The following is a 121,896-nucleotide window of genomic DNA, read 5'->3' on the forward strand; positions in this document are numbered from 1 at the left end:
GATCCTATTTTTTGTCCCAACACTAATTGATGAAGTTAACTTCAGTGTTTTTACAAATTTAAAGGAATTGAACATAAAACAGTTAAATTGTTCTAAAAAAATACTTAAGAATTGTGTTGATTCAAGAACTTATTAGACAAAGTTATTCTTAAGACCTTTTACAATTCATTTATTGAAAGTATTTGTCCTTTTCCTTTATTTGTTGTTTTTCTTCACTGTCCATAAAAAACAAGAATCGTCTTTAAGGCATCCTTAATTTGTGTTCAAAGATTTAGGGAGTTCCCCTCCGAAATTTACTTTTGTGCCTGAAGCAATTAGGTTATGTAATAAATGTAGTTATTCAATGGACTATTATTTGTTTTTTGTACTTGCTGTTAGGTGTTGATGTTTATTGTGTTAAGTGGTTCATTTTTGTTTTACTATATGTAAAGCACCACCATGTCGAAATCAATTGCCCTAAGGGGATTAATAAAGTTTTAAACTAAAACTAAAAGTTAACCTTTCTAAAATAAACCCAAAAATGTATCCTATTTGTGAGATGCTGACCCTTTATCATACCATTTGGCTTTGTCCATAGTTAATTTCTCTTTGGTCATCAATTTTTAAATCAATCTCTGATATTTTTCCAAAAATTGAACCATGTTTCTTAGAAGCAATCTTTAGACTTAATCCTACAAATGTATCGTTGTTTTTGCAGTCAAGTGTATTAGCCGTTTGCTTAATAATTGCTGAAAAAAAATTCTACTACTGAACTGGAAAAACCCTTCTCCGCCCAACTACTTTCATTGGATGTATGACCTGTTGCAGATTATTCAAACAGAGAAAATTCAATATACATTGAATGGCAAAACAGAAGATTTCTATACAGTTTGGCAACATTTTCTTATTTTGTAAATGTATTATTATTATTGTTTTTTTTATGAAACCCTGTCTTTTTTTCTTGCTTTTGAATGATAAAAACTTGTCCAAGAGTGTTATAAGAAAACAAGTTGTCTGATATCTGACATTTAACAGTAATGGCTTACTTATGGGTCATTTGTTAAGTTATTTTTTTATTAATTAATTTCTTTTTGTTGTTGTTTTGTTTGTTTGTTTTTGTTTACTTTCTTTATTTACTTATGAATATGGTTTAGAGCAGAGGTGGGCAAACTACGGCCCGGGGGCCATATGCAGCCCGCTGAACACTTTCATCTGGTCCGCAAGGGAGTTTTTAAAATGCTGCTTCTGAGTAACGGTTTGGTTTCAGAATTAGTAAATTAATGATGCAATACAAGTGAATGCCATGTGATGGCAGTTTTGCACGTGGTACAGTTAGCGCAACCAGTAGATTTGGAACACACTCATTCATTCATTTTCTTGTCGGCTTAGTCCCTTTATTAATCCGGTTTCGCCACAGTGGAATGAACCGCCAACTTATCCAACACAAGAAACGCCAACAAAGCTAAGGATCAAACCAGGGACCTTCTTGGTTAGAGCTTTTTCTTGCAATTCTGAGTGTTTGTTGCAGTTTTGACAGGGAAAGTCACTTGAGTTGTAAGAAAAATGTTTGAATTATAATTTGTTTAATATTTCTTTTTACATTTTACTTGAACATTTTAAAGAGTTGCATCTAAATTGGAATTTTGGTGCGCATTTAATGCTTTTATTAAAACTACGACTTGTTTCTGAATTAAAAGTATGCTGTGTTCTGCCACAGTGGATAGTTGACAAGACTTAAAGTATATAATAATAATCCGGGATTTAGTTATATATTTACTATGCTTTTTCCATTTCACAATAGGACTACACAGATGCATTGATCTCCAATTACTATGTAAGTGTTGTTTCTTCTTCAGTATTTAATACTTTCTTTTCAGGTTCTGTTTAATCTGTTGTTTCATTTCTCCAGCTTTGGCCTCCAGTGCAGATCGCCAATTTTTATTTCATCCCTCTCCATCACAGGTAAATTTAAACCACCCTTTTTAGCCCCAAAAAGTCAAGTGATGATTGCTAATGCTAATGCCACTGCAGCAGGGCATTAATCCAGCAGTGCTGGAGATTTAAGAGCATCACCGGGCAGAGAACAGAACAAACACTGTACAGCATTATCAAAGCATTTCAAACGAAGGAAAGAAAAGATTTTGGAATAGTTTTAATTAGCATTTGATTTGGGAATTGTGTATTTTTGTGTGTTGTTTGATGTTTATCTGGCACCTCAATTCCCACAATGGAATTAGTCTCTGTTTATATTTTATCTGTTTGTATGTATCATCTGAAAACTCTCTCAATGTTTGAGTGTGTGTCTGAGTGTGTGTTGTTTTAAAGTGCCCCCTAGTATGCTTTTTCAGAATGTAAAGGTCTACAATTTTTCAGAGACCAAAGTGCAGATTTGCAGAAATAGTTTTTTTTTTCTTCTTCCTAAAGAAAGTAGCCATTTATAAACAAATAGTCAGCAGTGTTGGGTGTAATTAGTCACAAACTAACTCATTACTGTCATTAGATTACTTTTTCTGCAAAAAAAAGGGATTACATTTTATTTTTATGCAATTTATTAGTTACTTAAATGTACTTGCCTTCAACAGTTCTTGATTATTCAATTCAGAGAATCAGATTAACAAAATATAAATACACTACCTGACAGAAGTCCTGTTGTGGATCCCAGTTGTAAGAGCCACAAATAATAACTTTTATGCAGTTTTTGAACAGTTGATCATTTGGAAAATTGGCAGATTTTTCCGATGGATCATCTGCTGAACTGCATCCCAATCATCACAAATACTTCAGAAGACCTATTGGAACCCGCATGGACTTAAGATTCTCACAGAAATCAGTCAAGTTTGGTGAAGGAAAAAATCATGGCTTGGGGTTACATTCAGTATGGGGCCGTGTGAGAAATCTGCAGAGTGGATGGCAACATCAACTGCCTGAGGTATCAAGACATTTGTGCTGCCCATTACCTTACAAACCACAGGAAAAGGCAAAATCTTCAGCAGGATAGCGCTCCTTCTCATACTTCAGCCTCTACATAAAAGTTCCTGAAAGCAAAAAAGGTCAAGGTGCTCTAGGATTGGCCAGCCCAGTCACCTGAATTGAACATTATTGAGCATGTCTGGGGTAAGATGGAGGAGGCATTTAAGATAAATCAAAAGAATCTTATGAACTCGAGGAGTCCTGCAAGAATGCTTTCTTTGCCATTCCAGATGATTATTAGATGATTATTAATAGGTTATTTGAGTCATTGCAGAGATGTATGGATGTAGTCCTCCAAGCTTATGGAAGTCATACACAGGATTAATTATTTTCCCACTGCACCATGATCGACCAAATGATCGACTTAAAGTCACTTTTATTATTTGTTGTTTATAAAACTTAGATAGACGACAAGAGTTTTGTTAGGTAGTGAATATTTTACACAATAACTCGTATTTTTAGTTAAAGTAGATTACATTTATAAAGATGATTAAGAGACAATAAACTGAGTCAGAAATGATTGTGAGTAAATGTCAGCCAAATTGATTTCTATAACATCTTTTAAGAACAAGAGTCACAAAGTGCTTTACACATATTACAGCTATAAATATACAGTAAATATACAGTTTTCTTGAAAGAGAACTTGCTCAAGACTACAATCGAGGCATTAGACATGATATCTGCGTTCTTTCACAAATAAAAAGGTGATTTGCACTGTGGTAATATACAGAAGTCAACATTTGAAGTGGATCAAAAATCTTTTTCAAAATGGTCCTAGGACAAGAATGGGTGTTGTTCAATAGTTTTAGGACAACTTTGATAAAAGGATTGACTGCTGTATGTTGATGTTTGTGTGTTTCAGGTTGGCTGTAGTTCAGATCGTGGCTGTTGTCTGGAACTCTTACCTCTCCTGGAAAGCCAACAAGATGTGAAGAGATGTCAGAGAATTTACACTACCTCACTTTTCTCTTGTTTTAGTTTTTTTACGTTGATCTTAAACAAAATAGAATAAATTAAGTTTTACACAACTGCACAAAAGCTCACAAATGGAGTTTGCACTAATCAGTTTTGGGGGTAACGCATTACATGTAACACGAGTTAAATAATAATATTACTTTTCTACAGTAAGTAACAAGTAACATAACTTAAAAAAGAAGTAATAATATTTGATTTACTTTTTTTGTTTTTGTTTCAATGGAAAATGGATTTTGCCTAAAGGTGCAGTATGTAAGTTTGACACCCAGTGGTTGAACTAGTTATTAAATTCCTATATCAAAACAAACCCAAGCGTAAGTTGCCAGATTGAGGACCAAGAAGAGCGAGTCTGACTATCGAGCCTAAAGGCTGATTTAAATCATGTTCTATATAAAAGCAATGGCACGAGATAGAAGAAATATTCTCCATATTAAAAGGAGTTTTTGTCCTAACCAACACCTCGAATTCATTATTAAAAACGGCTTCTATTTCATCCAGCTGATCAACAGAAAACTTACAATGATCACCTCAGGTACACCTCATGAGCTTTATTCAGTGTTCAATGCTAACAATGTGAGTTTGAATGGCATTTTACATGCCATTGATGGTCAAATACTTAAAGCAGCAGCCGATAGTTCACCTCAAATCTTGAAAATAAAATTTTAGAACTGTGACAAACACACATCAGTGATTAAGCATGTACATTTAATAATGTTAAAGAGGGTTATTATGTATTAATTAGATTAAACCTTACCATTTCGTGAGTACAGTGAGTGCATATTCTGTGCTTCTAAATGGCTGTATTTTAATTTCTGTCGGGTTTCGTCTGGTGCAAACAGCCAAACTGCTTATTACTGCAAATCTCGTCACGTAGCGTGTTTTGACACGGGGTTACAATATAACCTGCTCACCTAATGTTTTTGCTCGCAATATTTATACTATTTGGTAATTAATAACCTCATATGGAACACTGCTACTGTCCACTGGAGGTTACATTTCATTATGAATGAAATACCCGGTTTCTCCAGTAAGGCAACCCGGGCTGCTGAAATGTAATTGGTTAAACTGGCATTCGACGGGTTAAAAATACCAAAACAAAGACACATTGTCAAAGCAGAATATCTGACTTCAGCATTGTTTTTCAGATAAACAAGAATGTTGACTTAGCATGTTTCTTAAATATCTGCAAACATATTATGGTATTTTTATGCTGTAGAAGAGTCAGAAACTTACACACGGCACCTTTAAGACCAATAGTACAAAAACACATTGCTTTAAACTTTCAATAATGTTCATACGGCATGTAGAGCTGAGTTCACAAATAACATTATCCTAAAAAAAAATTTTTTTCATGTCTTTTAAAAGGTAAATGTAGGTGTTGGTAATACAGTGTGTTGTTAATTGCTGAGCTCCACTATTAAAAAAGAAAAAATCAAGTTCCTAAAAAAGATTAAGGGTGCTTTCACACCTGTGAATCGATTCAGTTGTTCCGAAACAGAGATTACAATTGTTACATTGTTGCTCTTTGCTGTTGGAGCGGTTCGCTTTCACACTGCAAAGTTTCTAATCGGACCAAAAGAGCTAAAACAAGTCACGTGTGAGTAAACTCTCCTCACATTGGTCAGAGTGTCAGGGTTTATTTTGCAGCGTCCCGCTCAGCTGTCAGGAGAGGTGGTGGTTTGGTGGTGATTGACAGGGTGCGTGCGCGATGTGTCTGAGGAGAGATGCGGAGGGGAGGGGTGAGAAGGGTGCGCGACGATGCCTATTTGAGGACCTGTAGGGAGACGCGAGATTACCGGGAGATCATCACTCGTTTGCGGGCATCCGGAGACTCGCGAAACTTCCCACCCCAATCATAATTCTCTCTTCATATAGCCGTATATGCCTATTACATATCCATAAAACACAGTGATACAACCGCGCTCGGATCGGATCGCTTTCTCACTACAATCGAACCGCTCCAGGGTTCGTTTCAATCGAGCCGAGACCACCTCATTCAAGCGATCTCGGAGCGATTACTTTGGCGCGGAACAGAGCGCGATTACCCTGTTCACATATGCCAATCGAACCGCGCTAACTGGGCAAACGAGATACGTTCCGAAACAAAAGTGTAGGTGTGAAAGCACCCTAAGCCTCAGGAAGTTAATAAAAAGTAACACAAAAGTAACAACACATTACTTACCATAAAAGTAATCAAGTAACATAACTAGTTACATTTCTGTGCAGTTACTCAATATTGTAATCCATTACTTTCTAAAGTAACTTTCACCAACACTGGCCCTAATCATGTCAACACTGACAATAATGTGATTCAGGCTTTTATTAAGCTATTAATGCTATTGTATTTATAGTTTCAGTAAAGAATGTGTATTTGAATTATGCGTATCACTTTACTATAAGGTTTCGTTAGTTAATGAATTTAGTAACATGAACAACACTTGCACAGAATGTTTTAATCATACAGTAGTTTAACATTTACTAATACATTACTAAAATACAAAACTCTCACTTGGGGGTGGTGCAGTGGGTAGGGCTGTCACCTCACCGCAAGAAGGTTGCTGGTTTAAGCCTCAGCTGGGTCAGTTGGCATTTCTGTGTTAAGTTTGCATGTTTTCCCCGTGTTTGTGTGGGTTTCCTTCGGGTGCTCCGGTTTCCCCCACAAGTCTAAAGACATGCACTATTGGTGAATTGGGTAAGCTTAATTGGCCGTAGTGTATGTATGTAAATGAGAGTTTATGGGTGTTTCCCAGTAATGGGTTGAAGCTGAAAGGGCATCCGCTGTGTAAAACATGCTGGATAAGTTGGTGGTTTATTGCGCTGTAGCAACCCCTGATTAATAAAGGGACTAAGCCGTAAAAAAAAAAATGAATGAATGAACTCATGCTTGTTAACATTATTTAATGCACTGAGTAAGAATGAACTAACAATGAACGACTATATTTTCAATAACTAATGTTATCAAACATGAATAAATACTGTAATAAATGTCTTGTTTATTGTCTGTTAATGATAGGGATTACATTAACTAACATATTGTAAAGTGTTACCAGTTTATGTTTATTCTATCTGTGTTTTGATGGTAAATGTTAGTCTTTTTGTGGTCACCTGAAGTTACAGACATTAAGGGCATTCTAAAACGTTATATAATACATCTTTTGGCCAGAATGTCATTCATAAACACGTTTAAGACCCTGAATCTGAGACTTTTTATCTGAGTAAAAAGCATGACATATAAAGGGAATATTCATTCATTTTCCTTCAGCTTAGTCTCTATTTCAGGGGTCGCCACAGCGGAATGAACCACCAACTATTCCAGCATATGTTTAATGCAGCGGATGCCCATCCAGCTGCAACCCAGTGCTAGGAAACACCCATACACACACACTCATTCACTAAGGTCTATTTAGTTTATTTAATTCACCTATAGCACGTCTTTGGACTGTGGGGCAAACCGGAGGACACCCATGCAAACATGGGGAGAACATGCAAACTCCAAACAGAAATGCCAACTGACGCAGCTTAGACTCGAACCAGCGACCTTGCTGTGAGGCGACAGTGCCAACCACTGAGCCATTGTGCCACCCTATTAAAGGGATAGTTCACACAAACATTTTAATTCTGTCATCATTTACTCACCCTCAAGGGAGGACTTAACCAATAAGCGAGGTAAGCAGCCGCGTAGGGCCCTGGAGAATTAGGGGTTCTGACCAATGTCAAGAAGCCTATATTAATCATACATTTTCTATCGTATATTCATTTTCTTATCGGCTTAGTCCCTTTATTATTTAGGGGTTGCCACAGCGGAATAAACCACCAACTTGTCCAGCATATGTTTTACACAGCGGACCTATTTCTGGGAAACATCCATACACACTCATTCACACACACATACACTAATAACATTCTGGCTTACCCAATTCACCTATAAAGCATGTCTCTGGACTTGTGGGGGAAACCGGAACACCCAGAGAAAACCCATACAAACATGGGGAGAACATGCAAACTCCACACATAAACAAAAACTAACTCAGCTGGGACTTGAACCAGCGACCTTGCTGTGTGGTGACAGTGCTAACAACTGAGCCACCGTGCCACCCTATTAAAGGGATAGTTCACACAAACATTTTAATTCTGTCATCATTTACTCACCCTCAAGGGAGGACTTAACCAATAAGCGAGGTAAGCAGCCGCTTAGGGCCCAGGGGAATTAGGGGCCCTGACCAATGTCAAGAAGCCTATATTAATCATACATTTTCTATCATATATTGTAAAATCTTTCTATAACCATTAAGACTTTAACGCTATTATTTATTTTTAAAATTTTTGTTCCCATGAATACTGAAACGTTCCTTCCATACTGCACTCACAAATATTCAAATTTAATCACAAATATGGCTCCAATAGTTTTTGAATTTATTGTATTTAATTTTACATTAAGAAGATAAACGTTTCTCTTATAAAAAAAAAATTATATATATATATATATATATATATATATATATATATATATATATATATATTAACATGCAGTTTATTTAAAAAGAAAATCTAGAGAGAGAAAAAATATCTATAGAGAAAAAGAATTTATTGTATTTAATTTTACATTAAGAAGATAAACGTTTCTCTTAGAAAAAAAAAAAAAATATATATATATATATATATATATATATATATATATATATATATATATATATATATATATATATATTAACATGCAGTTTATTTAAAAAGAAACTAATCTACAGAGAGAGAAAAAATATCTATAGAGAAAAAGAGTGCTTTGAGTTTCAATGCTAGGGCCCCATACCTGGGATTGCTTAAGTCTGGCACTGCTCACCCTTCACTTATTACAAACCTATTTGAGTTCAGTTCTTTTGTTGAACACAATAGAAGATATTTTGAAGAGAGCTAAAAACAGGTAACCATTGTCTTCCACAGTATTTGTTTTTCCATTTCTGTAAGCCAATGGTAACCGACTTTCAGCTTCGAAATCTCTCTTTTGGGGTTCAACAGAAGAAAGACACAAAGATTTGAAACCACTTACAGGGTTTAACTCTAAGGATTTTTTCTACTGGTCCGATAGGGTCAATGGTTCAGATTTTTTACTTGCCCTGCCAACATTTTCACTGGCCCCATCAAAAAAAAAAAAAAAAAGACAAGTTAATAGTTATTTTTTTTTAGGGACATATTTTAAATAATGTGTCAAAAAGAAAGTCTGTGAATCTAGAATTTCAGTATTTAAAAACATTTAATAAATGTATAATGGGCAAAATTTAGTGTTACGCAAACAAAAAGTGCAGTATGGAAAATGCACAGGTATTTTATTGCAGCTCGAAATTATTTAACAAAAGGTGGCTGACTAGCAACTTGCAAAAGTTCAAATAAATAAAAATATATATAAGTTGCTTCATTTTTTTTCGTTGTGTTCTCATGTAAAAGTCTGCTTCCAAGACATTATAAACAGACATTTTATTTTAGCCTCATAATTTGATGTTGCCGCCATGTTGCTGTCTCTTCGCTGTACTTGTTGTTACCAGGTTATGGGAAAAAATAGCATGCTCAAAATATCAAATCTGAAAAAAAGGATCTGAAAAGCAATACGACATCACAGAGAAGATAGCATTTTAAGACTTAAAGCACATGCTGAAATCACACATAATAGACATATAGTCACAGACAAATTAAACTTTACTGACATGGCGGCACTGTCCCAATCGGGCCAGTAATAATCCTGTCCACTGTCCCAAGCATCTCTCACACTGGCCCCGAGCCATAGAGCAGTCCTTATTGTTTAGCCCTGACTTGAGTAAATAGAGTAAATTTTCATTTTTGGATGAACTATCCCTTAGTAGATTTATCAGATTTGTTCACCATCTACAGTTGAAGTCAGAATTATTAGCCCCCCTATACAGCTTAAAGTGACATTTAAAGGCTTAACTATGTTAATTAGGTTAACTATGCAGGTGAGGGTAATTAGGCAAGTTATTGTATAAAGATGGTTTGTTCTGTAGACTATTGAAAAATATATAGCTTAAAGGGGCTAACAATTTTGACCTTAAAATTATGTTTAAAAAAAATTTAAAAAATGCTTTTATACTAGTCGAAATAAAACAAATTGGACTTTTTCCAGAAGAAAAAATATTATCAGACATACTGTGAACATTTCCTTGCTCTTTTAAACATCACTCAGGAAATATTTAATAAGGGGGTAAAAATTAAGGGGTCTAATAATTCTGACTTGAATTAGAATCCATTAATAGGTCATCTTTGCACAGTTATGGACTCATATTTCAAAGGCTTCAGCTCACAATGAAAAACCTGGCCTGAATTGACTGTTTTTCTAGCACAATATTGAACTATCAGAGGTTGCTCTGTGCCAATAGGACGTTCCTCAGCTTGACTACAATTCACAGCTTCAACAGCTTTTGAGTGGACCAGTATGTGATAAACTAGTGGATCTGCTAACCATCATCCCTTTAAAAACATCAAATCACACCTACTACTGTAAAGACTTCTAGTGGGTTTTTAAACGGTTGCTGTTGATCAGGAAAGGTAAAGAAGTGTTTAGGAGTTTTCTTTGGACAGTGTGTCCAGCTTATATAAATATATCTCAGTGTTCAGCTAATGCTTCGTCACTCTGAGGAACTGACGGCGAGCCAGAAACAATACTCAACAATGACTAAACCTCTGCATCTGCCCGCCGAACACATTTCTCTCAGACACAGCATGGAGTTTACAGTCAGAAAGTATTGTAATTCATGACACAGTATTGTTAATCTTGGTTATTGTTTGCAAAGTTGCTTGTTTTACAAAGTTCTCAAATATCCTTGTACAACTGTGATGACTTTGACTGCAGACAGATCGTTGATAGCAGATGAGCTGCTAAAACTCTAACGTTATACATTAAATAATAGATTTTTATTGTGTATCTTGGATGGGGGGTGGGGGATATAAATCTCTTAGAAATTGTTCAACTAATTAGAAAGAAACAGCAGGAAACATTTAATGAGATGTGAAGTTTTGAAGAAATTTGTACTAAATTAAATAATTAAAAACACACCAGTGAAGTTTTACTTTTCAGTTGTAAAATTTAGGAAATTGGTACTCCATGGAAATGGTATAAAACACTGGGATGCAGTTTTATGCAGAAATGCCCAGCATATACATTTGAAGTCAGAATTATTAGCCCATTTATTTTTTTTCCCCAATTTCTGTTTAACGGATAGATTTTTTTCAACACATTTCTAAACATAATAGTTTTAATAACTCATCTCTAATAACTGATCTATTTTATATTTGCCATGATGACAGTAATAAATATTTGAGAAGATATTTTTCAAGACACTTCTATACAGCTTATAGTGACATTTAAAGGCTTACCTAGGTTTATTAGGTTAACTATGCAGGTTAGGGTAATTTGGCAAGTTATTGTATAATGATGGATTGTTCTGTAGACTGGGGAAAAATATAGCTTAAAATTATTTTGTTTTGACTTTAAAAAATTAAAAACTGCTTTTATTCTAGCCAAAATAAAACAAATAAGACTTTCTCTAGAAGAAAAAAAATATTAACAGACATACTGTGAAAATTTCCTTGCTCTGTTAAACATTATTTGGGAAATATAAAAAAAAAAGAAAATACATACATACATACATACAGTTGAAGTCAGAATTATTAGCCCCCTTCAAATTTCTTTCTTCTTTTTTTAATATTTCCCAAATTATGTTTAACAGAGCAAGGAAATTTTCACAGTATGTCTGATAATATTTATTCTTCTGAAAGAAATCTGATTTGTTTTATTTTGGCTAGAATAAAAGCAGTTTTTAATTTTTTAAACACCATTTTAGGGACAAAATTATTAGCCTCTTTAAGCTATATTTTTTCTCGATAGTTTACAAAACAAACCATTGTTATACAATAACTTGCCTAATTACCCTAACCTGCCTCGTTAACCAAATTACCTTAGTTAAGCCATTAAGTGTCACTTTAAGCTGCATAGAAGTGTCTTGAAAAATATCTAGTAAAATATTATTTACAGTCATTATGGCAAAGATAAAATAAATCAGTTATTAGAGGTGAGTTATTAAAAATATTATGCTTAGAAATGTGCTAAAAAAAAAACCTTCTCTCCATTAAACAGAAATTAGGGAAAAATAAACAAGCGGTCTAATAATTCAGGGGGGCTAATAATTCTGACTTCAACTGTATATACACGCTGTGAAAATGCTGTGTTCCACACAATCGATTTGTGTTGAGAATAAATGAAGGAATAAAGTTACCTTGTTAGTTTTCACAAAGATAATTGGATTGAAGATAAAACAATTAAGTTGACCCCCCACATTAGTTTGAACAAGTCACAGACATAATTGTTTCGAGTTTTATAAGAATAGAGAGAGAGTGAGAGAGAGAGAGAGAGAGATAGAGAGTAGCACAACACTTTTTATAAAAGGAAAACCAGTTGGTCAGAAAAACTAGATTTTATCATTTGTTGTAAATGAAAATCATTTAAACTACCACATATTGATATCTTAACTCTTTGGTTGGTACACTATCTAAATAATTATTATAAACAAAGTCACTATTACAACATGTTTTTTTTAAATGTGAAAATGTCCTCAGAAGTTTACAGAAGAAAACAGAATGTTTTTTTTTTACTCTAACGCAATCATAAATCCAGCGAAAATGATCGCCAAGTGATCTCTGAATAGCATGTCTGCAGAGAGGTCTGGCTGCAGTTTCAGCACCTTGGACAGAGTCTGCGTCTCCCGCGTCCCCGTCGCGCGCTTCTGCTCCTCTTTAATGAGCAGCCAAGCAGAAACTTATCACGACACCAGATCAGCTCCTTAGCGCACTTTCGCCAGGTGCACTTCAAAAACAACAAGTGCACTAACAGGTGAAAGAATGTCAAATCAACGTCTATTTCCTACAACTTTGCATCCTTCAGAGTTGATGACTTTGCAAAAGCCTCGAGATGGTATTAAGGGTGTGAAAACTCTGGGAAACGTCAGAGCTCGTCTCTCGGACCTCCAGCAGTTTGCTCTCCTCCACTCTTCTTTTGACTTGAGAATTGCCTCATTTACGGGCGGTTTATGCAGCGGGCTGACGTCAGAGGAGCGCGGTGTGATGTATAAAACCATTGGGCTCCAGGAGCTCCATCAGTCTGTCCGCAAACACGCTTCCTCACCGCTACTTTTCAAGCAACAGAAGACGATCGAGTAAGTTTCCTTATGACTTGTTTTAATTTATTGTTTCAAATTCAGTCTTGTACCTTATGAATTACAAAACCGTAGCCTAATTCGTTGACTTTAGTCAGGAGAAAATGTGACGTCTGATTTCTTGGAGAATCAGTTTGTTGTTAAAAGAAACAATTTAACTCTAATTAAATCATTGTGTATCTAAATGTAAAAACATCTTGATATTTAAAGCGTGGACCAGTGATTCGTGTAATTTCATTTCAGCAATTAATTTTAGGTGACATATAGGCTAATATAGCCTATATTTGCTTTATAAACGAGCCAGATTGTTTTAAACCCTATTTTGCATTACTTAAAAGTCCCAGTTTTTAAATATTGTTTTAGGAATTTGTGTATTAACAATGTTTACTAAAGTATATACAATATCATATAGCTACTAATATCAATTTTGTTGTTACTTGTAATAACAGTTTTTTATTGACTAAGTAAACACAATCAAAACATTGGATATACAGGCCTAACTGGTCCCCTGATCCTAATATGTCAGCTATTTTTATATAATTTTTATTTCTTTACTCGATTTACCAAAAAAAGTAATTTTATTATCTTACTCTTGTCATTTTTTAGAACTTACAGAATTATAAAATAAGCTAACTTGTTTAAAAAAACATTAAATTATTTATTATTCGATAAGTAAAGCCTATACACGCATGATGTTATTTAATGTTCTCATGCAGTCTTCAAATTTGTAACTATAATAGTATGGATTTGTTTGTATGTATGTACTTGGATAATCTCAATTTTATGAGCATGCTTACACATAGTACATTAAATGTAAACTTTCTATTTAAACTCTTGAATTAAAATACAAAAAAAACCAGCTCAAAATAACTTTAGTCTAAAATGCTGTAACCAAGTTGCATGTTACAGATTTATTACATGACGCTTATACACCGTCTTCTTCAGTGGCAGCTAAGCACTAAACTTTCTCTTTGGAGCGCGCGCTTCAGGAGTAACACAGCTGTGCGTTTCCCCTCAGGAAGTGCGCGACTGTGTCCAGCATGAAGCCCGTCCCATTGGTCCTGCTCATCACTTCAGTCTTACTGAGCCACATCCCGCTGAGCTTCTGCCGACCCCGCGATCTCAATAGTCTCCACAACCAGCTCGACGACCTGCTGCTCGGCCGTCCAGGAGGAGGAGGAGGAGACGCTATGTCCGTCCTGATGGGAGAGAAGCTCCTGCAGTATTTACAGCGGAGCGCGCAGAGAGCGGGAGGAGCTCTTCACCTTCCCGCTCCTCAGCAGGACAACAGCTTGGAGGAGCTCTCGGAGTTTTCCAAACGGAACGACGACCCTCCGATCTCCATCGACCTCACCTTCCACCTGCTCAGAAACATGATCGAAATGGCGCGGATCGAGAACCAAAGGGAACAGGCGGAACTGAACCGCAAATACCTCGACGAGGTTGGGAAATAGCTGAAACTCCACGTTCAATCGGCGAGTTAAGAACAAGCTCAATGCACTCTTTTCCACATCCCTAAACTGTCGCTAACGCATCCGACATTCACACTCTTAAAAATAAAGGCTGTTCAGTGGTTCTTTGCAGCACCTTTGGTTCAGCAAAGACCATTCACTCTTAAAAATAAAGAGGTTTTCACAGCGAGGCCGTAGAAGTACATTTTTTTGTTCCACAAAGAACCTTTAAGTGAAAAGTTCTTCAAAGATTTTTTTTAAATTGGGAAGAACATTTTCAAAAAGAACCTGGAGGCTAAAGGTTCTTCATGGAACACTGACACCAGTAAAGAACCTTTATTTTTAAGAGTGCTGTCTCTGACTCTGAAGATCCTTCAGATTAAGCCGTTGGTCATTTAAAGCACCCAGACACTTCTTTAGAAAGGTTCACCTGTTGCATCGGGTTTTTCTGAACCTTTATTTTTAAGAGTGGCATCAGAAGAGCTTTCTGGTGACCTGCTGCTGTTTCCATCACCTCTAGACTGGAACCGGAAACCACAAGAAAACAGCTTCAGGGACGCGCAGGACCTGGGGTCAATGAGGGGGTTTATAATGTAACCTGTCAATCTACAATTGATCTAATTCATGTTATGAACGCAAGAAGTATTTTTAATCCTTTACCAATCCTATTACACTCTTAAAAATAAAGGTGCCAGAAAGAACCAAACAAGGTGTTTCACCATGATTCCTTAAAAGAAAATGCTTGGTTTCGAGAGGAACCTTTCAGCTATTCTCAGTGCAAAAAATATTTGATCAATCTAAAGAATCTTTTTTCCACTATAAAGAACCTTGCCAGGTGTTGACGATTCTCCATTGAACTGTTGATGCAAAAAGAAACTTTATTTTTAAGAGTGTATTCCTCATTATTACTGAATAATGATCCATATCTAAAAGCATTTTTCTGACTGAAGTTCAAGAAGGCCACTGTAATGTTTAGTTTGGCTGGCTCGGTTGCGCCTCTCGCTTTGCCAACAGGATTGTTCACATGAAATGAAACAGTCAACTTTTACCACACGCATTCTGCCAGACGCTCACTGTATACCAAGTGCTGAAGTATGTTCTCCTCATGGTGGGAAACGATGATCTGTAGCACTTACCTACGTTTTGTGACAATGTTGGACAATATTGCAAAGTGCTTGAGATATACTGTACATTGTATATTGCTTATCATTATGTAAATTACATATTATATTGCACCTAAATGCATAAACATGACTTTGTATTTTGAACATGATTCTGCAGAAATAAATGAGACTATATGCCTTTTACAAGTAACTGCAAACATGTAGAGCTCACTATCGTCATTGAAAAGGTTAATACAGGAACCTGACATCACTGACATTTGCACACGCAGTAACATTATGATAACCATAACACACAAGTGAGAATGAAGATATACATACACACACTTTGAATGGGTTAGGGTCAAAGCATTTTTTCATCATCATTTTTTCTATACGTTACAATCAAATTAAATAATTTAAACTACTACAACCGATATATTTTAGTTTAATGTAATGTGTGTGTGTGTGTGTGTGTGTGTGTATATTATATATATATATATATATATATATATATATATATATATATATATATATATATATATATATATATATATATATATATATATATATATAAAGAGTTCAGATGAAAAAACCTCTGTGACGTCTGAAACTTCTATCAAGAATGAGCATTATTCTTAGCCTCGTTTGATTATGTTGAGATATTTCACTCTAAAGACCAGGAAAAGAACTTATTCTTTGCCATAAAAGTGATTTATTACTGAACATACACACAGGATCCTGATTTTAAAAAATACAAATTTTAGAGGTTTTTAAGGTTTTTGAATCTAAACTCTTCTCACACACACACACACACATACATATATATATATATATACATATATATATATATATATATATATATATATATATATATATATATATATATATATATATATATATATATATATAAATGTAGTTGAAATCAGAATTATTAGCAACCCTAAATTATTCGTCCCCGTTTATTTTTCAGCTTGAGTGACATTTAAAGGCTTAACTAGGTTAATTAGGTTAACTAGGCAGGTTAGGGTAATTAGACAAGCTATTGTATAACAATGGTTTGTTCTGTAGACAGTCAAAAAAAAAAAAGCTTATAGGGGCTAATAATTTTGACCTTAAAATGGTGTTTAAAAAAATTAAAAACTGGCTTTATTCTATCCAAATACAACAAATATGACTTTAACCAGAAGAAAAAACATTATCAGACATACTCTGAACATTGAACATTTCATTGCTCAGTTAATTTGTGAAACATTTAAAAAAGAAGAAAAACTTCAAAGGGGGGTTAATAATTCTGACTTCCACTGTGTGTGTGTGTGTGTGTGTGTGTATATATATACACACACACATACATATACATACACACACACATACATACATACATACATACATATATACATACATACATACATACATACATACATACATATATATATATATATATATATTTATATATATATATATATATATATATATATATATATATATATATATATATATATATATATATATATATATATATATATGCGATGTGGCTGTATATCTGCACTAAAGGAAGGTGTGCTTAGTGCTTAGGCGTGCTTCTGATGTCAGAAGAGCAGAAACTGTTGCTCATTCACCAACGTCACTTTAGAGCTAGTGTTTGAATGATTCTCTAGCATAATGTCTAAAGTGATGACAAAACAGCTGATTTTGCTTACATTTTAAGATTATAAGGCTGAACGGCATGAAAAGCCATCAGTCTGCAGAGATTTCGCAGTTTTTCTGTTGAAAATCACAATATTACTAAAGCCTGTTTCACAACGCAAACGTGAGCAGAGCGTGAGCAGCGTGTGAGCAGCGCTTGAGCAGCGCGTGTTTTTTTGGCATCCAACAGATTAGAGCTTTTACACCAAACGCAGAAGCAGCGTGAGGTGTGAGCATCGCTGAAGCAGCAGTGCCGTGATAGTTTACGCTTACGTGATAGACCCAGGCACTGGGTCTATTTTTGCCACGCTCACGCTCAAAGTTACAGTGCATTGATAATGATCAAAAACACATTGAATAACAGTTTAAAAAGTAGTAATTTTACCCAATAAATGCAAAGATAAGACCCACTGATTTTCATGTATTCAATCAAATTAACTTAAACTATTAAAAACGGCAACAAGTATTTATTTGGCCCGAACTACAAAACCACATTTAAAACAATTTTAGTATCAGTTTTGCTTAAGGTGCACACTAGTTTGATCATGTATGAATATCATCCTGACAATCAAAAACAAAATGCCATGATATCACAGGCTTGTGATTGTCTTCTAACCGAGTGCACCTGAAAAGACATGAACGACACTCCTTAGAGCGTGAGAAGCAAACATTTCTTTAGGATCTATATAATTTGTAAAATAAAGACTTGCAGGTTAAGGAAACAGCATAGGAAGTTGCTGTGAGCCTTGGTGCAGAAAAAAAGTATATTTATAGATAGATGGGTAACTAGCCAGAATAGAGAGATAGATTGATCTGTGCAGTAGCTGCCGATGAGCTGTGCGCTGCAGTCATACACAGTCTGTGTAAAAGATAGACGCCTGCGCGCTGCTTCTTTTCTCCATACGCGATGCGCATGCACTGCTCACACTCTGCTTGTTCTTGCGGTGTGATGTGTATGGTATAAATACAGTATTAGAACATACAAAAGAGAGAGATCGACTTAGAAAGTCATTCACCTGTTTAATAATATTTATCAGCTGTAGTTTGAAATGACGCTGTTTTTCTCTAAGGGCTTATTATGTTGTCTCTGTCGCCATCTTGTGGATGAACATTGTCAACCCTCGTTGCTCAAAGACAGGCTAATGGTCGCTGTCTCTCAGAAATGATAATTATTTTAAAATAAGCACTATGCTTATAAATAAACTGCATATTTGCAATCAAAACAACTACATTCCCGGCTAAAAAGCCTCAAAAGTACATTATGTTGCCCAACAGCAGCCATAATTGTCAAACTATAGAGTGTCCTCTGGTTGTCGTTGCATGTGGGCACAGTAATACACAAGGGTGAAGAGGCTGGACAAGTGCAGTTACTGGCAGAATATTAGCCACAAAACTGAACTGTTATGTGTGTGTGTGTGTGTGTGTGTGTGTGTGTGTGTGTGTGTGTGTGTGTGTGTGTGTGTGTGTGTGTGTGTGTGTGTGTGTGTTTATATAAACAAACCATTACAGTAGACACTTGTGTTTATTGTGCTATACAATACAAAATCTTTTTGAGACCTCACATATTTATCCCACATAAACGTTTTCTGGGTTCATTTATGATTTTAAGTGCTACCAACTGCAATAATAGGATCAAAAGTCTAAAAATGGCATCATAAACACCCAAAATATGGAAGCTATGAAGTAAAAGTGTGATTCCTCTTACTGAACTCAGAGTCTTAGGACCACAAAACAGGCAGATGAAAGAAGCTCTCGCCGTGCTGAAAGGATTACCCAAAACCTCCTCCTTCCACTCTCTCTTATCCTGGAAATATCCTGGAAATGACAAATAAAACATACGAGTTAATCTTCCACTTACACCGAGTCTATTTTGGTCATAAATGGGACAAGTGGGAGAGGACAGAGTGTGCTTTGCATTGGCAAGAATATATGTTGACTGAACACTCATTGTTTTAAGGAAGTGTCATCCTGCAAAACTGCTTCTTACGTAAACTCCTTTTTAAAGCATTTTATGCATAAAAAATAACTCTCAATGATATATTCAGCTCAAATAACGGTTAAACAAGTCATATCCCATCCTGCAGATAGGTTCCTGCTTCTGGCACTCCAAAAAAATCTTCTTATTCTAGCTTTAAATTACGCGAAGGCCGATACGTCAGCTCATGACGCACTGCATCCTCAAAATAAGATCCATCCTCATTCCGCATGGACGTTCTCTCCATGTGTGGAGCCGTTCTGCACACATCCAGACTCTCTTTCCCCTATGAATTGATCAGTGTGTTGACTGCAGGAGTGACAAGGTCAGCGTCGGTGAGCACACACACACAGCCATATATCTCCACTGCCATTTCTCCTGGCGGGCTGCGCAGAGAGCAAGCGGTTATTAAGTAATGGGTGCAAGCAGCAGGTGGGGGCGGACGGACCGTCGGAAGGATTGGAAGCGGCTGCCACTGCGATTTAGCCTGCTTCTCAACTCACCGCTGTTACTCCATGGACAAACAGTCCTATTAGATCAGCTTAGAGACAGAGAGAAAACTCAGCGCTGGCCTATTTATCGGAGGTTTTTGACCTTTAAATTAAAGTGAGAGGTTATTTTTAGAAAGTGAGTGTAGGTGGGGATGCCCATGCAGGACAGGATACCCAACTCTCAAACAACAGAACATGCCTTTTGAGAAATTAATGCTTAGGAATAAGTTTTACAGCTTAGTTTGTAGGTCTTGGTAAAACTTCAAGAATGATATCTAATGTTTACAGACTTTTACATTGAAGCCATAGAATACACAAATTAAAACTAAAACAACTGGAACAAAATATTCCAAGTTACCTCAAATACATTAGACATTCTGTTTGAACCAGATCTTATATTATTATATCTGGAGTTTCCGAAGAATGTTTGAGACGGGTGTTTGCGGATACAACAACAGTTTGTTTCATATGGGTTGATCTCTGCCAAAAACATTTCCTTTTGTTTTGGAAGGAAAAAAAAAAAGTTTCAACTGTTTATTTTAAATGGTGTGACTGAGTTAATGTAAACATCTGGAAAAACTCAGGTAGACACGATTGTTTTATTTGAAAAAATGTGGTCCCCTATAGTTCCTTTCCACAAACTTGTGATTCATCTAATTAGTGTGCCTTTAGTACCTACTTTTACCATAGGATAGCACTGGTAGGTGGTTGTTGGGAAAAGTGTTTAATTTTTTTTATTATTATTATTTTTATGATTTTATGGTTATTTTTTCATTTTTTTAAAGTTTAATTAATAAAATGTACGTTTTATGTTTGTATTTTTTTTAAAGTTTATTTACAAGTGACTGTCTGCTAAAATTTCTAATGATAAAATATTTAAACCATAAAAACAGAAACAAGAAAATACTTGTAAAAATATAATAAAATATATATAGTGATAGAAAAGATGACCTTTTCTTTTTCCATTTTCATTATCATATAAATATATACAGATGCTAATATTTTTTCCAAAAATTCATATAATAAAAATAAAAACAATGAACATTGACACGTATTTTTATTTATTTTTTGTATAAAAAAATGTGCCATGTTTTCAGAAGTCTTTATATTATTTTTTTATACAACACAATACCAAATGTTTAGCTTTGAGAGTTAAGAAATTTAAGAAAGAGTTACAAAACTTTTGTTATTCTGACCCTGTGTCATTTAAAAAGCTCCAAATGATGGTTATGCAAAGTTATCAGCCCTTATAAGAAAAAAAAAAATATTTTAATATTTTACTCAAACCCATACCCATACACTAATTCCAAAGAAACTGAATTGTCAAGGGTTCACTTTTTTCATAGATGTTTATAAATAGTGACTGGGGCTTAACATTTGCACAATAAACATATACTGTAGTTCATAACTTTTAACATATATTTTAATAATATATAAAAAATAAACATTGTTTTAGCGAAAGCTCGAAAAAAAATTGAGTAAGATTAAAAACAAAATTTCAACAATCAGTATTGACAAGCAAATACATATTGTCAAAATTAAGAGCTGCAGCAGAGAGTAAGATTTTCAGTGATTGATAACTTAATTTTGGAACTTTTTTCATAATATTCCCTTAAATATTGCAGTAAGGTTGTATGAAGTACATTTACAGTTTGTCATTTTTGGAGCTCAAATATCCTTGGTGGCTATTCACTTTTATTGTAAGAATTTAAATTCGATAATTGCTTTATAGGCATCAATGGTTCTATGAAGAACCTTAAATATCCATGTAATATAACTTTTTTCCCAAAAGGCTCTTGATTTATATTTCACTGCAGACAATATGAACACAAAATATTTAATGTTTTGTCTGGTCAACCTTATTTCATTTGTAAATATACATTATTTTCTTGCCATTTAGACTGCAACACATTACAAATAAAGTAGGAACAGGAGCAGTTTAGGGTTAGTAATCAGGTAAATTGGTTAAATAACAATGTACATTTTGAAGCACAATATGCTACTTTCGTTTCCAGGGACTCCCATGCATATTTCAACAAGACAATGCAAAAACACATTCTGCACACATTATAAAGTCCTGGCTGCGGAGGAAGAGGATACAGGTACTTGACTGGCCTGCCTGCAGTCTTGACCTGTCTCCAATACAGAAGAATCTGTGAACGAAGACCCTGTACTGTTGCCCACCTTAAGACTTTAATGTAGGCAAAATGAGACAAAATTACACCTGCAACACTTCATCACTTGGTGTCTTCAGTCCCTAAACGTCTATTAAATGTTGTGAAAAGGAATAAAATGAAATAATGTTTGCAATGAAATACAAGTAAAAGTACAAACCACTTCTTTCTTTTTTTTATTTGCGTTTACCATACTGTCAATACAACATACTTTTTTTGATTTGGGGTTGTTGAACAAATGAACTTTAACTAGCAACTGATAAACCTGTAAAGACAGTTCTGTTGTGAACTGTGAGGCTGCTATTTGATTGTATGCTTTTGTGAATCACTTAAGCTTTTGTTAATTTAATTTATTTAAAAATAGAACATTGCGTACAAATAAATCACTAATTATAGGGGACCTATTATGCCCCATTTTCCAAGATGTAAAATAAGTCTCTGATGGCCCTAGAGTGTGTCTATAAAGTTTCAGCTCAAAACAGCCCTTCAAACTATTTATTGTAACTCTATGAAACTTTGAAGAGGATACAGGTACTTGACTGGCCTGCCTGCAGTCCTGACCCATCTCCTATAGAGAATCTGTGAACGAAGACCCCATACTGTTGCCCACCTTAAGCCCTTTTCAAGCTTTGATCCTAATTGTGGCATTTTGGTGATTGTTGCTTAAAATTCAAATGAGATTGTGCTTCCAGCCCTCTTTTTTAAAAGGGGTGGAGCTACAACACCTATACTTTAGCATAGCAGCAGATTCAAAAACAGGATTAAACTTATCTCAGTGAAAAACTGAAAATGTGAAAAGAAGTGGCTCAGAAGGTGGCAGTCTATGGAGACTACAGTTTTTATTTGTGCATCTAAAACTCCAGATTAATAATCCACTTTGTCACTGACCTTGTCTTCATCAAAACTCAAATGGCGGTCGGCTGCTTCTCACTCAGGGGTATTTATGCTAATGAGGGCAAGATCATTATTAACGTGGGGGACTTTCCCCCTCTGATGACATGTAGAATGGAAGAACGTCATTGTGTTTCTGCAGATTGTTTTTATCAAGTGTGATTTTATAAAAAATAACAATTAATTCAGTTTTACCATTGGAAGCTGGCTATATTCACATTCAAACTGTGTTTACACCATAGACTGTAAAAGATATGGACGTAGTATCCGTGACGTCACCCATAGGTTTCTGAGGAACGCAAAAGATGCTACAAGTAGGCGTGGCCACCCATCAACATTTTGTTTGCGCATCATCGCACTGACCGGGAGTGACCAAATAAGGGCAAAGAGGCAACGCATGAGCGGAGCTACAGACGCCTGCTAGCATTTTACCTAGACAGTATTTTCTGTGGGAGAAACGCTTAATAATTCATTGTCTGTGACTTGTTTGTGTTCTGACCACATGTGCTTGGTTGTACACTAAATCAATAAACTGTTTAGACATTTAAAAACACTGTTGTAATACACTGAGCCACTAAGCATTGTTCTTATGACATTTTCTACAGGAGGAAACCCCAAATTACTTCCAAACACTTCAAATATAGTCTATGTTAGTAAATGCAAAGCTATTGATGAAATCCAGGCATAACAGTATTACAGTGTTTCAATTGACTGTTCTAGAGCCTACAGCTAATCAATCTGTCTGATTCTGGAGTGCATTACAGGTCTAAAGAAAATATAAATGATAAATGATCTTAAATAAAACAAATACATTTATAGAGATGGTATATAAGTATATAATTTGACCCACTTGGGAAATGGAGGCCATGTGAAGTGAGCACAATTAAGTGCACACAGCCTGCCATATCATCTGATTATTGTAAGAAATAATTCCAAAAAGCAACTCACTGTGTAAAGCCACATAAAACAAAACAAAACTACTATGTATATGCCAAGTTCAGCGGCTAATCAGCCGGAATCAGCTGAGGTGAAGTGATGGCAACCAGCGAGACCTGAATTATGCAGACTTAATATAACTCAGTGTAAATTAAATGGGTGACTTATAAAAAATTCACCTCCTCACAGTTGTCATGAAGGGTAATATTAGCTATATGAATCAAAAATTGTTCTTTGTACCAGGCTGTAAACCCCTTTTTCTGCTGTAAAGTTGGCCATTTTAACATTGGGCTTAATAGAAATTTATTCTATTGTGGAGCCAGGCCTAGAAGAATTTCGATGAATTGCAGTTTCATCTACTTCTGTATTTGCTTCACGAGATGTTGCCGCTTGGTGTATAAAAGAGATTTTTGCACAATAGGTCTCCTTTAAAGGATTTCTCTTTCATGTATCAATATGGCGATATAAATCTTCCATGAACAGTTTCTGCTTGTCTTAAATCTTTTTTAGAACTGTAACAAGAGGCAATTAAGTCATAACTAATGTTAACTGTCATTGAAAAAAGTTATCAATTTGTGGAGCTTTCTGGATTTTAAGAAGCTTTGGAAATGAAAGATATAAAACAGGAAATACATAAAGACTTATTGTTTATATCCCTCAAAATGGTCTAAACAATGATGGCCAATGAGCTCTAAAAAAGAAAGTTATACAAATGTTAAGTAACAAACTATTGACCAACCAATATTAGGGTCAACTACCATTTTACAGATGCATCTTTGAAACTAACCTTGGGTTTAAACATAAGTTAGCGCGTCCCTGATTCACCACTTTAACCAGTTGAGGTAGTCAGGCCTTCAGGAGCTTCATCACCACTGTCTTCCTCATCTTCACCTGAAAGAAACATACATTGCAATGTAATCAGACATCACAGCTGTGCTCTGTAAAAAATGCTGGGTTCCACACAACCGATTTGTGTTGGGAGAATATGAAGGAATTGAGTTAACTTATTTGTTTTTGTGTAGAATGAACATAAAACAATAAAATTGTTCCCAAAAACCCCTAAAGAATTGTTGTTTCAGCACAATTGAAATAAGTAGTTTGAACAAACAGCAAATGTCATTGTTTGAGTGTGAAGCTGTTACCTGTCCGGAAGTTGATATGTCTCAGCATGTTGGCCACATCCTCCGAGTTGATGATGAAGTGGGCCATGCTCTCGTAACCCACCTCCGTCCGCTCAATGTTGGAGGCCTTGGCTGTGTCTGTGATCCTGTCAAGGACAGAGCGGTGAAGTCGCGTCGGACAAATATAAAAGTGACGGATAGCATAAGGTCCCAGTTCCTCCATCTCCCTGCGGCTGCTGGTGACGCAGGTGCTCCAGGCTCCACACCACCTCTCCGCAGGTGGAGAAGAGTATGAAACAGAAGACACAGCTAGACAGTGTTGAGAGCGTAAGCATTTTTCTAAACGCTCATAGAGGTTTTGGGAAAAACTGTGATGAATAACTCACTGCAAGTTATGATATACCAACAAGAGTGAATGGAAGATACTAAAAGTTAAAGGGATAGTTTACCCAAAAAGGAAAATTCTGTCATCATTTACTCTCGAGTTTTGTGTTCTGTTGAACACAAAAGAAAATATTTTGAAGAATGCTGAAAACTTTTAAACGTTTACTTCCATAGTATTTGTTTTTCAACTACAGAAGTTGATGGTTACAGGTTTTCAGCTTTCTGTAAAAAATCTTCTTTTGGGTTCAGCAGAAGAAAGAATAATAGAACTTATATTAATAATAGAAAATAATAATAAAACTTGAGGGTGAGTAGCTAATGAGTACATTTTTATTTTAGGGTTACCAATGCCTTTTATGTTTTACTATTTTATAGCTTTCGAAACATACTCCCATAGACCACTTCATAGATTGTGATCCTTACTGATATGAAAGTATCCCACAGTTACTGCAGATTTGATATCCATTATGCAAATCTCTCAATCCCCCACTTCCCAAATTGGTTTAAGAGGTTCAAGAACTCACTTTGAGGTTATTTGAGCGTTGTGGCATGGTGCATTATGTTGCTGGAAAAAGCCATCACAAGATAGGGCCATGATGGTCATAAAGGGATGGACCTGGTAAGCAACAGCACTCAGGCTGTGGCATTTAAATGATTCTCTTTTGCACTAAGGGGCACAGTCAGTGCCAGAAAAATGTCCTATACACCACTGTGCCACTACAGACTGAACTGTTGATCCAAGGCATAATGGATCTTTGCTTTCTCTTAGACCAAATTCTGGGTAGACCATCCGATAAGTTCAGAACAAACTCTCATCAAACCATTCTTTTCACAATCTTCTATCTTCCAATTTAGTTGTGTCATTTAAACTATAGGCTTTGCTGTTCTCAGCTGATATTAGTGTCACCTGAGTTTTCTGCTGTAGCTCATCTGCTTCAAGGTTTGATGTGTACTGTTTTTAGAGAGGCTCTTCTGCAGACCATTGTAACAAGTGGTTACTTCAAATTCTATTAGCTCAAACCCCTTCTATTCTCATCTATAATCAATACAGCGGGGAAAATAAATATTAACACGTTACAGTTTTTTCCCATAAAACACTCTAAAGGTGCTGTTGACTTGAAATTTTCACAGAGTGTTGGCAACAACCAAAGAAATCCATATATGCGAAGAAAAAAAATCTAATTAATTTATAAATTAAGTTATTCACAATAAAAATTAAATGACGCAGGGTAAAAGTATTGAACACATGAAGAAATGGAGGAGTAGAAAGGCAGTGAAGGTTCAGACAGCAGCTGAAATCTCTCAGTAGTTCTTCAGCAACCCTCTGCCCTTCATCATTGTAGCCTTCATCAAAAAAGCCTCTTACATAAAGTATTAAATGCGTTTTAGTAGTTCAGTACTTTCTCCTTGCGTTATTTCATTGTTATTACACATAACTAATGTTTTAGTTTTACATTTTTTTATGTTTGTATTGTTTTGGTTTTTACCAAAATCTAATAGCTCCTTTAGAAATATTAGTTCCCAGAAAAAACAACATGTTCAATATTTATTTCCCCTACTGTATCTACTGCTCACTGTATTCACTTCAATCACCTTTCTTCCCTATTCAGCTGCTCGTTTAAAACTCAGCAAATTACCTTGACTATGTCCACATGCCCAAATTCACTTACTGTAGTTGCTACCATGGGATTGGCTGATTAAATATTTATGTCAGTGTCTTTAGAGGGTTAGCTCACCCATAAATTAAAATTCTGTTTTTATTTACACCTTCGTCATTCCAACCTATGTTCATCTTCAGAACACAAATACAATATTTAAATAAAAGTCTAGAGCTCTCTGACCCTCCATAGAGAGCAACAGTCCAAAGTCATTCAAAAGAAAAGGAACCAAAAACTGTTAAAACATTCCATGTGGCCACAAAATACCAATTTCAAACTCCAAAGCTACGATTACACTTTTGGGCACCAAAAAAACTCTGTAAAATTACTTTAACAAATGTCTTCTCTTTCACTTTATATCAGTATCAGTTGTTTACTGTATGCAATAAAGGCAATGTAACGCGAACTACTAAAGTCACATGGATTGTTTTAAGAATGTTTTTGATTCCTTTTCTGTACTAAGAACGTCTCAGGTCTGATGCTGTATATGGAGGATGGTGAGCTCTCTGATTTCATCTAAAATATCTTCATTTGTGTTCCAAAGATGAACAAAGGTCTTGGGTGAGTTGAACCAATGTTTCTCAACCACGTTTCAGGACCACCAGCTCTGCACTTTTTTATGTCTCCCTAATCAAACACACCAGATTCAGATCATCAGCTCATTAGCAGAGACTGAAAGACCTGTAATGATCCAAAACATGCAGTGTTGGTGGTCCTCCAGGAACGTGGTTGAGAATCAATGAGCTGAACAACACGAGAGTGTGAATTACAGAATTACAGAAATAAAGAACAAATACAGAATTTTCTGTCTAAGTGAACTAACCCTTTTAATAGCCAACTCTTCTTAAATGACCACCAATTCTAAATATGTGGCTAAGCGTTCCCGTGGAAAGGCCCGTATCTATTTTTTTTATTATTACATATGCATGTTTAGTCCTGTAACAAACTATTAGTCTAATATTTAAAAAAAAAAAATTATCAAGCCCTTAATACAATCATCACTCCTGACCCTCTGAATGCACTTTTTGGTTATCTTCCAACCCCAACTACACAAACATCAACATGCTGCGTCGTTGCCTTTACCAACTTGCTCGTCAGGTGCGCAATTCTCCTCAAATGGAAACATGTGTCCCCTCCATTATCAGAACACAGGTTCTACATTGCATTTATCTTGAGAAACTAAGACTGTTTTAAATGATCACTGAACAACTTTAACAAAACATGGAGTCCCTTACTGTCTGTCATTGAGATCCTTAACATTTCAGGACCAGCTGATTAGAATTTCAGAAGGAAGAAAGAGAGACTTTTAGTATTCACTTTACATTTTCTATCTATTATATCTTCTTATTTATTTAATAATCATTAATTACTCATTTTTTCAATTAGGTTATTTATTTATCTGCATCTTGATTCATCTTTGCATACTTATTGAAGGCCTCAAAAAATAGGGAGGGGTGGGAGATGGGAGGGATGATGCTTAGAAGGGGTATAAATGTTTAGGTTTAGATGTCATCTCTTAGCTGATAAGACTTCTATTTTTGTACGTTTGTATATTATCTGCAAAAAACCCAATACAAATATTGAAATATATTTTTTAAATTAATCAAAATTTGAAAGTGTTTAGTGTTTAAAGTGTTAAAATGTTCAAAGTGTACAGTTTCTACCAAAATACACTCCATTCCCATCATGCTGAAGCTATTCAAAAAACAAAGTTTTACACATGACATATTCAGAGAATCAAATGCAGAAGTCAGCAGTAGATAAACAAAGAGCAGCATGAGGGATCTTTCCCACAATATTGAGCCAGACGAAAGTTATAAACCAAAGCAATGCATAATACAGTGGGTTGGTAGGGGTGGGAGGCTGGTTGAGTCACTGCCTGTGAGGTTGTTAATCATGATTGTTAGTCTTTAGACAGCTTCAGTTATTGATGAAGCACACATGCTGAATATGATTTAGTTTACAGTAACAGTTCACATAAAAACAAAAACTCTGTCATCAAAAAAAATCAATAAAACAGCCTTGGAATGATTTGAGGGTACACTAAAAAATGATACTTGCTGTTTGTTCAAACTACTAATTAAAATAAAATACAATTCTTGAGTTTTTTGGGGGTAAATTAATTGTTTTATATTCAATTAAATTTGTAAAAACAAATTAGTTAGCTAAATTCAGTTATGCTGTCCCAACACAAATCGATTGTGTAGAACACAGCATTTTTACAGCGTTAGAAAATGCCAAGTGTATACAATAGATCTCTAATAGATGTCTAATAGACGTCTAAACATAGTCGTCTTGGCTAAAACAAGGCTACATTTGGGCTGTCAGTGAAAATGGAAGTAAAAGAATAGGCCAAACCTAGACTTGTCAATAAATAAACACAAATGAATGACTACACATATAAAGTCTGTCTAATTTGTCTATTTGATGACTAGTTATAGGCTATTCTTAGACGTCTATTAGATTTTCGAAGACAGCCCAATTTTAGCTTTGTGTTAACTAAGCTGTCTATGTTTAGATGTCTATTAGACATTTATTATACACAAAATTGTTTGTAGGGTGATGTCAGAATTTTCATTATTTAGTAAACTATCCACTTCCAAACACGTCATTCATAGTCCACTTACTTTTTAAACACTTCCTTCGTGCTCTGCAAACAAACACAGTTAAGAAGAGCACTCGTTTTAGATCTAGAATATACAGCAGCAAATTAAAACAAAACTCCTTTCCTCTTTACCACAGTTTCACTGCGTACCCAAAAAAGGTACGTACTAAATCACAGACAGTTGTGAGGCAGCCTTGTGTTCTCACTGAGAAGAGCTAGTTAAAAAAACAGCAGTGCTGCACCTGAGGCTGGCACTTTATAGTGAAAGCGGTTTCAAAAAACAATTACACCTCTCCATCACCTTTGTTTAAAGTCTCTTTCTGAGGCATGTAGCTCTCAGCAATGGTGAAGTATTGACCGTTTGAGCCACTAGTCAAAGGACAAGGGCTCTGGGTTCCTCCGTCCCCAGCTGTGGAAGGTTCTGCTAATCAATATCAGGCCCCCTGGGTCTTGTCATTACAGGATACTTGAAATGTAGCAACAGGCACAGTGTCAATCAGCAAACAGCATACATAAGGGCTGGGCCATTTACATCAAGGGTCTCTGGGGGGCTTTAAAAGCAGCAAGCTCTGCCTCCAGCATCCCCAGTGAGGTGTTGCAGCATTCACTCCACACAGCTCAATAAGACCACGTCAGATGCTCACAAGCACCTGTACTTCCATTGATCAATGACGCAAGAGGTTTGCATGAGGTAAATGTTTAAAAAAGTGACTATTTTTGACTAGGTAATAGTGTCTGTAGCTCTGATGCTAGTATTTATAGGAAAATATGATTATTTTACAAGTCCCCTAAAGTTAAACAGTTGAGTTTTACCATTTTTTTACCCATTCATCTGATCTCTGAGTTTGGAGGAAGCACTTTTAACTTAGCATAGATAATTGAATCAAATCATTAGCATATTGCTCAAAAATGACCAGAGTTTTGATAATCCTATTTAAAGCTTGACTCTTCTGTAGTTACATCATGTACTAAGGAAAATGAAAAGTTGCAGCCATACAATGGTTACAGCCGGCACAATAATAGCATGCAGGACTTGAAAACCTTTCATTTTTCTCGGTACAAAATGTATATACACAAGAGTCAAACTTCAAATAGGAAAATTATCAAAACTCTTTGGTCATTTTCGATCAAGATGCCAATGGTCTAATTTTATCCAATTGTTTATGCTAAGCTAAGCTAAAAGTGCTCCCACCACACCCTGAGATTGGATGAATGGATTCATAAATGGTAAAAATCATCTGTTTAACTCAAGGGGATTTGTAAAATTGGCATTTTTTTAAAGTGGGGTGTTGCTTTACAGCATCCAAAAAAATGTATTAAAACTTTTAATACAATTTTGGGATTTGGGCCATTTTATTTATCATGTTGGTTCAGACTAGTGCTTGACTGTACTGCCATGAATCTCTATTAGCACCACATTCACTCATTGATTAATCAAGTTTATTAAAACATTAAACAGAAAGCCTAGAAATCCCCAATAACAATTATTTGTATATTTCCTCCAGTTAAATAACCTAGATCAGTTAACAGATGATATTTTAAATGAGAGCTGAACATAGCTTGCTTTTACAATGAATAACAACTATATTAAATTAAAGCAGGACATAAATTGTGTCACTTTGCCCTGAAAGAGTGTGCAAACGATGTGTGATGCTAATGGTCTAATTATATTCAATGATTTATGCTAAGCTAAGCTAAAAGTGCTTCTGTCAGACCCTGAGATAAGATGAATGGATTCAAAAATGATCAAAATAATCTGTTTTAGGGAGTTATTATTATTAATATATATATTAATAATAATAAGCATAGTTTTGCAATACACTGGCCAATTTTAAGATTTAAACAATTTGGCTATGGTGTGGCATGTTGGTTTAGACTAGCACATGACTGTACTGTCGTGAATCTCTATTAGCACTGCATTCACTTTGACTCAGACAGAAAAAGCTCACACAGTTTTGATAAATCAAGATTATTAAAACATCAAACACAAAGCCTAGAAATCCCCAATAAAAATAATTTGTGTAATTTCTACAGGTAAATAATCAGGATTATTAATTCATTCATTCTCTTTTTAGCTTAGTCCCTTTATTAATCTGGGGTCGCCACAGCGGAATGAACTGCCAACTTATCCAGCATATGTTTTACGCAGCGGATGCCCTATCAGCTCCAACCCATCTCTGGGAAACATCTATACACACTCATTCACACTCATACACTATGGACAATTTAGCCTACCCAATTCACCAATAACACGTCTTTGGACTGTGGGGGAAACCGGAGCACCCGGAGAAAAGCCACGCAAACATGGGGAGAACATGCAAACTCCACAGAGAAATGCCAACTGACCCAGCTGAGGCTCGAACCAGCGACCTTCTTGCTGTGAGGGGACCGTGCTACCCACTGCACCACCGCGACGCCCAAAGCATATTTCATGACTAGAATTTTTATAGTGACATCATAATAACACTCAAGAAACTATCATGGCACCACCACAACATGTTCTTCAGAAAATCTAAATACTGAGGTGAAAAATAAATTGTGGTGAAGGTGCTTGTTAACCTGCAGGAATACAGCCATCTGAGGCTCCTCCATGGACTGAATGGCTGTCTCCACCAGTTTGACAGACATCTCTAAGTGATCTCCGTGGCGACGAATAAGTGATCGAACATGACCCAGTTTTCGGTCTTGCTCACAACCAACAGTCTCGATTAGTTCTCTTTTACGCTCTTCTAGAATGGCGTAAAGTTCATCAAACTTGTCAGATATGTGCTGCATCTGCCGCCGACCATTGTCCTGCAAAAGATGACCAGATACTGTATCTAAGTTGATATTAAAAGCACTGATAGCATTAACTTTAAAAGTTTTTAATCATCACTGGCTCAAACTGGACAATATACTGTAGCATATATAGAAGAGCCAGAGGAATCAAACGTCAAAAAGGAAATTTATCTCTTTGACATTAACTCTTTGGTCATTTTCAAAAGAGATGCTAATGGTCTAATCTTATTCAATAATTTATGCTAATCAAAGCTAAAATTGCTCCTGCCAGGCGCTTAGATCGGATGAATGAATTAAAAAATGGTAACAATCATCTGTCTAATTTAAGAAAGGGTTGTAAAACGAATTATTGTCAAAAAGAGTTTTCCATTATGACACTACATGCAAAAAAATTTTATTAAAAAAAACATCGTTTTTTAATACACTGCCCAATTTTGATGTTTGAGCCATTTGGCTATCGTGTATCATGCTGGCTCAGACTAGTGCAAATATACACTACCTGAAAAAGTCTTGTCGCCTATCCAAGTTTTATAAACAAAAAATAATAACTTGAATTCTAGTTGATTATTTGGTATCAGAAAGGCCTCTAGATTACGCTTATTTTACCAAAATAAAATTTGTTCATGCCTTGATTTTTAATTATTTAATTAGGATAGTAAGGTAGAATTTGCTTAGACAAAAGTCTTGTCACTTAACAGAAATAATGTACAGTATAAAATATAAAGTCCTGGTGCAATGGAAAAAAATTAATATTGTGTATGACTCCCATGAGCTTGGACGACTGCATCCATACATTTACATTTACATTTAGTCATTTAGCAGACACTTTTATCCAAAGCGACTTACAAATGAGGACAAGGAAGCAATTTACACAACTATAAGAGCAACAATGAATAAGTGCTATAGGCAAGTTTCAGGTCTGTAAAGTCTAAGAAGTGGTATATCCAGAGAGGCAATTGCAGATTAGGAAGTGAAGTGGAGACTAAATAGTTGAGTTTTTAGTCGCTTCTTGAAAACAGCAAGTGACTCTGCCGTTCTGATGTAGTTAGGGAGTTCATTCCACCAACTGGGCAGATTGAGCGTGAGCGTGAGCGTTCGCGAAAGTGATTTCTTCCCTCTTTGGGATGGAACCACAAGGCGACGTTCATTCGCAGAACGCAAGTTTCTGGAGGGCACATAGATCTGCAGAAGTGAGAGCAGATAAGAAGGAGCAAAACCAGAAGTCGCTTTGTAGGCAAACATCAGAGCTTTGAATTTGATGCGAGCAGCAACTGGCAGCCAGTGCAAACGGATGAGCAGTGGAGTGACATGTGCTCTTTTAGGTTTATTGAAGACCACTTGTGCTGCTGCGTTCTGGAGCAGCTGAAGAGGCTTGATAGAGTTAGCTGGAAGCCCGGCTAGTAGAGAGTTGCAGTAATCCAGTTTGGAGAGAACAAGAGCTTGAACAAGGAGATACATCTCTTCAATGACTCAAATAACTTATTAATAAAGTCATCTTCATCTTCAATGCCTCCTCCATCTTACCCCAGACATGCTCAATAATGTTCATGTCTGGTGACTTAGCTGGCCAATCCTGGAGCACCTTGACCTTCTTTGCTTTCAGGATCTTTGATGTGGAGGCTGAAGTATGAGGAGCGCTCTCCTGCTGAAGATTTTGCCCTTTCCTGTGGTTTGTAATGTAATGGGCAGCACAAATATCTTGATACCTCAGGCTGTTGATGTTGCCATTCGCTCTGCAGATCTCCCGCAAGCACCCAATACTGATTGTAACTCCAAACCATGATTTTTCTTACACCAAACTTGACTGATTTCTAAGAGAATCAGTCCATGCAGATTCCATGAGGTCTTCTGCAATATTTGTGATGATTGGGATGCAGATCAACAGATGATTCATCAGAAAAATCTGCCACTTTTCCAAATGATCAACTAGAAGTCAAGTTAATATTTGTGGCTCTTACAACTCAGATCGATGACAAGACGTTTGTCAGGCAGTGTATTTATATTTATGTAATATATATATTATTTTAATAGTCACAAGATTCTTCAGAAATCCTTCTAGTAAGCTGATTTGGTGTGCAAAAACAAATCTTATTATTGTCATCAATGTTTAAAACAGTTGCAATGGATTTTTGTTGAAACAGTGTTAAATGAAATATTTCTTAGAAACAACAACTTTTTAAAACAGAAATATTTAGTCTTTTTGTCTCCATCAATTTCTTTAAATAAATAAACAAATAATGAAATATTCCACCTTATTTTTTAGTTGCCCTCAAACTTAATGTAATTTTAAAAATTGTAACACTTTAAGTAACTTAAAAATACAATTAACATAAATATAATATCATATATAACTGGATTTTTATAGCTTCAAATGATGAATCAGCACATCCATCATTTCAATTAAAATGCCACATTAGCAAAGAAGATTCACAATGTTTTAGGCAAAAGTTCAATCACTGTGATTATGTTATGAATATTCAACACATCGCCCCGCCCGATCACCCAATATTATAATTGTTGTGCTTTACTGTAAAAACTTTGTTCTCACCTTGATGCTCCTACAAATATCCTCCATCTGTGAGATCAGAGCCTGTATGCTGTCATTTCCGGCCACCAAGATGGCAATAGCATCACTTAGCTCTGTCTGAGAGAAGAAACAAAACAAAACACAGAGCAGAATATAACCGATTGTGACAGGTTCTCATCAAAATATAAAAAAAAACTGAGAAAAAACAAACATGACCAATGTGCTCAGCGTGTCATCTTTCACAAGAAAGCCATGTCAGACTTGGCTATGCGACTTGTGCTAACCACACTTACAGACAAGAGAACAGCATGTCAACTAAAAGCCAAGATTGTAAGAATGTTACCCGTCATGACTGATCAAACTTTTGCTGATTTGCATTTGAAATGAGTGATTCACTGTTTATAGTGGGCCATGACTAAAAGAGAAAATGTCATCATAGCCACCTGGCACATATTATGGGCTTTTTTGTGAGCATAGACGATCCGGCAGTGTTACGTCATTCTAGTACAGTATCTTAAAACCAATACACCAGCAAAAAACCACCAACAAACAGCCACCGCAACTATTTCCCACAATAGCCACTGACCTTCAGCATAGAAACACTGCAGATAACAGACGGACATATGGTGTCCACCGTGCACATGGTTTTCTATTGGGAAAGGCTGGTAGGTTTAGTCATTGTTCATCTGGTAGCTGCTGAAGGGAGCAAGAGAGCTGAGAAACAGCCACTTATGGAGGACAAAAAAACGAGAGACCAAAAAAAGTAAAGAGCAGAAGAAGCTGCTATGACTCAAACACAACAGGGAGGAGTGAGTCATTTCTCAGGCCCAGTTGCACCCTGGTATGAAGACCTTCATTATTAGCCGTACCACAAGAGGTGCAGTAGGTCAAGACCTCAATATCATGTAGGTCAAGAATGCTTTGGAAAGTGAGAAAATTGCTGTGATGCTGCATGTTTGTTTGTTTTTTTTCCACGTGTTATAATGCTTGATTTATGACGGAATCAAACTTTTATGTTGCGATTTTAATTGCTAAAGGTTTCAAGGAAAAATAATTATTGATAATATTTTTAATTGCCCACAATATCACAATTTTGCATATTCATTATGACTATATACTGAATTATTGAATATAAGTGTATATCTACATGAAACACATTTGTTCTGCTCTTTTTAATCTTTAAAATACAAGCTGCTAAACATTACTGTGTAATTTACCCATCATTCATGCTACAAGCATAAATGACAGATCAAATTGTGCGCTTTCATGACAAGAGATCGGTTTTCAAAATGATATTTTTGATTTTCATTGAGTGGACAACAAAACAGGAAAAAAAAAACATCCTTTCAGAAGGAGGAATCAGTTTAATGATAAAATTTCAGTATAATGGCTCCTAACATGTCATATAGCCCTACACTATTTTGAGCACATTATTTTAACTTAACTTTATATCTAAAACTTGTTTTAATATGGGTTTTTGGTTCAGTTGCAGTCATTTCATGAACTGCTTATGAACTTAATTTATTCTTTTTAAAAAATCAAATTTTGAATAATCTATTTAGATTCTTAAACTCCAAGATCAATCTTGTTCCTCCATGTTGTTTCAGGCTCCCTATTTAGTTAATGGCTTAAGCTGAAATAGATTGTTCATTTTAAAAAAGAAATATTTATAGACAGTAAAGATCTTGTGAGTATATATATATATATATATATATATATATATATATATATATATATATATATATATATATATATATATATATATATATAGTTGAAGTCAGAATTATTAGCCACCCTGAATTATTAGACTCGTTTATTTTCCCCCCAATTTCTGTTTAACAGAGTGAAGATTTTCTCAACACATTTCTAAACATAAGTTTTAATAACTCATTTCTAATAACTGATTTATTTTATCTTTGCCATGATGACAGTAAATAATATTTGACAAGATATTGTTCACGACACTTCTATACAGCTTAAAGTGACATTTAAAGGCTTAACTAGGTTAATTAGGTTAACTAGGGAGGTTAGGGTAATTAGGCAAGCTATTGTATATGTATGGTTTGTTCTATAGACATTCAAAAAAAAAATTGCTTGAAGGGACTAATAATTTTGTCCTTAAAATGGTGTTTAAAAATCTTAATAACTGCTTTTATTCTAGCCGAAATAAATCAAATAAGACTTTTTCCAGAAGAAAAAATATTATCAGACATACTGTGAAAATTTCATTTTGGAAAAAAATCATGTGGAAAAATTCAAAGGGGGCTAATAATTCTGACTTCAACTGTATGTGTGTGTGTGTGTGTGTGTGTGTGTGTGTGTGTATATATATATATATATATATATATATATATATATATATATATATATATACACACATACATACATACAGTTGCTACAGTATGTCTGATAATATTTTTTCTTCTGGAGAAAGTCTTATTTGTTTTATTTTGGCTTGAATAGAAGCAGTTATTAATTTTTTTAAAAAGCTTTTTTATTTTTTTATTGATAATCTACAGGGCAAACCATCATTATACAATAACTTGACTAATTACCCTAACCTGCCTTGTTAACCTTATTAACCTAGTTAAGCCTTTAAATGTGACTTTAAGCTGTAAAGAAGTGTCTTGAAAAATGTCTAGTCAAATATTATTTACTGTCATCATGGCAAAGATAAAATAAATCAGTTTTTAGAAAGAAGTTTTTAAAACTATTAAACAGAAATTGGAGAAAAAAACAGGGGTGCTAATAATTCAGGGGGGGCTAATAATTCTGACTTGAACTGTATATTTATGTATACATATAATGTATTATATTTTTATTATGTATGCATCAGTGATCTATAGAAAAATTTTAAAGCAAGGTAAATGTACCATATATTTAGCATTTTCTAAGTTATCTTAATGAAAAAAATGCATAACAAGATAGGTGAAATATTAGGAATTTTAGACAAACACATAAACCTATAGTTATATTCTCCTGAGTAACTTAAATCAATTGTTGCAGTACATAAATTTCCATTTTTTAAATAAATAAATCCCACTATAACTACTCTACCTTCTGCTTCTTGTAAATGACCGGCAGCGGGGCCACATCACAGTCTTTGTGAGCCCCAAACACTTTGCACATGGAGCATGTCGGCGTTTCACAGGTCAGACAGTAGATGTTGATCTTCTCCTCCTCATGCTGGTCACACATCAGCTGCTGCTGCTCTGTCTTGGGCAGGAGGGGCCTGTAGAGTCCAAAGTGAAAGAGATTTATGGTACAGTGTAAAGGTTACAAATTTGCATTGGCAACAGGTTGCGATTTGACCATTTAATTATAAATAACATTTATAAATACACTGTAAAAATACCTGTTAATTAATAGTTTCTGTATTTTGCAATTTCCGTTTATTTACGGTAGTGAATTACATTATGGGATGTTAATCTCTTCTCTGGTGACTTTTGATGTTGAAAATTCAACTCTACAATTTAACAAAGTGACTTTTACTGACAGTTTAGTAGTTTGAAATCATGTTATGTATAAGAAATATTATGTAGAGAAATAAGTCTGTAAAATAACAGAAAATGTTGCCAGTTTGTCACAAGGTTTTTGTACTGTAATAAATAACACCAACCATGACAATATATCCCTTTAAACTATTAAAATATTCATAGTAGTAACTTTTTCAAAGTTTTTAAGGTTAAACCGTGCTGGAAGTACACCCAATTTTTTTTCCCCCAATCAAACTACTTATTTAAAATGAGCTGAAACAACTATTCTTGGGATTTCATTAGGACAACTTAATTTTTTTTGTTCAATTTACATAAATCTGTTAAAAGTGTTAAGTTAACCTAATCAGTTGGTGTTGAGACAACATGAATAAATTGTGTGGAACCCTACATTTTTTACAGTGAATAAAGATCAAGGTCCCATTATGCAATTTAAAAAGCATAAATAAACAATGTCAATCACAAAATATGGAAAACTGCTAATTTACAGATATTTTTAAGTGTATAAATAATATTATTATATTTTTAAAAATACATTTAAAGTAAAATAAATGTACAAATGTTTGTTTTTTTTAATAAATAAAAAGTGTTTTGATCATTTCTGACATACAGCGACATGGCATGTTATCACACAATTTTACAATTTTGCTATTTCGATGAAATGAAATTAAGCCTCTTTCACATACCAAGCATACATTTGATCTAAAATACAGCATAAAATACTTTTATAATGGGAAATATCTTTTTAAAATCTTAAAATATCTTAAAATACTATTCATTCCTGCCACACTTGATCCTTCAAAAGTCGTTATACTGTTTTGATGCTGAAAAAAATATGAAATAGTAACAACATTGTTAAAAGCAGTAGAAAGTAAAACCTGACGGACACAGTATACATTCCTTTTGATTGTTTTAATTACATAATATATTTCAAAAAATACCAAATCAATAGGCTATATAGAACAATTGGCAAAGTAATGAAAAAAATATTACCTATACGGTTGAAGTCAGAATTATTAGCACCCTGAATTATTAGCCCCCGTCTATTTTTCCCCAATTTCTATTTAAATTAGAGATTTTTTTTTCACCACATTTCTAAACATAATAGGTTTAATAACTAATTTCTAATATTGATGACAGTAAATAATATTTGACTAGATATTTTTCAGGAAACTTCTTTACAGCTTAAAGTAACATTTAAAGGCCCAACAAGGTTAATTAGCTTAACTAGTAGGCAGATTAGGGTAATAAGGCAAGTTATTGTTTAATGGTGATTTGTTCTGTAGAATATCGAAAAAATATATAGCTTAAATGGGCTAATTATTTTGACCTTAAAATGGTTCATTAAAATTTTTAAACTGCTTTTATTCTAGCCGAAATAATTTAGCGCCACAAAATGTCCAATATATTGTGAGATGGACATTCTAGAAATATAAACTATGTATTTCATAAACTTGGATGTCTAATATAACTTTTTACTTGATCCAAAACGTATTTGTTTCAAGTAACGTTAGCAAAGATTCCGTGTTCAATTTCATGTTCTCTGCCTCATTTCTAGCCAAATAAAATCTCAAATTAATTTGAGGAATCCAACTTTTTCTAAAATACATTCTTAGTACACTTCCGTATAGCACTCGATGCTGCTTCTCAAACTGGTGCGTAATGATAAACCATACAAAACAAGCAACATTTCTTTGTGACATCTGAAGTACAATTTGACTTCCCCTGAGGCGAAACACCAAGTTGAGAGCAAAACTTTGATAGACATTTAAGACAGGTGCTGCGTTTAAAAGTGATTGATGCAACTACTATGATATTCTGTCCTAAAATGAGCACATCACTCACACAGACCTTTTCAAAAAGCCTCTGTCTTAATCTGTCTTGTCTAGCGAAAAGAGCTGGTTTGTATGTGTGGTGTATTGGCAGTCAGTGTGATCAAAACGGAGACTCTGTTTATGAAAGACTGCCATCCAGTGGGTGTCTAGCGATAGAGCGGTCATGTTTACAGTCTGTAAAATGAATATATGGTTTACATATCTATATAAATATAATAATTTCGTTTTTTTAATTTATTTTGTAAAAATACCATGATAAAGTCATGTTAACTAGGTCAACATTTATTTTAGTTATACAAAGCTTACATAATGTTATAGGGGAGAGGGGGATGAAAGTAACATTTTTAATAAAAACTTATTTTTGAAAGATAATGTTCTTAACAGAAATATAGTTTTGCTGTGGTTACTAACAAGAGTGGTCTATCAAAATCACGTGTTATCAATAAAGAACAACACCAATATCACTTCCCTTGAAACAAAAATTGCACATTGTTACTTTTGACCCCATCAGCAGGGACGAATTTAACACACAGGTGGGTCAAAGTAACACAAGTGCTAGATTCACTGGCCTAATCTTGTTTAATTTAAATATATCTGACGTAGAACTTGTTAATGTTTATTGCAAACGTATTTTGTCCTTTAATTTTGCTAAATAAATAACATTAAACGCAATTTTTATTTTAAATGTCACTTCCATCAAATGTTTCAAAAGCAATCCAACAATGGTAAAAAAAAAAATGTTTTATCATTATTTGGTCAAGCTAATCATCTAAAAAATTAGTGTTTTTGGTAATCTTTAATGAAAGTCTGATCATGTGTTTCAGTTTTTGGAGTGACGGTCCTTTTGTTGACGTGAATCTGAGGGCTTTTATAGCAACTGTGTTTATCATTTTGTTAATAGCATCTCTTACTTAGTCAAGTACCTTTTTTGTGTTCTATACTTTGCCTTAGTTTGCTATGAGGGAACGATGCAACAAATAAAACCCCCGCTCCCTACGTAGCGAAATAAATCTTAAATCCTTAATACTATATTTTTAGTCAGTTTGACTTATGCAAATTGAGATGACTAAAATAGTTTGTTTAAATTAAAATAAAATAAAGCAGCAAGAATGTTTTATAGTGTAACTATTGCTATCAAATCATAAATGATCAAGCTAAAGGATAAATTTTATGATTATGTAATAGACAAGTTCTTGACAGCTCTAGAATAAGTTCTTGAAATAATGGAAATAGTAAAAAAAAATGCATTTACTTCCACAGTGACAGGAATTCTGAGTGACAATACAGCATTACACAAGGCAAACTACAACTGGAAGTAAATGTTCCATAAAAAATGTCTATATTATCTATATTGTGTTATTTCTTTATTTCTATTTTTAAACAGGAAAATATTGAAAGGTTACTGGGCCTAACTTAACAAGAATGTTGGCTTTTAGCAGAACATAGAAACACACAGACATTAGGATTTCATCCAACAACACATGATACTAGTACAACTAATAACCAAACATACTAAATTTAGGGAACCAGGCTACTGTCTCATTGACAACAGTAATAGTTGACCATCAGATGATGAGCATGGGATTAATAATAATAATAATAATGAAATGTTATGTCACCAACAAAGGCTAAAGTCATGAGAAAACATTTCATTAAAAGTAAATACAAGACCAGAAACAAATAAACACAAGATAAATTAGATACGATTTTAAAACTGAATACATGATAACAATTGTAACACTTTTCCTGATAAAACTTTGCTGAATTTCCTTTTATAGTAAGTTAAAAGTAAAAGTGGGTCAGTCTAATAAAAGGTTTTACAGTAAGAGCAATTTTGTCGTTTTACATTTAAAATTCTTTAAACTAAACACTTTAATTCTAAAATTGCTTAATATTTGATATAAAATAAGTTAGTTATAATCATTTAAATAAAATTATTGGGTCTCCACATCAAATTAAAATTTCAGAAGTGCTTTTATATACATACGAAGCATATTAAATGGCGGAAAATGGTTTAAAAGCATGGAGAAAATGTCCCATCATCAATCAGAATGTGCCTTTGAAACAACCTCTTTTAGGTACCGGCTTTTTACCAAAGACACTAAGACCATGTACATTATGTATTCATAATAAACAAAGCGTTTGTTACAAAAGGCTTCAAAGTCTATCAGTCTTATTATACCCAATTACGCATATTTTTCACAGGAGGTCTCATGACACATTGTTTATTGCCACAGGGATAAAGCGTCCTAGTTATATTTAGTCTGGTTTGGCAAACGATTGCTACAGTCACCAGAGCCTCAGGTCCCATGTCTTTGTTTGTGTTTACTTGACGTGGCAGAAAATCTCCCACATAAGAGTAAATCACATATATGTGTCACTACACCGGGTTTCAGCTTCATTGATGAAACAGAAGAAGTGTCAGGTACTGTAGTGTTGTGTCACAAGAGTGTTGTGTCACAACAGCTTGGGGCGTTGCTGGATCTCTATACAGAACACGGCTTTGAAGTATGAACAGCAAATAGACTTAATTAATGTAAGTGCTTCGAGAAGAGAAATGTTTATCCTTGGTGGAACTTGGAACTGGTTCACAGGCTAGCCCAACACAAGACTGACCTGGTGGATTCTGATTTGTAGATATCTATGATATTCTCCACTAGCAGATTTCTCTGAAGGCCGTAGACACCATGCCGATCCAAAACCACCTCATGGCGACATGATGGGCAGCGGAAACGCCCCCCTGTGGACACAGTGGTTGAGGCCCGGTTTTGCCAAAGAGGGTTGGAGGCCTGGAGCAATGAAAGACAAAAAAAGGGGTGCCATTAAAAGCAAACAACTTGATGGAATAGCATTTCACAGACATTAAACATTTAATGCACTGAAAAAAGTGCTGAATCTACCTTGTCTTTCATTTGAAGTACGTTTTTATATTTGATTAAGTGAAAAATTATGGATTCTGATTTTAAAGCAAAAAAGTTACCTTATTTATTATAGTAACTCTAAATACACTCTATATAACAATCTAATTCATGTTTACTTAACTCGCCAGGTCATGTTTTGCCATCTGCCATTACTTGATTCAAATGTGAAGAAAGTCTGTGGCCAAAGTAAATTTTATTTAGACAAGAGAAGCATTCCCATATTATATAAGAAAGCATCAGGGCGTTATGGTGGCACAGTGGGTTGCACGATCACCTCACAGCAAGAAGGTCGCTGGTTCAAGCCCCGGCTGGATCAGTTGGCATTTCTGTGTGGAGTTTGTATGTCCCCCTCAAGTCCAAAGACATGCTCTATAGGTGAATTGGGTAGGCTAAATTGTTTGTAGTGTACTATGTGTGTGAATGGGAGTGTATGGGTGTTTCCCAGTGATGGGTTGCTGCTGGAAGGGCATCCGCTGTGTAAAACATATGCTGGGTAAGTTGGTGGTTCATTCCGCTGTGGTGACCCCAAATTAATAATAAAGGGACTAAGCCGAGATGTAAATGAATGAATGAATGAATGAGAAAGCATTCGCGATGGCAACATATCTTTTTTAAAACATGTTTGTAATACTGCCAGGTCGAGGCTTTAACAACAGTAACGTTAGTCTATTAGTTACTCTGACAAAGATATCTTCAGGTACTGCTTATGTGCCCTCAATAAATACATTTAGCTGAAACAAATTACAGTAATTTTTTAAAGTTACTTTGACCATACAGAAATCTTTTAAATTCATGTTTTTAATAGGAAGCTATATAATATTATATTTGTGCATATACATTAGATTAGTCAGTACTGAAGCCAAATCTGGAGCTTGTCTGACAAAATAACATATATGATAACGATCCAAAAACTAGTACACCCAAATTTTTATTATAGAAAAATATTAAATACAAAATTTTTAAAAAGGAAAAAAACAAGAGAAGCAAAATGATTAAATAAATAAGTAAAAAAAATTGTTGAAACTTTGTAGGTTGTATTTTTATTTATTTATTTATTTTTGTATATTTTGCTTGATTTTTTATTGTATTATCTTTCGATTTCTAAATATGTGTGGTGACTAAAATATTATTTTAATAATTATATCTGTTTTTCATGCACCGAAATACATTGCCTATATCCACTGAGAAATTAATAAAATATTCATTTCAATCTCATTCATACATTTCAGTTTGATTTGCTCATCCACCAATGAGGGGTAGGGACAGGAGTGGAGTTTGAAGGCACATCTCCTTTAAAAAAAAAAAAAAATCTACATTTACATATCAGTGAATGAGTATGAATAGTTACTTTTCTGACAATATACATAGTTATGTTTACTCGTGATATCGGGCTGAATATTTGAGGAGGATTTACTGAAAATGTCTGTGTGAAATGTGCTAATGATTAAGAGTCTAAACATATAGAGGCAAACTAATTTACATGACTCCTGATAATACCAAGGTCTTATGAATATTTTTACCTTTAATCCACATCTGTAAATGGCCTACAGCGTATTTACAACAGTCTGGAGTATATATAATGATGAATTGTCTAGGACTGCTTTTAATTAACATGTTTTCAATAATCTGTTTTGATCTTTTACTGTTGTTCCCTTTAATAAATGAGGTTTGTAGGCAAAGCACTTAAAAAAAGTAACTTTTAAAGGAGCTTTGTAAATTAAATGTGTTATTATTATTGTATTATTCATTAATTTTCCTTCAGCTGAGTTCCTTATTTATCCGGGGTAACCACAACAGAATGAACCGCCAACTATTCTAGCATATGTTTTACGCTGTGAATGCACTTCCAGCCAGAATCAATCTATTTGCCCAAAAAAATGTGTAATGTTCCCATCAGATATCTTTTATAACTGTTAAAAGTATAATTAGAAGCACTCAGTCATGTTGAAGTCTGACCTAATGGCACTCACTTCGCAGAGAGAGAAGAAACAACACTAATAATGACTGCTAAAGGATGAACTTGTCTTGATGATGAGATGAATAAACTAATGCCAAAAGGAGCAAAGTAAAAGAGATTGGCACAAAAAAGAAAGCCTAAATGGATCATTAATCTCTGTATGACAGATGCTATGGTACTTTGAGTTCTGGTTTCATATTAGGCCTCAGCTAAGGGAATACTGTACAACATCATTAACAATATAACTTAAAACATTTTAATATCTGATCAATTAGTTAAGGGATGGACAAACTCGATCTTGGAGGGCTGGTGTCCCTGCAGAGTTTTGCTCCAACACTAACTGAACACACTTGAACATGCCAAAGTGTAAAAAAAAATGCTAGGTTTCACACAATTCGGTACCGTATAGAGCACCAACCCAGACAACATATCACTTTAAAGTATAAAAAAGGTTCATAAACGGCACATTTTTAAACTTTTCAAGGTTATATGTTATTGGAAGAAAGATCAAGGTCCGATAATGTAATTCAAAAGCATAAATAAACTTTTGTAATTAATTTTGTCAGGAATACAACACATCTCTTCACTGATTTATATGATTTTTTTTTTCAAGAAAGATCTCTGCCCTTTTTATTAATGTTTGTGTGTGTTATTTATATTTTATGTATATTTATTTAGTTGCAATTCTTGTAGGTGCTTATGTTGTTGTGTGCGTTTTTTAATCTCCTCCTTTGGGGTGGGATGGGGGACTGAGGGCTTTTGAATGTTCTTGTTTACCCTGAGCTATTGTTTAAAAAAAAAAATTGTAACATTGATATTGAGGTTTTTTTTTTTTTTTTTTGAAAACTCCACAAAAACAAACAACAAAATTAAACGAACAAATAAATAAAAGCATCAATAAACAACGTGAATCACAAAAACTGCTAGTTTACAAAATAATTTTACAGTGTATAATAATGTTATTACATTTTAAAAATACATTTAAAATATAATAATTACCATGATTTTTAAAATAAATCAAATGTATTTTAATCATTTGGGTATGTTATCACAAAATGTTGAAATTGCGTTCTTATTGTGTTCGGTGAAATAATTGTATTGTTTTTTGAAAGAAGATTATTCACTTACCAAGTCTGCATATATTTGATCTAAAATACAGCAAATACATTTGAAATTGAAAGTAACTTTTTTTTTTTAAATTCTGAAAATATATTAAAGTACTATTTTTCTGTTGGGGGAAGGGGTGAGGGGTTTAGGGGGTGAATCATACAAAAAACTGCTAATTTACGATTTTTTGGGGGGTGGGGGGCGTACATTGCAGCCGCTATATTAATAACAGGAACTAAGAAAAGAGATCATATCTTCCCTGTCCTTGCCTCATTGCACTGGCTACCTATAAAATACAGAGTTGATTTTAAAATTCTTCATTTCACTTATAAAGCAGTGCACTATTCTGCCCCGGTCTATGTCAGTGAACTTATTAGGCCTTATTCAGCTTGTAGACCGTTAAGATTCCATGACCAAATTTTTTTTTTTGTCCCTCGGTCTTGCTTCAAACCAAAAGGTGATCGAGCTTTCTGTGTCCCCAAGGCTCTGTAACAGTCCCCCCCTGAACATCAGGATTTCTCCTTCATTGGATGCTTTTAAATCTAACTTAAAGACTTATTTTTACTCTCTTGCCTTTGAGTGATGCATGCATGTTATTTATTATTATTATTATTTTTTTAACTTGTATTTTAGTATTACTTTTAAACATATACATTTCCTTGTATTTAATACCAGTTTTTTAGTTTTATTGTCTAGTTTATTTTATTGCAAAGCACTTTGGATCAAATACAGTTGCTTAAAATTGTGCTCTATAAATAAAGTTTGCCTTGCTTCATCTTGCCTTACATTAAAGAACAAAAAGTCTCTTTGCATCATTTGAACCAGTTTCAACTTATAAATCCAAACTCAGTATTTTAAAAACTCATTAGGCATTCTAAAGGGAAAATAGATGGCTTGAAAACACAGATCCTCTTCCAGCTTTTACAATTACAAAAAAGCTCTCAAAAGTTAAATGAGCATTCTAGATACTACAGTTCAAAACAGGCCGTACACTATATAATAACAGCAATAAAGCATTACCTGGAAAACATCATTGGCACACTTCCTGCAGAGATTGTGCTGGCAGGGTAAAATGACGACAGGCTTGCTGAATATCTCCAGACAGATGGGGCAAATCAGTTGCCTCTCCAAGTTCTCCATTGAGCTGGAATCTCCGATCGACGGTTTGAAGCCCAAAGTGAAGTTCATTTGGACACCAAATTCAGTCAATAGCTTAAGATCCTAAACTTCCTTTCCTTCTGTTATTCTCCAGCAGTGCCAGTCTTCATCCAGATGCCCAATCAATCGCCAACCGTAGAGTGGCAGAGGATATATTTGGGCTGTGTTTGTACTGGCTTGGGTTACTGTCCAAACTGCACACCCCCTTAATATCACTTTGAATACCCCAGTTAGCGCTGCATTGAGGGGTCCGGGGTAGAGAGAGAGCAAGAGAGAGGGGTGGGAGAACGGATTGCTCAGAGTTGTGTTATCTGTGGTAACTTGAGCAGAAAGTGGGCATGGCAGACCAAGCAGCTGGTGTGTGCGACTCAAAGGCTAGTGAGACAAGCAGGCCCATGAGCCCGAGCTGGCGCCGATGATATAACCCACCTAAAACAAAGCCTAAGTGCTCTGAACACATAGATTATGTGGATATACAGTGGGGGAAATAAGTAACACGTCAACATTTTTCTCAGAAAACATATTTCTAAAGGTGCTGTTGACTTGGCAGCTTAAAGACGCCTCTCATTTGGAGAATGAAGTCATATGCATTGCTCAGGTGTGACTTTTTTCACTGGCTTCAACAGTGTAAAAGTCTTGATGGCTCTCAGGTCTCGTCTATCAAATCTGATCATTATTTCATATTCTATATTGGATTCAAATCAGGTGATTGGCTGGGCCATTCTACAGCTTGATTTCCTATCTCTGAAAGCATTTGAGAGTTTCCTTGACTGTGTTTTAGATCATTGTCTTGCTGAAATGTCCACTGTGGTTTTATTTTCATCATCCTGATAATGTAGATGTTGGACTGAAGCAGCTAATATTCATTTACAATGATGAAGGGCAGAGTGTTGCTGAAGAACTACTAAGAGATTTCAGCTGCTGTCTGGGCTTTCACTGTCTTTCTACACCTCTCTTTCTTCATGTGTTTAATACTTTTTCCTGTCTCATTTCATTTTATTACACAACACTTAATTTGTAAACTAATTTAGTTGGTTTTCTTTTTATATATGCATTTCATGTTATGTGTTTTATAAATGGTGACATGTTCAATACTTATTCCCCCCACTGTACCTGCAAATCCAGTGTTTACAAATATAGTATATAAACTGTTAAAATGCTGGGTTCCACACAATTCCCTCAAGTTGTCTCAACACAAATAATTTATGTTAACTTAATTGTTTTAATATTATTTTTTTGTTCAATTCACTTAAGTTAACTTAGTTTTTCCAATATTAAGTGTGCCCTAAAAAACCCTTAAGAATTGTGTTGTTTCAGCTTATTTTAAGAGAGTAGTTTAAGCAGCAAAAGACATTTTTTGAAGTGTAGTAATACATTGAATGCTATGCAATGCATTAATATCAGTGTAGTTTAGATTATATTGGAATTTTATTAAGTTTAATTAGTCACATGTAAAAGAGGTTAAGCAACAAAGCAAAATGAAGGTTTAGTAAGACTTTTGTTTAAGTATTTATTTACTACTGGATTATTACCTGCCTGTTATTAAGATATTGGCTGTTTAATAATACTTATTCTACACGCACTATCCTATTCAACACATAAACCCAACTACTACCTCACAAACTGTTAATAAGCAGCTTATTAGTAGTCTAACAAGCTAAAAGTTTTAGTTAATGGTTTATGAATAGCATGAATTATACCTTAAAATAAAGTGACTGAAGCGTTGTAATGTAATGTTGAAAAAAAAAACTATGATTTAACTATTATAAAATGTCTTTCAGAGTGGCGGTAAATCTAAAAACAATAAAAATCTGAGGCATATTCAGAATAATAATTCGATTTCATATTAAAAGTCTTTATTTAAGGATCACATTGCAGCCCTGAAATACTTAATTATCATTTTAAATCTTTATGTGCTACAAACCACCAGATTTTACCATTTTCAGTGAGATTCATGTCACAAAAAAATAATTATTAAACATTTTATATTTAATATTTTAATAAGCAGTTAGTAATAAGTTTGTCTAAATTTTTAAACAAGTTAAGCTGGAGGTAAAACATTATCTTGCACATTCTGACATTTTATTTTGACAGAAGTTATCTGAAACATTGAAACCACATTTACTTTCATTTTAAATGCTACAGTATGTACACTGTAAATAGCTATTAGTTACTTAAAGTAAGTTCAAGAGTTCACACTCAGCAGATGATTGATAATAAAGCCCGTTTGGCATACTGTCCCGGGAGAAAGCACTGAGCTTATGAGATCCTTGAGCCCTGGGCTCCCTCCCGTTTGCAGGGCGAGAGGGGAGTTTGAGTTCAGATAGATCTCAATGAACTCCCCCTGGCTTATTTCTGGCTAATGACCGATATACTGTATGATGGCTGAAAAGAGGTGTACTCGCTAAGAGCTTGGCTATGGTATCAATTTGGTATGCTCAATTTACTTAGGTTGCGTGTTTTTTGGGTTGTGGGAGGAAACCAGAGACCCAAGGGAAAACCCACTCGAGCATGGGGAGAATGAGCAAACTCCACACAGAAATGTCAACTGGTTTAGAATGGACTTTAACCGGAGACATTTTTGCTTTGAGGCAACAGTGCTAATAACTGGGCTGCCGTGTCTCCCATGTAAAAAGGAGGGGGTGTAAGGGTGGTTGGGGAGGGGGGGGGGGGTTCTTCAAGACAAGAAATATTGAGATAAGAAAACTCTGGTTATTTATAGTGAGTTAGTAATCATCTGAATGATGAATCAATCATAAGCTGATGGGAGACCAGCTGAGAACAATCATAAGCACGTGATCCTCTCGAAATTAGTTTATAAATAAATCTCACTTTATTTGTTTCCCTAAAATTAAGCAAATGAACTTGGTGCATAATTATAAAAATTAAGTTGTCAAAATATTAGTTTTATGTTACAAAAGGTTAACTCAATTTTTTTTAAAGTCAACTAATCACCTTTTACAGTGTATTTAATGTCATTGTTTTGATTGGGACTTCTGTTCTTTAATCCATATCCCAAAAGTTTTGGAGGGAATTCCTAAAGTTTCATTATTGCTATTAAATTTCAGTATTAATTATGTTTCACCACTAATGATTTCTACTTCAGAACAGAGTTGGGTGTAACGTGTTCCACAGTAACGCATTACTGTGTTCTAATTACATTTTTGAGGAACACAGTAATGTAACGAATTGCATTTTAAATTTGTGTAATTTGATTACAGGTTACTAAAGTCAGTGTAATTACGTTACTTATGTTACAAGTATAGTTTCTAGAAGAAGAAAAAAAAGCTTAATTTAAATCACATTTTCTGCTGCAACGTCAGTTAATAAGTATGTGCTTTTCAATTGCTGAAGAAAGCGAGCTGTAATGGCTGCTGATGAGATTGGCTGCTTCAAGTGGAAATACAGACATTACTTATATTTAAAAACAAACATATTGCCGTGAAATTCAGTGTCCAGTCTCTAAAGACCTTTCGACTGCTTTTAACTCAATCAGCAACTTGTTCAGTACTTGAACAGAAAGCATTCTACAACTATTCTCGTCACAGAGAATGACACCGGCACCCAAAAACCCGTTGGCCCAAATCAACCTGAACAGACTATATTGAATTTTGTGCAAGATCAAGAGTGAAGGTGTCTTCTGAATGTGAAGAGAAGCGTAACTGCTTATGGAGCCGTTATCACATATCGCATCTTTTGTGCGTGGGCACATATTGGGAGCGCATATTGCACGCTTGTATTTCACAGCCACACCCAGTTGAAAACTTCAAGTCATGTGACAAGAACTGACTTATTAGCTTCCTACTTTGGAATATACATATTTCAGTGGATTAATTATCTCAGAAAAACACAGAACACCCAAACACTGTAGTGCTTTTCATACTATGGATGTCAATAGATACAGGTATCCAGTTTTCTGTATTTTCATGTCTTCTTTTGTGTAAAAAAAAAAAAAAAAAAAAAAAGACAAACAGGATTGAAAAAAGTGAATGATGAGAGAATGTTAAGCCTTGTGCGAACTCTTAAAGTCCTTTAAATATGTCAAGCTGCTGTGATCAACCCACTGTAATGTTTTTCAGTGAATACATTACAAAGACCTGCAGGTTATTTTGTATTTTATAGATATATTTGATATTTTTGAAAAGTAATCTCATTAGTAATTAGTAATCTGATTACTTTTTACACAAAGTAATTAGTAATGCAATGAGATTACACCTTTCCAGTTGTAATTAGAAATTTGTAATCTAATACTTTTTTTTTTTTAAGTATCTTACCCAACACTGCTTCAGAATAACTAAAATATTTAATTGTAAAATGTGCTCCAATAAACTAGATTTCATTGACAATGATGTTAAAATTTATGTCTCCGAAGAAATGCATACAGAATGACAGAATTCTTATACTGGGTGAAAACCCCAATTAATTTTGATTCTTAAAAAGCAAAAGACTCCAGCTCACACTGTTAAAACATCTGTTAACGAACAGTTTCCGTATTTTGAGATTCACAAGTGTTTATTTACGATTGTGATTTGCATTATGGGAGCTTGATCTCTGTTCTGTAGAATTCTGATGTTGAAACTCTACAGTTCAACAAAGTGACTTTTATTGACATTTTAGTAGTTTGAATAACGGACATGAAAAAATATAGAGAGAAATAAATCTGTAGAATAACAGGTTTTTGTACAATACAAGGTTTTTGTACCGTAATATACAACACCAACCCAGACAATAAATCACTTTAAAGTAATAAAAATGCTAATAAAAGTTGGAAAGTTCAAGGTCCCATAATGCCATTCAAAAGCATAAATAAATGGGGAAAAATGTTAAATAAAAACATGAATCACAAAATACTAATAATTTACAGCTATTTTCTTTTACAGTGCATGCTATACAGTGAATATTGACCTTGCTAATGGGGTTGTATGTAGACTCCATTCACCAATTAGCACAGGCTGTCATATCTTATTGCTTAGTGAAAGAAAAGAAAAACCAGACCTTCATTTAACAGGAAACGTTCAAAGTAGTTCTGACCTCTGGCAAAGGCACTGAAAGGGGACTAGCGGTTGTGTCGTCACACAGGAATCAAACCTTTCCACAAGACCATCAACGTAGCTAAATCGGACTCTGCACTTCCTGTTAAGTATGTTGAAGGAGCTGTTAATGAGCGTATGGAGTTGAACTCTAAGCTGATTACAAGCTTATGTGTACAACTATAGCGCAGCGTGAAGTGAACCAGATGGCTGACACCGGCTCTCATTCATTTACAAGTGCACAATCACTCCAATGCAAAGATTTGTACAAATCCCCATTTATTTAATGAATTTCGGATTTCATAATATAAACAACGAAATGTGATGCATTACGAACCATGTTGAATAAAAACAAGAGGAAGGTAGCGATGTAGTGTCATGGTTCATAGCTCATTTCTGGCCAAATTCTGCTTTTCGGCCCTTTCAAACAGGTTTCTACTGTACACACAGCATCGTAAAACTAATATGTGCACTGGCGAAGAGGCAAAAACCTCCAAAATGCATTAAAATCATTAATTTGCACCCCAAACAGATGCCAAAAATGTTAAAAACAAAATGTTGATTGCAGAAATGGATCTTGTCCAATGAAATTAAGTGCGAATCTACTGATAAATAGAAACGAAAATAAGAGTTGGTTTGGAAGCAGATCATATCCCAATGCTTTCTAATGAATATCTGCCTCCATCTGCTTATCATTTGGCAAGCCTATCCTCTGACATAATAATCTTCCTTTCCAAAATAAAAGAGAAACGTCTTTGCTATAAGAAAATGCCCCCAGAATTTACATGAACATACACTACATGGATTTATGACATACATTACTATTTGCAGACAGAAACAAAAAGATCTCTAAGTATACACTATTGCATTCAGAACAACAGCTTATAGAGGAAACATTTGGCATCTAAAAAACGTACTCGCTCAAACGTAGGATTTCTAACGGTAACCTGACTGAGTCCTTCACATTTAACATGACGGGCATTTCCTTATTGCTAAAATGAGGCTCTTGCAGATTCCGAAATCAAGTTTACACAGTGCATCCTTTTCAATCAGAACAAGTTAGAATCTCGATTCTGATATAATAAAAATAAATAAGAGCATTAAAAATAGTTGCCTATTTGTCCTAAGAGCACAGAGAAAGCATTGATTCGCTCGATGATTTGGCATAGCGTTCATCAAAAAGTCGGGACGATCCCATTTCAGCCCATTTAAGCAAATTAAAAATTCACATTTAGAGACGTTTTGCGCTTTTGCAGTTGACTAGTAAAGACTGAAGACATTAGGATTTGCATCAGAAGCCTTCTTTGAAGAAAAAAAAAAACATAGGAAAAAAAAGTGCATAGGAAAAAAAAATGTCCTATTACCAGCGTATATTCAAGTGTTTCAATCTTTTTCGGGAAATGTACGACCGAGCACGGCATGTCAGCTGACATTAGAAGCGTCTGCCTTGGCTTATCGGTCATTAGGAAGAGTTGTTATGCAGCATAAAATTGATTGGATCTCCAATGAAATGTAACAAAGCAAAATGTAACAGATGACAGCAAACTTAAACTTATAATAAAAAAAGCCACATAATGGCATGTGGAGGAAGAGAAGTGGGAAGTTTTTTTTTTTGCGCACATGTTCCTATGCTGTATAGTAGAGGCATGCTGTTATTGCTTTGCATGCACTCATATGATCATTCCACTCACAACCATGCTTCGAACACAGTAGAAAAAAAAAATCGAATGAAATAAATAAATAGCCAGGACCAGAAAAACAAAAAAAAGAAGAAAAAAAAAAAAACACCCCCAAATTTAAAACCCACTTCCCTTCTGGAGCACTGCCCAATGGCACCAGTCTTATATGACTTTGAAATGAGCGTGTGGTTATAGACGAGCGAACAGACAGACGTACACACAAATGGAGACACAGATAAAGTGAGATTGGCAGAGGCTTCCTTGTCTTTTGGCAAAGTGCCACTCGTTTCCAGTGGGTCAGAGTCAGGGTGTGGCGCAAGTGGCACAGTTTAGTCCTGGTGCCGTGATGTCCAGCGATAAGCACACTACATTAGGGGCCTTTACAGTCCGTCAGCAGGACCCCTCGGTGATGACCGGGACCAGGGCCAGGCAGGTGGCTCATTTCTGGGTGTTGTACACGGGCTGGCTGGCTGCGAAATGCTTAGACTCTGAGGTGTTGGCCGTGGAACTGGGCTGGATCAAAATAGGGACATCTGCGCCTACAAAAACATAAAAACATTAAGGACAAAATTAGAGACTGATCATGTCTTGTTACTCTGAAGTAAAAGGGGATAATTGATACACACTCAAAAACTGCATTTGCTGCTTGTTCAAACTACCCATTCAAGATTAGCTGAAAAACATTTGAGTTTTTGGAGGGGAACATTTTCGTTTTATGTTCAATTCACTTAACTAAGTTAACTAACAATTTAACTTCATTCCTTCATGTTTTTCCAACAAAAATTCATTGTGTGGAACCCTGCATTTTATACCGTGTATGTTATAGTGGCCAATAGTAATTCATATATTGTAATATTTGAACATATAATTGGAAAAATATGATTTTAACATTAAATTGCCGATTTGCTGCTTAAACCTTTCTAAATATGATAAATTCTGAAAATGATTATGAGGCTTCATATTTCTGTGGTAATATAGTGAAAATTCATTTTCATTCATTAAGTATTTTTAAAATATTACTTGAGTGCTGTTTAAAAAAAAATTTCAGCATTTTTTAACAATTTTTAAAATAATTTCTAAAACAAATGTGTCATTGCCATGATGGCTGCACACAATATTGTTTGAAAAAAACAATTAAAAAGTGCTATTTAAGGGCTTAAGGTAAACGTCAACTATAGGCAAGTTAGGTTAATCAGAATGGTTTCTTCTCTTACACTATAAATAATTCTAATAATATTGACATAAAATATATTTTAAATAAATAAGACTATTTTAGCCAAACTAATAAATTAGACAATCTCCAAAAAAAAAAAAATAATAAAAAAAAATTATATATATATATATATATATATATATATATATATATATATATATATATATATATATATATATATAAATACTAAAAAGAATAATAATATTTTTGCCTTTAACAGTACAAGCATTCAAACGTAGGGCGGCAAAAAAGATCGCAATCTCAATTCAACCCTACACACAATCTTAATTCAGCTTTTCTACAATTCAGCCAATTATATTTTCAAGGTCAGGAGAGAAGCGTAAAGGCGGATGTACAAGTCTTCACAACGTGGACACCTCCAAATGGTTTTAAAAAGTCACATTCTGTATTTATAAGCTATAATTCATCCCAAAATGTAATTTCTGTCAATGTAATGATTTTACAGTATTTGCGGCCCCGAATGACATGTGAGCTGACGAAGTTTGTTTACTACTAAGAGGACGTTTACGACTAACATGAGCGCACTCGGCAGTGAAAGTGAACAGCACGCACATCTTTTAAATGATCATATTGCAATTTACAGTTATGATTACAGCAAGCATTTGATGTGTTTTCTTTCATAGCGAACACAAAGTGTTGTGCCTGAAAATAAATGTTTACAGGGTCAGTATAACTACTCTAGCCTATATAACGTTAAATATAATGCATGAGGGAATCTGATAATCACAAATGTCTCATTTTACCAGTAAAAGAAATGGTCTTATAATGTGGTCAATGACAGATTGCAAACATATGTCTCAAACACAATAATTCATCTTCAGAATTATGAACTGGTGTATTCCGATAGATCACTTTACTATGAATTAACAACTAAGACAAATTTAAAGTCTGTTCAAGTCTACCATTCAAAGTTTTTCAAAATTTAGCATTTTAACCAACGGCAGACCTACATATAGGCCAAATATTATAACTGTTGTTTTACCATGTTTGAGAAATAATACTAGCCTTCTAATAATAATCTTTATTTTACAAAAACAGAGAAAATCGTGATCAAGCAAAAATAAAAAAAACATTTCTTTTATTCTCATTTTAGGCAGAATTGTGCAGCCCTATTCAAAAGTGGCATTTTAATCGTCATGGTGAAATATGGCGATTGGATACATCTTAGCATATATTCTGCATATAAAGATTACTGTAATGCAGAGCTTATTGAAGAAAGGAAATATGCATTTCCTAATTCCGTTCAACATTTGCCAATCTCAAAATGCTCAAATATAAGCCGACATATTGGTCTATCAGTACTATTAAGTAAATTAGGTGCACCATATGTTCATGCAGATAAAAGCAGACTCTATTTATCTCGGTTTTGCATGAAGCCATCAGTTTTGAGGATTAGACAGCACAGAGGCATAGAACATGTAGTTTTAATGCAGTTTGTTGGTATGAGGGATGTATACAATATGCTGGATTTTTTTGCAAGCAGGAAAAACTCACTCTAGGCCTACATTGGATCCTTTAAATTGAAGCACATCAGATGCGGTTTACTGGGATCACGGCCAGTAGCGGTCACAGCTCTGTGATATGAAACATACCTCCCTTCCCTGATGCAGCTCTTCCAAATCACCGCCCCGCTAATGGACCACAATCCGTATGCAGCAATAAATGCAAATGTGGATTTATTAATGAATGTATTCACTACAAATGCACCACTACTAGTGATAACAAAACATTCTTTATAAAGTTGAAGTCAGAATTATTGGACCCCTTGTATATAATTTCTAATAACTGATTTCTTTTATCTTTGCCATGATGACAGAGCATAATAATTTACTAACTATTTTGCAAGACACTAGTATTTAGCTTTAAGTGCAATTTAAAGGCTTAACTAGGCTAGTCAGGGTAATTGGGCAAATTATTGTATAACGATGGTATAAAAAAAAATATATTGCTTGAGGAGGCTAATAATAATACGACTTTAAAATGGCTTTTAAAACATTAAAACCTGCTTTTATTTTAGCTGGAAAAAAACAAAGACTCTCTGGAAGAAAAAAAATTATATAAAAATATTAGAATACTATAGCAAATACTGTGGACATTTTCTTGCTCTATTAAACATCATTTAGGAAACATTAGAAACAGAAAAAGTAAATTCACGAGGGCGAATAACTTTGACTTCAACTACACTCCATATTAAAATAATAGAACTAAAGAAGAACGAAGACCACAAATGCAACACAAAACAGGTGAAATGGGCTATTTATGGAGGTTGACATTGCTGAACAGATGGCTGAGGTGACGGACCAGCGGTGCCTCTGTACGGGACGCCTCATGTTGATTGTGTTTCAATCAATGACATACACCTGCTTGGACAGCTTTGCTTCATGCTGACGCAAGAATCCCAACAGAAATCCTATTTTCAGCTGACTCACTCTCACAGTCGCTGGCCTTCTAACATCCTCTAAAATAGTGCTTTTACCACACAATAATTTAGGATTAATATTATGCATTAAATATATTATTATTACCATTCTTCTTCTTCTTCTTCTTCTTTAATAATTAATAATAATAATAATAATATTAATAGTAATGTATGCATGGCTTCCTGGTTACAAGTTACAATTACCAGTACGTTTTAGGCATAAAAAAGTTATTAATATTTAATATTTAAAAATAAATATTAATAATAATAATATGAGGGTTATTTTAATGAATTGCCATGCGTTAAAGGATTTTAAATGCATAATGTGGACAGCGGAGGTAAAGAAAGAACCACCCAAAAGCACAGGACTTTGCCTCCACAAAGTGCATTTAAGATGCTTTAACACACTACAAGCCATTGATTATACGGCAAAGTTATAGATATTATATTTGCAAAGTTATAGATGATTCTTTTAAATTTCACCAAATTTCCATCAGATAACATGTTAGATCCCTTGGTCCCCACTTTGAATCAGTCGCATGTGTGGGCATGTAATTGACCCAGGGCCCAGGCATATCTAATAGCTCATAGTAACGTGCGTTAGCTATCTCTTAGTAGAAAAAGACATGGTCGGAGGACAACATGCAAAACACAGACATCCACGCCTAACATGCAAACTTTAGACTCATGCACGGGCCATGCAAAGCAAACACATCTTGATATCTCAAAATCTGTAGTGCAGGTCTCTGGGTTTTAGTACAACGCATAGTCTTTCAGTGCATTCATTTGGAATTCCCTAATACGCAACATATTTGATCAACTTAATGAGCTCTGAATGCACTGTTTAATGAGCGTCAGTCAGGTTGACAAGATGTTGGGAGTTACAATGTTTAATAAAGTCTGAAAACCTGATCCAATGAATAATCTGAAGCCTTTGTAAGAGCAAACACAAATAGCGGCACAGTAATTCAGATGTCAGTGAAAGACAATGCTGTGAATCATGGACAAGCACAGGGTTGTGTAGGTTGACATTCACAATGCGGTGACTCATGCTGTCGAAGAGTCTTACAAGTCATTTTGAATCCGGTAAAGTTTCACTGCAGATTTCTGGACCGGGACTAGGTATAGGCTGAACGATAATTATTGTTTCACCTGTCAAGTAAAAAGGAAACCATTACCTCATACTACAGGTCACAGGAAAGATTTCAATGTACTGGATTCTTACATAAGTGCAAGGATAGCCAAAAGTAAAACATTTAAATGAATGGTTGATCCAAAAATGAAATCCTGCTGTTAGTGTACATGTAGGTAGGGCTGTGCGATAAAATAGGTATCGATATTTATTGAAATATTAATAAAATGTTTCGGTATGAAGGCTATAGTTTTATTAAAATGTGGCTGCTGAGTGCGCGCCTTGGAAGAAATACCAATTAGCTTGACAAAAGAAAAATGCCAATGAGTTAATTAAATACCTCATTACTTTAACTTAAATGGAGTAAGATCACAGTACTCATATAGATTAGTTTAACTCAAATGGTTTGTAGCAATCAGCACTCAGTTGGATTGAGTTCTCTTCATTTATTGGGTTTTACTGTGCTCAAAATTGCTTTGTTTACTCAAATGGAGTAAGTTCACAGTACTCATTAAAATTAGTTTTTGAAATTAAACCATGAGAAAAGGATCGCAACAAACCATTTGAGTTAACTTTTTGGGTTTTACAGTGTAGTAACGAGAGATGCCATACAAAACTGTGAAGGAAACCACATGCTCACGCTTGTCACTTCAGGTCAGAATAACAACACACGCGAAAACTAGTGCCAGATAGCAGCAGTGAGGAGATTATAAATACATTTTTAAAAATGCAAGGATTTTGCCAGAGTGGCTTTTCGGTTTATTTTCTTGTGCATCCCAGCTACTAGCTCCACATTTGAAAGATTTTTTAGCAAAGTGGTAATGTAGTCATTCAACTTCACAATTTGTAATGTTCAATATGTATTTGAATAATGATGGCTGGTTCTTTTACTTAAAAGCTCAGATTTGATTCTCAATATTTGTTTTGTTTACAGAGGTTTACTGTATAATCATTATTCACACCTTACAAATGTTGATCTACCTTTACCATTGCACACACTTTGTAACATTTTAGCAAGTTTAAGAGTCTCTTTAACACTTTTATTACAAAAAGGTCAGATATTTAGATTAAATATTTTTGTTTGTCTATTAAAACTATTTGCCTTAGTAATGCTGGTCAATTAAAATAAAAGTAATAAACAAAACATACTAATATTCCTAAATGGACTGTTAGAACATCTTCAATAGTTATCAATATTGAATGATATGAAACATGATCATTTTTTTTTGCAATATCGCCCAGCCCTAGATGTAGGTGATATTTCTTCTTTATTAAACCATTAAAATTGATTTTAGGGTTCCAGAACTTTGAAAAGAGCTGAAAGAGAGAAACACAAAACATACAGGACAACAAAATTATCACCCCTGGCTCTGCTGAGGTCTTTTAGAGTGAAACAACCAGTGTGTGCAAAAAAACAAAAAACCTTATTTAATGATCTCCCAAAGAAAACAAATCCAATTATATCTTGGATGTCCTTAGGAAGAGTAAATTGGTAGCAATTTTTCATTTTCAGGCAAACGCTGGCTTTAAATCCATATAGAGTGCATCATTTACGAAAGGTCAATATCTTTATGATTACACTTTGAATGTGTAAACCCTATATTCAAACAATTTCAAAACAATTAAAACTTTTTGCTAATAATAACCCTCAATAATATTTTTCACAAAAATAAAAAAAAAAGAGAACACTTTTTTCATTACAGAAAATCGGCACTGGCTTGATTGGTTTGTGACTTGTGGAGCTGCACATCGATGGATTTGCTCTTCAATGTTTGGACTTTCAGCAGTGAAATTTAAACCACGCTAAACTAAACAACTTCAACTCTGAAAGCTTGACTGACACAGTTTCAATTTACTAGAATTTCTAGGTTAAGCTGCTTTGACACAATCTATATTGTAAATATAGAAATAAAGATGAATTGAAAATGCATATATAAAAAATTATCTGCATTACAAACCTGCAACATGCCAAAACTGCTTGTCTACTCAACTTGATAATTATATATTTAAGTGCTAAATTTAGAAACTACTGATATAATACTTTGCGCTTTGCATCCAATAAATAATACAAAACCTACATTAGCATCAGGAAGATGAGGCACTCAATAGCCAGTGTCCTAGTTGACAGATACACACACACACACACACACACACACACACACACACACACACACACACACACACACACACACACACACACACACACACACACACACACACACACACACACACACACACACACACACACACACACACACACACACACACACACACACACACACACACACACACACACTTGAACGCTCAAAATGTCCATCAAGGAAATGACCGAGGCTAGACAAGTGAAATGAGTCCCATCTCACTCGACGCTTAATTTATTTGACTATTAAATGAAGATAAACTGCATTCACCTTCAAGTCATTTCAAACACTAGACCAGAATAGAGACCTAGACTATTAATATAAAATGCAGTGCAATATTTGATGATGGGTGATTTTGAAGGCAATCCATCTCCTCACTTATTCATTGATCTAACCTGACTTAAAAGACGGAATTTGTTTTCTTCTTATCACAGTATAAGCCAAATATTCAATTAGTGTACTATGTACTTAAACGTTTTTGCGTTTTTTAGGGCTAAAAAGGGTCGACTTAATTGGACAGAATAACAATCATTAATCAATCTTTACTTTTTAATACTTGGTTGCTAATCCTTTGCAGTCAAAAATAGCCTGAAGTGTCGATGTCCAAATATTTATGGACGATGGATAATACAAGTAATGCATACACATACATTTAAATGTCTTTGAAAATATATTTTTTTTGTTTTTAACGTATGAGTGTGTATTACAAATACAAAATTAATAATATAAAAATTATGTGAAAACAAACTTTTATTTTGGATGTCATTAATTGCAACAAATTTTTGGCCAGCACTAATCTTTAATGATTAAAAACATGCTGAACAGTAAAACATTGTGGTTTGAAAGAGTAGGAAAAATGATAAACAATTAACATTTTATATATTAATAGTTGAATATAATCGAACAATGGACATTCTCATATAAAAAGCAAATAAAAATAAATAATCATGATAATCATAAATATTAAAATATGATATATATTCTGCACGCATATATATATATATATATATATATATATATATATATATATATATATATATATATATATATATATATATATACATACAAATATACTGTAATACACCCTGATTACTTTGTCACTGACCCACATATTATTATGTAAAAATAAATTCAGCAAAAAACTATATTTCAAAAAAGCGCAATGTTGACTTGACTTAACTTTTCTGATGGATGTATTAATTTTTGCATCATGATTCATACAGGTAATTGCTTAATTCATCAGTCTTTTGTGCCATTTGCAACATCATCAACTGCCAGATAAGCACCACCGCAGATCAAAACAAGCACGCCTTCCCAACAAACTCACCTCCTCCATCCTGCTCTGCTTTGATCTGGGCCTCCAGGTCTTCTGGGTCCACGTACTGGTAGTTCTCATCCTCCTCTGGTGGTTTGCACTTTCCACAGCAGAAACAGCAGCAGCAACAGCAGCAGCAACAGGAGAAAACCGCACAGCACATGACTGTAGCCTGGTGAGCAGACACAGACCTCAGATTAGAAACAACTCTTTCAGAAAGCCACATGTTGGAGATTTAATTCCACAGTGACAGGTTAAATTTACAAGGCGCTTCCACAAACTATTAATCAATCTTGGTCATGAGAGATTATCAGGCTAGGAAGTTCCCAAAATTAAACAAAATGAAACAAGGAAAATGACTGGTAAAATACAAAAATACATTGCGAATATCATTACATTAATATTATTATTAATAGTAGTCATAGTAGTATTATAACCTTTATTTTACCAGGAAAGACACATTGAGATTAAAAATCTCTTTTACAAAGCGTCTAACAGACAACAAACAAAAAAATTTTTTTTTAAAGTTTTGTTAACAGTACTTTCAAATTTCACAAAATATAGTCATTTAGAGAAGATAAACATGCCTGACAGCTATTAAACATATTTTAAAATGGGAAAAAAGTTTAAAGAATAAAACCAAAATAATAATTTACTCCAAAACCTATCTACCGAAATGTAATGGAAGATTTTCAGATAATTCGGGGAGAATTTTAGATTTATTTATTGCCACATCAGCAGCTTATGGCTATTTCATGGCAAAATGGACATACATAAAATATAACAAGATTAAAATTAATTCATATTACAATAAAGAAGTTACTTAGACAAATATATAAAAAAATAAATAGATAAAATTCACACAAAAAAATATTCAAAAAAAGTTAAATATGATATTTCAGTTTAATTTTTTGATAAATAATTTAAAACTCTTCCTGGTGGTAGCTTTTTAATAATATCCATCAAAGTACTCTCCTTATAAAATGATGTCTAATGGAATTTAAACTTCTACATTCCAACAAAATATGTTTTATAGTAAGAGCAGAATTTTAGATTTAAGTGGTCTTAACTAATCACTGGAAGTCAATCTTATAAAATGTATTTTTCCTGAATGAATGAATGAATGATTGAATGAATGAATAAAATGTGTGCCAAGCAAAAATCTTCATTTTATTCATCTTCAACTTTTCATTTCATGAGTAAATTCATTACTAATTTTCATTACTAAAAATACAAAGTAATTGATGTTGCGTTCAGACTGCAGTTGCTGGATTAGCTGGCTAGCCAGTTAAGTTTCAGTTTAGTTTTAATTTAGGTACCATTATGGCAGCTTGACTTTAATCACTGTTTGTTGCCATGGAATAATGGAGCAGCTGAGATCAGCTAAGCTACCTATGGTACATTAAACCAAGAATTTGTGCAAACTAATCTGGTTTCAGTTATGTTTCAGTTAATTGGTTCAGTTAATTATTTTTTATCTGACTCCATATCAACCTGCAGCCCAAGACCGGTTACTTACTGAAGCTAAGCAGATCTGAGCCTGGTCAGTACCTGAATGGGAGACCACATGGGAAAACTAGGTTGCTGTTGAAGTTCTAATGCTCCAGTAAAGTGAAGAGGACACTATACTATCAGTGAGGTCTGTCTTTCAGATGAGACACTGAACCGAGGTCCCACCTCACTGTGGTCATTAAAAATCCCATGACACTTCTCATAAAGAATAGGAGTCCTGGCTAAATTCCCTCCATTGGCCCTTACTGATCATGGCCTCCCAATCATCCAAATCCACTAAATTGGCCACCAATAGTTGGTGTCAGGTGAGCGCATATGGCGCCATTGTCCTGTGGCTGCTGTCACATCACCCAAGCGGATGCTGTAAACCGGTGGTGGTGTGGAGAGATCTCCCTCATGATTGTGAAGTGTTTTGGGTGCCAGGCCATACACAATAAATGTGCTATATAAACAAACATTAAATTACATTACAGGGTTAGCCAGCTAATCTAGCTTCAGGATACAGGCCCCAGGTGAGATTATGGGACATGTTGACTCCTAAATACATGGTAAAATTATGGACTAAAAAAGGTCAAGCTTTGTGTTTGCAACAACTGCAACCTGAACAAGAAGGTGTGTAAACTTTGTAAATCCAGTAACAGCACCAATATCTCGCCTCACTTCATTTCTTGCTCACAGTGTTCAAAAGTGGTCACCTAAAGCACTCGTCCTGTGCTCCTATTAGTTAAAAAGAGCACGTTAAGAAACCAACCATCAGGAAAAAAAAAAACGAAATTGCTATTCTTTCTGTCAGGATACCATACGCTGTGGTGTCATTTGTTAAAGGGATAAATTAACTGAACTGAAAATTCTCTCATCATTTACTCAGCCTTTACTTGTTCCAAGCCTGTTTCTCTGTCTGTCTTCTGTTAAACACAAAACAAGATATTTTGAAAAATGTTGGAAACTTTTAACCATTAACTTCCGTAGTTTTTTTCACTACTATGGAAGTCAATAATTACAAGATTTCAGCTTTCTTCAAAATATCTTTTTATGCGTTTAACAGACGAAAATAAGTCAAACAGGTTTGGAACAAGTAAAGGCAAAATAAAAAAAAGCTAATAAAAGTTTACAGTAACAGTAAATGTGAATTTTTGGATGAGCTCTCCCTTTAACCACTATAAAACACTATATAAAACCAAGTGATGAATTCTTGCAATTCTGATCCCAATTATAACTCATAAACCACCACTACAACACACTACATCCAACTGATTGTACCAAATCAGGCTGAAATTGTGTAGTCTAGATCTGGCAAATATTCCACTACAGAATGTCTGTGTAGGTCAACACAAGGAGTAAACAGTAAATAATAGCTCTGCTTATATGAAAACTAGCTCTCACCTTGAACCACCACTTTGACATGAGGAAGTAGTATTTGACACTTTCTTCTCCAAACTGCTCCGACACGTAGAGTCCCATGGAACCGTACTCATCGTAGATCTTGCGCTTAGTCTCATCGGTGAGGATAGAGTTGGCATTATTAATTTCTTTGAACTTTTCTGCAGCTTCAGGATTGTCTGGATTCTTGTCTGGATGGTATTTCAGAGCTAGTTTTCTGTAAATGCAAAGAATCATGCATGTGTTAAAACAATGATTGAAGTAAATACAGCATGCACCGTTTTGATATTGCTTCAATCATGGACAATGCAACACACATAAATGGCTGTTCATTGAAATCATTTAAGTTCATACAGCAAAGTAGTGTTGTCAAACGAATCAACTTTGGTACCAATCGGTACAAAAAAAAAAATGTAAAAATGACCAAATCACAGTAATTTCTGTTAAGGGCATGACCACAATGGCCAATCAGTGGTGTTTAAGAATGTGTTTAAACGTTTGCATGGAATGGATGTTTTTAAAATTTCAGTAGCGATTGGTCCTGAAGTTGATACTTTTGACAACCCTACAGTACAGCCATAAACCTAGGGCTGGGCAACAAAATCGATATCGGTACTTATTGACCGAACACCATTGTCAATATCAATAATAAAGAAGCGCTATAGTTTTATTAAAATGGGGAGTTAGAAACAAGAAACCAAAAAGCCACTCTGTTGACATCCTTTTTGATTTACAATCTCCTCATTGCTGCTATACGGCACTCATTTTCACGTGGTGTTATTATTCTGATTTGAGGTGACGAGCGCGAGCGATATGAACATGCGTTTTCCATGTACACCTAGTTGAAAACATCTGAACTTTTCTGAATGCCCCGAGCACTAGAACCAACCAATCTGCTTCAAACTTTGTATGGAATATACACATTTCAGTAATAACGGCAGACTAAATACCTCAGACAAACACAAAGCACGTGCTCACGCTTGTAACTTCAGGTCAGAATAACAACACAGGCAAAAAATGAGTGCCGTATAGCAGGAGTGAGAAGATTATAAATGAACAAGGATGTGAACAGAGTGGCTGTTTGGTTTATTTTCTTGTGCATCCCAGCCACTAACTCCCGATCTGAAATAGTTTTAGCATAGGGGTAATGTAGTCATTCAGCTTCACAATTTGTAATGTTGCAGTATGTATCTGAATAACCAAAAGGGCCTTTGTTCAGATAAAAAAAAATAAGAAAGAAAAAAAAAACAATAATAGACAGATTTTGTTCAACTAAAATTTTGTATTTAATAAATATTTATACCAACATTTGATAGTATTAATATTGAATAATTACATATACATTTTACATTTCAATTATAGAGATGGAAAATGTTTTCTTCATTAATTATTACTTTTTTTAATGAGTTTCGCATAAAATTAGGCCTATAGAGCATTTTATAGTTCTTATATATTTTAAATAATCTGTCAAAACAAGCAGACTCTAACTGTGTACAAAAACTCTTTATAAACCAAATGTATGCACAAAAGACTTGTAATATTAGTTATGAATATAGTTCGGCAAAAGGTTTTATTGAGATGTATTGTTAGTGATTTGATGCGTGTCGTATCGATTGGGTAGCTTTACATTCATTCATTCATTTTCCTTTAACTTAGTCCCTGGCTTATCAGTGGTTGCCACAGCAGAATGAACTGCCAACTACTCTGGCATGTTTTACGCAGGGGATGCCCTTCCAGCTGCTACCCAGGGAAAGCTACTGGGAAAAGTATAGACCAAGGAAAATTAGGACTCGTTTAAAATGATTTAATACCTACAAGACAATATTTCAGTGAATTTAATACTTTAAGGCCTAAAATTGAGTTTTTTGAAATTTAAGACATTTAAAGATTCTGTGGATACCCTGCTTATATTACCATTAAAATGGGGAGAAAAAAAAAATTCACAACATTTACAGTACCTGTAAGCTCTTTTAATATCCTCTGCTGTGGCTCCTTTCTCCAGTCCCAGCACCTTATACAAACTATCCCCTGTAGTGGACATCTTCCTCTGAGGCCTGTCAGAGGGCGGCTTGGCGTCTGCCATGATTCAAGCTGAAGAACCACAAAAAACATTAAATTATGCATTCAAAACTTTCACTGCATTAAACAGGAGTTGCTTCACATGCAGCATTATTGACACGCATAATGTACACAGACACAAACTGGCGGACACAAGGTGTGGCAGTGTTGAATGGTGCTCATGTTGAAACATACAGGTTTGGTTTTCAGATGTGAGAAAGACATCCACAAAAGACTTAAACACTACTGAGAAAACATGAATGATACATTTCCGCTTATATTTTTGGAAGCGTACCACTAACATGATGCAATAGGCAGAGCAATGGCTTCCCCAGTCTCAGAATGCCTTTGCATAAGATGATTATGTTTTGCTGATCTCACAGATTACAACTCCATGTTGACAAAGCCATTAGACATGTATGCACACACAACACCTTCCCAGATCATTACAGCCTTTAAGTGACTTAAACACTAAACTCAACATGGGTCTTTTTGAGAAACGCCCTGTTGAACCACATCTCTACAGTGTCTTGAGTTTAAACTGGCAACAAAACACATTCCTAAATCTTTGACATAAAAAACGCTGTTGTTTTTAAATGTCTGCTCACTACTGAATTACGTTTACATTTATTTAAAGCAGCATTTATTTTTAAGCAGCATAACCAGTTAGAACATTGAAAGACAAGAACAATAATTTGCATTGGAATGTACATTTTAAAATACAGCGTTCCCTCAAGATAATGTGGTTCACCTTTTGCGCAGTTTTACGGATTTGTTTTTTACAGCGCATTGCATTTTGTGTCCAAGGGTGCGTTTCCCTGACAACAACATAACTCACAGCTAAACCATTAAAGTACGATGCATCGTTTGGAAAAAGAGAGATGTAGTGACGAGTGTTTCCCAAAACAGCAGTTTTTTTGTCGCAGAATTGTCGTTTGAACCACATTAGTTATAACGTAAAATGTCCATAATGATGCTCTAAACGGGGTGGAGTATCTACTTCTTTAAAGAAAAACCCCAAATTTGTTGTGCAAATTATATTGTTTTACACGCACACACATTTAAAACAAAAATATAATATTAGTTTTGAAAAAAACATGCACTCCCTTTCCATATTAATTGAAATGTATAAATGATGTATATATGTATATATAAATGTAAACGGCATATACTGTATATAAATTATAATAGGTTATATAAATAACCTACAATACATTAAAAGAATTAACATATGCGCTTAGGGTTGTAACAATATACCGGTATGACGGTTTACCACGATTTGAACGTGCACGATTATCATACCATGAACAATTGCATATCAACGGTTTTAACCCTTAAAGACCGAGACAGCCGCCCGCGGCTAAAAATAAGTATTGCTCTTAAATGTTTAATAACTTTTGATCCGCTGATCCGATTCATACAATTCAAAGATTGGCATAAAGAAGAGAATCTCAGCTTTCCAGTGCTGTATCACATAACATTCGCGGACTTTCAGAGGCTCCGGAATCAGTGCGGTTACGTCATCAACATTTGACAACGCTGATTTGACAAAGAAACGCTCGTCACTGTGTCTCCGGACAAATCAGACATGATACATTGATTGTCCCTCCTCCATGCCCAGATTGGTTCAAACTCGCTATATCACAACCAATAAGCATACGTTTCGCTTTTGTTTGTGGACCAAGCTTTTTGAACAACACGGAATGAGAGATAGGCATACATTTATGCGCGGCTAAATAAAACGCAAAAAAAAAAAGTTTTGCATGAAATAATTCTCATACTAAGTACTTTTGCATGCACAGCAGCACAGAAACATGACAAAACAGTGACACAGCAAAGACGAAATGCTGCTCTCGCTGTTTTCAAAAGACGCAAATGAAGATGCAGCTGTTTGTCGCGAAACCGTCAAACCGTGGTATTGTTTTAGACGATTATCATACCGTGAAAAATTCATACCGTTACAACCCTATATGCGCTATATTTATGTTTTCACCAGCTTTGGAAACATAATGTAACTTCCGCTTTTAAATAATAGGTCACCTATAACTTTTGTCATAAGCCACAGCTGCCAAAATGGCATAAATATCTTCAAAGTGCACTGCGAAGGGAGTTCAATTGTCAATAAGAATTGCTAAACTGAACTGTAAAAAAAAATACTTGGAAAGCTAATTACACCCAAGAAAGATGACTTTTATCATTGCAAGTTTAAATGTTAGAATGTTCTAAATTAATAAGGCATGGGGGGATAACTGGAAACAGAACACAACCATGAACTATCAACTATGCTTCTAACCACAGCTCTAGAGGTGCAATTGCTATTGTACAAGTTTGCCATGCAGTTTGCGAATGTTCGTTGGAACGATGGATTTGGGAAACACCAAAAACACCGAAGCAACTTTCGACCTTAGCTGGCTAATGATGGTTTTTGGAGTTTGACTTCTGGATAAAGGAGAGTAGAAGTTATGCGAGTGTTTAAATGAGAGAAAAGTGTGAAAATATTGATGATTGTCAGAGAAAAGTGTATAACGTGTGTAGTGAGGGGTTTTAGCCTTAAAAACATCTATAATCTTTGTAAAAAATAAAGTGGACTATACTTCGGGATTTCACCTAATGCGGGCTGTTTTTAGAACGTAACTCCAACGATTAACGAGGGACCACTGTATATTCAAATAAAAATTGGTTATTTAAAATCAACAATTAAATAATGGATTCAAATTTTATGCTGTATTTGATCAAATACAGGTCACCTAGATGGAAAAAAAAGAGATCTTTCTTAAACATTTTAATATTATTTGACCCCCAAAAAACTTGAATGACACTACAACTTGTGTCTGAAACCTCTAAAATGCTGCATTTGTAGGCACCTTTCCAAGGCAGGATGGCATAAAGGCACATCTGAATACAAATTCTGCTTTACTCCTGTTTCGGTGTGGAACTTTCTTCAGATGAGTCCTTTGCTGCCTTCGATATTCCACAATCTACCATTTCTGACACTTAAAATGCATGTAAATGATTGTTTTTTTAGCAACATTTTCCACTTTTAATGGCATTTCTAGTGATAAGTTAGTATTGTAGTAAGAAAATATTTCTTTAGTCATCACCAAAGCTCTCTCTCATTTTTTGGACATAATTAAGTTATGCTGTCTCAGAAATTTGTCTGAAATCTGTTGTATGTGGTGTCTTCGTGCACTAAAGCTACAGCCTACATTTATTATTGCAAAATAAACAACAGTCTTGATTACATCATCCACAACACTCCTGAGGGAAGACATGTCTTTGGCCACATTTTGTTTCCATGGTAATTTATCTGATTGAGATTATGGGTAACACTGTACTTTAGAAAATCTGGCAATTAAACAGGTCATCAGGTTTTAGATGATATGGGCAAAGTTTATACGAAATGCTGCAACAGGAGAACGGAGCCACGACAGAGGACAGTATAAAAAAAAGAAGCTTGCAGGTACAATAAATGCAGTGTTTATTGTTTTCAAATTTCCAAATTATTTAAAAATGGTTAAAAAGATCAAAATTAAGATTTTTTAACAGCAAGCAAAAAAAAAACATCAATGAGGAATCTGAAGGGAACACGTGTTCTCTGAATGCAAGTTAAGAGGGTTTTTATTATTAGAAACACTTCTTCATAAAAATAAAAAAAAAACAATGAAAATTGTAGCAAACACCGAAAATATTGTTTACTATACCTTTTGATAATGCTGTGAAAAAAAAGTTAATCCTCTGTGTTTTTGTCACTTTTTCCAGTGCTACTGTCAGGAGACTTTTGAATCAATATACACAAGCAAAATTACTTTCCGTCTTGCTTACTGTAAAACTGATCAAGTTTGATTAAAACGACAACTATCTGCTAGAAATGTCTAAAACTATCTAAGAAAATCAACTTTAATCAATCGGAAAACTCATTTTCATACCTCAATGACAGATATTTATTCTCGTTTGGGGCATAAACTCAGTTAAAGGCACAGTATGTAATTTTCACCACTAGAAGTCTCATATTCACAACAAAGATAAAGTTTGATCTTGGAAATTGTGGTCTGCATTGCATCCTGAGCTAAAGCAGTGTGGCTTTTATTATACTACATTACTGCTTCTGTTTCTTCTGATCGAAATTACGAGTAGAAGCAGCAGTGCTGTTTTATCATACTAAATACATTTATAGTTCTGTTATAACACTACTCTATGCAGTCTAACTAAACACAGCATATTAAAGCATATTTGGCATATATATCGGACAGCTAAGGTATGTGACAACATTATAGGGCATACTCAAGTAAAAATTGCTTATTTCTCTGGATTTGAACATTTAGAATAACTACACAAGTCAGCAAAATATATAACATTTCTAGGTGTTTTGGGATATCTTGAAACCAAAATCTTACATATTGTACCTTTAATTTAATTCAATTTCTCAAAACAAAAATACAAATTTAAACTCCATTTTGCATTAAGTAAATGCATCTCATTTTACTTGTCTGCATTGATATTTTTAACATTACGGACCAATAAAACAATCATAAGAAAAGCAATACACACACAATACAATACACTAGAGAGCCAAATGATCGGCCATATCAAACTGCACTTGTGCCAGCTCCATGAGCCTCTGTTCATCAAGCTGTAAGCTTATCTCAGGCTTAACTCTATTGCAGATGAATCTAGCGGCTGTGCCATGTCTAATGAAATGCCCACTAATCACACAGGTCACCTTCTTCCAGATGATGACAACTGGCTCAATGCTCCTAAAACAGCCTGTTTGATAACTTCGTATGGCAGGTCAATCCACACACTTAATGCAGCATATGGTATAACTCAAGACAGTTTGAAAATAAATTGACTTTCAGGACTCCAGACTGCAACTAAAGGCCCTTATTTTGCTATATTATTCCTTTGAGAATAAAATAGTCATGTTGGAGGTGGCATTAGTGCTGAGCAATAGGATAAGCATTGCCATTTCAGGTTTGTACAAGAAAAATTAAATGTCAAAGACGGAATGAAACAGCAGACCAAATTTAAGCCATTTATCAGCTTAATGATAACGCAACACAAGCTTGAAGCGAATGCATTTCTACTTGTATGATCTCAATCACATGGTCATTATTAAACAGCACTGTTTAGTGAAAAGATCTCTGCTAGAGACCATAAATGTCTCTGTGATAAAGTAGAGAGATGCAGAAAACAGAAGAAATATTGTACTAAAACAAACTGGTCAGAAGGCTTTTTAATGCATAATTACATTTGGAATGTGCACTAAATTAGGGACATCACAGTTTAATTTTAATACATTAATAACGTAAAGATGCATGAAAGAGATAAAGGAATAGAACAATGTGTGGCAAAATACAGTGTTCTAGCTATTAAGCTACTGTATAATAGTGTTTGGGCAGCATTGTGGCGCAGTGGGTAGCACATTTGCCTCATAGAAATATACACTAGATATCGCATAGGGACCCTGAGCATGCGTCAATAGCGCCGCCACATTGGTACAGTGCTCCCAGGACAAATGTCATTCAACCGCACTAGACAAGACAGTGTTATTACGTGAAGATGCTGGACTATAGCGCAGTCTACGGGTGTAGTAACAAGCAAACAAAGAAAACAAAGCACAAAGGCAGAACATTTCATAGGTAATATTACGTTTTTTTCTGTTTTTGTAGGTTCTGAACTTTTGTGCTAATCAGGTAACGTTATTGATGATAACAGTCACTTACTGCACTCACCATAAGGCAAAGCAGCTCCAACTCGCACTAAACACTTGGCTTATGCTAGTTTTGTTGAATAAAATCAGCAAACAATGCAAAAGAAATATGACAACGAGATGCTACGCTGCCAGAAACTTGTATTATTATCGGTTGAGTGAAAGAGTTGTTCGGGGGATTCATTCACAAACAAATCGCTCCCTCCGTCAGTATGAGAAGTAAAAGCAGGAGAGGAGGTGTGTTTCAGGACACGTTTAGATCAAATTTAACAGGGAGGGTGAATAGTACATTTCAGTACACACAAACACAAGCTTTTTGTCAGGAATGCCCGTGTGGTCACTGATCCATCAATGTAGAAAAGGGATGTAAAATTATAATTTTCGTAATTAGATACATACTAACATCCAGGAAAACTCCCGATCATAGATATTTGTGTATGTGTGTATATCTCTGGCTTTGGATGGCCACAGTCCTCCACTGTACCTTGGTCCCGCATTCATTTCAAAGGAGCGATACCCTGTACCAAGATGGCGTCGCTTTTGACGCATTCCGTCCAATAGACAACAATAGGCCAGGCGACATCTAATGTATATATCTATGCAATCGCCTCACAGTAAGAAGGACGCTGGTTCGAGCTTTGGCTGGGTCAGTTGACATTTCTGTCTGGAGCAGGGGTGGGCTACTCTTTCCTGGAGGGCCGATGTCCTGCACAGTTTAGCTCCAACTCTGATCAAACACACCTGCTTATAGATAATTAGTGATCTAGGAGACACAAATTAGCATGTTCAGGTGTGGTTTCATAAGAGTTGGAGCTAAACTATGCAGAACATCGGCCCTCCAGGACAGAGTTTGCACACCCCTGGTCTGGAGTTTGCATGTTCTCCCCGCAATCGCAAGGGTTTCCTCCAGGTGCTCTGATTTCCCCCACAGTCCAAAAACATGTGCTATAGCTGAATTGAATAAACTAAATTGGCTGTAGTATACGTGCGTGAATGAGAATGTATAGGTGCTTCTCAGTGTTGGGTTGCAGCTGGAAGGACATCCGCTGTGTAAAGTAATGTTGGATAAGTTAGCCGTTCATTCCGCTGTGGTGACCCCAGATTAATAAAGGGACTAAAGGCTCACACTGTCAATTTTTTTATAATCCTGAACGATTGTAGCTATGTCAGACTGCACAAACATGGCTTCCATGCCCCATTGTAAGATCTCAGCTGTCATAATGTCAGACTGAATGACAATGAAAACGCACCATACACGAAAGAAAACACCCCCGGAGTTTGACGACATCCATCCCCATCACTAAAATTATTCTGAAATGATTCCTCAGAGCAAATGTAAACAATTTGTAGCAGCAATTTTGAAGAAAAAAAAAACTGTTCTGACATTTCACCGTGGTCAACTGAATTGCCGCATGGATTGCATCATCAAATTTCAAGTGGTGCTCGCTGCAGAGCCATTTGAGGAGAGCTGAGCTCCAGCGAGGGGGAGCTTAAGCTTGAGCTCCACCTTTTTTGCACTTCTTCTACGAGTGATGTCACTGGGGGTAGGGTTAGGGGTGGGGTTGGTGTACGCATTAAAACAGCTTACAGGAGGAGGAGCGACAGCTCATGCTCCCCCTCGCTGGAGCTCAGCTTTCCTCAAATGGCTCTGCAGCGAGCACCCTCTCTCAAATTTGGAGCTCCTAATGGTTCTTGGATTGATGCTCATCACAGCTGTTGTCACACTGCAGGAAAGTGTCTGAAATCTTCTGACACTGCCAGAACTTCTTTTAGGGAAAAATTTGATCGCAAAGGGCAATAAGCGCCTGTCAGTGAACATGTCAAACCAACGATCAAAGATCACTGATTTTAGCCGCGGATTTTAGGAATCTTTAAGGATTTCCCAAGTTTGTCTCAGATGACAAAATCATGGCTGAAATGTCAGTGTAAGAGAGCTTAAGCTGAAAAGAAAATGAATATCAGTGTTTGTGCATATGAATTCATACCAGTGTTATTTTAGTATCACCATTTAAGTTTTGTAGTTTAAAATTATTGTTAGTTTGAATAAGGTGTTTTAATGATTTTTTTCTCTTTTCTTTATCTGACAAAACAGTTTTAATATCATCCTTTGTATGTCTACAGTGTGTGCATACATAACAACATCATTAAAAAACATTTAAATGAACTGTTTTCATATTTATAAATATTGATTGAAAACCAAATCAGCATATAAAAGGATATCTGATGGATTTTGATGCTGAAAAACTTTTGAATTCATTACACTGACATGCATTAAAATCTAAACCAGCTCTGCTAAACTGCAGCAATATTTGACAACATTGCTAATTTTATTGCACTTTTATCAAATAAATGCAATCTGCTGACAAAAATATATAAAAAGACATCTGCTTTATTCATAAAGATATGGTAATATTAATATTATACTAAACATGAATGTACATTGCATTAATAAATACTTTGAAAGCTTTAATTTAAGAAACATTTAAAAAATGTTTTTTTAACATTTTTTATTTTACTTTTTTTTTGCATATACAGAATGGGACCTTTGTACGATAAAGCAACAGTCACCAATATTTATGGTCTAATATTACATAAACAACAAAACATAACATTCATTTAATTTTCACATGCACACAACTTGACTAACATTACTGTTCAATTTAATGGTCTCTAAAGTGAATTCTGACAAATTATGAACTCAATCTGTAAATCATAATTGGGTTGACTAGCAATGACGTCATAAAATGCCAATACTTAAAACAAACTAGCAGAAATATTCTATTCAATAAAAATATTAGAAGAAACCCTTTGTTTTCACTACAATTTTACATCAGAATAATTGAAGTAACCACGTGTTGGCTCTAGTCGTAGCATCCCAACACATCTGGGAAGAGTCGCGTGACGTCATGTGGCCATTGATAAGGTTTATTTTTATCCTGTTGTGGAGATGCATTTGCTTTGCTTTATCATTGTCATCATATTTACACCACTTATTGGCTGTTGTAACGGGCCCGTGTCCTTGTAAAACTATAATCCATTCCTAATCCAGTACAGATTACTATTCCCTTCGGTCCGTATCTTTTCCTTCACTCTCACTGTTCAACCAATGACCTGTTTGGTTTGACCAGACAACAGCTGCTATAAACAACATCTAAAACCCAGTATGCACCAATAAACCAAGAATTTAGTTATCTTTATTCGGGATTACAAATAAATCTGAAGGGAAAGAGCCAGACACGACCGGCTAATTGACACCTAACCTTAGTGTCAGCAAAACCACTTTGAATATGAATCCTTTAACATATTTTAATTCACAGCAGAGTATTTATAAAATCCACACACAGTACTGACTGGTTTGTGGGTTCAGTAATAATCTGCACGTACTTTTATCAATGAACCAAACGGCTGACTAGGCAGTTAGCATTAGCACGCTTAGCCACGACAGAATATCTCTGTTGATTTTAAGACTTAAATTGAAGCACAATAGCTTGAAACTCACCTTAAATTGGGTGGTTATGTGATATAGTGAATTGTGGCTGAATCATAGAGGAGTCAGCCGAAAGGTTTATAAGATATCCAATGTACAGCACCTCATTGCTATCGCCGCATGTCCTCCCTTGAAAGCGTACAGCGATCCGAGGACGCTCTTGATTACTGGAATCGATTCTTTGAACGGAGTCTTTAACATGTTCGACTCCCCCTGAAGATTAGGGGGTTCTGATGAACAGTTGATTCATTAAAACCGAGTCTTCGGCGGAGTCGACTCTTGTTCTATAGGATATGGCAGTGGCGTTCTATAGGGCGTTATCGATGCTTTGATGGTGAGCTACCCAAACGACTCCAGGATTGATTCTGTCGTGTCTTGCTCGTTAATACAATTTTTCAGCAATAGAAAATAAGATATCAGATATTAAACATACCGTACACGCGAAACAGGTAAAGAATTTAAGATTTATGATTTACGGAGTAAAATAGGTGAGAAATAATCAGGGTTTAAATGCAATTCATTTCAGGTTTTCAAAATAAAAGTCCGAATCAGTACTAATAATTACATAGCAGTATATTTAAGCTGTACGCACACATTCTAATTACAAATATAAAATGAATAAATCTAACAAAAAAGAATTTTGTAGTAAACTCATGAAAAAATGTTTTAAATTAAAAGAAATATCAGCTTTTCTGCAAAATGTACATACTGCAGTGTAATACTTTAGCTTTTAAACATACCCATTTTCTTTATTAAACATTGTTTTGTGCATATATACATAACTCACTCTTTCCATATTAATTTTGATAAAAACATGACCACTTTTTATTAGTGTAGAACTTTACAAAACATCCCATTTAATATTTTATTCATTCAATCATTCATTTTCTTTTTGGCTTAGTCCCTTTATTAACCAGGGGTTGCCACAGCGGAATGAACCACAAACTTATCCAGCATATGTTTTAAACAGCGGATACCCTTCCGGCTGCAACCCATCACTGGGAAACACCCACACACTCCGGACAACTTAGCTTCCCCAATTCACCTATAACACATCTTTGGACTTGTGGGGGAAACCAAAGCACCTGGAGGAAAGCTTCATGAACACAGGTAGAACATGCAAACTCCACATAGAAATGCCAACTGACTCGGCCAAGACTTGAATCAGAAACTTTCTTGTTGTGAGGCAACAGCACTACCCACTGCACCATCCTTTAATAGTTTATATATTAACAATAAATAACTGTTACAATCTATAAAATGCTTATTATTACCAGCAGTTTGTGTGTGTGTGTGTGTTTTAGCCACCCTTCATTTGTGCTATTAAATTGTGTACTCAGGGCAGTTGGACCAAAATGTTACAGCTAGTTGAATGAAAGAGACTCAAAAGCATAGAAAGATCAAAGATTGCCATTTTTATTGTCTAAAAATTTCAACTACAAAACCTTTACTCAGTATAGAAGAATAATCCTCCTACCACACTATCTATTTCTCTGAGAGGATTGGGTTACTAAAGTCTGGTCCCAATTGGATAGGAAAAAATGAATATGGTGACATGAAAATACATCTGCATTGTTGTAAATGCACAAGAAAAGAATACAGCATTTGCATTTATAACAGTAAAATATGTAGCTGTAGAACTGTTTGCAAGTTTAAAGACACTGAAATGACACTGAGCAATTCTCTACACATGCTAGAGCACTACAATAAATGAAAAAAACAAACAAACAAAAAATGTTAAACCACACTCCACTGTGGTTGATTTAATGTGCGTGTTTTAGGTAAAATACTCAATATGGAATGTTATTGTGGTCAATACCGGACTGAAAGACAATTCTGGGTACTTCAACCCACAAATCTCACTTAATGCAGCAATATAGAGTGAACAATAAACACGGAATCACATCAGTAAGCAATAAAATTTTTCCCTTTATTGCCAAATGTCAAGACTGAACCATTATGGTCCCTTCATCGCCCCAATACAGTAGCCAGTAGTGCCATCCGAATATACATCCCGTTCTCTGCCTGCCGGAAGTAAGCAGCCCGAGGATCTGTGTCCACTTCCACACTGAAAATAAAATAAAATGAATTAATGTCCATCCACTTTTGGAAGTAGTGATTCTGCAATAATTCTCCATTAGGATTTATCAAATATTATATTTACATTTTTCATTCATTCATCTTATTTTCGGCTCTGGGGTCGCCACAGCGGAATGAACCGCCAACTATGCCAGCATATGTTTTACGCAGCAGATGCGCTTCCAGCTGCAACCCATCACTGGGAAACATCCATACACACTTATTCACACACATACGCTACAAGCAATTTAGCTTACCCAATTCACCATTCACCTATACCACGTCTTTGGCCTTGTGGGGGATACCGGAACACCCGGAGGAAACCCACGTGAACATGGTGGGAACATGCAAACTCCACACAGAAATGCCAACTGACCCAGCCGAGGCTCGAACCAGCGACCTTCTTGCTGAGGCAATCGTGCTACCTACTGCGCCACCGTGATGCCCCATATGTACATTATTCATTCATTCATTCATTCATTCATTCATTCATTTTCTTTTCGGCTTAGTCCCTTTATTAATCTGGGGTTGTCACAGCAGATAAATCGCCAACTTCATATTTTAAACAATTTGTGACTTTTGTGATTGGTAGAATTGTCCACAAAGCAGTATGGATAATGTAGTTTTTTTATGTACTCGGAAAATACACTACAGTTTTAAAAGAAATTGAATTAATGTGGACCGATGTGTTGAACAAAATCACATGAAGGTTAACTGTTAATAACCTCAGAAGGTTTATTGTGTAAATAAAATACCCATGGAGAAGTTTAAGCCAGTTTTTTTATTAGCATCAGATTATCAGAAAAGATGGGTTGAGAATAGCAAACCTGATCTCGTTGACTCTGGGAAGAGGATGCATGACCACCATCTTCCTTTTGGCTCCCGTCATGATATGTGGGGTTAGGATGAACTGGCCAAAACACTGTCAGAAAGAGAACACCTGTTATAAACCTACAGCATTTAAAAAAATAAATACACAGTGACACGACATCAGTAAAAATCTCCCACCGCATTGTACTCTTTTTCAGAAGAGAACCGCTCTTTCTGTATTCTCGTCATGTACAGAACGTCAGTGTCAGGAAGGGCTTCTTCAATGCTATTAAACTCCTCCTGCGAATAGAGTTTATAATGTTTACACATGCTTGAGGATAAAAAAATTATACAAAATAAATGGCAAGCACCCAAGTTAACGTCCACTCCCGAATTCATACATGAAATTATAAAAGTACCTGTTTAATTCCCTTGGAGGCCACAAAGTCGATGATTTCTGCAGGCATGCTCAGATTCTTGGGAGCCACGTAGCGTAAAGTGATTCTGTACTGAGTGAGAAGTCTAGCTAGAGAATGCACAGTTCGCCCATGTTTCAGGTCGCCTACCATGGTAATCTGTGATTTAGAGGAAAAAAAATTACATTATTAAATGTCATTATTACATGACTGCAATGTTGAGATTAAACAGCACCCTAGGGTTGTGTTTATTTTCTTCTCCTAAAGTTGAAAAATAAGCAGATCTTGCAGACTTTGAAACTTTTCTGAAGTTAAGTATACTTTCTTTCCAGGCCAGACAAAAAACCTCTTGTTTTGATTTCTTCCATCTATTTTCCATTTTCCGAGCTGCTTTCTTTAAGGCACATGACTGGCTGGAATACTTGATTTTGATTGGTCAGTTGTGACATTCCAAGTATGTTATTCCGAGATAACAACCGCTGAAACTAATAAAAGGCTCATCTGGGTATTTATAATGATCTTGACAATCAGTTAATATAGACTTTCATCCATACATATGCTTGTCTGTCACATATACATATTGTCTTGTCTGTATTGGCTGTTCGGTGTGGTTACAGCCCAGTGTCTGTGCGTGAATTCTGTGTGTTTTTCTCCCTCACTCTACCTCCAGCTGTCATTTCTTAGGTCAGTAAGTTTCAGCTGCTCATTGGTCGCTCATGATGTCCATTATCATTACCTCCCAAAGACGCCATTGCGTAAATGCCCGATCCGAAGTGGAGTTCCCAGTTTAAAAGGATCCCGGTGCAGAAGATCACTAGCTTGCTCAGTCGCTTGTCTCAATGCTCTTGCTTTGTTGTTTTTCGATCTAAGTTGTGTTACGTGTGATGCTTTAACATTCTGATAAACTCTATGCAAGTTGTTTTACAATTTGTACTAACTATGCTTTTGCTCTGATTGCCAGATTCAAGGGTTACTGGGATTTTCGAGGAAAGGCTAGATGTCACGTGACCTACATGCTGCTACACATAGGATCTGCAATACACTATTAGACACACTAGATAAGAAGTATGTGTCACACACTGTAAGTTTTGTTACACATTTTTTTGGTTGGTAGAATAGTTTAGTTAGGGTGTGAAAACACTGAAAACTTTTATCTTGTGAACTTAATTTGTAATTTAGTGTACGCTCCATTCAGCCGTTTTCGTTTCACTTTGCCTTTAATTAAAAAATGAATAAACTATTACAGCTCAGAACAATGTGTAAAGGGATAAAGTACATCCAGGCGTTATTATTGCAGAATATTGTTGATAAGCATTTTGAGCTTTATTGAGCTAAGTAGTAACATTGGTTGTGATTTTGTGTGGAACTATCTCTTTATCAAAAATTACAAACGTCAGCCCCAAGTAGAAATGTCAGGCTAATGAGCTAACAGGTTTTCTTTTCCAAGTGTTAACTCACAGTCATGCCATTGACCGTTCCCAGCTCTTCTCGGATTGTAAAGATGTCCAGAAGGGCCTGAGTTGGATGTTCTCCGACCCCATCACCAGCATTGATCACCGGACGCCGACAATGTCTTGCCGCACTCTACAAACCAGAAGCACGTTTATGTAGATAGACTGAGAAAAATATCTTTTTAAATCACACCCTAAAATACTGAAATAAATTCTAATGATAATTAATAAATCATTGATGAACAATGTATAACCACTATAATGCTGTTGTTTGTTTGTTTATTTCTTGTATATATATATATATATATATATATATATACACACACAAGTATAAATATATATATATATATATTTATATATATATATATATATATATATATATATATATATATATATATATATATATATAAACACACACACACACACACACACACACACACACACACACACACACACACACACACACACACACACACACACACACACACACACACACACACACACACACACACACACACACACACACACACACACACACACACACACAATAAATCAGATTTTACATTTTTACATTAAACATTAAATATGATTTTTCACTTTGATATATAAAAAATAATTTGGCTTCCAAAATACAGCAAATTAATTTTCTTCTCAGGCCATATTAAATGGATCAAATCTGATAAAGAAATTCCAGAAGTAACAAAATATTTCACTTTTAAATAAATGCTGTACTTTTTTCAATTTCTTCCAATCAAAAACAAAATTGTTTAGCACCAAAATCAGCATATGACTTTGATTTCTGAAAGCTCTTGAAAAAGACTAGAGAAATATAATCTAGCTCTGCCATGCGAGCAATACATTACATTAATATTACCATAAAATAGAAATATTTTGAAGAAATACAATTTTTTTTCTTTTTTTTTATTTAAAAGTGATAGCATAAAGCTAGGATAAAAGTACAAATATTTAAAGAGAAAGACAAACAGGAAATATATTTCTAAATATATGCATTAAAAAAAAAAAATAACATACAGTTAGCCAACAGCAGCATGTAATTACATAGAGTGATGCATAATTCCATTTAGAAATGAAATTTTAAAGCTTGGGCTGTTTTACTCCAGTGAGTCACAGTATGTATCTTAGCCCTGTTAATCCTTGCAGTGCTACATTCTAAACAAACAATATTACAAAAAGAGAACAGCCAGAATCTTTTAAGATCCATGTCAGGAGTAAACCTTTAAGCGGCAGTGAAACCAGACATTAACAGTCTTTTCTCAACTAATGTTATAAAAGTTATAAAAAGAATCATCATTCAACAACATAAGGCAGGGGTCAACATCAAGGTGCAATTTGGGATATTTTTAAGTACTTGAAATACATGTTTCCAGAAAAGTACCTTTAGAATTAGTTGCAGTTCTGATTTGGTAAAGTTTCTCAAGATATCGTTGTATAAGGTACAATACATTTTGTGTGCAGTTTTAAAATGGATAAGAATGTGCGAGGGGTTTTTGGAGGTTAGGCAGATATTTGACCATATTGTGTCCCGATCGGGATTGTAACCCAGCCAGGAGAGTTCTCTATTCCATACAGCTAATATCTTCAGGGGTTTGTATGAACATTCAAGGCGCTGTTTATATATCAAGAAGACTGTACCCTGAAGACTCCCAGTATATTTAATCCACTTTAACAATGGGTGATCATCTAAGTACGAGTCCTATGGCACTCTGTACGCTTTCATTGCTGACCTGAACTTCGTATTACTGGATTTTTGATCAAATTAATACCACACTGCCTAGGTGTGATTGGTTTTCACAAATGTAACTTTTCATTTGAATGAAAGTAAAAGTAAATGCTTGTGGCTCACCTCTACAGCTCCTGGTATGGGGTGCCGCAGAACAATGACATCAGCATAGCAGCTCATGGTGTTCACAGAGTCCACCAGAGACTCGCCCTTCTGCGTTGAAGATGTGGACTCGCAGAAATGCACCACAGACCCTCCCAGACGATGCATGGCTGCTGCGAATGAACTGCTGGTGCGAGTGCTCACCTCGTAAAACATAGAGGCCATGACTTTACCCTGGTAGAAGATGAGCAGAATAGAATTAAATAGCTTTTTACCATTTTACTACTCCATCTATGTTCATCTCTGTTTCCAAGGACCACAGATGCTCATTTCTACAGTAAAAGACCTACTTCAAACTGTGATGCATCACTGCTCAAGCCATTAACAGGAAGGCTTTAGTCAGGATGTTGTTCAATCTGGCAGTTCAACACTCCCGCTGGGGGAGGTTTATGTAATAAATGTTCAAAATGAGCTGTAAAAAATGGCCTAGTGACATCTACTCCTATTTAACATGATAAACATCAAACGGCAAGTAAGAAAGAAGAAAGTATTGTTCGTTTATTATTGCCACATCAGCAACTTGTGGCTATTTCAAACCAAGGCCTTGTTTACATGGTCTGGTCTTGATGCCCAATTCCAATTTGTTGCCTATATCTAGTTTTTTTGCTTGTTTGTTTACACATCCTTTTAACTGTGACCCTTTTAAAATGATGCAGAGGAGGAGGGAAAGGGTAGTTATCGCAGCTTGCGTCTATGGTTTATACATGGTGTCCTCTACCATATAGAAACCAGAGCAAAAATTTTTTTTTCTAAAAATTAGGTCACATTTAAATGGCAGTGTTAACAGGGTCTAATAAAGCAACCGATCTAATGCACTTGACTATTTTCAAAAGTGCTCAATAGTGAACAGTCTCAAAAGGTTTTAGCCTTGTTTACATCAATATTTAATGTTGTCCACTTGACCAAAGCAAAAAATAAATACATAAAATCTCAAGTAGGGCTGCACGATATAAAAAAATATATCACAATATCAGATTTTTACAATATTTATAAATTTTGCAATAGAAATGCAGTTTTACAAGGGGGTATAAATAGCTATTGGAATAGCTCTGGGGTGTCTAACAGTATTCAAGTACAGAAATTGAATAATCACAAGGCAAAAAATGCTTTTCTGACTTTGCATTGTCTTGTTTCTTGTTGAAATATCCCAAATTCATTAATCAAGAAAAGAAATAGTTGGGTTTTATAGAAATAAGTAAAAATTTAAAGTTTTTCCTGAAGACAAGTAGATATTTGGACTATAAAAAAAGACAAAAAAAATCATACATTTTGCATAAATCATATATATACTTAAATACAATGAATATTTGTTACACCTCCAAACATCATAGTTTTTGTGCCTACATGTTCTAAAATCTCTTTAAATGCTCAGTCACCTGCCTTAAAAACACATGCAAATGGTAAACTCTCACTTTACTATGGTTAAACTTAAAACTATGGTAAACAAGCAGTGACTCAAAATCACCTGTTCTGTGGCTCCTGGTCAACTATAATGCAGACTCAACACTGCAGATCTTGCAATGTGATTTTTGCAGATGCGCAGATTGCGATATCAATGCTGAAATCAGATACTTTGTTTCCAGTGAAGACTTAGAGAAACTTGTTCATGCTTTTATCAGCAGCAGGATGGATTACTGTAACGGCCTCTTCACTGGCCTTCCCAAAAAGACAGTCAGACAGTTGCAGCTCATACAAAACGCTGCGGCCAGGATTCTGACCAGAACCAGGAAATCAGAGCACATCACGCCTATCCTGAGGTCTTTACAATGGCTCCCAGTTAAATTCTGAATAGATTTTAAAGTATCTTTACTTGTTTACAAATCACTAAATTTTTAGGATCATATAAACTAGAGGTTTGAACCTATACTGGTCTCACGGTTTGGTTACGATTATCATGCCTTCGATTTGGTTCAATTCGACATCCCGGTGCATTGACGAAGCAATGTATATAATACATATACAGTATTATATTTTAGGTGGGAGGCTATAACATGCTGTCTGTATAAACACACAGACACACAGCACCACACTGTTTCTCATTCAAACACATACACAAACATAGACAGCAACACACACACACACACTTAAGCCCACGCAAAAGGGAGAGCTCGAGCGGAGCAGAAGAAAGAAGAAAAAAGAAAAAAAATAAGCACTTTTCCGACGGTCCCTTACTGAGAGCTCCTCTCAGCGCGAGCTCTCCCGGCTAAACACATATTGCGAGAGCTTAAATGGAGCAGTGCTCGTAATGTTGAGCGAAAAAAAAGAAAGACAGCTGTGAAACATAACCAGCTTTGTCTTTTTGTAGAAAACACACTTTATATCTTTTTAGGGTAAGAGTTTTTTGAGTTAATGCCGTCTATAACTGAATGTGTGTCAGGAATATCGAAAACAAAACCAACTGAACCGCGCTTATTTCTGGCGCCCCCCCTGGATATACAGCGCCCTTAGCATTTGCCTATGGTGCCTATGCCACGGGGCGGCCCTGAGTTGGCTGAGTGTTGTAAATACTTGCGCTCACCTCCCTCGCGACAAAGCGCATAGGAGATAAATGACGTCAGTACATAATAACCGGTTATGATTATTACTAAACCGATACCGAATTGTCCACGTCTGCATCGCGGTGCACCGAAGAAACAATTAATTTTGACACCCCTAATATAAACTAGAAGTTCCAAGAGTTCAGTCAAAGCAGGGTGAATCAGCTTTCAGCAACTACGCCGCTGGAATCAGCTTCAAATCAGGACTGAAAACACATCTGTTTAGCTGTGCCTTAACTAAATGAGCAATGTGCTGCGTCCGACAGATCGCACTATCATTTTCTCTTTTTCATTATTTTATGAACTATTTGAACACATTTTTACCTGTTTTTATCAGTTTTTTAATCCTTTTTATTATTTGTTTTTATTTTCTTATACTTGTCTCTTTTATTCCTGTTTATGTAAAGCACTTTGAATTGCCACTGTGTATGAAATGTGCTATATATATATATATATATATATATATATATATATATATATATATATATATATATATATATATATATATATATATATATATATATATATATATATATAAACTTGCCTTGCCTTGAAATGATATACTGTGCAGCACTAAACTCAAGTTAATAAAAGATGCAAACTGGGCCTTTGACATTTATTAGTGCAAAAACACGCACAACAACTCATTAAATTCGATTAAAAAAAAATCATTCACAAAATGAACTTCATTGCTTTCTACCAACATTCATCGTACCTTTAATATATCCAACGGTCTTTCCTTCTGCACCATGAGACGAAGTGTATGTGCCACATTGAACAGATGTGACATCTGAAAGCAAAAGACAAACAGGAGAGGCAGATGAGCCACTGTAAAAATGCAACACTTTCACATGCACAAAAGCCTGGAGTCCTGGACAGGACAACGGCATCACCTGTTCCTTGCTGAACTGGCGCACAGACAGGATGTGCTGGCCCACCAGCGGGTGCAGCAGCGGGGAGGTTTGAGGGTGAGGCAGGATCTGCGGCTGCCCAGCTTGAGGTGACAGGATCCTGGCCAGGGGAGGAGGGTGAGCGTATGCCTCTGCTGGTAGAGCCAATTCTGATAATGGAAGCAGAAGAACGTCACAATCAGCACACACCATATCATCTCTTGAGCTTTTGTAAATCTCACTTTACACCGATAAGAACAGGGCATTGCTTAGCTCACTGGGATTGACCTGAATCACAAGGAATAGCATGCAAGCAAAGCATGGGCAATGCTGAGAGAGAGAGAGAGAGTTTCCATCATGTCTTAATTATGCTTTAGCGAAGGCTAAAATTTGATGTCCATGAAATGAATCCAGGAACAAACACAGATTGGTAGAGAGAACAGAAGCTAAAAGGGTGGCAAAAGCTCTGGTAAACATCACTACAAACATCAAACCTGCATCAAATGGTGCTCTTAAAGACACTTCCTCTTCGGCTGCTCCACCATTAAGGAACAAAGTTTGAAGAGATGGATTAGTGGCTGTACAGTTAGAACTTTAGAATTGTAAATTGCACGATTTTACACACAGTGCCAATTAATTATAAAAATGATTAGCTTTAATTTCCTTTAGCTTAAAAAATGGTTTGCAAGCGTATTTCTGTTTTCAAAAATATGCATTTGTATTGCAGATTGTTAACTAACATTACTCTAGGAATACGAGATTCCATTTTGATGTTTGCATTAAATTAAATTCACAAAATTGATATACACTTTGCGTAAAAAAAGTCAGCATTTTAAAGTTTAATGATTTTGCAAAATAGATAGATTTACATAAATGTTTTATGTATACTTTAAATCAAAGTATAAAAAAATAAAAATTACAATTGGCAATTATTTTGTCTTCCCTGTAAATTTTCATATCAAAGTGCAGTCAAAATAATTAGTTGTCATTTTAAATCTTTATATTTTGTATTAAAGTATACTTAAACAATTCTGGTCTAAAGGTTCAACCATTCTAGTCTAAAAGGTAATAAGTTATAATTCCTTCCGAGGGTGATTTTTCAGCCAAATTTGTAATGTAATGTGTATTTATATAGCGCTTGTATCATGTATGGTCATACACCCAAAGCACTTCACAATCACCACATCACCATCTGTGTGCAGCATCCGCTTGGATGATGCCACAGCAGCCACAGGACAACACATTACCAGTGTACTTGCCACACACCAGCTATTGGTGGAGTGGAGACACTGATAAAGCCAATTAGTTGGATGGAGATGAGAGGAATTTGGCCAGGACATCGAGGTTCCACCCCTGTTCTTTACGAGAAGTAAGACCTCGTTTTAACGTCTCATCTGAAATACGGAGCTCACTGACAGTGTAGTGTCCCCTTCACTATACTGGGGCATTAGGACTCACACAGACAGGTTGAGCATTCCCAGCTGGCCTCACTAACACCACTTCCGACAGCAACCTAGTTTTCCCATGGGGTCTCCTGTCCAGATGCACAATGTGGACTATTTTTGCAATCAATTAGGTTAATCACAACATTGTGCAAAAACACTATTTACACTATTACATAACAATCTGCAATTAATCGACAGGCCTACCAAAGATTTGTTTAATGACTGGTTTCATTTCAGCAAAATAATCAGTAACACATGTAATGCAATAATCACCACATCCAACTGTTGTTTTGGGTGAATTACTTCTGATTTAAAGGTTTGAAGAACATTTTAGAGTTTAGTTTCAGAGGCTGTAAGATTATTTAATTATGATACATGCACAAAATTATCAAGATTGTTATATTCTCAATGAAAAATAAGATAGAAAAAACAGATCAGAATGTTCAATCGAAATCACGAGACACAGATCTTGATTTGATAAAACTATACACATCACATTACCAAACGCCTTTTGGGGATGCATGGTAGATCTTTTGAAACCTGCATATAAAAACATATCTTACAAGAAGCATGATCAAATTAGACCAGCAAACAGTTTAGCTGAACCATTTGCAAGTTAATGGGACATGCAAGCTTAAACCAAAAACTGATGCTAGCAAAAGAAGCTACCATTGCCTAAATAAACCACTGTCTGTCTAATTTAAAACTGTTTCCAATGACAAACTAATTATTGACACAACAGTGGTCCATTTGGCACACAAGCTCATGCACAAGCCATGAGCAAATACATAAATACTTTTATGCACTTTACCTGGAGGCAGGCCGGGATCAGATGACCGGTGGATACGAGGTGGCAGAATGAACCGTCCATCTCCAGCTGAGCGGCGTGGGCTCGGGGCACGACTGCGGACCACATCAACAGGTGCCGCCTGACGGGGGCGCTCAGGAGTCATTGCCTCGCTCACACGCTGGAATTAACAAGCATATTCATTTATTAGCCAGAACACATAAAAAAATTTGTAAACAAAGCTTTAAAGTTATGTAATGAGAGTTATTGCATTACCTTAGGAGCATCCATTATCACCTCAGTGGTTGCTGTTGGGGTTGCTGACCAAGACTTTACATCCTGACCATAACCAGGAGGTACCAACACCTGAAAAGAAAGGGGAGCTATTAAACATACTGAGGCATGTGCTACAGACACATTTTTGAGGGATCAGTATGAACAGATCTCATTCACTAATAAGCGCAAGGACTGTTTTGCATTTATGCACACGGGTGAACTACAAGAAAAATCTCTTCCTCGCACAAAAAAAACTTCAATGTAAGAACTAAAAAAAAGGCTTTCCCATCTTTGTAGTTAATAGAATTTCTGTAATAGAAGCCACATGAATGAGGAATCAGTTGCTTAACACACAATATATATATATACAGTTGAAGTCATAATTATTAGCCCTCCTGAATTATTAGACCGTTTGTTTCTTTTTTAGCAAATTTCTGTTTAACGGAGAGAAGATTTTTTCAACACATTTCAAACATAATGGTTTTAATAACTCATTTCTAATAACTGATTTATTTTATCTTTGCCATGATGACTGAAAATAATATTTTACTAGATATTTTTCAAGACACTTCTATACAGCTTAAAGTGATATTTAAAGGCTTAACTGGGTTAATTAGGTTAACTAGGCAGGTTAGGGTAATTAGGCAAGTTATTGTATAACAATGGTTTGTTCTGTAGACAATCGAGAAAAAATATAGCTCAAAGGTGCTAATAATTTTGTCCCTAAAACGGTGTTTAAAAAATTAAAAACTCCTTTTATTCTAGCCAAAATTAAACAAACAATACTTTTCTCTAAAGAAAAAATATTATCAGACATACTGTGAAAATTTCCTTGCTCTGTTAAACATCATTTGGAAATTATTTTAAAAAGAAGAAAAAAAATTGAAGAGGGCTAATAATTCTGACTTCAACTGTGTGTATATATATATATATATATATATATATATATATATGCTTCTTTGAATAGAAAAATCTGCATAACCTGAAGACAACTTCTGAATATTAGACATTAGAATATTAAACAAGTAACTTTTATGAATGGCTTATAAAAGGATAGTTAACTCACCCACAAGTATGTAGAAGTTTCTTATAAAATTCGTATTTAATCTAATAATGTTGGTAACCAGACAGCTGACTCTAGCCATAGACATTATCTACAGTATTTATTGTTTGTTTGGCTATCAACATTCTTCCTTTAGGTCAAACAGAAAAAAAACAAATACTCAAATGGGTTTGTACATTTTATTTTTTGGGTGAAATCGCTCATAAGAAATAACTTAAACTATAACATTTTATGAAGCTTTTACATTTAGAATATTATTTTTTCAATTGTACCATGGCTTCTACAAAACTATTAAGCAGGAAAAGTATTTTCAATATTGATAAATAATGCTTCTTTGAACACAAAATCAGCATAATCTGAAGACAGTAATAATAGCTGAATATTAAGGAAAATTATATCTTTTCTATAAATATGAAGTACAAATATGATATATTTTCTATAAATATAACGCAATATTAAATTAAAATTTTACATTATAAAACATCTATAAAAATAAAATAACAGACTTTGCAAACAGTATTGTAGAAAAGCATTGGCCCTTTACCTGTCCATCAATATAAGCCACTTCGCCTCTGAGCACAACCCTCATGACTTTTCCCTTCACTTTCATGCCCTCAAAAGGTGTCCACTTTGACTTGGTGAATTGCATGTGCTTTGGAATGGTCCACTCCTGCTCCAAATCCACCTGAAAAAAATACCACTTGGGGATTAAACAGACATCTAAATTTAAATGCACCCACTGACTACCTGCACTCTTTCATGAAATACCTCAACATAGGTGTCTTCTTGAGCAGGAAGGGAGAAGATTTTTCGGGGGTTTTCATACAGCCTCTTGATGATGTCATCGACTGTAAGGCGACCCTCGCTGACGGCCGTGAACAGCAGAGGCAGCATCGTCTCCAGACCAGGGTAACCTGGAGGAGGCTTCTCTGAGATCTTCTCTTCCGCTGAATGTGGAGCTGCAAGGTTTTTTGTTTTTAATCAAAAAGGACAGTAAAGACATTTAAAATGCTACAAAAGATATAGATAGTAGCAATATAGTCCCTGGGCAGGAAGTTGTTTGAGAGATTATGTGACCGTACGTTTACATGGACACTAATAATCTAATTTTAATACATACAAAGCAATACTCTGACAATCTACCATGTAAACAGCAACTTTTGATTGATTTAATCCAGTTCTAATAGACACAAACAGAAATCGAATTAAGAAATGTCGAGTATGCTGATTTTATTCGCATTACACTTTAATAAAGCTATTATCATTTTATTTTTCACCGGATTTTGTGACAGGACAGTTTGTACACATGACTGTTTCACACTATTCTCCGCACCTACCGAGTCTGTGAAGGACCACAAACACCCGCATCACATAATACCAAGGTTTTGTTCCCCCCAACGGTGCGCTGTATCAAATTTCCATAAAAAAACACACTTCCAGCAGTTCATACTCGCATGCAGTATCTCGTTTGTCATGGGGGGCATGCATGAAATGTTACTGAATTAAAGTGCCGAACTGCAGTTAAAGTGGACAAATCAAAAATTAAACATCCAAAATTAACTAACACTCTGGAGGAAATGTGGGTAGCGCTGTGATGCAATGACGTTAATCGAATTATGTGCTATAACATGTAAAACGTGATCATGAAAGGAACATTCAAAAAGCAACTCATGTAAACACCATATTATTGTCTTGTTCACATTAAGGCAAATAATTTGATTACTAGTGTCCATGTAAACATAGTCATTAAAAAGGTTTAATCACATAAATAAATGCTATGGGAAAAAAAGTTTTTCTTCGATTCTCAGTATTTGCTGGATTCATTAAGATTAGTTAAGTGGATAATTTGGATTTATTTTTTTATAAATGTTAATATTTGATTTATTCCATAAAGATCTTGTAACGTGTTCCAAACTTATTTTGATCTTTTTTATTATAAAAAAAGGGACAGAATCACAAATGTTGTGATAAAATTCAGTGTTAATCCTACAATCATTATCTCTAAAATCTTCAAATATTATCTCTAAAAAGTTAGAACCACTGGTAAAAAATAAATATCTTATCTTAAATTACATTTGGAAAACGGCGTCATCAGTGCTTTACAGAATAAAACTAATTGTTTTTCCCTCAAATAAAACTACAATTTCCTAATTTTTAAGGTATTTCTGTAAATAATTTTCCATAGCTTTTTTTTGGTCAAGTAGATGCATTATAGGTAATGCATAAGAGACTTCTTCAAATAAATCTTTTTACTCAAAAGCTAAAAATAAACAAGTGTAGACTGATTCAGCACCAAAAAAATTTAAAATAATTTTAATTTTTCTAAATTTCCAAAAGGCTGTTTTTATAGGACAGTGTTGATTTTTTTCCTTGTATGTAGAATTAGTTTTATATTAAGCACGTCCAAAAGATTTCATCCTATTTGTTTACCACGCTAAATACCTGCATTTTAAGCAAAGATGCCAACACAATAGCAAAATCTGATCCTATTATTACCGTGGTCTGTTGCAAAACAGTCAATGATGTCTAGATTTTCCCATAATGCCTCCATGTCCTCGCGTGTGCCCAGCATGGGGCGCACTTGTGCCTTGTCTTTTCCAATGACGGGCACGTTATCTTCACACAAGAAAAGATGGTGAGGTGCCACTTCACACGTCACCTGGATCCCTTTTTGTTTAGCAGCTCGAATGATCAGAATCTGCAAAACAAGGCATGTGTTTAATTAATTACTATTCAAAAGATATATGTAAATAATTTGGAAAACTAGAGCATGAAACATAATACTTTTGTTAAAACACCACATATAACAAGGATTTTTACCTCTTCTTTCTTGGCAACGTGGCAGATATGAACAGGTCTCTGATAGAGCTGTGCCACCAGCAGGATTGCAGCCACTGTCTGTTTCTCTGCATGTGCCACAATGGGCAAGTGCTTCGGCCACTTTTCAAAGTGCTGCAAAGAAACAAATCCAGTTGTAAAAATGTAAGCATGACAAATCAAATAAAAATATATAATGCTTAATGTTTTATGTAATTAAATAATTTCAAATTCTGCATTTGAAATGTGTAAATGGGTGCAATTGTTTTGCCTGTTTTTATCAGGCTGAAACTAAGAAAATAATGACAAAATAAATAAAGAAAAAGAAATTGACTTTAAAATGTTTTCAATTTATTTTGAATGCAGGTTTTTTATTTTTCTTTAATTAGTTTATCAAAATTTATATTTATTTATATTAATTTATTTGTATTTATTTATATATATTTTTAGTTTTTTTATATTTATTTAAAATTATGCATAGACTTAATTCAGTGTTTTTAAATGAATGAACACATTTTATATTAAATAAAAGCATTATAACATATTACTAAAAAAACACACACGCATGCACGCACACACGCACAAACACCCAGTTTCATTAACATCCTCCATTTTCATTTTCCATACCTCCATCCACAGCGAGACATTGTCCATCTTCAAAGTAGAGTAGGTGTCATTCAAGTACATCTTCAGACCAGCTGTAGAGCTTGCAATGGACGGAAGTAGAGCAGCGTTGTCGGATGAAGCCCCCACGAAAAGTGCGTAATCACAGCGGCACCCAGCCTTTGCAAGCTAAACATATTAATCACAAATTTTTAAACAAACAAACACAATTTCCCCAGTTTTCAACTTAATAAACGACTGTAATTAGTTAAGTTTACCTTTTGTGCCATAGTAAAGGAGTTGGGGTCGATGATGGCAGGGTTAGTGTTGGGCATTGCACACACCATAGTGATTCCTCCAGCGAGTGCAGCAGCAGTGCCCGACGAGAAGTCTTCTTTATGGGTGGCACCAGGCTCTCGCAGATGTACATGGACATCAATCAAACCTTTAGATATTCAAAAACAAATGAGAAGACCTTAATTTAAAGTACCCCTGTTAAATAAGGAATAATTCACAACACAAAACTGCAGGAAGAATTGCTTTTATTTTGGACTTTGAGATAAGGATTCATTAATGTATTTACTAACATGAACTAAAAATGAAAAATAACTGTACAGCATTTATTAATCAGTTAATCATTGCTCACAACACTTACTAATGCATTATTACAACCCAACTAATGTTTGTTATCATTAGTTAATGCACTGAGTAAATGAACCAACAACAAACAAATTCTATTTATTAACCTTAACAAAGATGAATAAACGATGTAATAAATTTGTGGTTAGTTGTTTGTTTATGTTAGTTAACATAATACAACCTTATTGTAAAATGATACTGTATGTATCAAGCACTTTGATTTTTAAAACATCATAGACTTTAACATTCACAAACAGCTACATTACAGGTAAGGTAATCAGCAGGGACACTCATTTGTTTTGACAAAAATTGTATTGAATAACTGAAAGGATGCAAGAGACCACACTTACCTGGCAAACGGATGAGTTTCTGTGAGGTCATGCTGTCTACATGTGTCTTCACGCGAGGAGCCTGTCCAATTTGCTTCAGTGCCTGCCAAAACCCACATATATTTCAATCTTTAGTTTTAGGGGTGATACAATAAAACTGCGTTCTAGTGTTTAGCATTTATTGTTTTAAAATCTGGTCTTAAAACTTTTCAGAATGGCTTTTAGGTGATTTCTTGGTGTCTTATGTAGGATGTTCAAATTACCTTTTATAATCATATTTTTTAGGTCTTTTTTCCTTTGAATCTTTACCTAAAAAAAAACCTGTGAAAGGCTTTGGGATATACCATTAAAAGCGCTATAGAAAATAAAGTTTAAAATAATAATAATCATAATAGTTGTTGTTATTTATAATTATGCTTTATTTTGTTCTTTCTATACATTTATTTTTATCTACTAATAAATATTAATTATTGTTACAAATACAATAATATTAATAATAATTAATAATTTTAGAATGATTTTCTATTAATATTATAATTATTATTGTTGTTATTACTATTAATAATGAATAATAATAATAATAACAACAGAGACTTATAAAACTATTTATTATTATATTAAAGTAAACAATTATTATTTATCAATACATAATAACAACAATAATAGTAATAGTAATAATAATAATAATAATAAATATAATACAAAAATAGAAAATATATTTAAAATAATACATAAAAAATAATTATGTATTAATAAATACATTATAATAATGATGATTATAAATAAAAATAATGACAATAATAAATAGTCATAATAACAGTATATAATAATAATAAATAAATAATAATAATAAGAGCATGTATATAATAACAATAATACTGTAAGAGCATCCCAACTTACTTGAACAAAGAGCTTAGTGCACTTTATGTCAGTAATGAGTGGCACTGAGAAGTCAATAGCCATTCGACGAGTTCGGTATCCTTTGGTCACAAAAGAGGACAAGCGTCTTCCCCCAGAGTTCCTCATGGACAGATTGATGACCAAGTCAAAATGGTTCTCCTCCAGATAGTCCATGATGTTGCGCTGTTTGTCCTTATTTGGACAGTCACTCTCCTCTTCAAATGGCCAGTCCACTGCCATTACCTAATTAGACAAAGAATAACACATTGAAATTGTATAACTGCTAAATTTTTATACATTTTTTAATTAAGCAAACAAGTTGCTGTACCTTGACTCCATGCTCAGTGTAGAAGTCAGCAGTGCCAAGACTTGCATACAAGTTATAACCCAAACTCTCCAAAGTCTGTACTGTGGGCAGCAGCTCACTCTTATTCTGAAAGAATTTAAATTGAAGATTTTATTGCAACCTGAAAAGATTTATACATTAACCAGATACATATCTCTCCTGAAAAAAATGCATAACAGTAGTACAGCTAATCATTTAAATTTATATTATTTTAACTTTGCCTGTCCAGCACTTTGGATCCAGTGATGGTGTAAAAAGTGCTTTATAAATAAAATTGAGTCAAGTTTTTGTGGTTAATTTTTATGGTGTGGTGTTGATATTGTAGGTAGATACAAATAAGTGGTTTTAAATGCATTTATACATGACAGCTAAGGATGATCTTGGAGTCTGCTAGTATGCTGCCTGGTGGTTGTTTACTTGTCCAATTGAAATAACCTTTCACAGGCCCTTAATACAATGCAAATGTGTCTTTTTTTGTGGGTTTAAACATCTGCCATTCAAAAAAAGAAATGATAAACTTGCTTAAATTCAGATTTTTTTTTTTTAATTTATCAAACAAATCAACATCTGATTTGGATATATTCATCCCTGTGACAATCAGTAGAGTATGTCCCAGATTTAGGGATAAACCTTAAAAATTGAACAAAATGGTGATGCTTTGCTAACATAAAACATTCTATAATGTTTTATGTTAGCAAAAAACATTATAGAATACATTCAATAATGTGAACTAAAGTCATTTACGACCACCTGTAGAAGATGCATCTTTTCCTCTCCATAATCACCAGACACTTTCTTACAAACACTTAATCTGAATAACATGGTGCAATCCTGAGTGTGCTTCACACAAGTGAGCGGGCTTGACAAACCACATGATACACACCCTTCTCTCTTTAATTCCTCTGTATATGCAGCACATACTTTCTTACAAACACTCCATAACAGGGACTCCATCAATTTAAAAAGCTTAGACTTTATGTCATATACACAGTGCTTAGAGCATATATAAGTGCACCCCTTACTAATCTAGCTTTTAAATTGATATGCTTAATAGGAAGCTATACAATATTATATTTGCGCATATACATTAGATTAGTCAGTACTGAAGCCAAATTTGGTTCTAATCTAACAAAATAACTCACAATAACTGTCTAAAAACTAGTACACACAAATTTATGTTATAGAAAAATTTAATAAAAAAAGAAGGAAAAATCAAAAGCAAAATGGAAAAATGTAATTAAAATTTTGTAGGTTGAAATTTCTTTTTGCAATAATTTCCTTGAATTTACTTGTATTATCTTTTAATTTCTAAATATGTTTGGTGACAAAAATATTATTTTAATAAACATATCTGTTTAATAAATCAGTTGTTTAAATGCATCAAATACATTGCCTGTATTAACTGAGAAATAAATAAAGATATTCATTTTCAAAATGGGCTGTACTCAATTATGCTGAGCACTGTATATACTGCTGCTATCTGGTGATTTCTTTTATCCTCATTTATTTTTAAGTCGCGTTGAATAAAAATCACCTGCTAAATGAATAAATGTAATTAAATTAAAAGTATTCAAATCTTATGAGTTGAAATGAGTTAATTAGATTATGAGTTATGAATCAAATTAATTGAAATAATCCAATTCACTTGGTTTGATTTGTCTGATTTGATTAAGAATTAAATTAAGAATTCAACGCTAGTGATTTTGTTCTAATGACTCATTCGACAGTCAATTATTACCTTGTAACTACCAATAGAGAGCAGAATGTTCTTTTTAGGGATCTTGAAGCCGGTGCTAAGCATGGCTTTGAGATAGGCCTCATATCGGTTCTCCCCGAAGCAGGCCACTTCTCCAGTGCTGGTCATCTCAACACCCAAAACCACATCTGCTCCAGCCAGGCGGGAGAAGGAGAACTGAGGAACCTGAGGGTAAAGCACAAATCACAGATGATTTAAGATCTTGTTCAGTTCGATTACTCGCATAAAAAAAAAATATCCATGAAGCTCATTACCTTAACTCCAACAATGCCATTCCCCCTCATCAGCCCAACAGCCTCCACTTCCTCTCCCAAGATGACTCTTGTTGCAAGCGCGACAAGATCCACACCAAGTGTTTTGGACACATAAGGGAAGGAGCGCGAGACTCGCACATTGCACTCGATCACCTTTAGCTGATCATCCTGTAGACAGACACACATATTAGGCTATGATTATACTACAGCTTTTTATTATTTTTTTTTTTATACAAGTCTGTTTTTGTTTGGCAGCCAGATTACTCAGACATTTTTACTTTTAAAAAAGCAACTTGAGACCCTGTTATAGATTAGAAGCTCCAGCAATACATATTATAGTAGATATCCCAAAAAGCAGATTTATTTTTAAAATATAGACCTGACTGTCTACATCCATTTCCTGATTTGCTCTTATGGATAATTGATTACCCTTCCCTGATTCTCTAAACCCTTTCTCATACAACCATTATGCTAGAGGTTGTTTAATTTGAGGTCTGGTCATTACAAAAAGACCAAAAGAACAAAAAGTGGAGCCTGTGTTTCCAGATTTAAAAATGCCACTTGGTTTTTATTCTGTGTTTACGCAAATAAAAGACAAACTTTTATTTTGTATGACACCTTACCAGTTTTACCTGCATAACAAAAAAAAATTTGTATTTTAAGTATACATAAGTATTTAAAGTTGTTTCCGCAATATTTTGTAAGCAATTTTATATTAATTTTTTTTTAAATGTAACATTTGCTAAAGTATTATGAGAGTAATTGCATTGGTTCCAAATGAGAGATGTTAATTTAGCGTTATTTAGAGGTTTAAAAAGTAAATGTCATTAGGCTATAATTTTAATTTGATGTATTAACTGTATATGAAAATGTTAAGTTTTTATCTTATTCTCTTTATTAACACTATTATAAATTAAAGTATTTGCTGCTTAGACTTAAACATGACTTGTCTGCTTATTTTTTCTTATCTTGTTCTGTTCTGAATAAAGGGATTTAAATGCTGGCTGGATTTTAAGATTTCAAATGGAAATTGCTGCAGCCATCATTTTTTTTCTCTTATTCAATGCAATCTTATTAGTTTACAAATAAATCCTGATTTAACTAACATTTATTTAATATCGCATTATGTAAAGTAAATACACTCTAAATGTACTCTAATTCATAGCTAGTTCTTGCTTCTAAAATTTGTTGTGTGTACAGAGCAAGATTTTTCATAAACATAGTGGATAGGGCTGTATTAAGATGAAGTTGCATTTGTATAAATATAGCATTTGTTTCAGAAACAAATATCTGAGAAACACATCCTAAATGTAATTTAAAGGCAAGTAACCAACCTTGGCAATGAGCTGCAGGTTGAACGGGCCAGTGACCTGAAGCTCCTGCCCAATAGCATGAACGATCATCTTAATACGCTCCATGGTTTTCTGGTTAATGTCCTGTGGAGGAGTCACCAGTGTGGCGTCTCCAGAATGAACCCCTGCGTTCTCCACATGCTCAGAAACCGCGATGGCAATAACCTCTCCATCACAGGCCACGGCGTCCACATCAATCTCCTGAGAGTCAAAAACACCATCAATAAACATTACTAAACTGACAGTGCCAAACGTAAATTGCCATCATTATAGATTTGAACATCTTACACAGATAGACAGTGTACAATACAGGACCACAGAATTCAAAGCTTAAATAAAGGACACATTAGGAATGCTTTTAGTCATTAAATGGATAGTTTTGTATTAAAATAGACAATAGTGCAAATAAATATGAATTTAAAGGAGATAAGCGTGCAAGTATCTAATATAATGCAGACTGATAAGAATACATCAGTCAATCAGTTATACAATAAACAACTATTACTGATACTGATAAACAATTAATAAACCAAATCATTTCTATGATTAACAGTTTTTTGTTTTTATATTTGTCTGCACAACAGAAATGTGTTAATTTCTTGAAGTTAGATCAAACTTTTATTTCGACAAACTTCAATTTGTTTATATGACAGTAGTTTATTGTAATGCTGGTGAAGTGAAAGTAAATTCAGTTCACATCACCAAAATCACAGAAAATACCATCATAAATGTGCCTGTGGTGAAAAACATGTCCAAACATCACGGTTTCATTTTGTGTCAACAAACGGTATGATCCAGTAATTACCTACACCTACTTATTATCTTGAATTGCCCGAAGAAAGAACATGTGTCTACTTAAAACACCGGTTTTGTTGACTAACCTTGGCCTCCTGAATGAATTTGGAAATAACGACAGGGTGTTCCTTCGACACAGCAACAGCACTGCTCAGAAACTTCTCCATATCCGTGTCTGAGTAGGCCACGTTCATCGCAGCTCCGCTCAGAACATATGATGGCCTCACCAAGCAGGGATAACCCACCGTCTCACAGAAATTCACAGCAGACTACAAGAGAAAGAGTCACCGGTTATTTAAATTACAAGCAAATATCCAGATTTTTCCTAATTAACTTACAATAAATTAAACAATCAGCAAAGTGGTCAAAAAGAAAAAAAACTGGGTACAGAATGCTGACGTTCCTCTGGTGACAGTTCATCCATCAAACTTTACAAGGCAACTTATTAGAATTGGAAAAAAAAAAAAGAAAAACTTTTTTTGGCAGACCAACTAAAATTCAAAACACACCAATACTACAGACATGTTGAAAATTGCTTTTACAGTTAAAATTGTAATAGTAATTTCACGTTGACCCTTTGTATTGTTCAGATTTACCATTGTTCAAATGTACTACTCTTATTATGTTGGTAGCGGTTTTTGTCCCATTGACTTCTATTATAATTACAGTTTGATGGCAAAGCCCTGTAACCATATAATCATGCATTCCTGATTGTTGGTGGTTTTTCCTGTTGGGATGAGGTAAAATTTGCAATTCTAAAAATTTTTCTTGGTAACTTTTACTATGGTGCCATGGCTTTGCAATCAAAACATATCTTTAAATTGAAAGGTAATGGGGTAAAAACAGCCAACAAAATAGCAAAAGGGTAGTAAATTTGCCTAGAGTGTATTGTTGAGGTCTTTTTTTTCTACTTTTTTTACGTTTTTCATCTTAGGCATTTTTCCAAAATAGATGTTAAAATAAATAAAGTAAATAAATTGTCATTAAATATAAGTAAAACAAAGGTTAGGTTATTTGGGAAATAAAAAGCAGTCACAATATAGATTTAAAAATTGATAATAAAGTAATAGAAAAAGTATATCCAATCAAGTCTCTTGGTGTTTTATTGGACCATAAAATTAGTTGGAAATCGCAAATAAATGATACAATATCAAAATTGGTAAAAACAGTAGCAATAGTGTATAATGCAAGAATAATCTTGGACAATAAATCAATACATGTAATATATAACACACTTGTTATATATAACTTGTTGCCATATACGAGTTATTGTGTTGAAATTTGGGGGAATACATATAAATCTAACTTACGATGCGGGGTGTTCGGAGCATATAAATGCTTTCTTTTTTAAATTGAAGATACTTAAGTTCAATGATTTGTTAATTTAAAACAGTACAAATAAGTTTAAAACTAGGAATAAATTACTTTTAAAATGCATACAAAAGTTTTTGAACAAAGACAAGGGGGATATATTCTGAGAGAAGAACAAAATTTTAGGAGATTGAAAATGAGGACAACTTTAAAAGATTTGTGCATGTCTGTGTGTGGGGTAAATTTTTTGAACAGTCTAGAACAAATTCTCAAACGATATTAGGATATTAATCATTTTAAAAAGTTGTATAAATTTATATTGTTAAGGGAATATAATGATGAATAGAAGTGGTTGAAAAAGAACAAAATGAGAAAGGTTTAATGAAAATTCAATTAATGGCTGTTTGCAATATTATGTATTTTTTGGGGTCGATGTTATGAATTGTAAATGTACAAATGGAATCAAACATATAATATGTCAAAGATGCCGAAAGGATAAAAAAAGTCTCATGTAAATGTGTGTGATAATGGGGTGGGGAAAACAATAAGCTTGTGCTTCTGACCCGCCCCATTTCGACCATGTTAAAATGTATTTTGTTTAATGTTTAATGAATTGTTGTGTATGATTTTTTTCTGTTCGAAATAAATACATCAAATCAAATCAAAGATGCCACCAAAAAACATTCCATTTGCTGAAACGCAGATAAAGTTGTGGCCAAATTAAGACTCAAAAATCATCCCAGAGAAAACATCCCAAAAGCACACAAGGGTTAAAATACCAAATTATCTTTATTTAAAATAAATTTGTATTTTAGGTCCTTGTTGTTTTTGTTTATTACAATATAATTGTATTCATTGTTTTATTATAATTTTTGTGGGAGTCAGTATTCAAATTATATGAATGTTAGATATTATCTCATTACTTATTGTAAGTTTCTGACATGTTTGTGCACTAAAAATGTTCAATAAAATATATTTGAACAAAAAAAAACAAAAAAAAACAAAACCATAACTTTTTTTACTCATTCAATTTTAATAAGGAATATTTATAGCACTGCCTTTTTATGTGAAGTGCTTCGCTTCAGTTATTTTAAATGAATTGTGCCCAAAATGGAAGTGCATGCCAAATTTTTAAACACTGTAGACGAATGCAAAAAAAAAAGTTGATACTTTTCAATCCACACTACACTTCCAGTGTGTCACTGGTATTTCTTGTATGAATACAAGTTGTAAAAGATTAAAAAGTGTATGAATTCTCTTTATAGTTAACCTCAGTATCAGAGAGCTCTTTCCACCGAGGCTGGCTGATCCCGATGGTGTCCAGCATTCTGGAGAATTTGAAGCGGTTTTCCGCATTGTCTATGAACTCAGGTGAGGTGCCCAGGATCCTGCACTGCTGTCTGTGAAGGGACATGGCGATGTTGTTGGGCAGCTGCCCACCCATAGACAGAATAACACCCTCTGGATTCTCCATCTCATAGATGTCCATCACCACCTGTGATCAAAACCAAACAAAAGTTTTTGTATTTTATTTACATATTTTTATTTTTTTATTATTTAATTATTTATTATATAATCTAAATGTAAATATAATTATAATTTAAATATAAATTTTAGTATTAGTGGTTTTAACATAAACAAAGAAAACTATAAATATAATAATATAATATATACTATAACATATTAATTATTATTAATATTATTATTATGGTAATAATAATAATTATCAGTCATTATCATAATCATCACAATAATAATTACTGCTGCTTCAGAGTAAAAACATTCCTTTAACACCCTCATTAAGTTAAAAAAATTTGTATGCCTTCTTATTATATTTTTTATTATTATAACAATACTCAGTCATCATCATCATATTAGTAAAAAATGTTAGGGTTAATAATGATAATGTTAATAGTAATAATAATAATAATAATAATAATAATAATAATAATAATAATCTTTACAATAATAATAATAATAATAATAAAAAAATTATACACCATGCATAAATTAAAATTTAAATACATAACTATATATTTAACTAATTTGAAGATCACAATCTTATACAGTACACTATGTATACCATGCAGAAATAAATATTCAGTATAAAACTCATGTCAAATATAGTAACGCATACACTATTTTTAGAAATATTTAAAGAACAAAAAAAAAAAGTTTGTTATTGGCACATTTTCTAATGATAACCACACAAGATGCATATTTAATTTATTTACCTCAAAGGAGATCTCATCAAAATACAGTCTATCACACATATCATAATCAGTGCTGACTGTTTCCGGGTTGTAGTTCACCATAATGGTTTTGTATCCCATCTGTAAGATAAATAGTACACAAAATCATGAATTCATGCGTTAAATAATAAAAATAAATAAATAAATAAAATCACATAAAAGTTTTTTTGCCCTTAATACAGACGGCTGACCTTTCTGAGTTCCATAATACACCCAACAGCACACCAGTCAAACTCCACACTGCTGCCAATGCGGTAAACCCCGGAGCCAATCACCATGACATGTGGTTGCTCGAACACCACGTCACTTTCTGAGCCGTGATACGTCAGGTATAGGTAGTTGGTTTGAGCGGGCCACTCCGCAGCCACAGTGTCGATCTGTTTGACCACTGGAAAGATCTTCCAGTCCCGTCTCAACTTCCTCACAGCCAGTTCAGTGCTGGAGTGAGGGAAATAGCAGGAATCATGCTTAAGAATGATGCTTTTTGTTTAAGTGCCCCTATTTTTTGTTTTAAAGGCTACTAATTTAGCTTTTTATAGTTTTTTTTTCAGTAAGAACATCTATCTATGGTCAGTTCTGATTTCTGATTAAAAAGACATATTATATACATTACAGCATTTTTTCGTATTGTGTAAAAATGGCTTGTTCAAAAATGTCTTTGAGGTTCTGATTACACCTAATATTAAGATGCAATCAGACAGATAAAACGAAAGTAGACTGCTATACTAAATACATGTGTAAATGGGCTCTAAATGATTTAAGCTTGTCAACATTTGACCATTACCAGGGGTGGTTTAAAATTTTTTTTTATGTATTTAACAGGATTGCTGCTGTAGGGTAAAAATGTTCCCTCAACATTCCCATTAAGATATATAACAGTTTTTTTAAATGTTCTTAGAAGGTTTAAAACTTTTAAGATGTAAATTTTGGGATAAAATTATGATATTCAAAAAGTTCTCATGGTCTCCGGTTATAATAATAATGTTTTAATAATGTTATCAACAATTTAATAATTCCATCAACATTAATGTCCTTGGAACATTTTCTATCAATGTTATAAGAATGCTCCAGAAAAATTATTTTTGTACACGCTAACATTTGCAAAACTTTAAGGAACAATGAAATGTTCTTAGAACTGCACATGGTCAAACAATAAATAAATAAATAAAAATGTTAAAGAGTTTAAATTTGCTGATTTGCTGAAATGTATTTATCAATATACAGTATAAACATGTTAAAACAATATAAAATCTGCATTAGGATTAAAGGAAAGAAAATAAATGCCGTATTTTACTTACATAAAATATATTAAATAAAATTTGTTTTTTGGACTGTACAATACTTAAATTGTATGGACTTACTTCACAATATTAAATTTAAAACATCATTAAACATTTTTTTTTTTTAAGTCTACAGTAATGGGCCTCCCACATGATGCGTTCAACCAAAAAAACATCCTAATACAAGGTGTAGACAGAGCCTGTGCGTACCCTGCTCTGATTGGCCAGCATGTTGTGGTTGGTAACCATTTACGAAGCGTCTCAAAAACAACTATCAACATCTTTTTTATAGGCAGTCAATAGTCTGCCATTATGGAAATTTGTTAAACCACAAAGAACAGAGCAGGAAGTAAAGCTCAAATTACTGATAACTTGTGTTAGTCAGTTCCAATGGTACTCCCTTTATCATGCTCTGCTGTATCTGAAAGCTTGCAGCAACAGTTGAAGTCAGTTATTAGCCCCCCTTTGATTTTTTTTTCTTTTTTTCTTTTTTAAACATTTCCCAAATAATGTTTAACAAAGCAAGGACATTTTCACAGTATGTCTGATAATATTTTTTCTTCTGGAGAAAGTATTATTTGTTTTATTATGGCTAGAATAAAAGCAGTTTTTAAATTTTTTAAACACAATTTTAAGGGCAAAATTATTAGCCCCTATAACCTTTTTTTCCCAATAGTCTACAGAACAAACTACTGTTATATAATAACTTGCCTAATTACCCTATCCTGTCTAGTTAACCTAATTACCTAGTTAAGCCTTTAAATGTCACTTTAAGCTGTATAGAAGAGTCTTGAAAAATGTCTAGTAAAATATTATTTATAGAGTAAAATTCAAGAGAAACAAAATGTACACAATTTAGCTGAAATTTTTTACTATTTTTATTTTTTTCCAATATTTTGCATAAATATAAATGTCTTATCTCTCCTCCCCCCACCACACACACACACAAAAAAAGTAATAATAGTGCATTCCTACCTTTGCACAGCTTGGGCAATCTGTTTGTCAGAGAAGCCCAGTTGCTTGGCTTTCCTCATGATCTCTGGAGGCATTGCACTCTCATCCTGCTTATACGTCTCCAGAAGCTTCTTGTGGTCTGCGATGTTCTTCATCTTATGCAGAAACCAGTGGTCTATCTTGGTCAGCTCATAGAGCCGCTCTACTGTATATCCAGCATGCAGAGCAGCTGCCAGAACAAAGATGCGCTTGTCTGTGGGAGTCTGCAACTCCTGAGAAACAGGACAAAATATTCTATAGTTTAGTTTTTTGCATTTGTTTACAAGCCTAATGCACAAAAAAACATGCATCTCCTTTGGAAGTCAGATTAAAGTTTTAAAACTTAAGTACCCACCTCTTCCGACTCTGGTTTGATGGTGTGATCGAATCCAACGCAGTTCTCATCCACCATTCTCAAAGCTTTCTGGAAGGCCTCTTCAAAGCTGCGGCCGATGGCCATCACTTCTCCTGAGATGAAAGAGAGTGCTGGATGAGTTCTCTACATACTGGATACTTGTGTTCAGCACAGATAGCACCTTCTCAATGGCAAAGGGAACAGGCTAAAATTTTACAATATTAAAATTCATAATCTTGTTTTAATACATTGATACTTTTTATTTGCTAGTGAAACATTTAGAGACTCAACATAATACATATTTATCCTGCTATTTTTTTCAAATAAATTCATCATTATTTCTATAGTGCTTTTACAATGCAGATTGTGTCAAAGCAGCTTAACATAAAAGTTTTAGTAAATTGAAACTGCTTTAGTCCAGTTTTGCCAGTTGAAGTTCAGTTTAGATCAGTTTAGTGCATTGTAAAGTTCACTGCTAAAAAGCCAAAACCCTGAATCCAATGATATGCAGTTCTACAAGTTCCAAACTAAAAATAGCCAATGACGAGGAAAAAGCTTCACCAATTGATAAGAGTGTAGGAACAAAAAACAAACACACACAAGAAACTCACCAACACTCTTCATGGAGCTGCCTATTTTAGTGCTGACTCTGAGGAACTTGCTTAAATCCCAGCGAGGAACCTTCACCACGCAGTAATCCAGACTAGGCTCAAAGTTGGCGGTTGTGGAATTAGTCACTGAATTTCTAGAAAACAACCACTTATAAGCAACTTCCAACAAGATAACAATACACAAATGTGCAGTTAGAGTCAATAAAACAGCAAATGTTAATAAAAGAACTCACTTGAGCACGGGCAGAGGGATTCCCAAGCTGAGTTTAGCAGCAACGTAGGCCAGCGGGTAACCTGTGGCCTTACTGGCCAATGCAGAGCTTCGAGAGAGACGAGCATTGACTTCAATGATGTAGTACTGTTAAGACACAAAACATTATTTCTAAAAACATTAACTTCAAAAACTATAGGACAGACCGGTCATTGATTTTTTGGGGTGTTAGTATAACTGGTGTAAGAAATATGCAAGTTTTAAAAAAATATGCAAGTATAAAAAAGGCTTGGGTGCTCCAAAACAATGCCAAAATTTGCCTTAGAAAACTGTAGCTGTCTCCTAAATGGCACACTATACACATTACACTTATGCACTATGTACAGTACTTATGCAGTAACACACTCTACAGCATAGTATATGAATGTAATGTCTTTTTAAATGGAACACAAAAGTTTTTTACTAAGCAGAAATTCAAACCGTTTCACAGATGACGTTTGCCAAATTAGTGAGACAAATTATCAAACTACCAAATAATACCTGCCATGAGCATAACCGCATTCACCATTGGGAGGTGCTACAATCAATCTCATAGGAGAATTTTGCTTTTACAATCTAAAATAAAGTAATCCAATAACAGTGCTTAAAAGCTCCACCTCTTCTGTTACTAAGTGTCCAACATTTCTCACTTCATTTGAACGGTTGAATAAGTGCATCATCCGGGTATTCAGGTGCACTTAATCTTAGAGTTTTCAGCGTAAACGCACTACTTACACTATACTACAAAATGGCATAGAATAGTGAATAAGTATGCGATTTGGGATGCACCTTTAGTGCGCCTGTACACTGTTGAGTTTTCACGAAGCTGAAAATGTCAGCGACCTCAGTTGAGCACTTCTCCAATTATTGCATTTTGCTTTTCTAATTATTGGAGATTTTAAAAGTAACATGAATTTAAAATAAAGTTTAGTTGTTACAATCAGTATTATTAGTTTTTATGACATCTACAAGCTAGTGTGCACCAAAACAGTGACACATTCACATTTGAAGATAAAAACTGATACAAATATGTAAAACTTGTTTTTCACTTCCACCTAAATCTCATGTCACCTCATACTTCAGTTTCTCATCAAATCTGGATCAATTGAATGCTATCTAGTTTCTGACATGCCCTACCCCCTTCAAGATGCTTCACATTTGATGGAGTTGAGCTCAACCTCTCTTAGTGGCAGAGAGGTGATAAGAGGTAAAAATGCTATTAGCTGCTATTTAAAAGGGGAGAAGCTACACTGTGTACCACCCCTCTTCATTTACTGGTTGAGATTGCGTTAAACTGAATAAAAATGCACATTTCAAATCATTTCACGAGACCTTTAAAAAACTGAAAGTTCTCAGCACTTGCCATAAACCGTATGCTTGAGAAAATAAACACTTCAGTGGACATGCACCTTTAAGCATTCAAAACTTTATGTTTCTCCCTTCTGCCAAAAAAAATCTACATTTTATAACATCAAAAAGCACTTCAACTTCTAATCAGAACTTCTGACAAAAGAATGCTCACTATTATCTGAAATATCCCATGCCCTGTAAGACACAACTAAAATCAGTCACTTATTCTTGCATAACTGAGTGTTCGATTAAACATAAGAAAATAATAAGATGGTTACCTACACTGCTTATATGCTGTATGTTAAAGTGGAGAAATGGTTAGGCAGGCTCAGCACTGCTATTATAGATTGTAGCTGTTATTAATCAGATGTGCTTTAGCTCAACCAGTTAAGCTAGGATATGAATGAAATGCTAATGTTTCAGATTAAAATATATGTCAAAAACACAGATGCGCATCTCGGGGTACCTTTTAAAGCTTATTATTGGAAGATATAAAAGACTAAATTACCTGCTCTGATTCAGGATTCAGGGCATACTGAATGTTGCACTCTCCCACAACACCCAAGTGGCGAATAACTTTGATGGCTGTGTTTCTCAGCATGTTGTATTCATAGTCGTTCAGTGTCTGACTAGGAGCTACCACTATGGACTCACCAGTGTGAATTCCTAGAGGATCGATGTTCTCCATGTTACACACCTAAATAAAAATAAATAAGTTTAGAAAAAGAACAGAAATGACAACACACACTGTTAAAATTTGAAAATGAGAATGTCAGAATGAAATGAAAAGCATGGCTTCATACCGTAACACAATTGTCATAGGCATCCCGCACTACTTCATACTCAATTTCCTTCCAGCCTTTAAGCGATTTGTCAACCAGGACTTGTGATGTGTGGGCAAAGGCCTGAGTGACCAACGTGATCATCTCATCTCTGTTATTGGCAAAGCCTGAACCCAGTCCACCCAAGGCAAACGCTGAACGGACCAGAACCGGATAACCAAGTCTTTCAGCTGCAGCCACTGCCTATATAAATCAATGAGAATATTTGAACAGTAATTAAAGCGAGAAAAGTTTATTTATATAGCACATTTCTTACAAAGTGGCAATTGAAAGTGCTTTACATAAACGGGAATTAAAAACTTTTTTGATACTTATTAATCTATTGGACGTCTCTTACAGATTTAATTTTTCACCTAAAATCGATAAGTTAAGCTTTACAGCTCTAATTACATCTGTACATCTAATTACGATAAGTACATCTGTACATATTTATAAAAATCAAATAAACGCAATAAAACACTAAATAAAAATAAATAAATACTTTTATTAATTAATTAATTAAATTATATTACAAACAAATAAAAATAAATGGTTGTATGTCAATATCAATAAAACTTTTGAACAATATATGAAAATATATGAAAATGTGTATTATTTTTGTTTGTATTTACAAAAACAATCAGCTGGTTAAATGTCAATGAATGCCAATAATAATAATAATAATAATAATAATAATAATAATAATAATAATATCAACAACAAATACATCTAAATAAATAACAACAATCTAAATAAGTTGAAGATTACCATAAATTTGATAGTTTCAGCTTTAGTACAAAAAGACAATGAAAAGCTAATTATTTACTTGTCAAAAACTAATACCCATCTAAAGCTTTAGATCACATTATTTCTTACAGTATTTGTAGGCCTTTCTCTCACACATAATTGGAAATCCTTGACACAGAAACATTTGTGATCCCCTGATACTGACAATACAGTTAGAAGCTAACCTGTTCAACAGACATGGCCGCCTCACTGGGGGCGACATGCTCGTTGATTTCCTCCATCTTCTCCACAAAGATCTTCCTGTCTTCTGTCATCTCTATGGAGGCCACTGGGGTACCAAGCACACGCACTTTGTATTTTTCCAGCACTCCTTGTTTTGTGAGTTCCACACCACAGTTCAGGGCTGTCTGACCTCCGAAAGTGAGCAACACCCCATCTGGACGCTCGTTCTTTATCACCTGCGTGAATTACGACAAGATTCTTGACCTCGGAAACTCATTTAGTTTAATTTTTTAATGCATTTATTTATTTTTAATTTGTAAAGAAAACATAGCCTAAAAAAACAGAGAGCTGAGTTTTTCCTACCTGTGTGACGTACTCTGGTGTGATCGGAAGGAAGTAGACTTTGTCTGCCAGGCCCTTTGAGGTTTGTACTGTGGCAATGTTTGGGTTGATGAGAATGGTTTGGATATTCTCTTCTTTCATAGCTTTTATAGCCTGGTTGAAAAAAAAAGACAAACATAAATGCACATAATAAAATAAATGCATTACATGGATGATTAGATCTCTGACAACAAACAAGTCTCAAACTAATAGAGGAAACAACAATAAATAATAATAATAATAATAATAATAAATTATTATAATAATTGTTGTTTTTTTTATTGTAACAATAATATTGTCAACTTATAATGATCAAAAACAATGTAAAAAAATTATGAAGCTAATAAGGTTATTATTATTAATGCTAATTATGTTAAATATGCTAATTATGAAATGTTTTCATAATTAGCAAGTGAAGCAGAATTAGCATAATGAAGTGCAGCGTGGAGCTTAAAGGTACTAAGACACACTGAGCAGAGTTCTTATGATTTGTCCACTGCTTTGGAACTGAGAGTGAACAGATTAACAGCTGAGCGTAAAAGCTCTTTAAACTTGATACAGCATCTAAAAAAACAGCTACTTATCAAGAGTGTGTTTAAAAAGATAAAGTAGAAGTGGTGCATTAGAAAGGAAAAACACATTATAAGTGAATGAACCCTAAACAATCTCAATGGCTGCTTTTCTTTGACCCTCACCTGAGATCCAGAATAGTCAAACTCCCCAGCCTGTCCAATGGAAAGACCACCTGAACCCAGAACCAGAACTTTACGTGGTCGAACAAAGGCATTTGGGTCAGGAGATCCAGGAAAGGTGAGGTGCTCCATTAATCTTTGCTTCACTGTTAAAACAATAGCAGTTTATGGATAATTATTATTTAATCATTTAATGTGACAGACCAAAAATATGCAAACAATTTAACTACATAGGACCAGATCACCTGATTTTCCAGCCTTGTTCTCCTTTACATCTCTGACTGTATCCAGAAACACATCAAAGAGACCAACAAGGTCTGTCGGACCTGCCATGTGTTCAGGATGGAACTGGACACTGAAAAGCAAAGTAGTTTTAATACATTTAAACAAGGTTTATACTAATTTATACTTTATTTATGCAAACACAAATTAGACATTGTTTTTATTTACCGCTATATCAGCAACCTATAGCAATTTCATGCCAAGATCAAAACAGGAAGACAGATTACATAATGATGACAGCTTTGTAAATCAAAAAGAGTGTACACAACGAAGACGACGCGGTGGCACAGTAGGTAGTGCTATCACCTCACAGCAAGAAGGTTGCTGGTTTGAGCCTTGACTGGGTCAGTTGGTGTTTCTGTGTGGAGTTTGCATGTTCTCCCCGCGTTCGCGTGGGTTTCGTCCGGGTGCTAAGGTTTCCCCCACAGTCCAAAGATAAGTGTTACAGTTGAATTGGGTAAGCTAAAATGTCCGTAGTGTATGTGTGTGAAAGTGTGTATGGATGTTTCCCAGAGATGGGGTTGTGGCTGGAAGATCATCCGCTGCGTAAAAACATATGCTGGATAAGTTTGCAGTCTGCTTTGGCGACTACAGATTAATAAAGGGACCAAGCCGAAAAGAAAATGAATGAATGAATTATACAACGGAAAAAAAAAAAACTCAAATTTTATAATAAGAAATAAAGGCTAACCTGAAGAGTGGTTTGTGATTATGAACGATGCCCTCGCTGGTTTGGTCATTAGCATTGGTGAAGAGCACATCCCAGTCCTTTGGAAGAGTTTCTGGATCCACAGCAAATCCGTGATTCTGAGAGGTGATGTAACAGCGACTGGTTCCTTTATGGATGCATGGCTGATTATGGCCACGATTACCGTACCTGAAATTCACAGAGACCATAAATAAAGCTTGTAATATTCATAAGAAAACACTTCACAGACTATAAACCATCTCTGAATGAACCCTTTGACTGTCCGCTACTGAAGAAAGAGATGTGGACTGGCATCTCATTCGGCCTTGAGCACAAGCAAACAAAGCAAGTATCCCAGGACTCTTAGGAAAACACAAGCGGTTCACTCAACTGCTGAGCTCAGCATGAACCAGATTTCACACTAGAAGATCTGGAATGTCATGGGAAGTAAGAGCCATAGCCAAACAATATAATCCACTGACTATTAACTTATGATGCCTAGTTCAAGAACACTAATTTACAATTATTTTTTTAACCAAAAACAGAGAAATTCACATTATTTAAAAGGAAATTAACATTATTTTAGTAGGATTAATAACATATTAACGCATTCATGCATCACTTATATTCAAGATAAATCTTAATATCTTGCAGTTAAAAAAAAGAAAAGTTATTTTTACAAATTATTTCTTTGATTGAAATGAAATTAAAATTCATTATAAATTGTCTCAACTTTAATTCTTTCCATATGTAATATTTAAATAATGACTTTATATTGATTTTTATATAATACTTATAACTACTAAACAATATGTAAATATATAACTACAAAACTTGACTTATTTTATTCTGTGGAACAGTGAACACTGAAAATAACATCTCAAATTGTGGTTCGGTTCACAAGGTTTTTAACAATACCTCCTTTTCTTATGTCAACCAAAATTCATCAGGTTTGGAAAGATGTAAGAGGAAGTGTATTTTGAATTTTGAATCAATTAACCCTTTAAAAAGAAATGTGCATTAGAAGTCAATGGAAAATACCATTAAAAAATTAATTAATTAGATGATGACTTACTTCATTTTGTATGTCTTTGCGCCAATGACCAAAGACAGCAGCTGATGGCCCAAGCAAATTCCAAAGATAGGTTTGGGATTCTCCACACATGCCACTTTGCGTATATTCTCTACAGTCTCCTTACAGTACTCAGGATTGCCAGGACCGTTGCTGATAAACAACCCATCAAAGTCTAGAAAAAACAGAGGCAACGTGCACAGTGATAACATTTTCAATTTGCATTTACTAGGGGAGTGAAATATTGATACAAATTATTACTTATCAATTTATATAATCATTTTTGGGGATTCACAAAGTTTACACACAATACAACAGTTGTATATACATTCATTTCATTTGCCATTTTCCCAGAAGACAACCCTCAACAATAGTGTTATTGTTTACCATTGCTGTCCAGAGGTTGATCCCAGGGGACAACAGTGACCCGGGCGCCTCTCTGGCACAAGCAACGAATCTGGTTGTACTTGATGCCACAGTCTATAGCAGTGATTCTCACTGTGCCCTCTGGATTAAACACTTTTGGTGCCTGTTGAATGGGCAATACAGAACACAAAAAAATAAATTTCACTGCATTACACAACATCATCCATCTAAAAAACACTGAAGCTAGACACCTACTTTCATGGAAACTTCTTTAACAAGGTTTCGGGCGTCTGGATTGTCAAACGGAATATTGTCAGCTGGAGTTCCTTCCACCACAAGTTTTCCCAACATGGTTCCCTTCTCTCTGATCTTTTTGGTCAAGCATCGAGTGTCAACACCTGATTTTCACAGGATAAATTATGTTTTAGTTTTTTGAACCATAGTACAATGGGATTAAAATTCTTGCTTTTACTTTGTATGAATAAAAGCAAATATTTGTCAAGCAAGAGTAGTAGTGCTGTTTGTTTATTGCTATACAAGATTTATCGGATAGCAGATACAGTTGCAGTCAGAATTATTAGCCCTCCGTAATTATTAGCCCCCCTGCATATTTTTCCCCCAATTTCTGTTTAGAGGAAATAAGATTTTTTTCAACACATTTTTAAGCATATTAGTTTTAATAACTCATTTCTAGTAACTGATTTATTTTATCTTTGCCATGATTACAGTAAATAATATTTTACTAGATATATTTTAGGATATTAGTGTTTACTTAAAGTGCAATTTAAACGCTTAACTAGGTTAATTAGGCAAGTTAAGGTAATTAGACAAGTTATTGTATAACAATGGTTTGTTTTGCAGACAATCAAAATAAAATATTGCTTAAAGGGCCTAATAAAATTGACCTTAAAATGTTTTTATTAGATTAAAAACTGATCTTATTGTAGCCAAAATAAAACAAATTAGAATTTCTAAAGAAGAAAAAATATCATAGGAATTGCCGTGAAAAAATCCTTGCTCTGTTAAACATCATTTGGGAAATATTTGAAAGAAAATAAATTCACAGGAGAGCAAATAAGTGACTTCAACTGTGCATTAAACAAAGTAAAAAATTCAAAAACAATATGAAAGTAAAACAACTCTATACTTCAGCAAACCAAAGTAGTAAGAACAAAATTAATACAACTTTTAGTGTTTTATAGGTCCATAAATACTTGTTAAACGTTTGGGTCACACTTTAAAATAAAGTTCCATTAATTAATGCAATTAATACCAAACCAAAAATGAACAACACTTGTACAGCATTTATGGTATTAATCATTACAGCATTTACTGATGCATTGTTAAAATCAAAAGTGGAGCTTGTAAACATCAGCTAATACAAGTAAACATGGACCAATAATGAATGAACTACTGTATTTCTTATGAACCAATATTTACAAAGATTTATTCATTGTTTGTTCATGTAAGTAACTAATGGAACCTTACAGTAAAGTATTGTCTGCCCTAAGAAATAGTCAGGCAAAAACTGGAACTGACTGACCTTGGAGGCCAGGGATGCCTTGCTCTCTGAGCCACTCATCCAGAGATTTGGCGGCGCTCCAGTGACTGGGATTCTCCGAAACCTCCCCAACAATGAGAGCAGCGGCATGGATTTGGGACGATTCAAACCACTAGATCACAAGAAAAAAGCAGCATTATATTTTGGGTGTATTTTTTAAATAAAGGCATATGTGTAGACACGAAAAACAAAAATAAACCTTGCTGAGTCCAAACTCTCCATCTTCATCTTTTGGAATACCATAATTGCCAATCATCGGGTACGTCAGAGTTAGTATTTGGGACTTGTAAGACGGATCTGTGAGTGCCTCCGGATAACCCACCATTCCTGTCTGGAAAACTGAGGACAGACATTTTAAGAGTCAGGAAGAGGAACGTCAAGAAGGCATAGGGCAGTAAAAGATTCTGCAGCATGATAGCCTTGGATAAAAATATCACAGTTTCACGGTATTGTGATCACTGCTCTACAATTTATTCTTTTTAAACGTCCGGGTGAAAAATAACAACTTTTCTTCATTGAACACAATATTATTCATTTTAAGAAACATTTCAAATATTTTTGAACAGTAAACATGTCAAATAAATCATTGACTTCTGCTGTCTTCATTAGTTTCAAAAACACAGATTTACTGACAACTTGAAAAGGCATCTTTACTATCTTTCTTTGAAGAATATAAAGTAAAGCCAGGGCAATGTTCAGGTCTAAAGCATGCTTGGATGTTGGTGCACTATTGATTTGTTTTTCAAATGTTTGTTGATTCATGGGCTGACCAGTAGCTTTTCATGTGATATTTTTCACTGTTGCCCTAAAAATATAAAAGGAGTACAGAAAACTTGCGTATACTGTAGGAACACTTTATCAGAAATTTGTAGTGGTTTCAAACCCTTGACTCTTCCAAACCACAGTCAACCTTGAAACCAGTTATCGCCCCATTCCTAATGTCAAAAGCAGTGTTACACCAATATAAGTAACTCAATCACTTTTTCCATAGACTTAAATGGGTCTCTGATTTTTTTTATATACCGTAAACAACTTCACTACATGCTTTGTCGTGCTACAGGCCTTTGTTTTGACTTTAATTTGTTAAAGATTAACCAAATAAAGCTGACTTGGCCTAAATTGATGTGGTATCAGATGGGATCAGTATGATATAAGAGGGGTTTTGTCATTTATAATGCAACTGTCTGCAAAAAGCCCAACTAAATGAATGAGTATGAAATTGAAGGGGGAAACATGTAACATTTAAATGTGCTTGCATTCATTTAAGTCTGTTTTTTTCCTTTAGACAGAAAACATTTTTAATTTTAGGCCATGCTTGCTCAATCTTTATCACTGAAATTTTCTAATTTGCTGTATATGGAGGAATGGGGAGGACACTTACAGTTGAAGTCAGAATTATTAGCCCCCTTTTGAAGTCTGATAATATTTTTTCTTCTGGAGAAAGTCTTTTTTGTTTCATTTGGCAAGAAAGATTTCGGTTTTTAATTAAAAAATAAATAAATTTTAAGGTCACAATCATTAGACCCTTTAAGCCATATTTTTTTTCATATAGATCAAATCATCGTTATACAATAACTTGCTTAATTACCCTAACCTGCCTAGTTAACCTAGTCAAGCCTTTAAACGTGAATTGAATACATATCTAATAAAATATTATTTATGATTATCATGAAAAGAGAAAGTAAATCCGTTATTAGAAATGAGTTATTAAAACTATTATGTTAGGAAATTTGTTGAGAAAAAAAATCTGTTAAACCGAGATTGGGGGAAAAACAGGGGGGCTAATAATTCAGGGTGGCTAATAATTCTGACTTCAACTGTAAAATAAAGAAATGTGTCATTTAATATTTTAATCAAATCAATATTTAAAACAGGGGTGCCCAAACTTTTCCTTTTGAAGGGCAAAACATCTTGATTGAGGGCTGTAGGCCGAAGGTAAAAACACTAAACTGTATTACATTTAAATTTTCCATGAATAATTTCTTAATTTATTTCCTCATATTTAAAAATATATACAAAACATTGCTTTAAATTATATGAATTAATGCGAAATTTGACAAGTTTCATAATGAAATGATTACAGTAAAAACATAAGCCCATTAACAACACAATGGAGTTCATTGCTGCCTTTGATTTGATCCCAGATGTCTCAAGCATTGTATTGATATGTTAGAAATTCAGATTCATTTACAAAACATTAAACAAAAGGTTACATTATATTCAAAATGATGCTCTGTGTCAGAGATATTCGCCCCAATCTACCCTCCCCATCATTCTCCCTCTCTTTTCAAATGGGATGGTGGGCCAAATCAAAGGTTAGCATGGGCCAACTTTGGCCCGCGGGCCCTACTTTGGACATCTAGGGTTTTAAAATGGACAAATATAGATATAAAAGTATTTAATATTTATTTTATATATAGTGACAAATGTGTTACAATAAAGCTGTAATATGCCAACTACTATTGTAAAGGTGTTTAGCTTTTGTTTCCCTCTGAACATTAGAATGTGTCCTGTTAAATTAGGTTTTTTACCCTCAGCAAACTTTTTTTTTTTTAAATAGAAAACCAAAATGTCATTCAGTGAGTTTACACAACAAAACAACTTTCATCAGGTATAGTGCAGCTCCAAACCATTAGCAGTATAGTTTCACATTTTTAAACATTTCCCTTTAAGCATGATCAATTATGTATGATCAATTACTTTAAATATTTCCACTAGTACAGGTCAGAAAAAGTATGTTTTTTCATTTTTACACAAACATATTGGTAATCTGAACAAGAATAGAACATTTATTTGCCCTATAAATACCCATTTATCTCTTAAAAGTAGACCCTACATATCATCACAAAGGTGAAATGTGATTTATTTATTTAAGGGATTTAAACATTTTACTTAAAGCACACCTGCATATAATGCTTTCCCCCACAAAAAGTGTTGCTAAAACATCTAAATGCAAATATTTTTGTGCTTTAGAGACTTTACCAACTTTATAAATTCATCTAAGTGTATACTTATAACAATATTAAACAAGACATAAAAAATCATATGGTAAAGTCACCAACTAACTAACTAACGTTTTGTCAACCTGCACCAAAAAGCAAACACTTCTCTAATTGTTCACTACCTTAACTTTTAAACGGTGATCCTAAAACAATGCGTGTGACGTCAGCCATGTGGCGCACACATGCCCTACGAAGGGGCTACTTTTGAGTGTTCCCTTTTAAAACATTTAGCGCGAAATCCAACACGTGTAACTTCCGGCTCATCAGCTACATATTTATCGGTCACGCATTCCGGGAAGAGGACAGAACAGAACAAGTGTACCATTCGGAGAGGTGCTGACTGGGACACATTTCATGCCAGTGCTTCTTAATTTTCACTTACCAACTTCACCAGACACTGAAGATACGGCACCGAACAGACGGCCTTTAAATGTCGTCCCGTCCTCCAGCACTAAAGATGCCATTTTCAGCGACATGACTAAACTGTTCGTATTTCTAAACACTAAGCGAATATCTAGCGTTAACAAAAAGTATAATCGAGTCGAACTGAATGACTTCTGTTTCTCCCTTATCGCCGAAGTTTGCCCACGTGAAAAGCACGCCGCGCAAGGTGATGTTCACCCGGATGCGGAGTAAATAAATGCGCCTTTAGATGTTGTTGTTATCTAGGCCAAATAGCATGCTGTCCCTGGTGTAGAAAAAGGCTCATTGGTCGTTATTGATGTTTTGAGGTGGTTAAAATCAAAAAGTGGTCCGGGTCAATGGAAAAAAAGTCCACGCTCTGCTCCAGCAACAGTAGCGTGGAGCCGTGCACGAGCACTCCGGCTGCTTTTATACGAGCGTCAAAAGCTGTGCGTCAGGAGCACGTCACGGAGGAGGAGGAAGATCTGCTGGCCTGCTGTAAAGGCTTCATTCATAAAAAGATGACTTTGCTTCTGATATTGATGACATTTTAAACGGTGTGTTGTGGATTAAGTTTTTCTACTCCAAACTGCCTATATTTGAATAATATTTACAATTAAAAATAGTGATATTGTTGAATCATTTTTTATGTTTTAAACAACAGATACATGACAATAGAACAGAGAATATAATGCCAGGGCGATAGCAGACAAATAATAAAAGTTCATTCATTCATTTTCTTGTCGGCTTAGTCCCTTTATTAATCTGGGGTCGCCACAACGGAACGAACCGCCAACTTATCCAGCAAGTTTTTCTCACAGCGAATGACCTTCCAGCTGCAACCCATCTCTGGGAAACATCCACACACATTCATACACTACGGACAATTTAGCCTACCCAATTCACCTGTACTGCATGTCTTCGGACTGTGGGGGAAACCGGAGCACCCGAAGGAAACCCACGCGAAGGCAGGGAGAACATGCAAACTCCACACAGAAACGCCAACTGAGCCGAGGTTTGAACCAGCGACCTTCTTGCTGTGAGGCGACAACACTACCTACTGCGCCACTGCCTCGCCCACATACAACTATTCTCAGTCAGAATTTGGCCATTTGAATTAATAATAATAATAAAGTAGAGCTTTGTAAAGGTACATTTGAAAAATCATGCATAACAATAGCCAAATCAGTATTCAAATTAATTTTAATATTGTCCACTTTTGGTGCTTCATAGCTTTTTATTGGTCGTTTTTTGTTTCAAGAATAAGGTCCAAGATTTAGAATAAAAGTTACATGTATAATATTTTCTTTATAACAAAAATACAGTAGGAGTGTAGTGAAAGATGACGTCACTTTCATCAGATTGAATGTTTTCTTGCACAGCTGGATGTTGGACTCATGAAAAATAATTGTTTGCATTGGTCAAAACTGATTAGTAGAAGTCATGACAGCCAACACAGTATTCCACTTGATCTTAGCGTCTTTATCGATGGGTTGTTTTTTACATAAATAAGATGACAAATTCAGGACCTTTGTCAGTGAGGGGTGGGTCTTTCGAACCACCTGAACCCCCCTGGCTACAGGCCTGCAAATGTCTAGTTTTAATGGCCTTTTTATTAGTACTATGTTGATACTAGTACTAGTACAAAAGTAATTTATCAGTTCCTTATAAAACAAAGTAAAACTGTTTTTTTTATTTTTTATTTTTTTGGAAAATTAACACTTATAGTAAAGAAAATTATTTAACAAAATAAATTGATTAATAACAAGAACTTCATTCAGATTATCATAATTAAAATACCCAAAAATTACATTTTCAATATGTTAATTAAAATTAAAGAGTATTTAGCATCATACCATCATACCAAATCATTTTAACATAACCACAGTGCCAAAAGATGTGGGGTACAGTTTCCAAATACAAAGAGCAAAAGGGTAATTTATATCAATATCATTTTAAAATTTAATAGGAATATGTTTTACTGTATATAATAATTGAATGAAATATTATTCATCATTATTATGAAATCTTATAGGCTACATCGTCACCTTCAGTGTCAAACGGCTCTTTAGAAAACATTCTAATATTATTATTTGAGCATAAGAAGCATTGCTTATTATAAATATTATTAAAAAGTTAAAATCAGTCCACCAGTATATACAGGTTTCCTATATACAGCATACATATACATTTTATACAGGATTCCTATTTTGTGCAAACATGGTTATAGTGTTCCTTTAAAAATAAGCTTTTATTGGTCAAAGAAAAGTCTTTAGAATTTTTTTTAAATAAATGTTTTTTTTAACTCTATTCATCAAATAATCCCAAAAAGTAAAATGTATTCATTTTCTAAAACAAATTAAGATAATTGTATCAGTTTCAACACTGATAATAATAAAAGTAATTATTAATGAATGAGCACTAGTAATAATAACAAACCAGCATATTAGAATCATTTTTGAAGTATTATGTGATAAAGTATGAATTGCAAAAATAAAATGTATTCACACACAGCACTCTTTTTATTTTTAATTGACCTAATAATTCAGAATAGTATTGTTTTTATGCCATTTTCCATCAAAGAAAAGCTTTTAATGAGCATTTAAATTAATTTGTTATATATGATTATGAATCTAGGAAAAAACACGTTTTGATTAAGATTAGGTACTTATTTTCTCATATTAATGACTTTCTCAAAATAATGAGATATTTTCTCATATTAATGACTTTCTCATAATAATGACTAGCGGTGGAAAGAGTATTGAAAAATCATACTTAAGAAAAGTACCATTACTTGCCTAAAAATGTAGTGCAAGTAGAGTATATGTTGTGAATATAACTTAAAGTATGAGTATAAAGACCTTTTTAAAGTACTCAAGAGTCGTGAGTATTACGCTGTAAAAAGCTAATGCTTTTACATCTAATTTATGGATGTGTGTTTTTGTAAACGTAACATTCTGTAGTGCATCTAGTTATTGCCCAGCAGACACACAACGTCATAAGACGTTAATATTAGGTTAGATTTAGGTTGTGATATCAGGTGACCAAAAGTCTAGCCAGCATCTAAGGGCAACATTATTTTGATGTCCAATAACGATGTCAAATGACGTTGATTTTTGGTCAATTTTAGGTTGTGGCAGAAACCAAAATCCAATCTGTCATCAGGTATGGCAACCAAAATCCAGCATCTGATAGATGTCATAGTGGTAACGTCCACACAGTGTCAAGCTGTAACATCATTAGGTTATGATATTTGGTTGATTTTAGGTTGGCTGTTGGACACTGACGTAGGTCTGATGTTAGGTTCTGATGTCAACCCAACTTT

At 34.6% G+C, this 121,896-nt stretch overlaps 5 protein-coding genes across 14 annotated transcripts in view; 2 read left to right on the top strand and 3 right to left on the bottom strand.

The window, feature by feature from the left end:
• mpv17 (mitochondrial inner membrane protein MPV17) overlaps positions 1-4,460 on the top strand; it is a 50,730-nt gene extending 46,270 nt beyond the window's left edge. Inside the window, 3 exon segments of the mRNA NM_201165.2 lie at positions 1,781-1,813; positions 1,889-1,941; positions 3,812-4,460. Of these exon segments, the coding sequence (NP_957459.2) occupies positions 1,781-1,813; positions 1,889-1,941; positions 3,812-3,881 (156 nt within the window). The 3' untranslated portion in view covers positions 3,882-4,460.
• An 8,633-nt stretch (positions 4,461-13,093) lies between these two features.
• ucn1 (urocortin 1) lies at positions 13,094-15,911 on the top strand. The gene is given in 2 exon segments (NM_001030180.1): positions 13,094-13,139; positions 14,158-15,911. A coding segment is annotated over 1 exon segment (414 nt). The 5' UTR covers positions 13,094-13,139; positions 14,158-14,179; the 3' UTR covers positions 14,594-15,911.
• A 2,968-nt stretch (positions 15,912-18,879) lies between these two features.
• trim54 (tripartite motif containing 54) lies at positions 18,880-49,730 on the bottom strand. 3 transcript variants are annotated; one of them, XM_087297453.1, is made up of 9 exons: positions 47,251-49,730; positions 42,862-43,034; positions 37,974-38,148; positions 34,938-35,033; positions 32,171-32,404; positions 29,634-29,656; positions 24,986-25,110; positions 24,631-24,734; positions 18,880-19,191 (listed from the first exon to the last, which is right to left on the bottom strand). In XM_087297453.1, the coding sequence occupies exons 1-8, from the start codon at positions 47,416-47,418 to the stop codon at positions 24,673-24,675; spliced, it is 1,056 nt and encodes a 351-aa protein (XP_087153579.1). In that variant the 5' UTR covers positions 47,419-49,730; the 3' UTR covers positions 18,880-19,191; positions 24,631-24,672.
• dnajc5ga (DnaJ (Hsp40) homolog, subfamily C, member 5 gamma a) lies at positions 49,225-76,679 on the bottom strand. 5 transcript variants are annotated; one of them, XM_087296384.1, is made up of 7 exons: positions 76,498-76,654; positions 67,189-67,321; positions 65,234-65,447; positions 62,351-62,510; positions 58,820-58,902; positions 56,924-56,962; positions 52,681-54,636 (listed from the first exon to the last, which is right to left on the bottom strand). In XM_087296384.1, the coding sequence occupies exons 2-5, from the start codon at positions 67,311-67,313 to the stop codon at positions 58,823-58,825; spliced, it is 579 nt and encodes a 192-aa protein (XP_087152510.1). In that variant the 5' UTR covers positions 67,314-67,321; positions 76,498-76,654; the 3' UTR covers positions 52,681-54,636; positions 56,924-56,962; positions 58,820-58,822.
• Positions 76,680-77,879: 1,200 nt separating this feature from the next.
• Positions 77,880-118,971, bottom strand: cad (carbamoyl-phosphate synthetase 2, aspartate transcarbamylase, and dihydroorotase). Of its 4 annotated transcripts, XM_087296316.1 has the most exons (45): positions 118,552-118,971; positions 115,367-115,506; positions 115,150-115,279; positions 113,862-114,004; positions 113,628-113,769; positions 113,244-113,415; positions 112,172-112,357; positions 111,444-111,553; positions 111,202-111,344; positions 110,489-110,620; positions 110,128-110,361; positions 109,139-109,360; positions 108,844-109,032; positions 106,969-107,093; positions 106,736-106,869; positions 106,125-106,237; positions 105,752-106,002; positions 103,688-103,934; positions 103,479-103,577; positions 102,515-102,739; positions 100,020-100,202; positions 99,121-99,339; positions 97,787-97,954; positions 97,515-97,697; positions 95,759-95,863; positions 95,431-95,673; positions 94,552-94,633; positions 93,841-94,007; positions 93,587-93,751; positions 92,963-93,094; positions 92,639-92,840; positions 90,911-91,101; positions 90,687-90,827; positions 89,080-89,169; positions 88,828-88,984; positions 88,518-88,556; positions 87,066-87,104; positions 86,575-86,741; positions 86,397-86,471; positions 83,106-83,318; positions 81,249-81,374; positions 79,794-79,949; positions 79,573-79,674; positions 79,392-79,486; positions 77,880-78,553 (listed from the first exon to the last, which is right to left on the bottom strand). In XM_087296316.1, exons 1-45 carry the CDS (start codon positions 118,643-118,645, stop codon positions 78,454-78,456), a joined length of 6,771 nt encoding a protein of 2,256 aa, XP_087152442.1. In that variant the 5' UTR covers positions 118,646-118,971; the 3' UTR covers positions 77,880-78,453.
• Between the last annotated feature and the right edge of the window lie 2,925 nt (positions 118,972-121,896).

This window comes from Danio rerio, chromosome 20 (assembly GCF_052040795.2).
Source record: "Danio rerio strain M-AB ecotype USA chromosome 20, GRCz13ab, whole genome shotgun sequence".
Lineage (NCBI taxonomy): Eukaryota > Metazoa > Chordata > Actinopteri > Cypriniformes > Danionidae > Danio > Danio rerio.

Bases quoted from the DNA above. Each gene is read 5' to 3' on its own strand.
- trim54 (XM_087297453.1), bottom strand. From the start codon at position 47,418: ATGAACTTCACTTTGGGCTTCAAACCGTCGATCGGAGATTCCAGCTCA. The intron at 32,405-34,937 runs GTGAGAACAAAG...CATCTTTTGCAG, and splicing joins ATATTTGTAGGAGCATCAAG to GACAATGGTCGGCGGCAGAT. The intron at 24,735-24,985 runs GTAACAGCTTCA...TGTTTCTTTCAG, and splicing joins ACATATCAACTTCCGGACAG to GTGAAGATGAGGAAGACAGT.
- dnajc5ga (XM_087296383.1), bottom strand. From the start codon at position 67,313: ATGGCAGACGCCAAGCCGCCCTCTGACAGGCCTCAGAGGAAGATGTCC. The intron at 62,511-65,233 runs GTGAGAGCTAGT...TCTGCTCACCAG, and splicing joins TGTCAAAGTGGTGGTTCAAG to GCTACAGTCATGTGCTGTGC. The intron at 54,637-62,350 runs GTGAGTTTGTTG...ATGTTTTTGTAG, and splicing joins AGCAGAGCAGGATGGAGGAG to GCGCAGATGTCCCTATTTTG.
- cad (XM_087296316.1), bottom strand. From the start codon at position 118,645: ATGTCGCTGAAAATGGCATCTTTAGTGCTGGAGGACGGGACGACATTT. The intron at 83,319-86,396 runs GTACGATGAATG...ATCTTCTACCAG, and splicing joins GACCGTTGGATATATTAAAG to GGTAAAGTCATGGCCTCTAT. The intron at 81,375-83,105 runs GTGAGCCACAAG...TCTGGTTTGTAG, and splicing joins CCATACCAGGAGCTGTAGAG to AGTGCGGCAAGACATTGTCG.